This window comes from Ciona robusta, chromosome 13 (genome assembly GCF_009617815.1).
Source record: "Ciona robusta chromosome 13, ASM961781v2".
Taxonomy (NCBI): Eukaryota; Metazoa; Chordata; class Ascidiacea; order Phlebobranchia; family Cionidae; genus Ciona; species Ciona robusta.
The window spans coordinates 1,106,894-1,228,789 of NC_143247.1; the positions used below are offsets into that span (position 1 = coordinate 1,106,894).

Sequence of the window (121,896 nt, forward strand, 5' to 3'; positions counted from 1 at the left end):
ATGAACTTAAAATATTTTTAAAAAAAATTTTCCAAAAAAAAAAAAATTGTTGTAAAAACTAATGTTAAAATTTTTTTTTTAATAAAATTTAATTTTTTTATTGTTTAAAACAAGTAACTGTACAGTTTTAATTAAAAGATTTTTTGAATTTCTTTGGAAAATAAGAAAAAATTGATTTTTTTTTGTTTTTTTGCATAAAAATTGTAGTTGTACCGTTATGAACTTAAAATATTTTTAAAAAAATTTTGCAAAAAAAAAAAAAATTGTTGTAAAAACTAATGTTAAAATTTTTTTTTTAATAAAATTTAATTTTTTTATTGTTTAAAACATGTAACTGTACAGTTTTAATTAAAACATTTTTTTGAATTCCTTTGGGAAACATGAAAAAATTGATTTTTTTTTTGTTTTTTGCATAAAAATTATAGTTGTACCCTTATGAACTTAAAATTTTTTTAAAAAAATTTGCAAAAAAAAAAAAAATTGTTGTAAAAACTAATGTTAAAATTTTTTTTTAATAAAATTTAATTTTTTATTGTTTAAAACAAGTAACTGTACAGTTTTAATTAAAACATTTTTTGAATTCCTTTGGGAAACATGGAAAAATTGATTTTTTTTTATTTTTTTGCATAAAAATTGTAGTTGTACCGTTATGAACTTAAAATATTTTTAAAAAAATTTTGCAAAAAAAAAAAAAATTGTTGTAAAAACTAATGTTAAAATTTTTTTTTAATAAAATTTAATTTTTTTATTGTTTAAAACAAGTAACTGTACAGTTTTAATTAAAAGATTTTTTTGAATTTCTTTGGAAAACATGAAAAAATTGATTTTTTTTTGTTTTTTTGCATAAAAATTGTAGTTGTACCGTTATGAACTTAAAATATTTTTAAAAAAATTTTGCAAAAAAAAAAAAATGTTGTAAAAACTAATGTTAAAATTTTTTTTTAATAAAATTTAATTTTTTTATTGTTTAAAACATGTAACTGTACAGTTTTAATTAAAACATTTTTTCGAATTCCTTTGGGAAACATGAAAAAATTGATTTTTTTTTGTTTTTTTGCATAAAAATTATAGTTGTACCCTAATGAACTTAAAATTTTTTTAAAAAAATTTTGCAAAAAAAAAAAAAATTGTTGTAAAAACTAATGTTAAAATTTTTTTTTTAATAAAATTTAATTTTTTTATTGTTTAAAACAAGTAACTGTACAGTTTTAATTAAAACATTTTTTTGAATTCCTTTGGGAAACATGAAAAAATTGATTTTTTTTTGTTTTTTTGCATAAAAATTATAGTTGTACCATTATAAAGTTAAAATTTTTTTAAAAAAATTTTGCAAAAAAAAAAAAAAATTGTTGTAAAAACTAATGTTAAAATTTTTTTTTTAATAAAATTTAATTTTTTTATTGTTTAAAACAAGTAACTGTACAGTTTTAAATAAAACATTTTTTTGAATTCCTTTGGGAAACATGGAAAAATTGATTTTTTTTTATTTTTTTGCATAAAAATTGTAGTTGTACCGTTATGAACTTAAAATATTTTTAAAAAAATTTTGCAAAAAAAAAAAAAATTGTTGTAAAAACTAATGTTAAATTTTTTTTTTTAATAAAATTTAATTTTTTTATTGTTTAAAACAAGTAACTGTACAGTTTTAATTAAAACATTTTTTTGAATTCCTTTAGGAAACATGAAAAAATTGATTTTTTTTTTTTTTTTTTGCATAAAAATTATAGTTGTACCATTATAAAGTTAAAATTTTTTTAAAAAAATTTTGCAAAAAAAAAAAAAATTGTTGTAAAAACTAATGTTAAAATTTTTTTTTAATAAAATTTAATTTTTTTATTGTTTAAAACAAGTAACTGTACAGTTTTAATTAAAACATTTTTTTGAATTCCTTTGGGAAACATGAAAAAATTGATTTTTTTTTGTTTTTTTGCATAAAAATTATAGTTGTACCCTTATAAACTTAAAATTTTTTTAAAAAAATTTTGCAAAAAAAAAAAAAATTGTTGTAAAAACTAATGTTAAAATTTTTTTTAATAAAATTTAATTTTTTTATTGTTTAAAACAAGTAACTGTACAGTTTTAATTAAAAGATTTTTTTGAATTTCTTTGGAAAACATGAAAAAATTGATTTTTTTTTGTTTTTTTGCATAAAAATTGTAGTTGTACCGTTATGAACTTAAAATATTTTTAAAAAAATTTTGCAAAAAAAAAAAAAAATTGTTGTAAAAACTAATGTTAAAATTTTTTTTTAATAAAATTTAATTTTTTTATTGTTTAAAACATGTAACTGTACAGTTTTAATTAAAACATTTTTTTGAATTCCTTTGGGAAACATGAAAAAATTGATTTTTTTTGTTTTTTTGCATAAAAATTATAGTTGTACCCTTATAAACTTAAAATTTTTTTAAAAAAATTTTGCAAAAAAAAAAAAAAATTGTTGTAAAAACTAATGTTAAAATTTTTTTTTTAATAAAATTTAATTTTTTTATTGTTTAAAACAAGTAACTGTACAGTTTTAAATAAAACATTTTTTTGAATTCCTTTGGGAAACATGGAAAAATTGATTTTTTTTTATTTTTTTGCATAAAAATTGTAGTTGTACCGTTATGAACTTAAAATATTTTTAAAAAAAATTTGCAAAAAAAAAAAAATTGTTGTAAAAACTAATGTTAAAATTTTTTTTTAATAAAATTTAATTTTTTTATTGTTTAAAACAAGTAACTGTACAGTTTTAATTAAAACATTTTTTTGAATTCCTTTGGGAAACATGAAAAAATTGATTTTTTTTTGTTTTTTTGCATAAAAATTATAGTTGTACCATTATAAAGTTAAAATTTTTTTAAAAAAATTTTGCAAAAAAAAAAAAAATTGTTGTAAAAACTAATGTTAAAATTTTTTTTTTAATAAAATTTAATTTTTTCATTGTTTAAAACAAGTAACTGAACAGTTTTAATTAAAACATTTTTTTGAATTCCTTTGGGAAACATGAAAAAATTGATTTTTTTTTGTTTTTTTGCATAAAAATTATAGTTGTACCCTTATAAACTTAAAATTTTTTAAAAAAAATTTTGCAAAAAAAAAAAAAATTGTTGTAAAAACTAATGTTAAAATTTTTTTTTAATAAAATTTAATTTTTTTATTGTTTAAAACAAGTAACTGTACAGTTTTAATTAAAACATTTTTTTGAATTCCTTTGGGAAGCATGGAAAAATTGATTTTTTTTTATTTTTTTGCATAAAAATTGTAGTTGTACCGTTATGAACTTAAAATATTTTAAAAAAAAATTTTCCAAAAAAAAAAAAAAATTGTTGTAAAAACTAATGTTAAAATTTTTTTTTTAATAAAATTTAATTTTTTTATTGTTTAAAACAAGTAACTGTACAGTTTTAATTAAAAGATTTTTTTGAATTTCTTTGGAAAACATGAAAAAATTGATTTTTTTTTGTTTTTTTGCATAAAAATTGTAGTTGTACCGTTATGAACTTAAAATATTTTTAAAAAAATTTTGCAAAAAAAAAAAAAAATTGTTGTAAAAACTAATGTTAAAATTTTTTTTTTAATAAAATTTAATTTTTTTATTGTTTAAAACATGTAACTGTACAGTTTTAATTAAAACATTTTTTGAATTCCTTTGGGAAACATGAAAAAATTGATTTTTTTTTGTTTTTTTGCATAAAAATTATAGTTGTACCCTTATGAACTTAAAATTTTTTTAAAAAAATTTTGCAAAAAAAAAAAAATTGTTGTAAAAACTAATGTTAAAATTTTTTTTTTAATAAAATTTATTTTTTTTATTGTTTAAAACAAGTATCTGTACAGTTTTAATTAAAACATTTTTTTGAATTCCTTTGGAAACATGAAAAAATTGATTTTTTTTGTTTTTTTGCATAAAAATTATAGTTGTACCATTATAAAGTTAAAATTTTTTTAAAAAAATTTTGCAAAAAAAAAAAAAAATTGTTGTAAAAACTAATGTTAAAATTTTTTTTTTAATAAAATTTAATTTTTTTATTGTTTAAAACAAGTAACTGTACAGTTTTAATTAAAACATTTTTTTGAATTCCTTTGGGAAACATGAAAAAATTGTTTTTTTTTTTTGTTTTTTTGCATAAAAATTATAGTTGTACCCTTATGAACTTAAAATTTTTTAAAAAAAATTTTGCAAAAAAAAAAAAAATTGTTGTAAAAACTAATGTTAAAATTTTTTTTTTAATAAAATTTAATTTTTTTATTGTTTAAAACAAGTAACTGTACAGTTTTAATTAAAACATTTTTTTGAATTCCTTTGGGAAACATGGAAAAATTGATTTTTTTTTATTTTTTTGCATAAAAATTGTAGTTGTACCGTTATGAACTTAAAATATTTTTAAAAAAATTTTGCAAAAAAAAAAAATTGTTGTAAAAACTAATGTTAAAATTTTTTTTTAATAAAATTTAATTTTTTTATTGTTTAAAACAAGTAACTGTACAGTTTTAACAATTCCTTTGGGAAACATGAAAAAATTGATTTTTTTTTCGTTTTTTTGCATAAAAATTATAGTTGTACCCTTATAAACTTAAAATTTTTTAAAAAAAATTTTGCAAAAAAAAAAAAAAATTGTTGTAAAAACTAATGTTAAAATTTTTTTTTTAATAAAATTTAATTTTTTTATTGTTTAAAACAAGTAACTGTACAGTTTTAAATAAAACATTTTTTTGAATTCCTTTGGGAAACATGGAAAAATTGATTTTTTTTTATTTTTTTGCATAAAAATTGTAGTTGTACCGTTATGAACTTAAAATATTTTAAAAAAAAATTTGCAAAAAAAAAAAAAATTGTAAAAACTAATGTTAAAATTTTTTTTTTAATAAATTTTAATTTTTTTATTGTTTAAAACAAGTCACTGTACAGTTTTAATTAAAACATTTTTTTGAATTCCTTTGGGAAACATGAAAAAATTGATTTTTTTTTGTTTTTTTGCATAAAAATTATAGTTGTACCATTATAAAGTTAAAATTTTTTTAAAAAATTTTGCAAAAAAAAAAATTGTTGTAAAAATCAATGTTAAAATTTTTTTTTTAATAAAATTTAATTTTTTTATTGTTTAAAACAAGTAACTGTACAGTTTTAATTAAAACATTTTTTTGAATTCCTTTGGGAAACATGAAAAAATTGATTTTTTTTTGTTTTTTTGCATAAAAATTATAGTTGTACCCTTATGAACTTAAAATTTTTTAAAAAAAATTTTGCAAAAAAAAAAAAATTGTTGTAAAAACTAATGTTAAAAATTTTTTTTTAATAAAATTTAATTTTTTATTGTTTAAAACAAGTAACTGTACAGTTTTAATTAAAACATTTTTTTGAATTCCTTTGGGAAGCATGGAAAAATTGATTTTTTTTTATTTTTTTGCATAAAAATTGTAGTTGCACCGTTATGAACTTAAAATATTTTTAAAAAAATTTTTCCAAAAAAAAAAAAAATTGTTGTAAAAACTAATGTTAAAATTTTTTTTTTAATAAAATTTAATTTTTTTATTGTTTAAAACAAGTAACTGTACAGTTTTAATTAAAAGATTTTTTTGAATTTCTTTGGAAAACATGAAAAAATTGATTTTTTTGTTTTTTTGCATAAAAATTATAGTTGTACCATTATAAAGTTTTTAAAAAAATTTTGCAAAAAAAAAAAAAAATTGTTGTAAAAACTAATGTTAAAATTTTTTTTTAATAAAATTTAATTTTTTTATTGTTTAAAACAAGTAACTGTACAGTTTTAATTAAAACATTTTTTTGAATTCCTTTGGAAAACATGAAAAAATTGATTTTTTTTTGTTTTTTTGCATAAAAATTATAGTTGTACCGTTATGAACTTAAAATTTTTTTAAAAAAATTTTGCAAAAAAAAAAAAAATTGTTGTAAAAACTAATGTTAAAATTTTTTTTTTAATAAAATTTAATTTTTTTATTGTTTAAAACAAGTAACTGTACAGTTTTATTTAAAACATTTTTTTGAATTCCTTTGGGAAGCATGGAAAAATTGATTTTTTTTTATTTTTTTGCATAAAAATTGTAGTTGCACCGTTATGAACTTAAAATATTTTTAAAAAAATTTTTCCAAAAAAAAAAAAATTGTTGTAAAAACTAATGTTAAAATTTTTTTTTTAATAAAATTTAATTTTTTTATTGTTTAAAACAAGTAACTGTACAGTTTTAATTAAAAGATTTTTTTGAATTTCTTTGGAAAACATGAAAAAATTGATTTTTTTTGTTTTTTTGCATAAAAATTATAGTTGTACCATTATAAAGTTTTTAAAAAAATTTTGCAAAAAAAAAAAAAAATTGTTGTAAAAACTAATGTTAAAATTTTTTTTTTAATAAAATTTAATTTTTTTATTGTTTAAAACAAGTAACTGTACAGTTTTAATTAAAACATTTTTTTGAATTCCTTTGGAAAACATGAAAAAATTGATTTTTTTTTGTTTTTTTGCATAAAAATTATAGTTGTACCGTTATGAACTTAAAATTTTTTTAAAAAAATTTTGCAAAAAAAAAAAAAATTGTTGTAAAAACTAATGTTAAAATTTTTTTTTAATAAAATTTAATTTTTTTATTGTTTAAAACAAGTAACTGTACAGTTTTAATTAAAAGATTTTTTTGAATTTCTTTGGAAAACATGAAAAAATTGATTTTTTTTGTTTTTTTGCATAAAAATTGTAGTTGTACCGTTATGAACTTAAAATATTTTTAAAAAAATTTTGCAAAAAAAAAAAAAATTGTTGTAAAAACTAATGTTAAAGTTTTTTTTTATTAAAATTTAATTTTTTTATTGTTTAAAACATGTAACTGTACAGTTTTAATTAAAACATTTTTTCGAATTCCTTTGGGAAACATGAAAAAATTGATTTTTTTTTGTTTTTTTGCATAAAAATTATAGTTGTACCCTTATAAACTTAAAATTTTTTTAAAAAAATTTTGCAAAAAAAAAAAAAATTGTTGTAAAAACTAATGTTAAAATTTTTTTTTTAATAAAATTTAATTTTTTTATTGTTTAAAACAAGTAACTGTACAGTTTTAAATAAAACATTTTTTTGAATTCCTTTGGGAAACATGGAAAAATTGATTTTTTTTTATTTTTTTGCATAAAAATTGTAGTTGTACCGTTATGAACTTAAAATATTTTTAAAAAAATTTTGCAAAAAAAAAAAAAATTGTTGTAAAAACTAATGTTAAAATTTTTTTTTTAATAAAATTTAATTTTTTTATTGTTTAAAACAAGTAACTGTACAGTTTTAATTAAAACATTTTTTTGAATTCCTTTGGGAAACATGAAAAAATTGATTTTTTTTTGTTTTTTTGCATAAAAATTATAGTTGTACCATTATAAAGTTAAAATTTTTTAAAAAAATTTTGCAAAAAAAAAAAAAAATTGTTGTAAAAACTAATGTTAAAATTTTTTTTTAATAAAATTTAATTTTTTCATTGTTTAAAACAAGTAACTGAACAGTTTTAATTAAAACATTTTTTTGAATTCCTTTGGGAAACATGAAAAAATTGATTTTTTTTTGTTTTTTTGCATAAAAATTATAGTTGTACCCTTATAAACTTAAAATTTTTTAAAAAAAATTTTGCAAAAAAAAAAAAAATTGTTGTAAAAACTAATGTTAAAATTTTTTTTTTAATAAAATTTAATTTTTTTATTGTTTAAAACAAGTAACTGTACAGTTTTAATTAAAACATTTTTTTGAATTCCTTTGGGAAGCATGGAAAAATTGATTTTTTTTTATTTTTTTGCATAAAAATTGTAGTTGTACCGTTATGAACTTAAAATATTTTAAAAAAAATTTTTCCAAAAAAAAAAAAAATTGTTGTAAAAACTAATGTTAAAATTTTTTTTTTAATAAAATTTAATTTTTTTATTGTTTAAAACAAGTAACTGTACAGTTTTAATTAAAAGATTTTTTTGAATTTCTTTGGAAAACATGAAAAAATTGATTTTTTTTTGTTTTTTTGCATAAAAATTGTAGTTGTACCGTTATGAACTTAAAATATTTTTAAAAAAATTTTGCAAAAAAAAAAAAAATTGTTGTAAAAACTAATGTTAAAATTTTTTTTTTAATAAAATTTAATTTTTTTATTGTTTAAAACATGTAACTGTACAGTTTTAATTAAAACATTTTTTTGAATTCCTTTGGGAAACATGAAAAAATTGATTTTTTTTTGTTTTTTTGCATAAAAATTATAGTTGTACCCTTATGAACTTAAAATTTTTTTAAAAAAATTTTGCAAAAAAAAAAAAAATTGTTGTAAAAACTAATGTTAAAATTTTTTTTTAATAAAATTTATTTTTTTTATTGTTTAAAACAAGTATCTGTACAGTTTTAATTAAAACATTTTTTTGAATTCCTTTGGGAAACATGAAAAAATTGATTTTTTTTGTTTTTTTGCATAAAAATTATAGTTGTACCATTATAAAGTTAAAATTTTTGTTAAAAAAATTTTGCAAAAAAAAAAAAATTGTTGTAAAAACTAATGTTAAAATTTTTTTTTTAATAAAATTTAATTTTTTTATTGTTTAAAACAAGTAACTGTACAGTTTTAATTAAAACATTTTTTTGAATTCCTTTGGGAAACATGAAAAAATTGTTTTTTTTTTGTTTTTTTGCATAAAAATTATAGTTGTACCCTTATGAACTTAAAATTTTTTAAAAAAAATTTTGCAAAAAAAAAAAAATTGTTGTAAAAACTAATGTTAAAATTTTTTTTTTAATAAAATTTAATTTTTTTATTGTTTAAAACAAGTAACTGTACAGTTTTAATTAAAACATTTTTTTGAATTCCTTTGGGAAACATGGAAAAATTGATTTTTTTTTATTTTTTTGCATAAAAATTGTAGTTGTTCCGTTATGAACTTAAAATATTTTTAAAAAAATTTTGCAAAAAAAAAAAATTGTTGTAAAAACTAATGTTAAAATTTTTTTTTTAATAAAATTTAATTTTTTTATTGTTTAAAACAAGTAACTGTACAGTTTTAACAATTCCTTTGGGAAACATGAAAAAATTGATTTTTTTTTCGTTTTTTTGCATAAAAATTATAGTTGTACCCTTATAAACTTAAAATTTTTTAAAAAAAATTTTGCAAAAAAAAAAAAATTGTTGTAAAAACTAATGTTAAAATTTTTTTTTTAATAAAATTTAATTTTTTTATTGTTTAAAACAAGTAACTGTACAGTTTTAAATAAAACATTTTTTTGAATTCCTTTGGGAAACATGGAAAAATTGATTTTTTTTTATTTTTTTGCATAAAAATTGTAGTTGTACCGTTATGAACTTAAAATATTTTAAAAAAAAATTTGCAAAAAAAAAAAAATTGTAAAAACTAATGTTAAAATTTTTTTTTTAATAAATTTTAATTTTTTTATTGTTTAAAACAAGTCACTGTACAGTTTTAATTAAAACATTTTTTTGAATTCCTTTGGGAAACATGAAAAAATTGATTTTTTTTTGTTTTTTTGCATAAAAATTATAGTTGTACCATTATAAAGTTAAAATTTTTTTTAAAAAATTTTGCAAAAAAAAAAATTGTTGTAAAAATCAATGTTAAAATTTTTTTTTAATAAAATTTAATTTTTTTATTGTTTAAAACAAGTAACTGTACAGTTTTAATTAAAACATTTTTTGAATTCCTTTGGGAAACATGAAAAAATTGATTTTTTTTTGTTTTTTTGCATAAAAATTATAGTTGTACCCTTATGAACTTAAAATTTTTTAAAAAAAATTTTGCAAAAAAAAAAAAAATTGTTGTAAAAACTAATGTTAAAAATTTTTTTTTAATAAAATTTAATTTTTTTATTGTTTAAAACAAGTAACTGTACAGTTTTAATTAAAACATTTTTTTGAATTCCTTTGGGAAGCATGGAAAAATTGATTTTTTTTATTTTTTTGCATAAAAATTGTAGTTGTACCGTTATGAACTTAAAATATTTTTAAAAAAATTTTTCCAAAAAAAAAAAAATTGTTGTAAAAACTAATGTTAAAATTTTTTTTTAATAAAATTTAATTTTTTTATTGTTTAAAACAAGTAACTGTACAGTTTTAATTAAAAGATTTTTTTGAATTTCTTTGGAAAACATGAAAAAATTGATTTTTTTTGTTTTTTTGCATAAAAATTATAGTTGTACCATTATAAAGTTTTTAAAAAAATTTTGCAAAAAAAAAAAAAAATTGTTGTAAAAACTAATGTTAAAATTTTTTTTTTAATAAAATTTAATTTTTTTATTGTTTAAAACAAGTAACTGTACAGTTTTAATTAAAACATTTTTTTGAATTCCTTTGGAAAACATGAAAAAATTGATTTTTTTTGTTTTTTTGCATAAAAATTATAGTTGTACCGTTATGAACTTAAAATTTTTTTAAAAAAATTTTGCAAAAAAAAAAAAAATTGTTGTAAAAACTAATGTTAAAATTTTTTTTTTAATAAAATTTAATTTTTTTATTGTTTAAAACAAGTAACTGTACAGTTTTAATTAAAACATTTTTTTGAATTCCTTTGGGAAGCATGGAAAAATTGATTTTTTTTATTTTTTTGCATAAAAATTGTAGTTGTACCGTTATGAACTTAAAATATTTTTAAAAAAATTTTTCCAAAAAAAAAAAAATTGTTGTAAAAACTAATGTTAAAATTTTTTTTTTAATAAAATTTAATTTTTTTATTGTTTAAAACAAGTAACTGTACAGTTTTAATTAAAAGATTTTTTTGAATTTCTTTGGAAAACATGAAAAAATTGATTTTTTTTGTTTTTTTGCATAAAAATTATAGTTGTACCATTATAAAGTTTTTAAAAAAATTTTGCAAAAAAAAAAAAAAATTGTTGTAAAAACTAATGTTAAAATTTTTTTTTTAATAAAATTTAATTTTTTTATTGTTTAAAACAAGTAACTGTACAGTTTTAATTAAAACATTTTTTTGAATTCCTTTGGAAAACATGAAAAAATTGATTTTTTTTTGTTTTTTTGCATAAAAATTATAGTTGTACCGTTATGAACTTAAAATTTTTTTAAAAAAATTTTGCAAAAAAAAAAAAATTGTTGTAAAAACTAATGTTAAAATTTTTTTTTAATAAAATTTAATTTTTTTATTGTTTAAAACAAGTAACTGTACAATTTTAATTAAAACATTTTTTTGAATTCCTTTGGGAAACATGGAAAAATTGTTTTTTTTTTATTTTTTTGCATAAAAATTGTAGTTGTACCGTTATGAACTTAAAATATTTTTAAAAAAATTTTGCAAAAAAAAAAAAAATTGCTGTAAAAACTAATGTTAAATTTTTTTTTTTAATAAAATTTATTTTTTTATTGTTTAAAACAAGTAACTGTACAGTTTTAATTAAAAGATTTTTTTGAATTCCTTTGGAAAACATGAAAAAAATGATTTTTTTTGTTTTTTTGCATAAAAATTGTAGTTGTACCGTTATAAACTTGAAATTTTTTTAAAAAAATTTTGCAAAAAAAAAAAAATTGTTGTAAAAACTAATGTTAAAATTTTTTTTTTGATAAAATTTAATTTTTTTATTGTTTAAAACATGTAACTGTACAGTTTTAATTAAAACTTTTTTTTGAATTCTTTTAAGAAACATGAAAAAATTGATTTTTTTTTGTTTTTTGCATAAAAATTGTAGTTGTACCGTTATGAACTTAAAATTTTTTTAAAAAAATTTTGCAAAAAAAAAAAAATTGTTGTAAAAACTAATGTTAAATTTTTTTTTTAATAAAATTTAATTTTTTATTGTTTAAAACAAGTAACTGTACAGTTTTAATTAAAAGATTTTTTGAATTCCTTTGGGAAACATGAAAAAATTGATTTTTTTTTGTTTTTTTGCATTAAAATTGTAGTTGTACCGTTATGAACTTAAAATATTTTTTAAAAAATTTTGCAAAAAAAAAAAAAAATTGTTGTAAAAACTAATGTTAAAATTTTTTTTTTAATAAAATTTAATTTTTTTATTGTTTAAAACAAGTAACTGTACAGTTTTAATTAAAACATTTTTTTGAATTCCTTTGGAAAACATGAAAAAATTGATTTTTTTTTGTTTTTTTGCATAAAAATTATAGTTGTACCCTTATAAACTTAAAATTTTTTAAAAAAAAATTTGCAAAAAAAAAAAAAATTGTTGTAAAAACTAATGTTAAAATTTTTTTTTTGATAAAATTTAATTTTTTTATTGTTTAAAACATGTAACTGTACAGTTTTAATTAAAACATTTTTTTGAATTCTTTTAAGAAACATGAAAAAATTGATTTTTTTTTGTTTTTTTTGCATAAAAATTGTAGTTGTACCGTTATGAACTTAAAATTTTTTTAAAAAAATTTTGCAAAAAAAAAAAAAATTGTTGTAAAAACTAATGTTAAATTTTTTTTTTAATAAAATTTAATTTTTTATTGTTTAAAACAAGTAACTGTACAGTTTTAATTAAAAGATTTTTTGAATTCCTTTGGGAAACATGAAAAAATTGATTTTTTTTTGTTTTTTTGCATAAAAATTGTAGTTGTACCGTTATGAACTTAAAATATTTTTTAAAAAATTTTGCAAAAAAAAAAAAATTGTTGTAAAAACTAATGTTAAAATTTTTTTTTTAATAAAATTTAATTTTTTTATTGTTTAAAACAAGTAACTGTACAGTTTTAATTAAAACATTTTTTTGAATTCCTTTGGAAAACATGAAAAAATTGATTTTTTTTTTGTTTTTTTGCATAAAAATTATAGTTGTACCCTTATAAACTTAAAATTTGTTAAAAAAAAATTTGCAAAAAAAAAAAAAATTGTTGTAAAAACTAATGTTAAAATTTTTTTTTTAATAAAATTTAATTTTTTTATTGTTTATAACAAGTAACTGTACAGTTTTAATTAAAACATTTTTTTGAATTCCTTTGGGAAACATAAAAAAAATGATTTTTTTTTGTTTTTTTTTGCATAAAAATTGTAGTTGTACTGATATAAACCTAAATTTTTTGTCAAAAAAATTTTGCAAAAAAAAAAAAAATATTGTAAAAGCTAATGTTAAAAATTTTTTTTTAATAAAATTTTAGCTTTTTATTGTTTAAAACAAGTAACTGTACAGTTTTAATTAAAATATTTTTTTGAATTTTATTTGGAAAACATGAAAAAATTGATTTTTTTTTTGTTTTTTTGCATAAAAATTGTGGTTTTACTGATATAAACTTAAATTTTTTTCAAAAAAAATTTGCAAAAAAATAAAAAATTGTTGTAAAAACTAATGTTAAAAATTTTTTTTAATAAAATTTTAATTTTTTATTGTTTAAAACAAGTAACTGTAAAGTTTTAATTAAAAAAATTTTTTTAATTTCTTAGGGAAACATGAATAAATTGTTTGTTTTTTTTTGTTTTATTGCATAAAAATTGTGGTTGTACTGATATAAACTTAAAATTTTTTTAAAAAAATTTGCAAAAAAAAAAAAATTGTAAATACTAATGTTAAAAATTTTTTTTTAATAAAATTTTAATTTTTTAGAGTTTAAAACAAGTAACTGTACAGTTTTAATTAAATTTGGAAAACATGAAAAAAATGTTTTTTTTTTTGTTTTTTTTTGCATAAAAATTGTAGTTGTACCGTTATAAACTTAAAATTTTTTCAAAAAAATTTTGCAAAAAAAAAAAAATTGTTGTAAAAACTAATGATAAAAATTTTCTTTTAATAAAATTTTAATTTTTTATTTTTTAAAACAAGTAACTGTACAGTTTTAATTAAAACATTTTTTTGAATTCCTTTGGGAAACATGAAAAAATTGATTTTTTTCTGTTTTTTTTGCATAAAAATTGTAGTTGTACTAATAAAAACTTAAAATTTTTTCAAAAAAATTTTGTAAAAAACAAATTGCTGTAAAAACTAATGTTAAAAATTTATTTTTAATAAAATTTTATTTTTTTATTTTCTAAAACAAGTAACTGTACAGTTTAATTAAAAAAAATTTTTGAATTCCTTAGGGAAACATGAAAAAATTGATTTTTTTTGTTTTTTTTGCATAAAAATTGTAGTTGTACTGATATGAACTTAAAATTTTTTCAAAAAATTTTGCAAACAAAAAAAATTGTAAATACTAATGTTAAAAATTTTTTTTTAATAAAATTTTAATTTTTTATTGTTTAAAACAAGTAACTGTACAGTTTTAATTAATTTTTTTTTTGAATTCCTTAAGAAAACATTTAAAAATTGTTTTTTTTTTTTTGTTTTTTTGCATAAAAATTGTAGTTGTACTAATAGAAACCTAAAATTTTTTCAAAAAAATTTTGTAAAAAAAAAATTGCTGTAAAAACTAATGTTAAAAATTTTTTTTTAATAAAATTTTAATTTTTTATTGTTTAAAACAAGTAACTCTACAGTTTTATTTAAAACAATTTATTGAATTATTTTGGAAAACATGAAAAAAATGATTTTTTTTTTGTTTTTTTGCATAAAAATTGTAGTTGTACTGATATGAACTTAAAATTTTTTCAAAAAACTTTGCAAAAAAAAAATATTGTTGTAAAAACTAATGTTAAAAATTTATTTTTATTAAAATTTTAATTTTTTATTGTTTAAAACAAGTAATTGTACAGTTTTAATAAAAAATTTTTTTGAATTCCTTAGAAAAATATGAAAAAAATTGATTTTATTGTGTTTTTGCATAAAAATTGTAATTGTACCGATATAAACTTAAAATTTTTTCAAAAAAAATTTGTAAAAAAAAAAATTTTGTAAAAACTAATGTTAAAATTTTTTTTTATTAAAATTTTAATTTTTTATTGTTTAAAACAAGTAACCGTACAGTTTAATTTAAAACATTTTATTAAATTATTTTGGGAAACATGAAAAAATAGATTTTGTTTTGTTTTTATGCATAAAACTGTAGTTGTACTGATATGAACTTAAAATGTTTTCAAAAAAATATTGCAGAAAAATAAAAATATTGTTGTAAAAACTAATGTTAAAAATTTTTTTGTATTAAAATTTTATTTTTTCATTGTTTAAAACAAGTAACTGTACAGTTTTAATTAAAAGATTTTTTTGAATTCCTTTGGGAAACATAAAAAAAATATTTTTTTTGTTTTTTTGCATAAAAATTGTAGTTGTACTGATATAAACTTAAAATTTTTTCAAAAAAACTTGGCAAAAAAAAAAATTGTTGAAAAAACTAATGTTAAAAATTTTTTTTATTAAAATTTTAATTGTTTATTGTTTAAAACAAGTAACTGTACAGTTTTAATTAAAACATTTTTTGAATTCCTTTGGAAAACATAAAAAAAATGTTTTTTTTTTGTTTTTTTTTTGCATAAAAATTGTAGTTGTAATGATATAAACTTGAATTTTTTCAAAAAAATTTTGCAAAAAAAAAAATGTTGTAAAAACTAATGAAAAAAATTTTCTTTTAATAAAATTTTAATTTTTTATTTTTTAAAACAAGTAACTGTACAGTTGTAATTAAAATTTTTTTTTTAATTCCATAGGGAAACATTAAAGAAATTGATTTTTTTCAGTTTTTTTGTATAAAAATTGTAGTTGTTCTAATAGAAACTTTAAATTTTTTCAAAACAATTTTGAAAAAAAAAAATTGTTGTTAAAACTAATGTTAAAAATTTATTTTTAATAAAACTATAATTTTTTAATAAAATTTAATTTTTTTATTGTTTAAAACAAGTAACTCTACAGTTTTATTTAAAACATATGATTGAATTATTTTGGAAAACATGAAAAAATTGACTTTTTTTGTTTTTTTGCATAAAAATTGTAGTTGTACCTTTATAAACTTAAAATTTTTTCAAAAAAATTTTGCAAAAAAAAAATATTATTGTAAAAACTAATGTTAAAAATTTTTTTTTAATAAAATTTTATTTTGTTATTGTTTTTAACAAGTAACTGTACAGTTTTATTTAAAACATTTTTTTGAATTCCTTTGGGAAACATGAAAAAATTGTTTGTTTTTTTTTTTTGCTTAAAAATTGTAGTTATACTGATATGTACTTAAAAATTTTTTAAAAAAATTTTGCAAAAAAAAAATATTGTTGTAAAAACTAATGTTAAAAATTTTTTTTTAATAAAATTTTAATTTTTTATTTTTTAAAACAAGTAACTGTACAGTTTTAATTATTTTTTTTGAATTCCTTGGAAAAACATGAAATAAATTGATTTTTTTTTGTTTTTTTGCATAAAAATTGTGGTTGTACTGATAGAAACTTAAAATTTTTTCAAAAAAAAAAAATTTGTAAAAACTAATGTTATAAATTTTTTTTAATAAAATTTTAATTTTTTATTGTTTAAAACAAGTAACTGTACAGTTTTAATTAAAACATTTTTTTTGAATTCCTTTTGAAAACATGAAAAAATTGTTTTTTTTGTTTTTTTTTGCATTAAATTCGTAGTTGTACTGTTATAAACTTAAAATTTTTTCAAAAAATTTTGCAACAAAAAAAAAATTGTAAATACTAATGTAAAAAATTTTTTTTTAATAAAATTTTAATTTTTTAGTGTTTAAAACAAGTAACTGTACAATTTTAATTAAAACATTTTTTGAATTCCTTTGGAAAACATGAAAAAATTGTTTGTTTTTTTTGTTTTTTTTTCATAAAAATTGTAGTTGTACTGATATAAACTTAAAAATTTTTCAAAAAAATTTTGCAAAAAAAAAATTGTTGTAAAAACTAATGTTAAACAATTTTTTTAATAAAATTTTAATTTTTTTTTGTTTTAAACAAGTAACTGTACTGTTTTAATTAATTTTTTTTTGAATTCCTTAGAACAACATGAAAAAATGGATTTTTTTTTGTTTTTTTTTTTGCATAAAAATTGTAGTTGTACTGATATGAACTTAAAATTTTTTCAAAAAACTTTGCAAAAAAAAAATATTGTTGTAAAAACTAATGTTAAAAATTTATTTTTATTAAAATTTTAATTTTTTATTGTTTAAAACAAGTAATTGTACAGTTTTAATAAAAAATTTTTTTGAATTCCTTAGAAAAATATGAAAAAAATTGATTTTATTGTGTTTTTGCATAAAAATTGTAATTGTACCGATATAAACTTAAAATTTTTTCAAAAAAAATTTGTAAAAAAAAAAATTTTGTAAAAACTAATGTTAAAAATTTTTTTTATTAAAATTTTAATTTTTTATTGTTTAAAACAAGTAACCGTACAGTTTAATTTAAAACATTTTATTAAATTATTTTGGGAAACATGAAAAAATAGATTTTGTTTTGTTTTTATGCATAAAACTGTAGTTGTACTGATATGAACTTAAAATGTTTTCAAAAAAATATTGCAGAAAAATAAAAATATTGTTGTAAAAACTAATGTTAAAAATTTTTTTGTATTAAAATTTTATTTTTTCATTGTTTAAAACAAGTAACTGTACAGTTTTAATTAAAAGATTTTTTTGAATTCCTTTGGGAAACATAAAAAAAATATTTTTTTTGTTTTTTTGCATAAAAATTGTAGTTGTACTGATATAAACTTAAAATTTTTTCAAAAAAACTTGGCAAAAAAAAAATTGTTGAAAAAACTAATGTTAAAAATTTTTTTTATTAAAATTTTAATTGTTTATTGTTTAAAACAAGTAACTGTACAGTTTTAATTAAAACATTTTTTGAATTCCTTTGGAAAACATAAAAAAAATGTTTTTTTTTTGTTTTTTTTTTGCATAAAAATTGTAGTTGTAATGATATAAACTTGAATTTTTTCAAAAAAATTTTGCAAAAAAAAAAAAATGTTGTAAAAACTAATGAAAAAAATTTTCTTTTAATAAAATTTTAATTTTTTATTTTTTAAAACAAGTAACTGTACAGTTGTAATTAAAAATTTTTTTTTAATTCCATAGGGAAACATTAAAGAAATTGATTTTTTTCAGTTTTTTTGTATAAAAATTGTAGTTGTTCTAATAGAAACTTTAAATTTTTTCAAAACAATTTTGAAAAAAAAAAATTGTTGTTAAAACTAATGTTAAAAATTTATTTTTAATAAAACTATAATTTTTTAATAAAATTTAATTTTTTTATTGTTTAAAACAAGTAACTCTACAGTTTTATTTAAAACATATTATTGAATTATTTTGGAAAACATGAAAAAATTGACTTTTTTTGTTTTTTTGCATAAAAATTGTAGTTGTACCTTTATAAACTTAAAATTTTTTCAAAAAAATTTTGCAAAAAAAAAATATTATTGTAAAAACTAATGTTAAAAATTTTTTTTTAATAAAATTTTATTTTGTTATTGTTTTTAACAAGTAACTGTACAGTTTTATTTAAAACATTTTTTTGAATTCCTTTGGGAAACATGAAAAAATTGTTTGTTTTTTTTTTTTGCTTAAAAATTGTAGTTATACTGATATGTACTTAAAATTTTTTTAAAAAAATTTTGCAAAAAAAAAATATTGTTGTAAAAACTAATGTTAAAAATTTTTTTTTAATAAAATTTTAATTTTTTATTTTTTAAAACAAGTAACTGTACAGTTTTAATTATTTTTTTTGAATTCCTTGGAAAAACATGAAATAAATTGATTTTTTTTTGTTTTTTTGCATAAAAATTGTGGTTGTACTGATAGAAACTTAAAATTTTTTCAAAAAAAAAAAATTTGTAAAAACTAATGTTATAAATTTTTTTTTAATAAAATTTTAATTTTTTATTGTTTAAAACAAGTAACTGTACAGTTTTAATTAAAACATTTTTTTGAATTCCTTTTGAAAACATGAAAAAATTGTTTTTTTTTTGTTTTTTTTTGCATTAAATTCGTAGTTGTACTGTTATAAACTTAAAATTTTTTCAAAAAATTTTGCAACAAAAAAAAAATTGTAAATACTAATGTAAAAAATTTTTTTTTAATAAAATTTTAATTTTTTAGTGTTTAAAACAAGTAACTGTACAATTTTAATTAAAACATTTTTTGAATTCCTTTGGAAAACATGAAAAAATTGTTTGTTTTTTTTGTTTTTTTTTCATAAAAATTGTAGTTGTACTGATATAAACTTAAAAATTTTTCAAAAAAATTTTGCAAAAAAAAAATTGTTGTAAAAACTAATGTTAAACAATTTTTTTAATAAAATTTTAATTTTTTATTGTTTTAAACAAGTAACTGTACTGTTTTAATTAATTTTTTTTTGAATTCCTTAGAACAACATGAAAAAATGGATTTTTTTTTGTTTTTTTTTTTGCATAAAAATTGTAGTTGTACTGATATAAACTTAAAATTTTTTCAAAAAAATTTTGCAAAAAAAAAAAAATTGTTGTTAAAACTAATGTTAAAAATTTTTTTTTAATAAAATTTTATTTTTTTATCGTTTAAAACAAGTAACTGTACAGTTTTAATTAATACATTTTTTTTTAATTCTTTTGGGAAACATGGAAAAATTGATTTTTTTTTGTTTTTTTGCATAAAAATTGTAGTTGTACTGATATGAACTTAAAATTTTGCAAAAAAAAAAATTGTTGTAAAAACTAATGTTAAAAATTTTTTTTTAATAAAATTTTAATTTTTTATCGTTCAAAACAAGTAACTGTACAGTTTTAATTAAAACATTTTTTTGAATTCCTTTAGAAACATGAAAAAATTGATTTTTTTTGCATAAAAAATGTAGTTGTACTAATATAAACTTAAAATTTTTTAAAAAAATTTTTGCAAAAAAAAAAATTGTTGTAAAAACTAATGTTAAAATTTTTTTTTAATAAAATTTTAATTTTTTATTGTTTAAAACAAGTAACTGTACAGTTTTAATTAAAACATGTTTTTGGATTCCTTTGGGAAACATGAAAAAATGACAATTTTTTTGCAATATATTCGTCTGGTGCCGATGCTGATGCATGCATTTCACGCCTCATGTGGGATACAAGATGGCGTATATTGACCATTGTTTTCAAACAATAGCTGTCCTTACTAGTTGTATATCAATTTACTTTGCCAAAAAAGTACAAAACAAAGCGGCTTGATAAATCACTTTGCACCGAAAAAGATTTTTTCGTTGGTAAATTTAAGTGAAACAACAATAGTAGACGAATTCTCATACAACGAACCTACCGACAGCGAGTTAGTATATTCGACAATTGATCATTTGTATCCTTGGCTCACCAACTGCTTAGAAGCTAAACCTGACGAACGCTGGAGCAAAACATAGTGTTGGATTGTTTAGAAGAAAGAATGTGGTTGACATAAGTAACCCTAGAGTTTACCATCCAGTGTTTCATCAATGATGAAACGGCCCCAAAATTTATTTTTTTTGATGCTTTTTATTTGGATTGCGTAGAAAGAAATATGCACGATACAATTGCGACAGTTGCCTGTGAGAAAGAGGCAATAAATTCAGATTATTTCTGTTATGTTTGCAATCCAGGGGTACATTGTTTTTTTATAGCAGCAAGTCTAAAGAAAAAAACTAGTGTTTGTTTTGATAGCTGCGAAGCATTAATTTCGTCAAAACTCGTTTATCGTTTATGACGAGCTGCTTCAAAATATTACTGCTTGTTACGCTGTACCGACATGGCGTTTCTTTTGAAAAGTGGAAGTTTACGGAATGAAGATGCCCACAACAGCCGAACTCATATGACTTTTTCGCACGAACCAGCTTTAAGTATGTTATAGCGCTACGTAATAGCTACAAAATGAAACAGTTCTTTTTTTCAAAAAAAAGGGGGCTTGGGTGTAAAATATTAAAAAGTATGATCATAACTTGAATCATATAAATATTACATTTTCATTTTTTTGCGAAAATATAACTTACGCATACATCTATGTAGGTCACTAACATATTATTTCCATTAAAAAAAATAATTAATTTTAATTTTTTTTTATTATGAATATTAATATTCGTCATAAAAAACATATTTATAGAATTTTCGCACGAACCAGCTTCGAATATGTTATAGCGCTACGTAATACCTAAAAATATAACCTTAAATTCTACAAAAAATGCGGGCTTGGGTTCAGAATACAGACAAGTATGGGTCAAATATTTTAAATCATATGAATATTAAATTTTCTAAAAATGTTTGCAAAAATATAGCCTACGCATACATCTATGTAGGTCACTAACATATTATTTCCAATAAAAAAAAAATAATTTTATTTTTTTATTTATGAATATTAATATTCGTCATAAAAATATATTTATAGAATTATCGCACGAACCAGCTTTGAATATGTTATAGCGCTACGTAAAATCTAAAAAATGAAATATTAATTTCTTCAAAAAAATGGGGGCTTGGGTTCAGAATACAAACAAATATGGTCATAACTCAAATCATATAAATATTAAATTTTTTATTTTTGTTGCGAAAATATAACTTACGCATACATCTATGTAGGTCACTAAGATGTCATTTTTGTCAAAAAATAAATAGTTTTAAATTTTTTTTAAAATTATGAACATTAATATTCGTCGTAAAAACATATTTACAGAATTTTCGCACGAACCAGCTTCGAATATGTTATAGCGCTACGTAATATCTAAAAATGAAATATTAATTTCTTCAAAAAAAATGCGGGCTTGGGTTCAGAATACAAAAAAGTATGGTATAATATCTTTAATCCCTTGTTCATATATTTTATTTGCACGATAGCAAAAATTATACACATTATCAAAAATAATACAATGAACAGTAAATACGTCCATTCAAATGTGATGTTTTGAATTTTAATAGAGTCTTCGACTGCCGCACCATTTACTTTATCCTATCCGTACGTAAGTATATCTGAGAAACATCGAGAATTTAATTTAATTGTTTTAATTAATACGAAAGGTTTTTTGTTCGTGAAGCCTCTAAGATCTGTATTCTAGAATCACCTTGGTGAAGTTTTATATTTGTTAACAAAGAAGATACACTCATTGTAACAAAACTAGAACAATGTAATTTAGTACTTTACGAATGGCTGATTTTTGATTGACACTTTTCTTTTGAAAAATCTCATGTAATGTCACACGACTGATTTTTATACTCCAGCGGCTAGATTTAAGATTTTAACACATATTTTTTAGGGGCACACATTTTTAAGACTATTTTCTCAGAAGATTTGTTTTTTCGACTTTTGTAACTTTGCCAAAAAAGTTTGTCAGTACATTTAAAACTGTTTATATCACATTTGAGCATTTCTATCTGATAGGCCTACATACAAAAAATTAATTTTTTGTTTGTATACGGTAAATACCCTTTTAGTAATAAAAATTACATGCACACCATAAATTACAACACAATTAAAAATAGGCTGCATAATTTGAATGCATAGTTAAAATAAGCAATTGAAAAGAGTTATAAGCCCAGCTCTTTTGAATGTTCTTCTCTCATTTTAAATTTCTGTACCTAAAACAGGGATATTGTGTTAATAACAAATATCAAAATTGTTATAGAACTGTAAAATTTATAGTTCATTATAAAAGAATGTAAATTATGTATTTTCAACCATATGATGTAACAACGGAAGTCGTTATATTTGTTCGGTGCCGTGGCGAAGTGGTTAGCCTGCATGCCTCTAACCTTTAGGTAATGGGTTTAAGGTTCGTCGCTGCTACCATTGTGGATGTATCCTTGGGCAAGACACTTAACAGCAACTGAAAACCTAATGGTCACTAATGGCTTGTCAAAATTGTCAGCCATACACAAAATAAAAAAAATTAAAATTTCCAAAATATAATCACCCACAAAGTAACATACATGGTAACTAGTAAGCGGACACGAGGTGTATGAAACAGAACACCCTTGTTTAACTACTGACCTGTTCCGGCCACGCGAAGGAAAAAGCTAGCTATTTTTATTCATAAGTAATATGTGCGTTTTGTTTTTTTCCCTTTTGTGCCTGCTAATGAGGTACTTAATATGTTACTGTCACAATAATTTAAGCTTCAAGAATCCAGTAATCAAGAAAATATAGAAAACAGTTACCTAAACACCATAATTAAGAAATAATTTATGTGTCAATAACTAATATATTGCATCCAAGATTCAATTTTTTAGCAGTTAAAACACAGGTGTTCTAATATATACTACTTGTGTGAACTTATGGTTTACCATTAAGTGAGACTGTGTAAATTTGTAGATATAATATAGTAGGAAGGGGAAAGTTGGGACTCATTTTAATTCTATTTCCTCGTCCCAAGTGGTAGTAAATAAAGAACATTCAAAGAATTATAAAACTATATGCTCACGGCTCCCATAGGCCGTTGTTAATTGTTTAAAACACGATCAGGATATTCGGATATTATGCGCCAAAGGTGTCCCATCTTCCCCCATCTTTCTATATTATTTTATGTTTAAATACTTAAGTGAGTCACAACATGGGTGTCATTAACAGCCAGATCCTCATGTTATTTTTTATTTTTACTTTGTGGTTGAGGTCAAGGACCTGGGATTTAGGTCAGATTTGGTCATTTACCCCAACACACAAAAAGCCAATTCAAGTCTTTCATGCGACCGTTTCCGCGCATTCGTATCGAAATCAAACTATATTTTTTCGCATAAGTTTTTCATTGCTTTGATATGGCTTAAAATTTGGACAAACCATTAGTGACCGCTGGGTTGGAGCAATATCCGTTAAGTGTCCTTCCCAAGGACACATACGCCGATCATTATAAGTATTGCCGCAAAAGGTAGCAGAACAGAATGAATGTAACTTAACTTACTCGCATAGCCAGAAGACGACAGTCAATATCACGGGGATTTAACACCTTGTGCCAGCTTACAAGTTACCATGTATGTTATTTTGTGGCATTGTGGGTGATTAATTTTTCAGATTTTTTTCAATATTTTTTTAGGTGTGGCTGATAATTTGGACAACCCATTAGTGACCACTGGGTTGGAGCAATTGCCGTTCAGTGTCTTGGACACAAGGACACATACGCCCACTCAAGCTTTGAACCCATTACCTCTGAGTTACAGGCAAGCACGCTAATAACTATGCCTTGGCTCCGGGAACAGGAGACACTTTGGTTACAATGCTGATGCCTAAATCACTCAGCCATAGGTCAGGACACTTATGTTATTTAGTTCATCCTGTATTACAAATAATATCATGTTCTCACCTTTCGCGTTACAGTAATAGGAAAATCAGTGACAAACTTTATGTATTTCGGTATTTTGAAATGGGAGATCTGTAAAAAGAAAACAGTTTAAGCATGAAATTTTCCTATATAGCATTAAATATTAAACATACAAAAAATGGGCATGGATTATAGGACTTACTCGTATGTTAATGAACGTCAGACTTAAAATTCTGGCGCAGTAGTTTAAATACCAGTTGTGTATACCAGAACAGTAAATATAAACGAAACTTATTATTATTTAATCGTATACTTTAAAATCAGGCAAGTGTAAAACAATCACAGTAACAGAAACTTTATTTGTTTCTTCGGTTACGGTAGCGAAGATTTAGAAATATCACAAAAGCAACAGCAGTTAAAACAAATTTACAGTTAAAAACATATTTACATTTACCTGGAAGAAAATAAGCGTGGTCGCTACACCTAGCGGACAAACGAGCTATTTATGTTTAATTATTATCAAGTTAAACTTCTAATAGAAAAAAAAGTGGGGCGTAAAACATTACAGAACGAAACCATCCAGAGTAGTTAACCTTAGGTCAAGCCTGTTATACTGTGGGAACCACAGTTGAAATCTATAAGACACAAACTTGAAGTTCGACGTTGCCACAATTGTGAGCGTTTGTGTTTTTCCAACCCAGTAGTGTTTTATAAGCTGTCTAAATTATCGTTTTTTATCAGCAAGCGTGTTTCAACAACTGTGTTTTTACTGTTACTGTCCGTCTTTTCGCTTTTGTCAACTCTCTTGTTCTTTGTGAGCAAAGAGAAGAAATAAATTTTATTTATTTATTTATTAAATTAGCCTTGGAAAAAAATCTCAAAAAGTTAACGAAAAATAATGTCCCATACAGTTGCATATAGACTTATAAAGGGAACGAGGTGGATGAAATAAAACACCCGTGTTTAAAAGACCGTGTGGGCGACTACGCAAGGAAATTCATTTAAACTTACCTTTCCTTTACAGTATTCCTTAATTTCTTTCTCAGTTAGTTTTTCCCCTTCTTTTACTCTTATCCATGCAGCTACTTCTTCCCCAAGTCGTTTATCAGGCAATCCTATCACCTGTAAAAGAAATGTGTTTTTTAACATTTATAATAATACAATTATAGCTTTATTTGTCTCTTTTTTACAGTAGCGAAAATTTAGAAATATTTTAAACGAAAAGACAAGATATAGTGACAAAACAACAGTTGTTAAAACACACTTATAGTTAAAAACATATTTGCATTTAATTGGAAGAAAAAAAGGGTGGTTGCTACACCTAGATTTATTTATGCATCTAATGTTGTTTTGGGCGTGTAAGATATTGCCAAAAATATTTTGATCTAATCCAGTGGTCAATTAATGATTATAGAGTGTCCAAATTTACAGCCATACAAAAAAAACATGTATTGTAGGACGGGAAAGATGGGGCACTTTTTCATTTTCTCGGCCCATTTGGTAGTAAACAAAGAATATAATAATTATTAAACCGTATCCTTAAGATTTCCATAGACCCTTGGTGATTGTTTAAAACACGACCAGGTTATTTGAAAATATTATATGGTCTAAAGGTGTCCCGTCTTTCCCCTTTTACTATATTATGAATGAATGAATGAATGAATCTTACTTTATCCTCGCGTGGCCGGAAAACGACAGTCGTTATAACACGGGTTAACACCTCGTGCCAGCTTACGAGTTACCATGTATGTTACTTTGTGGGTAATTATTTTTTTGGGGGGATTTTTTTTTTTTTTCATTTTTATGTATGGCTGATAATTTGGACAACCCATTAGTGACCACTGGGTTGAAGCAATTGCCGTTAAGTGTCTTGCTCAAGGACACAAACGCCCACAATGGTAGCAGCGACGAGCCTTGAACTCATTACCTGTGGGTTAGAGGCAGGCGCGCTAACCACTACGCCACTGCGCCGGTAATAATTATAAATTGACTGTGGTTACTTCCACCCACAGGGATAAATAATTCAAACAGTTTAATTCATTCCTATATCTCAAAGAACTTTAAAAATTATCATAACTTTTAACAACTGTTGTTTTGTCGCTATATCCTGTCTTTTCGTTTAAAATATTTCTAAATCTTCGCTACCGTAATCGAAGAGACAAATAAAAGTTATTATTATTATATTATATTACACACAGTGGCGCAGCCAGGGGTGTGAGTGTATCGCGAGCCCCTCCTTTTAAACCAAAAAAAATTAATTTAAAAAAATTTTAAAAATTATTAAAAAAAAAATAAAAAAAAAAATGTTTTTTCATTAAAACCCCCCCTTATTTTTTTCTGGCTGCATCACTGATTACACTTCTAATTACTAACCTGAACATCATCTATTTTCGGATGAGTGTGTAGAAAGTCTTCAACTTCAGTTGGGTAAACATTTTCTCCTCCACGTATAATCATATCTTTTATTCGTCCGATCACTCTGACATATCCTTCTTCGTCCATTTCACCGATATCACTGTAAAATTTGACACAAATATTAAAAACGTATTATCCTTTAAATTGAATTAATTAAGCTGTTTTTGTTCAATTTAAATTTTATGCAATTTGGGTTTGTATTTGATTCTTGTTTGAATTGTAAAAAATGTTTTTTATTACAGGCGTATTAGTGTGGCCTTTCATTATAAATGTAAATTACTTTATCTTCGTGTAGCCAGAAAACGATAGTTGATATAACACGGTTGTTCTACTTCATACACCTTCCAACGTACGAGTTACCAAGGAAATTAATTTGTAGGTGATTAGTTTTGTGGGATTTTCTTTGTATGACGGATAATTTGGACAACCATTTAGTGACCACTAGGTTTGGAGCAATTGCTGTTTAGTGTCTTGCCCAAAGACACATACGCCCACAATTGTAGCAGCGATCCTTGAACCAATCACCTCTGGGTTACAGGCAAATGCAGTAACCACTTTGCCAAAGCGCTGGTCAATTTATTCTGTTGTGTATATGGCCCAGTAACGCCCTTTGATTGTGTTGTAAATCAAGACAGTGACTTTTAACTATGTGACTGTTGGTTTGGATGTATTCCTGTGGTCGAATTACAGGAGTTATCTAAACTGTGACACTGGCTTTGTTTTGTCTGAGTTTCAAGTAAATCTATACTATTTCCTAAACCAGTCACACATAGTGCATTAAGGTATTCAAAATCTTACCCAGTGTGATACCACCCCTGATCATCAATTGCTTCTGCAGTTTTTTCTTTATCATTCCAATATCCAACCATAACACAATAACCACGAGACTGGACCTCACCAGCAGTGTTGACTGGAACAATTTTGCCGGCTACGTCCACAATTCTATTCTAAAATATTTAAATATGGCTTAAAATGTTTGTCAGGTTAAAAGTGGTATTTTATTTTACATAATCCATTATAGTTTACATCCTATGGCCATATCAGAGGAGGTTTTGTTGAATTTCTTGCCAATAGCATATGCTCACAATGGTAGCAGCATATTGCTTTAAACTTAGTGGTCATAGATTTCAAATAAACACCCAAACTAATAACAATTTCGAGTATGCAAGTTTAAGACCTTAATTGTACAATAATAACAATTTAAAACCGTTTATTTGCCGTTTTCGTTGCCAAGATTTAAAAAATATTTTAAATGAAATGAAAGGATATAGCAACAAAACAACAGTTTTTAAAACACGTTTTCAGTAAGTACTTGCATATTGTGTTATACTTGAAATATGGCGGAAGGACAGTTTCACTTTTAACAAAGTAATCTTTTTCGGGTATTATTTTTAAAAGGTGTTGGTGCATAATATATTAGAAATTATATTATGAACAAAGGGTCTACAATATTGCGCTAAAATAACTAACTCAATGTTAATTCGCGCATAAACCGATGACTATGCAAAATAACACTGTTAGCGATTTACCAAATAATGATTTTATGCAAATCCCTTTTAACATGGACAACTTTCCATGCAAAATGTAAAAGGTTTATAGGTTATAATGCTACATTTAAATTTAATTTGTTTGGTAATTGGTCCAAGTCTTTTAATATATGCTGTAAAGAGATAACAGACACGGTATTATCTTACAAGTAGTTTTTTTTCAAAGAAGGTTTTTTTAACAAACGTTGTTTATTTACAACTTTTGTCTACTGTGTTGTTTTAATTAATTTGTTCTTCAATATTGTATTTAAAAAGATAATAAAAGAAATGTTACTTTATTTTAGCAGTAGTAGTAAATTATAAAAAATGTTCTTACTTCTGTGTTTGCAAGTGCTTTTCCAACAGTGGTAGTTCGTTTTTCATCTGGGTCATTTCGAAACATGAAGCATGTAACGGGACTGGTCTCTGTGCTTCCATAAGCCACCTGTCACAATATTTGTCATTTAAAAAATGTTTTACTTTTACACTCGGAGTTAGAAAAAAAATACTATTAATATAAAAATAATAAAAAAATATTTTTGTCTTATGTTACCGTAGCGAAGATTGGGAAATGTTTTAAACGAAAATAAATACGCTTACAGTTAAACACGCTTACAGTTATAAACATATTTGCATTTAATTGGAAGAAAATAAGCATGGTGGTTACACCTAGCAGACAAACGAGCCATTTATGTTTAATTATTATCAAGTTAAACTTCCAATAGAAACAAAAGATTAATTTTACACAACAATAGATCGAGATGCAAGTTCCTTCTTAAATATATTTGCAACCGGCACGTTAAAGTTAATGATATCTAATGTCCATTTTTTAAACAGTAAAAGTTGAATGTAACTTGTTTTAACCCCGCATGGCCGAAAAACGACAGTCTTTATAACTTGAATGTTCATAAACTTGAAACACCTCTACCAGCTTACGAGTTACCAAGTATGTTACTTTGTTGGTGATTATTTTTTGGGTATTTGTGTTTTTTTATGTGTGGCTGATAATTTGGACAACCCATTAGTGACCACTGGGTTGGAGCAATTGCCCTTAATTGTCTTGCCCAAGGACACATACGCCCACAATGGTAGCAGCGACCAGCCTTCAACCCATTATCTAATACCCAAGTATACTAAGAAGTACTCATTTTTTAAAGCATAAAATGTGTATGTATTTGGCAACCAAATTTACATATTTTTAAAGATAAAATTGGGCGGGCAAAGAAACATTTTTCCACTTATAAAAACTATTTCTTCCTAGAAAAACATAACACATTGAATATTTTACATAATGTGGCAAAGAATGTACATATTTCACAGTAAATAACTAGAAAAAAAATAACTGAAAACTCCCATTTGTCGGTTTAGAATAATATAACACTGTTTTATTTTGTAATACGAAAGTTAAAATTACCAATATCTTTAAAAAAATGTACATTGTTTCACAGTTTGCCTATTTAACATAGAATATACACCATAAAGTACAGCATATTGCAACCTGATTCAAAAAATAAAAACAAAAGACTTAAACAGCACTAAAGTATTGTTTAATTACAGCCAACATATTTTTCTACATTATGTTAGAACCTTTTTTTATCAGCAGCTTTTTGACAATTTGCAGCAAAATATTTAGCAGTTTGTGTTTAAAGGGCATATTCTCGTACAATAGATTGATTTTTTTATATGGTTAAATTGACTAATAAAACATAATAATACATAACATGACAACGGCATTCATTTTTAACCAATACTTAAACTTCCTAAACCAAGTTTTTTTTAATGTTGGCGTTTTCTATGTCTTCTGCTTTTTGTGTTATTATGGTTTTTGTTTTGTCGGGTAATAGAAGTTTTTTTGTTACGGTTTCTGTTCATCTTTTCTGGTCGAATTTCTGTAAAAGACACTGAATAAATAAATTGGGCCCTTACAAGGGTCATTTGACAGTCAGCATGAGGTGTATGAATAGTGAATACACCATGCGTGTCTGGTGTATAAAAAGACACCCATGTTATAACTCAGCAGTAAGCATGAGGTGTATGAATACACCGTGTGTGTCTCGTTTATAAGAAACACCCATGTTATAAGTCAACAGTTAGCATAAGGTGTATGAATACACCATGTGTGTCTGGTGTATAAGAAGACACCCATGTTATAACTCAACAGTGAGCATAAGGTGTATGAATACACCATGTGTGTCTGGTGTATAAGAAAACACCCATGTTATATCTCAACAGTGAGCATGAGGTGTATGAATACACCATGTGTGTCTGGTGTATAAGAAGACACCCATGTTATAACTCAACGGTTAGCATGAGGTGTAGAAATACACTCGCTATGTATGAAGAAACTAAACATAAATTGACAGTTAGCATGTAGTAAATTTCAAAAGTTCTTACCAGTAGACTGACTCAGTCTTCTTTTACAGCCAAGGTCAGAAATTGGAATATCAGCCAAGTCAGTGCCTTTTAAGGTTGCAGGTGCTTCACAAATAACTCCACTAACTGTTAACTGCCTTGCACGGCACCATTTATGTAATTGAACAATATCACACGTACATTGCCAAGGGTTGTTTGAAAAAAGAGCCTGGAATAAACATATACAAGTCTGTGGTTTTAAGTGAAATAATGTAAATTGTAAATGAACTTAAATAGTTATAACCATAATTACCATATCTGACAGTGTATGTTTGTGTGCTAACAATTGTAGAGGTGTTGTCTCTACGAACACTTTTGTTTCTATGCGAAGTTTAACTTGATAATAATTAAACATAAATGGCTTGTTTGTCTGCTAGGTATAGCGACCACGCTTATTTTCTTCCAGTTAAATGTAAATATATTTTTAACTGTAAGCTTGTTTTAACAAATGTTGTTTAATTTTTTATTAATTTTAAATATTAATACTCACATTATTTATAGTCGTAGGCAAACCAACCAAAGTTGTTAATTCATTTTTGCTTAAATCCAGAACCCTTAGGCGTTCTAAATTTTCAAGCGCGCCTTGCCCAATTGTGTGTATTTGGTTGTCAGTCATGTTGAGTGTCTCTAATAGCATTGTGCCACTGAATATACCATCTGGCACAACTTCTATGTAGTTTTTACTAATGTCAAAATGGTTTAGAATTCGTTGACCTGCAAAGTAATTTTTTTATTAGAAAAAAAGTTAGAAAACAATTTTTTAAATCAAAAAAATAGTTTGAAAAGAAAATTGGATTTTTTTTTAATCACTTCTAAAGTTACACACAAACTAACTTGTAAGTGCACACGACGTGTAAAAAAGAAACACCCATGTTTCAATACCTGTCATGTGACCACCGTAAAATAAATACGGTAAATATATTAATTGAAATTATCAAAGTGAATCCTAATTTAGTGAAAATGCTCCTAAAAAAAGTGTGTTAAGATCCAGTAAATTATTGTGAATAAGACATTTTAAAGAAGTAGTAAAATAGTATGTTTGCATTGCTAAGCTTTACAACTGCATCTATTTGCCTTAAAGTAATTAAATGATCTAACTATTGTATCATGGCACTGAATTTTATATAGTACTGTGGGGTAAGATGGGACACCTTTAGCACATAATATCTAAATATCCTGATCGTGTTTTAAACAATTAACAACGGACTATAGGAGTCGTGACGATACGGTTTTATAATTCTTTGAATGTTCTTTGTTTACTACCAAATTGGACGCGAAAATAGAATGAAAATATGTCCCATTTTCCCTCACCCTCCTTTATATGTTTATATTATACATAATACCAAAAGTAAAATATAAAATAAAGCTTACCATGTAGCAAGCCTTGTGGTAATGATGTCAATTGGTTGCCATTTAAGACGAGCTTTTGCAAACCTTTGCATTCAGCAAATGTGTTATTCGCAACCCTAATTATTCTGTATAAATTAAAGCATAATATTAATTTTTATCTGTTAAATTTGAGGTATTAGTACTACGTAATGTGTACATTTGAACTTCAAGGTTATTCGTTACATGGCCAATTCTGATTTATACCACGGGTGTCCTATTGTCTACCATTTCTGCGGACTTCATCCAGTTTACAAATGTTAATAAGATTTTAACTGTTAGCATGTTTTAACAACTATTGTTTTGTCGCTGTGAGAGGGTAATACTAATTTAAGGGAATACGGAAAATACGAGAAAATCTGCAAACTAATTTAGGGGGTAAAATACCTGTTTTGTGAGAAATATAGCCATCTCACTCTTTGTAGACCTTGCATGGTGTTACCATTCAATTCATTCAACATGTTATGTCGTATGTATACAGAATATATTGAAACTAATGGTCGGAATATACCACTTGGCAGAAACCCAATTCTGTTGTGGTCCAGAAACAAATATGAGAGATTTTCCAAATCTAGAAGAAAATTATGTGTTTTTTATTAGCAGCCTGTAATAATAATAACTTTATTTGTCTTTTCGATTACGGTAACAAAGATTTCAAATATTAAAAAAAAGACAGGGTATAGCAACAAAACAACAGTTGGTCAACCACGCTTACAGTTAAAAAAAAATTTAGATTTAATTGGAAGAAACTAAGCGTGGTCGCTACACCTGGCACTAATTTGCATTGAATCGATTAGTTTGCTGTCTAATAATTTTTGTCATTGGGTAAACAAGTCCGGTATTTCATTTAATATCTAAATAAATCAGTTATTTCATTTAATATCTAAACAAGTCAGTTATTTCGTGTAATGTCTAAAGAAGTCAGGTATTTTACATAATGTCTAAACAAGTCAGTTATTTCATGTAATGCATAAACAAGTCAGTTATTTCATGTAATGTCTAAATAAGTCAGTTATTTCATGTAATGCATAAACAAGTCAGTTATTTCATGTGATCTCTAAACAAGTTAGTTATTTAATGTAATGCATAAACAAGTCAGTTATTTAATGTAATCTCTAAACAAGTCAGTTATTTCATGTAATGCCTAAACAAGTCAGTTATTTCACATAATGTCTAAATAAGTCAGTTATTTCATGTAATGCATAAACAAGTTAGTTATTTCATGTAATGTCTAAATAAGTCAGTTATTTCACATAATGTCTAAATAAGTCAGTTATTTCATGTAATGCATAAACAAGTCAGTTATTTCATGTAATGTCTAAATAAGTCAGTTATTTCATGTAATGCATAAACAAGTCAGTTATTTCATGTAATCTCTAAACAAGTCAGTTATTTCGTGTAATGTTTAAACAAGTCAGTTATTTAATGTAATGTCTAAACAAGTAAGTTATTTCATGTAATGCATAAACAAGTCAGTTATTTCATGTAATGTCTAAACAAGTCAGTTATTTCATGTAATGTCTAAACAAGTCAGTTATTTCATGTAATGTCTAAACAAGTCAGTTATTTCATGTAATGTCTAAACAAGTCAGTTATTTCATGTAATGTCGAAACAAGTCAGTTATTTCATGTTATGCCTCAGTGCATTTAAGTTGCTTTAATTCCAAAACAAGCTAGCTTTTATGTAATATTTGTTTATGACAGCAATAATAAAAATCCTATATTATATAGATAAATATTTAAAAATGTATATTTTACTTTTTTTAATCAATTAAAAAAATATAGAATTCAAACTAACTACCTGAAAATGAGTCTTTGTCTATGTCGTCTATTCTATTATTGCTAAGGTACAAATATATGAGGCTTCGTAAGCCAGCAAAGGCACTAGCGTCTATTCTTGTCATGCCATTGTATTGCAAGTGAAGAGATATAAGATTTGGGGTCAGTATGAAGGAATGTGTTTCTAGAAATTGAATCCTGCAAAAGTTGTGTTGCAGTTTAGTGGTGAGAATATAAGAATGTAACTTACTTTATCCTTGTGGTCGGAAATCGACTGTTGTTAAACACGGGTGTTCGGTTTCATACATCTCGTGCCAGCTTACGGGTTACCAAGTATGTTACATTGTGGTTTATTTTTTGGAGGATTAAACCCAGAAGTAAAAGGTTCAACATGCTTCGCTGCTACCATTGTGGGCGTATGTGTTCTTTGGCAAGATACTTAACGGCAATTGCTTTAACCCAGTGGTCACTAATGGGTTGTCCAAATTATCAGCCATAAAAAATATAAATAAAAAATAAATAAATAATCACCCACAAAGTAACATACATGGTAACTCGTAAGCTGGCACGAGGTGTTTGAAACAAAACAACCATGTTATAACAACAGTCGTTTTCCAGCCACGCGAAGATAAAACAAAATATATCCATTTATTCCAACATATATAAAAAACAAAATTTTTTGTCATACAATACCTATTCCTCCTCAAATCCAGCAATGATGTAGTAGCAGGTAATCTATGTGGGACAGATCTGAGTTGCTGTCCATTGCAATTTATATGTAAAAGGCTTTCTGAACAAACACAATCATCTGGACAGAAAAAAGGACTTTGAATAGTGGAATTTGAGATTACTGCTACTATTGGTGCCGTAGTAGGGCAGACTAGATCTTCTATTTCTAAAGATTTTAAAGATGTTCCGTTTTGGGGAGGAGGCGTGGAGCATATTATATCATTATCTGTTTCTTCTATCCATCTGCGAAAATCCTGTCGAAAAAGATTATAAATGAATGAATGTAACTTGTTTAATACCTGCTTTATACATAAATAAATGTAAATATCCTCAGGGGCCGGAAAACCACAGTCGTTATAACAAGGGTCTTCTGTTTCATACACCTTGTGCCAGCTTATAAGTTACCATGTATGTTACTGTTTGGGTAATTATTTTTTCTTTTTTTATGTATGGTTGATAATTTGGACAACCCATCAGTGACCACTGGGTTTGAGCAATTGTCGTTAACTGTCTTGCCCATGGACACAAATGCCCAGAATAGGAGCAGCAATCAGTCTTGAACCTAATACCTCTGGGTTAGAGGCAGGCGCACCAACAACTTTGCCATATTGCACCGGACACAGATTTTATATCCTACAACATAAATAACTTATACCTTACCTGCAAATTGCAGTCACAGTTCCAAAAATTGTTGGTCAACACTGATTCTTTCAACCCAGTTAATTTAGACATGTCTGGCAGTGTTTCCAGCTTATTGTTTGATAAATTCAGTGTTTCCAGTCTTGGCAGATTTGAAAATGAAGCCACATTTGAGATACGATTGTTGGATAAATCAAGGTCTGTCAACCTGGTATAACCTAAACAAAGAATAGTTTAACATTTGGCAGCGAGCATGTCGTTATAACACGGGTGATCTGTTTCATACAACTCGTGCCAGCTTACTAGTTACCATGTATTTTACTTTGTTGGTGATTATTTTTGGGGAATTTTTTTATGTATGGCTGATTATTTGGACATCACATTAGGACCACTGGGTTGGATCAACTGTCGTTAAATATCTTGCCCAAGGACACATACGCGATATGCCCATAATAATAGCAGTGACACGCCTTGAACCCATTACCTCTGGGTTGGAGGCAGTTGTGCTAACCACTTTGCTACGGTCCCAGATAAATATAAAAAAACAAATTTTTGACAATAAGCGAATGTATGTATACATTATTTGTGCCTCGTGCATCAAAATACAGTTAAAACTCGGCAGTGTACATAAAGGCTTATGAAACCACAAAACATATAAGCGGTAAAAACTCCCATACCTTGAAATGCATCTTCTGGAAGCCTTGTGATAAAGTTGCCGGACAGGTTCACAAGAAAAAGCAACGAAAAGTTCGCAACAAATGGGAAATCCGACAACTCATTATTTTCCACTTGTAATTTTCTCAGGTTTTTTAACGGTGCAAGCGCCACTGAGGGTATGGCCTTTAAATAACATGCAAGTTATTTTATATATTGTAAGAGAATGAGTATCATAGTGTGGGGTAAGACAGTGTAAATTTTCTAAAGTTTGGCAAAAAAACTACAAAGTGGGGTAAGTGGGGTAAGATGGGACAACAAATTGTTATTAATATTGTAACTTGTGGTCTGTGCTATTTTTATACCATGTAAGCTTTAAATATGTAATTTTAAACTATTTTTGCGGTGATTCAAGATATAATGGCCTCTGTCTATTTTTCTAATGTTTATATAGTAGGATGGGGGAAGTTGGGACACATTTTACCTCTATTTTCTCGTACCATGTGGTAGTAAACGAGGAACATTCAAAGAATTGTAAAACTATATGCTCAAGACTCTCATAGACCGTTAATTGTTTAAAACAATTGTTTAAAACACGATCAGGATATTCGGATATTATGCACAAAAAGTGTCCCATCTCCCCCACCCTACTATATCTCAGTTTTTTTTTAGACGAAACCAAATGGGTATCTGTAAAGAAAAATTTTTTAAAGTCTCGTCTTACCCCGATTCCCGTATTGCCCCACCCTACTATACTACACTCGCAATGGTTAATAATTTGAACATTTTTTTCAGTTTTTGACGATCGACGTCATACATGCGTAACACTAAAACCACCTTTGATATTCTGCTCTTTGTTTGAATGTAATGTATAGTACGTAATGTAACGTACTTTATCCTCGCGTGGCAGGACAACGATAGTCGTTAAACACGGGTGTTCTATTTCAGTGCTCTTCAACCAGTGTGCACGGTGCACCCTAGGGTGCACCAGTACAAAAGGGTATATAAAGGTGCATCACAAACTTCAACAATTTTCAGCAATAATACTCAGTTTTGAACATTTTTAACAAATTTAGCCATTTTTCTACAGTTTTTTTTTATATGAATTCTATATCTTGCATCACAGGGAATTGCGAAACGTCATTAGTTATACGTTGAATGAATGTAACTTACTTTATCCTCGCGTGGCCGAAAAACGACAGTCGTTATCACACGGGTTTAACACCTCGTGCCAGCTTACGAGTTGCCATTTATGTTACTTTGTGGGTGATTATTTTTTTTGTATTTTTTAATTTTTTTATGTATGGCTGATAATTTCGACAACCCATTAGTGACCACTGGGTTGAAGCAATTGTCGTTAAGTGTCTTGCCGAAGGGCACATACGCCCACAATGGTAGCAGCGACGAGCCTTGAACCGATTACCTAATGGTTACAGGCAGGCGCGCTAACCACTACGCCACTGCGCTGGACGAGGTTACCAGTGAAGTATATGTTACTTTGTAGGTAATTATCTTTGAAGAATTTTTTTATGTGAAAATTTGATCAACCTATTTGTGACTACTGGATTTTGGAGCAATTGCCGATAAGTGTCTTGCTCGAGGACACATACGCCCACAATGGTAGCAGCGACGAGCCTTGAACCCATTACCTCTTCAGTCAGAGGCATGCGCGCTAACCAACTGTGCTACAGCTTCGAACACATTTGTTAAGAGTTACACAAAAATATTTAATATATGGGTGTTACTTACATTGATTTGGTTGTCGCTTAAAACTAACGTCTTCAGTTTGGCGAGACCTTTAAACGCCCCCGGTGTTATGGCCGTCAAACTGTTCTTTGCGAGAGAAAGCAGATTCAAATTCGCTTTTTTTAAGTCGGAAAATGCACCGTCGGCTATTTCGGAAATATTGTTCTAAAAAAATAGAAAATATGAATAAATGAATGAATAAATGTAACACAAGCGACACTACAAGCGTGTTTTTACAACTGTTGTTTTGTCGCTATATCCTATCTTTACGTTTAAAATATTTCTAAATTTTCGCAAGAGTAATCGAAGTGACAAATAAAGTTATTATTATTATTAAAACTCACCCTTTCAAGGTTAATTGTCTTGATAACCCTTGCAAGTCCATGAAAAGTTCCAGGCGTCAACGCAGTCAAAGAATTTCCTTTCAAATTAAGTTGACGTAGCTTAACAAGCCCACGAAACGCCCCTCTTTCGATTTCGGTAATTTTGTTATTACTAAGCACAAGCGTTGCAAGAGTTGGAAGGTTTTCAAAAGTGCTAGATACCAGTGTTCCCAGTCGGCTTCCTTTGAATATAAGCTCTTGTGTGTTCGCAGGTATTTCATCTGAAACACTGGCAACACCGGAGCACAGAACTCTTCGTCTGTTTTTTGTGCAAACGCAAGAATCGGGACAAGCTATGGTTCTGATTGCCGCATAGTATAACACTAAACTTAAAAGCAACAACGATTTCATTTTTGCCCAACCTACCGCTTGAAAGAGGTTTTCATACGATTTATAATTGATAAAACTGTGTCGTTTTCTTCGTTACTACAGTAGGGTAGGGGAAGATGGGACACCTTTACCTCTATTTTCTCGCCCCGTTTAGTAGTAAACAAAGAACATTCAAGAAATTATAAAACTATATACCTATGACTCCCATTGACCGTTAGTAATTGTTTAAAACACGATCAGGATATTTAGATATTATGTGCTAAAGGTGTCCCATCTTTCCCCGCCCTACTATATATATATAGTAAAGTGGGGTAGGATGGGATACACTATCATTCTATTTTCTCATTCCATTTGGTAGTAAACAAAAAAAAACATTTAATGAATTCTAAAATTGTATTCTCACGACTCCCACAGACCGTTGTTAATTGATTAAAAAAATCAGGTTATTTTAATACTATGTACTAAAGGTGTCCCATCTTTTCCCATCCTACTATATACTACTGCTTAATTCTCCAATCTACTACACGTTCTGTACTAACTACATATGAACTTTAAATAGCTATAATAAATTTCTAAGCTTATATATAAGTACGAATTCACTCGTGTTCTGAACTGAAGCTTATATAATTGCTTACCTAGTATGCTCCTGCAAAATAATCCCTTGCCGTCTGAAACACTTATAAATGACGTCACGCTGCGATGACGTCACAAAATAAATAACAAGTAACCCAAATTCGAAGCGAGAAATTTCGCGCGTCGTTTTAGAGGAAGTTGCGTCATAGTAATTGCTTCATGCTGACGAAACAAAAGACTTAGTGACGTCATAATTAGGGGAGACTTTTCTCACGTCAAGTGACAAAAAGACGCCACAGTTTGTTCAAATAAGGGTTGGGAAATCCTGGAAGTTATTCCAGTGAGTGGGGTGTAGCCATGTGTCAAAAATTTCTATTTTACTATCCTTGTTATTGGCTGTAAGCCCTGACGTCACAACTGGTATGATGTAACATCATCTATTGTATCGTGTTTGTTTGTGCCGCAATAACAAACAACTTGGTAGTTGTGTTTTAGGTGTCGTGATGTGACTTTTTAGGTAAACTTGTATAGTAGGGTGGGGAAGATGGGACAGCTTTTCATTCTATTTTTCTCGCCACATTTGGTAGTAAACAAAAATCATTCAAAGAATTGTAAAAACCGTATCCTCACGACTCCCACAGACCGTTGTTAATTATTTAAAACACGATCAGGCCATTTGGTTATTCTGTGCTACAAGTTTCCCATCTTCCCCTATCCTACTATGTATATAATAACAGCTTGTTAAGGCACATTATGACAATCTGTATTATAGGTGGCACAATTTGAGAGACATGTAAATCTAGTACACGATAACACATTTTAAAATAACTTTAAAACGAGCCAAACTTTAAACATCATTACTGATACAGTGTAGCAAACTACGTTAAAAGCAACGGACGAGTTAAAATAATTTTCTAACCTGTACTTTAGTTCCAAGTACTTTATCAACGCGGTGTATAACTTCAATTGGGCATGGAGAACCCGCCATTATACCTAAAACAAATTATCAAATGTGAAACGACTCCTGAATAAGTTTGATAAATGAATGAATGAATGAATGAATGAATGAATGAATAAAATTTACTTCGTCTTTTCGGTCACGATAACGAAAAACGGGAGAGTTTACAAAAGCGAAAAGACGGGTAGTAACAATAAAACAACAGTTGTTAAAACACGCTTATTGATAAAAAGGAATATCGTTTTGAATAAAATGTAACTTACTTTATCCTCACGTGACCGGAAAACTACAGTCGTTTATTAAACCTCTTACCTCAGGGTAAAGGTGGCTGTACACAGTATCCGCAAACCCATTACCGAGTTCCGCATGCGGCAGGGAAATTCGGACAAAACAAAAAAAAACGGACGAATTCCGGATACTGTGGACAGCCACTTTAAGAGGCAGGCCCGCGGGGCCGGACTGTTTTGGTGATAATAATAACTTTATTGGTATTTTCAAAATATATTTGTTCTTTGTGAACATATATAGTAGGTTCGGGGAAGATGGGACATCTTTTCGTTCTATTTTTTCCGTCCCATTCCTCACGACTTCCAAAATACCGTTGTTAATTGTTTAAAACACGATCAGGATATACTTTATGTTAGAACTATACAACATTGACTTTGTTATATTTGAACATAGCTGCGCAAAACAAGTTGGAATACACTTGTAAGAGACGGGAATTAAAAAGCAAAGCGATAATTGTTAGATATGGTCCCTTAAAACATTATAATGTCAAAAAAACACCCCATGTATAACACTGTTGGGAAGATAGGACACCAGCACAAAATATTATGATATCCTGATCGTATTTTAAACAATTAACAACGGTCTATAACAGTCGTGGAAATATGATTTTATTATTTTTTCGATGTTCTTTGTTTACTACCAAATAGGGCGAGAAAATAGAATAAAACGGTGTCCCATCTTCCCCACCCAACTATATAGTATTGTGGGCCAATATCGACAATTACCTTTAGTAAGTCCAGTAAATTTGGCGTTGATACTTTCGGCATGTGAACACACGTCAATGTACATGGTAGGTGTTCCAAATATTGTTGTGCAACTGTCAAGCAAAAAATATGAGTTTAATAAAAAATGAATGAAACTTGTTTATACTCGCGTCGGGAGGCAACAGCAGTCTTTTTAACACTGATTTGTGCCGTTTATAAGCCGTGGCAAAAGGGGTTAGCGCTCTTACATCTAACCCAGAGGTAATGGATTCAAGGCTCGCTGCTTTTGTTGTGGGCGTATATGTGTCCTTGGGCAAGACACTTAACGACAATTGCTCCAAACCAGTGGTCACTGTTGGGTTGTCCAACTTATTAGTCATGCACAAAAAAAGACACTAAGCCAACACTAGTGGTAGTGATAATCCTCGAACCGGCACCTTTTTTTGTGTAGGAATTTGCACTTTAACCGCAGTGTCACGGTGCTGGTAGTAATATAATATATAGCAGGGTGGGGGAGACGGGACAACTTTAGCACATAATATCCAAATATCCTGATCGTGATTTAAACAATTAAAAATGGTCAATGAAAGTCGTGAGCATTCTTTTTTTCTGTAAATGTCTATCAAAATGGGACGAGAAATAGAATGAAAATGTGTCCCATCTTTCCCCACCCTACTATATTTATTTAAATATAAAAGCTAAACTTACTTTTCTGCTATGAGTGTTCTTACACTAGCAGCAGGGTCGTAACCAGCAACAGCAAATACCATCGTTTGCCCGTACACTGCCATACACAAAGTACCTGCCACCATTCCAAAACAGTGGTATAATGGCACCTGGCATAGGACTCTGTCGTGCTGTAAAACAACGCTAGTTATATGTACGATGGCGAGCATAGGGCGCATTTATGTATCATGTGCTTATACTATGTTTTTCAGTAACAGATGTTTTATCTTGAAATAGGACATGAGGTGTGTGAATACAGTGGCGTATCTTAGACCCCGCGAAACCCTCAGCCGCGGATGGGTCCAGACGAATTAGGGGGCCACCATTATACCCGATAGAAAACAGGCGTTTGCATTTGTATGCACAACAATGTTAAAATAATAAATTGTTCTCGAGTATACATGATGTAATCTTTAAATGGTGACGTCAGAATATCAATGATGTAATAAGATCTATATTATTACAAGTCAACTGCTCGATTATTACGTCATAAGCTTCTATATCTTAAAACGCCCCTGCATGAATACACAACCTATATTGCGTGTGTCTGGTGTATAAGAAGACACACATGTTATAACTCAACAGTGAACATGAGATGTATAAATACACCAGCATGTGTGTCTGGTGTATACCAAGACACCAATGTTATAACTGGACAGTAAGCGTGAGGTGTATAAAACACCACAAATGTCATAAATTTATATTGTACCGTAACCCGTTGAAAATATCACAACTCAATTATTGCATCATACATTTAATTATGACGTATTTATACGTCACCACTTACGTCATCGTCAAAACCGATTCGGTTTCCAATAAGAAGAGCGTTGTTGATAATATTATGATGGGTTAAAGTTGCACCTTTTGGGTGGCCTGTTGTGCCCTGAAAACAAAAAAAAAACAGTGAATACAAACTACATACTCGTCCGGCGCTATAGTTAGCGCGTTGGCTTATAATCCAGAGGTTATGGGTACAAGGCTAGTCGCTGCTACCGTTGTGGGTGTATGTGTTATAAAGAAAGACACTGAACGGTCATTACTCCAACCCATTGGTTAGTAATTGATTGTCCAAATTATCAGCCATACATAAAAACTAAAAGAAACCCTAAAAAATAATCACCCACAAAGTAACATACATAGTAACTCAAAGCTGGTACGAGGTGTATAAAACAGAACACCCGCGTTATAATGACTGTCGTTTTCCGGCCACGCAAGGGTCAAACAAGTTAAACTTATTTCTTTATTTAAACACTTATTAATCAATGTGAGGAATTGTATATAACCGACGTTTCGCCTGCGAAATATATTTTGCTTTTTAGTTTAAGCGAAATATATTTCTTGTATAACAATTGCGTTGAACTTGATTTTTGCTTGTAGCACTTAATTCTAAAAACTTTTCTGACAAATTTAAATAGGCAACTATATTATATTACTTTTGTTACCAGGCATAGTGTAAACATTTTGATCCTGACTGTTTCATTACGAGAATCTTCACCCGCAAAGTAACATACTTGGTAACTCTCAAGCTGACACAAGGTGTGTAAAGCAGAACACCCGTGTTTAAAGTTAAGTAACCAAAACTCACAGAAGTAAATTGAATATTAATAGGGTCGTCCATCTGTAACGACGACTGACAGTTGTGAACTTGGGCGATTTCTTTCGGCCCTCCTGCATTCATAACGTCAGAAAACCGATAAGTTCCCGGAAAGTGTTTTTCCCCCATCATTATAACTGTGGTCAAATCGGGAAGCCTAAAAACGGATTTAAATAGTTTAAACCAGAATTTCAATATTTTAAATACCTGCCTCTGGGCTTTAGGATACGGATTTACTTGTCCCATATATAGTATTATGGGGTAGGATGGGACACATTTAGCACATAATATCTAAATGTCCTGATCGTGTTTTAAACAATTAACAACGGCCTATGGGAGTCGTGAGATACGATTTTATAATTGTATGAATGTTTTTTGTTTACTAATAAACGGGACAAGAAAATAGAATGAAAAGGTATCCCATCTTACCCCACCCTATTATATATTGTACTGCGGGGAAAGGTGGGTCACATTTAGCACATAATATTCAAATATTTGGAACGTGATTTAAACAAATAACAACGGTTCAAGGGAGTCGAGAGGATACGGTTTTATAATATTTTGAAAGTTTTTTGTTTACTACCAAATGGGACGAGAAAATAGAATGAAAGGTGTCCTATCTCCCCCCACCCTACTATATCTTAAAATTTTCTAGACAGCTTGACTAAATGATTTATAAACTCAGCGATCACTAATGAGTTATCCAAACTGTCAGATATACAAATAGGAGCAGTTACCGGTGACTTTTAAGCTGGCCTTCTTGGCAAAAATCAATCTCCGGGGAGGTCTCTCGTATCATATCATAATAATTTTGCGTCTTATAAGTCACGTCAGATATAATAGCTTTACAACCAACTTTACGTAATGCATATTCCATTTCAGAAGTCTGATACGCTGGGTTTACGTTAACCTAAAAGTAAAATATGAATGCAATGATGATACATATATTATCTTCCGTTTCGGTACAACAACTGTCGTATCACTAAGGTGTTCTATTTCATACACCTCGCGCCCGCTTTTAAGTCATTATGTGTGTAGTTTTGTGAGTATCTGTTTATTCTATCTTTTTATTTATACAGAACTATAGGGAAAGATGGAACACCTTAGCCACATATTATCTAAATCTGATCGTGTTTAAAACAATTTACAACGGTTCATGGAAGTCGTGAAGATACGGGTTTATAATTCTTTAAATGTTCAATGTTTACTACCAAATGCCACAAAAAATTAAAAGGTGTCGCATGTTCCCCACCCTACTATACAAATATCCTAATCCTGTTTTAAACAATTAACAATGGTTGATAGAAGTTGTGAGGACACGGGTTAAAAATTGTCCTTCGAAAAAATGTCCCATCTTTCCCTACCCTACTATATGGTTAAACCGCACAATCTGCTCCTGACACACATCAAACCAGTTTAAAAAAACGTTTTTGTTAACATCCTATCGGTACAGATTAGAAACGAAAAAAAACATACCAAAATTAGTCCAATGCGCCCGGTCGCAAACTGGGTGACAACCCAGTCTCTTGTACTTGGTCCCCAAATCCCAATTCTGTCCCCTTGTTTTAGACCAAGCTTGAGCAAACCAGCAGCTAACTTGTCAACCTTTAATGTAAGTCAATTAAAATAAACGTTTAAATTTAAGACAAGGGAGTTGTATAGTAGGGTGGGGGAAGATAGGAAATATCAAGCACATAATATCCAAATATCCTAATCGTGTTTTAAACAATTAACAACGGTATATGGGAGTCATGAGGATACGGTTTTATAATTGTTTGAACGTTCTTTGTTTACGATCAAATGGGATGAGAAAATAAAAAAAAGGTGTCCCATCTCTCCCCACTATACTATATTAGTGCCAGTGCGTTAGAATAATTAAAATATGACTCTATGACCAAGGACAAACCCGCCCAATATTGTAATGGCAACAAACCTCTTTCCTTTATTAGGTTAGGAGTATAGCCGAAACGATACAACGATGCGTTTTTAAATGAAACATATATAGTGGGGTGGGGGGAGATAGGACATACTTTATAATTTTCTCGTCCCATTTAGTGGAAGCAAAGAACATTATAAGAATTATGAAACTATCCTCACGACCCCATAGACCGTTAAATGTTAATTGTTTAATAAACCACGATCAGAATATTAGGATACTATGTGCAAAATGTGTCCGCTGGCACATAATATTCAAGTATCCTGATTGTGTTTTAAACAATTAATAAAGGTCTACGGCAGTCGTTAAGATGCGGTGTTATAACTCTTTGGATGTTTTTTGTTTACAAATTGAACAATTCAAGAGAATAAAAAGTTGTCTTATATTTTTTCCCCACCCTACTATAATTCATTATAACAATAACAGTTGCGTTTATATAAAGTACCATGTAACTATAAAACACTTATACCTCTATCATGAATTCGGAGAAAGTCAAACGCTGATCATTCTCACAGAAAACCAGGCATTCCCTATCTGGGTATTTTTCAACAGTTTGCTGCAGTGCTTTGCCAAGAGTCAGGTCCGACAACGGAAATGGAGAAGTACCATGGTAGTAGCTATTTACAAGTTTGGCTCTTTGGGTAGGAAGTTCTATGTTGTTTGACCTTAAAAACGAATAGGAAATATTAAATTTTTAAACCGATAAAAATCTGAAATTTAGCGGTTAGGTCGAAGACATTTTCTCCACGAAGACAGTTTGTCGCATATGTGCGTTTAAACCGCTTTGTCAGGTGACTTGCACATTGTAACAAATAAATACAGAACAACTCAAGAGCGACACCCAGTGAGGTCAACTTACGCTCGAGCTAGCCCCACCAATCCAACTGCTTCAAGGCGTTTCTGGTATGGGTTAGTGGGTAGTGGTAAAGGGTTGGGGGCTATTTATGTCTATGTATTATTGGGTATACGAATTAAGTAACTATCGGTTAGTGGCTTGGATCTTTAGTTTTTTACGGCGGGACATATATATAGTAGGCCGGGGAAAGATGAGACACGCTTTATAATTTTCTCGTCCTATTTGGTAAAAAAATGAACGTTCTAAGAATTATGAAACTGTTTTACAACGACCCCCATGTACCGTTGTTAATTGTTTAATAAACCACGATCAGAATATTTAGATATTATGTGCTAAATGTGTCCCCTCTACCCCTACCCTACTTATATACATGCATGCAAAAACGCGACACATAATATGACAAGCGGTACAGACTATACACGCGTAAAGCATAACATATATACTAGTATGATTATTATTATTACATTTTGGTGCATTTAACCTTTCGTTTTTTTACACCGAATACATGACAGTAAATAGTACGCTTGACGATAACGGAAAAAGGGAATTTAGTCTACTTTTTGGTGATAGGTTTTGGCGAAAGCAATATACCGGTAAAATGAAAGAATTTCATTACTTTTAACATATATACACCGCATATTAATTATTGTCATTTTTCGCTATGCCTGGGACAGTCGCTATAACATCCGACGCCGTGACCAATCCGGCGCCGTGGCAAAGTGGTTAGCGCGCCTGCCTCTAATCCAGAGGTAATGGGTTCAAGGCTCGTCGGTGCTACCGTTGTTGGCGTATGTGTCCTTGGGCAAGACACGTAACGGCAATTGCTCCAACCCAGTGGTCACTATAATGGGTTGCCCAAATTATCAGCCATACACAAAAAATGAAAAAATCCCCCCAAAAATATTCACTCACAAAGTAACGTACATGATAACTCGTAAGCTGGCACGTGCTGTTAAACCCGTGTGATAACGAATGTCGTTTTCTGGCCACGCGAGGATAAAGTAAGTTTTGTTCATTCATAACATGGATGTAATAAACCCTTGTGTCCGCATATTTGTCCTGCATAAAGACCTATACAGCACGCCCAAAGCGCTAGTAGTATCGAAACCGACTTTGGTTACGATACGAGCGTATATAGAATTAAAACTCAAAAGCTCACAATTAAAAATGTATTTCTAAAGAAAGTTAATAATGTCTTACCTTGTCAAAGAAAACTGGCGGGCATTGGTAAAACAAAACTCTCGACCAAGTACTTTTTGCCTGGACGCTGTGGTTGTTTTTATTACATTTACAAGTTTTGCACTTAAAACAACGTTTTTCGCTGCCATTATAAAACACCACCTAAAATTGACATAAACCTGGGTAAGTTTAAACATTATTATTTGTATACGGAACTTCTCATATTTACAAGAGCTGACCTATTACCACAGAACTTGTCCGGCGCCGTGGCGTAGTGGTTAGCGCGCCTACCTGTAACCATTAGGTAATGGGTTCAAGGCTCGTCGCTGCTACCATTGTGGGCGTATGTGTCCTTGGGCAAGACACTTAACGGCAATTGCTCCAACCCAGTGGTCACTAATGGGTTGTCCAAATTAACAGCAATATGTAAAAAAAAAAATCCCAAAAAAATAATTACCCACAAAGTAACATACATGGTAACTCGTAAGCTGGCACGAGGTGTTAAACCCGTGTTATAACGACTGTTGTTTTCCGGCCACGCAAGGATAAAGTAAGTTACATTCATTCACACATTACATTCAAAACGTCTGAATATGTTATGTTGCAGACATTATCAGCAGTTTGGTCAAGCATTAGTTATTAAACTGTCCCATCTGTTTATATACAAACAGCGTTATGTTGCTTTTACTTATGTTACAATGCACATAAACACCACCGAAAGTATTTGCGGTAACATATTCTACAGGCTTACATAAATGGTATATCATAATATAACTGGCACTTACAGAGACAGTAATACTTTTGCTTACAGTAATCGTATGGTACAGCAGTAAACACAATAGGTATTATCTAAGTTTTAAGAGACCCTTTAAGCAAACAAAAGCGAAGCTGCTTCGCTTTGCATTAGGCGTTTACAGTCTAATTGCATAAGTAAATGGCCAGAGTGTTAATTTACATGTCAGGTTACCAGCTTTGCCAAACTTCCTGCTCATATTAGCTGCTATGCAGACTTTAATATAACTCAGTATGAAACCATATGCCTTTTACATAGCTACGATTGTTTACTGCACGGTAGATTGTATACGTCTACTGTTACTACTGTATGGCATATATACATAATAATACATTCGCATAAAAAGCCGCTATAGAGTGTCATACAGTAAACTTAAATTTGACTGCATTAGACATGAGACAGTAAGAAATAGGGCTGCTATTATGGACTTACCTTTCGCAAACCTGTGCTAATATTTACTTAAAAGAAGAACGGTGGTACAAAGCATGCTTGTAACTAAATACTAATTAACTAAATACGCCGATGCTAATTCTTGTTAATGCAATAAATATTCATGCAACAGAACGGCAAGTCACGATTTGATATAGCTTACTCTATGCGGGCATGACGTTTGTTGTTTATAACAGCAGCATCACCAGAGTTAAATAGTTCACGCTCTAGTGATTTTGAATTGCTGAAGGATTGTGAATGCCTTCAGGAATCGAAGCGTGCAAAAGTCTTGCCGGTATTGTGTAAAAATTCGTCCTTGGGCATTTCACCATAACGATCAGAATATTAAGTTCGCAGGCATAAAATTTGGCTAACCGATTGTTTCTATTAGAAGTTTAACTTAATTAAAATAAATGAATTTTTTGTCCGCTAGGTGTAGCGACGAAGCGACCACCCTTATTTTCTCCCAATAAATTGTAAATATGTTTTAAAGTGTAAGCGTGGTTTAACAACTGTTGTTTTGTCGCTATATCCTGTCTTTTCGTTCAAAATATTTCTAAATCTTCGCTACCGTAATCGAAGAGACAAATGAAACGTTTTAATATTAGATAAAACAATAATATCGGAACCAAGGGGAAATGCAAGTGATTAAGGTGTTTATAGTCATTACTGCATGATATATCCCGTTGAAACGACACCAGCAATGTAGATGGTAAAAGTGTTCTTAGGGACTCTATAAAAGTATAGTGAACAATATTTTGAGCCGCACTTGCACATGCCATGATTGTTAAATCTAATTCTTTCGCTATCAATTACACTGGGGTAGGGGAAAATGAAACATTTTATTATTATATTTTATCGTCCCATTTGGTAGTAAAAAAAGAACAGTCAAAGAATTAAACAAAACGTATCCTCACGACCCCCATTGGCCGTTGTTAATTGTTTAAAACACGATCAGGATTTTTAGATAAAATGTGCTTAAGGTGTCCCATCTTTCCCCAGTCTACTAACTTTACAACTGAGCAGAATCCCACTGTATAAAGTTGAAAAGAGTGGCTCAGTAGTTATAGCGCGCCTGTCTCAATCCAGAGGTTTAAAGCCTCGTCTCTTCCACCACCGTATGTGTGTCTTCGAATCTAAACATTTAACGTCAGTTGCTCCAACCAAGTGGTCGCTAACGGATTTTTTAAACCTGTTAGCAATACATTACAAAACAATGTCAGCCAATAAAAAAAATTCCCCTTACAAAGCTACATATTGTACATGCGTAGTTGCGTTGCGGCGCATGCGCAAAGACGCCCGGTCAAAATTGAACGGTTAGAACAAACATATTACGGCGCGGAAGCAGGTCGCTATAGATATAATATGCATTCATGCTTACATATACTTAATGAGCTATATAGTTTGTTTATTTGACTCTTATTGATTGCGAATATATCATATGTAGGAACTAAAGAAAACAATTTACAATTAATTTAACTTTTGTTTGAATTGTATATCTACGATATTTGGGTTAAATTGGTTTTCGCTAAATTTTCCCCCAATTAAGTCGTTACAATTTAATTATTGCAAAAATAAAGGCAATGTTGAAATCTATGAATAAATGCCAGAGAAGTGGGAAAAATTGGTTTCAAGGAAATGGGTTCAAGGCTCGTCGCTGGTACTTTTTTTTAGTAAAACTTCCATTTACAGTTATTTTATTGTAACGATATATATATGGTTGCTGTAGCAACAGTATCACCACACGAATTACCATCCAGTGGGGTATCTGATTTGCTCCGGTTCTAACGCTGTAGAAATAATACATATATATAAAAAAATATTTTATATAACTAACTGTACAAATATAGTAGGGTTGGAAGCACATAATATCAAAATATCCTGATCATGTTTTAAAAAACTAACAATGGTTAATGGGAGTCGTGAGAATACAGTTTTATAAATCTTTGAATGTTTTATTTTGTCTCCAAATAAGACAAGAAAATAGATTAAAAATGTGTTCCATTTGTTAACAGGATATTTCGATATTTAAAAAAGATGTCCCGTTGTGCCCCGCACTCACTATATCACATGCGTTTATACGATTTGGAATTAAACTAATTATGCAAATTTACCAAAATATGATGCGTTGTATCCAGAACTAGTTATAGACCAATCTGAACGAAAGGTTAAAGTCATAGTGTTTCCAGGAGATATAAATACTTTCTCGTAATCCCTTATTATTGAACCGCTGTACCATCGCATTCTTGGATATGCAGAAAGCTGAAAACAAAAATTAATTCATTAGGATTTAAATATTTTTTAACGTTTTTAATTGTATGAAATTTCGACAGTATACGTAAAATTTTTGTAGGGCAATTTAAACAGTTCCTAATCCTATCTTAATGCCGCTAGTTTGTGACATTAGTGGTTTTGATTGCATGATATTAAATCCCACCGCTGCTGTTAACTCCAACAATTACTATTTTACTGGCTGTCTAGCGCCACCGTCTGACTGGCTTATTTATTGCCTTTCTCCTGTCTTCGCTATGCGAACGCCGTCTCTCTAGTCTGCGTTTCAGTATAGGTTCTTGCATGGTTCTGTTAGCATCGCAATTTAGCGTAACTGTTTAAGATTTAGTTATTATGTGTTCAGCTATTAACAATGTTCTATTTGTTAGCGACTGAACATAACTGTTTTTTAATCTCTCTCTCTGGCTCTCTGGCGCCCTCTGGTTGCTGTGGCTGTTATTATCTGGTTGCTGTGGCTGTTATTTTTGGTTACAGCTGCCAAGAATCGGAATATAAAAAAAAACGAAGCCTTACTTGTTAATATTTTTTACAATCTTTTTGGACAGCCACTGTCACGTTTTTTATTATGTTTGAAAAAATAAAACGTGATGTTCCAATCAAATTTTTACACGCTACATTATCGTGTGGGTGGCATTTTCGATCTATAATCAAAAACGTAACCGGATCAATACTAATTATAATTTTACTTCTCTATATAGTTTTTGACTAAAGTCACAAGGTAATTAAAAGTTAAAGCTGACCAGAGTTTGATTTGAACTGCACCAAAGCACTTACAGATATATGGTCACAACATTCCTCTGTTGATAGGTTGTGCATAGTAAAATAAATTTTCAATCCTTTAGAGGCGGTTATCGTCCAATTGCAATGCACGTTGTTTGGGTAATTGTTGGGATAACCGGGTGATGTAAGAAATTGAACGTCAGTCGTCGCATTTAGAGTAACTTCACATGGAGTTGGGGGCATTCTATGTCCTGTAAGTTATTTATAACTTATATATGGAAAAATGGTTTACATTTTAAAAATCAAAAACATGATAGCAAAGCTATAAAAAATAGGCACGTTTTATTTGTGAAGCTTGGAAAACATCACAAACAGCGAGAACGGCAAATTTAAAACAATAAAAGAATTTAATGTAATTTAACTTGCTTTATCCACGAGTGATCAAAAAAACGACAGTCATTGTAACACGGGTGTTCTGTTTCAAGTCCCAGCTTATGAGTTACCATGTATGTTACTTTGTAGGTTATTGTTTTTGTTTTTTTTTCTTTTATCTACAGCTGATAGTTTCGTCAACCCTTCAGTGACCACTTAGTCGAAACAATTGCCGTTAAGTGTCTTTCCCAAGGACACATACGCCCCAAAATGGTAGCAGCGAGGAGTCGTGAACCCATTATATCTAGGTTAGAGCCAGGCGCTAAACACCTATGCCACGACGAAACATAAAAACTCATGTAAACTCACCAATAAAAGTGATATTAAATCCAGATGTAGTCACTGAACTATCTGATTCAAAATGAAATGTTCCGTTAAAACCGCTCCAGCTCCTTATATCCTTTTGGTAATAACCGCTGATGAGTGCAGTAGGTGTGCTAGAATAGCTTGGCCAGATCTAAAAAGGCAGTTACACCAGTTTAACAGAACACCCATATTGTTCAGTTCAAAACAAAAATCCAGGACCTATTATATTCACCTTCTAAAATAAAGGAATAAATGTAACTCGAGTCAAGAATCGGGACAGAAGCGCGATCTAGTTGGAAAGTTTCAGTTGGAATATAAATAATGGACTTTCGCAAGCACGTTGCTTTCGGACGTACATGGGTGTTTGAGTAATGGGTAAAATCTGGCCTAAATTCCAGGTTCTCAAAGACCTCACCCATGCAGAATAGAAAAGAACTCGTTTATCGTCAAGTACATGTTTATATGAACAACCGACAAAATACTGACTTTTAAATAATCATGCACTTTCTCTGTGTTAAAGTTTTCAAATTTAAAATGAGTATTCATCCCACGAGGAGTTATTATCGTCCAAGTACAATTTGCATTATTTGGGTAGTTTTGTGGATACCCTGGTGATGTGATTGATTGCATGGTTGATTTTGCAATTAGAACAAATTCGCATTCGACAGTTGTTTCGTTAGGATAAGCAACTGGAAACAAAAAAAGATAATTATAAAGGTTTGTGTAATTGCTTAAATACAATTTAGAGAGTTAAACAAACAAAACAATTTTTGTGTCCTGTGTGTACAAAACAATTTTTGTGTCCGCTAATGAGTTATCCAGATTGACTTATTGGCGATTTTATACTGAATGGCAGATTTCTTTGTTTACCCATTACTGTAAACTGTGTTTTTAGCATGTGATAATTATTTAAAATTACTTTTTTTAAGTAAGGTATTCGTCCAGTTACTCACACGTGAACTTTTTTTTAAATATTGATTCGTTTGTATAAGACAAGGGTATAGCAGGGTGCGGGAAGATACGACATGTTTAGCACATAATATTTAAATATCCTGATCGCGTTTTAAACAATTAAGAACGGTCTGTGGTAGTCGTGACCATACCGTTTAATAATTTTTTTAATGGTTTTTATTTACTACCAAATGGGACGAGATATTAGAATGAAAATGCGTCCCATCTTCCCCCACCCTACTATATAGCATTTAAGCGCAGTGAAGCAATAAAAAGAATAAGTATTAAGGCTATATACAGTATGTTTTGTGCACTTTATGTAGAAATAATAGCAATATACATAAAGAGTAGGGTGGGGGAAGACGAGACACCTTTAATAAAAATATCCAAATAGCCTGAACGTATTTTAACAATTAATAACGGTCTGCGAAAGGCGTGAAGATTCGGTTTTACAATTATTTGAATGTTTTTTGTTTATTTTTATACAAGATGATAAAATGGAGTAAAAATGTATCCCATGTTTCCCACCCCACTATACTAACTTGAATAATGTATCTTGAACCTCCCCGGAGTGAAAGGTTGCAAATGGGCAGAAAAGAAATTATAAACAAATCCAATATAAACGAGGTTATTCGGTGAAACAATCTCCTGGCCGACCGAGTTTCCAAAGTATTTTGTTAAGTCTTTTCCACCACTTCGTATCTAAACAAACATGAATAAACAAGAGATCACTGATCTAATGAGTGAGCACGTTGAAAACTAATTAGCATAGTATTGGTTAATCCTTTTACTACAAAATTTAATCCCCACTTTAATGGTAATAGCCGGTTCAGTCGTGAATGGTTGTGTGGATTTCTTATCTCATCAACACGTGCCCTCCCAAATTTTCAGACAGTGTTTCCGCTATGTTAAAGTACTTGGGAAAGGTAATCGTTAATTAATGGCTAATCATGGGGTTTTAAATCTGAAATTTAGTCTAAAAGTCATAAATATATATTATGATTTGATTTCAAACAAGAGAATAAAGAAAAACGCTAGATTTAGGAATTGAGATAAGTGCGGAAAAAAGTCGCGAAAAAAACAACGATGTATATGACCACTATCGTGTTTAATAAATGCATGTAATGTAACAGCCCGTCACATATGTGTGCTTGCTGTTCGATTACCTAATTGTTCAGCACATGCCCAAAGGTATTCGTCCCATGCTCGCTGGTGAAGTAATTAATTACCCTGAGGAAAATGGCAAAGAAAGCAGATCCACTATGGCAGAAGACAGAAGCAAAACAGAAAAAAAACAAGGTTTAGCGCATTATAGGGGAATGGACATTTAGAGACACGTGTACTTTTTCACGGCCAATAAAAGCTACACTACTGCCAGCATTCCAGGCTTGGTTTTCGAGAAGATATTTTTCCCACTACTCCGTTTGCGCTTGTCTGCTAGGTGTAACGTAATTAATTGTAAAAATAATTTTAACTGAGAGTTTGAACAACTGTTGTTTTGTTGCTATATCCTGTCTTTTCGATTAAAATATTTCTAAACTTTCTCTACCGTAATAAAAAAAGACAAATAAAATATTCTTAATATTCTCACAGTGGCGGAGAAACGAATGTCATTTTAACGCTGTTGTTACGTTTTATACGTTTGGTATACAGCATAACGTTTGAAAATGTCATCATACCTTTTAAAAGATTTAGTAAACTTGATTCGAAAACCGTGAAGTAATTTTTAAGGATACGGTTGGTGCGTCAAAAGGTTTTAACCCCATTTTGTCAAACAAAAGCGATTTTATTTGATCTCTATGTTGCTTTTATATAAGGAATTACAAATAAATACAAGGTTTCTGATAATGCTACTCAAACTATGCTGACGTCATCAAACAGTCTTGTAGCATTTTTTTTCCAAAAAAAACGAATTTCTAATTGATTGTTTTTCGCTATAGCACAAACACCTGTGTCGCTAGAGAGCAATATGTGACACAGTCCGTGAAAAGTGGAAAATGTCTAAAATAAATATATCTCCTCCCCAAAGGGCTATACATAGCATGAACAAGCTACATTCACCATTTTAGGTTGTCTGTGCAAAAGAAATATGTGTCGTAGAATATACTTATACATTGATTCGGCTTTTTGGCAAAACGTGATCATTTCTCAATAAAATTTGTGTTCCCGTAGGTCCGAATATACGCCAGAAACAATATGAAGTTCGATTGTAGTTAGATGGCCATCCAGGAGAAGTTAAAAATTTCGTTTCATTCGTTGCAGTAAGTCGATGGTCACACATTCCTGAATGAAACAAATTAATTTACAATATGATAATTTCTCGTGTCCGGCGCTGTGGCATAGTGGTTAGCGCGCCTGCCTGTAATCCAGAGGTTGTCGGTTTAGGGCTTGACGCTGCTACCACTGTGGGTGTATGTGTCATTGAGCAAGACATTTAACGACAATTGCTCCAGCCCAGTGGTCACTAATGAGTTGTCCAAATCATCAGCCATCAATAAAAATATTCCAAAAAAATAATCACCTAAACAGTAGCATACATGGTAACTCGTAAGCTGGCTTGAGGTTTTAAACCCGTGTTATAACGATTGTCGTTTACCGGCCACGCGAGGATAAAGTAAGTTACATTCTCCATAAAACACAACATAAATAAACATTTTGGAGCGACCCATAACCCAAAAAAGCAAGTGCATTTTTACCAATAGTTTAGGAGCCTTGGTTTTTCATTATTAATTTTCTAAATTTAAAACCTTTATTTTAGTTTCGAATATAATTGCTATATATGTATTAGGATTTGATGGAACGTTGCTGGAAGCCAAAGTCATGATGTCGTGTAGCACGTTTGTTTTCAAAATTGGCATAATTTCAAACGGAAATGCCTCCAGACCGTTTAATCTTGCACGAAAGTAACATTAATTAAGCCAGCGGTGCTACATCGGAAATATCTACTGAAGAATATAAACCTACCGTGTATCTTAATAAATAAATGATTTTTTTTGAATGAATGAAATTTATTTCGTCTCTTCGGTCACGATAGTAAAAACAAGAGAGTTGACAAAAACGAAAAGACGGGTAGTAACGGTAAAACCGTAGTTGTTAAAACACGCTTATTGATAAAAAGGGAAGAAATATTGATTTGGATAAAAGGCGTGACCGTTTCACCCTACAAACAATAATTAATCGCGAAAATTAGGCTAAAAAGGCCCTTTTGGGTTTTCATTTAATTTTCAAAGTCAAAATAGGTTATATACTACTGTGGGGTAAGACGGTACACCTTTAGCACACAATATCCTAATATCTTGATCGTATTTTCACGGCAATAAACAAGGTCTAGGTCTATGTTTTACAACTCTTTAAATGTTGTTTGTTTACTATAGACGAGAAAATAGAAAAAAAATGTGTCCCATCTTCTCAAACCCATTTACACATTGCGAAATTTATTTTAAATTCGAATTTCCGAGATGACATAACATAATACCGCATCGGGAACCTCGGATTTTTGCAACAGTTGGCAAATTCAAGCTTAAGTTTTCCCCCATGAATGTAGGTTATTTCTTCTTCGATATAGCAGGGTGGGGAAAGATGGGACACCTTTTAATTTTATTTTTTCGTCCCATTTGGACGAAAGAAGAGAATTTTAAAATCGCATCCTCATGACTCCTATAGACCCTTGTTAATTGTTTAAAACACGATTAAAGTACTATATATATATATATAGTAGGGTGGGGGAAGATGGGATACGTTTAGCACATAATATCTAAATATCCTGGTCACGCTTTAAACAATTACCAACGGTCTATGGGAGTCGTGAGAATATGGTTTTATAATTCTTCAAATGTTCTTTGTTTACCACTAAATGAGACGAGAAAATAGAGGTAGAAGGTGTCCCATCTTCCCCCACCTCACTGTACACAATATTTTCATTAAGCTTATTGTTTGCGTTATCTGACATTGCAGCAATTTAAACGCGTTTGCAAGTGAAGAAAACAGGAAGTGGCGTCATTTAAATGTCAATTATCGGGTGATCATCGTATGGTAAAGATTTCAAATTTAACCATGCACACGTTTTTCCGAAATTAAGTTTCTTTTGACTTTTAACACGTACTTTTAGTCAAAAATAATCACAGTTGCCCCACGTGAGTTTTATAAATTAAGTGGGTTTATTGTCTCTTATACGCTCAATTTTGTTTATATTAAAAGTTTAACCAAAAATTTATTAAACACAAATAGCTCGTACTGTCTGCTAGGTGTAGCGATCACGTTTTTTTATACAATTAAATGTAAATAAGTTTTTAAGTGTAAGCGTATTTTAACAACTGTTTTTGTTTGTCCCTCATATCTTTTCGATTAAATATTTCTAAATATTTGCTGCTGTAATCGAAGAGACAAATAAAGTTATTATTACACGAGGTGTATAACACAAATCCCGTGTTATGAAAAATTAAATATAACTTGCTTTATCTTCGGATGACCGAAAAACGGCAGTCGTTATAACACGGGTGTTCTGATTCTTATACACCTCGTGCCTGGTTGGTTGTTCTGTATGACTGACAATTCAGACACCCCATTAGTACCAGAGTTGTAGCAATTGCCGTTAAATGTCTTGCCTTATGACATACACAACTGTAGCAGTGGCGAGCCTTGAACCAGTCACCTTTGGATCATTTGCACACGCGCTAACCCCTTTATCGTTGTTAAAACTACCGTTGTATCCGATATTCAAAGATAAATTAGTTACAGTGGTTCATTTATTGCCATTTAAATCACGACATTGTGTATTTTGTCAGTTGAACTCTGAAACAAATGTTATATTTATCACTTTATAAGTTAGTTCACACTATAAGTAAGTTACAAGGCATGCCAGCAAGGTTAAAGCCAAAATTGTTATATATCTTAACACTAAACATAAAATGTTTAAAAAACACTTTTAAAGCCCACCCCTCCCCCTATTGTATGGGCCTATTGTATGGGCATATCCATATAAGACTGCATATGTGGTATTTCATACCTAGCCGGTGATTTGTAAAACAAGACACCCGTGTTATAACAACTAAAATTGCCCCGTACTGCAAGAATATATATAGTAGGGTGAGGAAAGTCAGGATATCTTTAGCACATAATATCTAAATATCCTGATCGTGTTTTAAACAATTAACAACGGTCTATGGGAGTCGTGAGGATACGGTTTTATAATTCTTTTAATGTTCTTTGTTTACTACCAAATGGCATGAGAAAATAGAATAAAAAGGTGTCCCATCTTCCCCTACTATAGGAAAAGGTGTCCTATCTTTCCCACCCTACTATAAGCAGTTTCATTGATCTAAAACTCTAAAACAACCAATCTAACTTTTCTGTAGCAATTTCATATTTCTTTAACTTCTATTTAAAGTGCTTTTTTTCTCGCCTTGCTTTCGTTTGCTTACAACATAAGCGACCTAAATGGAACGTGTGAAAAAACAAAAATTGACTATCAGTTTTAGAATTACATTATGACGCAAAGCAATTTACGTTTTTTTCTTGTAGTTGTTTAATTTTATATCTTAACAAGGTATTTATATTTTGTTAGTATTTGTGAATGAATTACGTTTATAATCTGTAATGAAATACACGTTTAATGTACGTTCTCGAATATTAATTGTTTTATAAAGAAGAATGTAACTTACTTTATCCTCGCGTGGCCGGAAAATGACAGTCGTTATCACACGGGTTTATCACCTCGTGCCAGCTTACGAGTTACCATGTATGTTACTTTGTGGGTATTTTTGGGGATTTTTTCATTTTTTATGTATGGCCGATAATTTTGACAACCCATTAGTGACCACTTGGTTGGAGCAATTGTCGTTAAGTGTCTTGCCCAAGGCTCACAATGGTAGCAGCGTCGAGCCTTGAACCCATTATCTATTGGTTACAGGCAGGCGCGCTAACCACTATGCCACGGCGCCGGAAAGTAAAGCCAACGGGCGCTATTACATATTAAGATTAATAATGTAACGTCTCTATAGAAGCTTGGTGCGGATATCAAAAACTATTAATCCATTTTGCCGTATTGTTAATATAGGCGCCGGCGGAAGCAAAGTTCCCATACAATGTCAAATTGAAAAATATAACGAAAACGAACACAATGACACGCGGTTATGCTATAACGAAAGACAAACGCCCATAATACTATATGAATGCAGTTTCCGAAAATCTGGCTATTTCCTTGCGGAAATTAATTCCAAACGAGACCTATTTATCACTTTTCGGAAGACGCCCATTTCCTCCTAAAACAGCATAAAAGGCAAATGTTGATGCAAAAATTTACTAGTTTCGTGTCTTACTTTTTAAGTCATGTCTTTAAAATTGAGTTTTACTCTGTTTTGTCTAATATTTTATCAAGCGGCGGTGCTGAATGCTTTGTAAGTAATAGACTGCTATATTTAAGTGTCGTTACGCATATACTTGTTTCTATTATATACTTTTAACTTGATAATAATTAAACATAAATGGCTCGTTTGTCTGCTAAGTGTAGCGACCACGCTTATTTTCTTCCAATTAAATGTAAATATGCTTTTAACTATATGCGTGTTTTAACAACTGTTGTTTTGTCGCTATATCCTCTCTTTTCGTTTAAAATATTTCTAAATTTTCGATAATCAAATAAACAAAAAATAAATTGTTAACCAAAATAGTTATTGTTATTATTAAAAATTGGTTTGAAATTTTTTTGTAAAGTTACAAATATACCTGAAGAGAATTAACGAAAAAATTTTTTTACAAAATTTACATCAAATTTTATATGCCAGAATAAAATACTTAAAATACTATTGTAGTAGGGTTGAGAAAGATATGACATCTTTAACACATATAAAATATCCAAACATTCTAATTACGCCTTAAACTATGTGAGACATTATGATAAAGTTTTATAATTTTTTAAATGTTATTTGTTTACTACCAAATGTGACGAGAAAATAGAATGAAAGGTGTCCCAGCTTCCCCAACCCTGCTATTTACACCTAGTGAAAATAACTCCGACGTTTTAGCTACAGCTTAGAGGTGGATTTGGGACAGATTCAAACTATAATTTTAAAAACACTTTTTAAGTTAGTAATTTAATAAAACACAAGTAATAGTTTGAATGTAACTTACTTTATCCTCACGTGGCCGGTAAACGACAGTCGTTATAACACGGGTTTAACACCTCGTTCCAGCTTTACAGTTTACAAAGTTATTTGGGTAAAAAAATATCTGCTTACCTAAGCCATTGCCTTGGGCTTTAGATTCAACGCTGAACAGCATCACAAGTAATACAAAAGCAAAAGGGTCCATTTCAGTACAGCGCGTTTGACACTACTGTAGATAATGACTTGAATACGTGCAGACTTTGTTTATATTCATTCCTCTGATTGAATGGGGAATTGATATACTACTTCTTGTGTGTTTGCTGTTACCACTAATTATAGGTTACGATATAGTAGTCTGGGAAAAGATGGGATAGTTTTATTATATTTTCTCATCCCATTTGGTAGTAAACAAAGAACATTCAAAGAATTATAAAACCGTATCCTTACGGCCCTCAAAGACCGTTGTTATTTTTTGTTTAAAAAAAGATCAGGATATTTTAGTAGGTTTGGGAAAGATGGGGCACCTTTTCACTTTGTTCTCTCTTTCCGTTTGGTAGTAAACAAAGAACATTCAAAGAATTATGAAACCGTATCCTTACGACTTCCACAGACCGTTGTATATTCTTTAAAACACGATCAGGCTATTTAAAAAATTATGTTAAAAGCGTCCCATCTTCCCCCACCCTACTACATTATGTGCTAAATGCGTACCGTCTTCCTCTACCCTACTATATGTAATATTGAAGTTTGTATTTTTTTTAAGTTTAAAGTTTTATAACAACTGTTGTTTTACCGTTATTTTCCGGATTTTGGTATTGTGTGCCGCTCTGACTTTCGTTGGTGAAACCAACATGTAAACGTTATTGTTTGAACTTTTGCTTAAGGAAACAAATATTTTCCAAAAAAAACTCCAAAACATGATTGAATCTCAAAATGTACAATCCGGCAGGAGCGTTTTAACCAAATGATGAAATGTGATACAGTTACATTCGTCCATTGAACTCTGATCAGTGGTTGTTGGTATGATTTAGACCAAATCCAACCGGTTTTGCGATGTGACTCGCATTTGGTGTCAACGGAAATTTATGACTAACCTCGAACTTGCGAACTGATATACAACATTTGTCAATGGCAGTTGTACGGTAGTTAGACGAAAAATAACATATTAACTTTGTTTGTTCTCTCGATTACGGTAGCGAAGATTTAGAAATATTTTAAACGAAAAGAAAGAATATAGCGACAAAACAACAGTTGTTAAAACACGCTTACAGTTAAAAACATATATATAGTTACATTTAGTTGGAAGAAAATAAGTGCGGTCGCTATAGCAGACAAACGGGCCAATTATGTTTAATTATTATCGATTATCTAGCAAAAAAATTGTAATACAAAAAAATTATTTATAAAAAAAAATAATAGAAATAGAAAAAAAGGTTTAGGATGTTTTGCCTTAGTTTTTTTTTAATATTTCTTCTGTCTGTGGAAAAATGTTCTTTACAACGAGTGCCTGCTACTCCTACGAGTTTTGACACACATGGCAAACTCTCAGTGATATCCCATGCAAATAGAATTAGACTAACACTAGGCGCCAGAGACATGCAAATACTATATTGGAATGATACCCTAGCAAACCTCGCAAAGCCACTGGTCATGTATTGTCCTATAAACTCAAGTGCGGAAAAATTCGGCGTAGGCATTGTATCCGTTGTACTCGGGAATTCTGTCAGTGCAAATGCTATCAACTTCGGTTTCAGAATGCTCGAAAAATTTAACGGATACAACTACGCCGATAATACGTGTAACAATGTGACCTGCGACTATTACAAACAGCTTGTAAAAGCAGAATCTACCCAAATGGGCTGCGCTGTGGCGTATTGTAAACCAGCAAATAGGACCCCGCAAACTGCATGCCTGCTCTCACCGAACCGAAATAAAGCTGTTCGACCATATTCAATTCGAGTTCCAACACCGCGTACAACAATCTCAACTATCCAAAACATGACGACCCCAAATGGTCTCAGAAACTTAACTACTCCAAACCTGATGACCTGGCCAAGTAATTCTTCGATGCCCTACACCAAAACAACTGCACAGACTTCTACCACTTGTTCAGCAGCATTACCGTCGCTGTATTTAACCATAGCTGTGACGCCACTTATTCTTTTACACCTAATATAGAACTCCAGAGTAAGACGGGTCACCTTTAGGACATAATGTCCAAATATTTTAATCGTGTTTAAAACAATTAACAACGGTCTATGGGAGTCGTGAGAATGCGGTTTTATAATTCTTCAAACGATCTTTGTTTACGACGAAAAAAGAATGAAAAAATAAACGTGTCCCATCTTCCCACACCCTACTATACCTATATTTTAAAACGATATTGATATGTTCTATATGATGCACTACTGTATGGTAAATAGCATAGATTTTTCAACCTACTTAACTGGTAATAAAACATATATGCTCTATTAAACAAAATCCTATTGTGTTTTTTAAATCAAAAAGGATTAAACAGGTAAACGCTGTCAACAACACATGATGCCGGGTTAATTTTCTATGCAATTTCAATTGCTTGTAGCGTATCCTTTAAAAATAAAAAGCATAGTTTTTTGTCTCTTTAAATACGGTAGCGAAGATTTAGAAATATTTTAAACGAAAAGACAGGATATAGCGACAAAACAACGGTTTGTAAAACACACTAACAGTTAAAAACATATATTTGCATTTAATTGGAAGGAAATAAGCGTGGTCGCTACACCTAGCAGACAAACGAGCCAAAGCAAGTCCCGTAAATTAAGTAGTTAAGGTCATAAATGCGGAATCTAGTAATAGGCACTAGGTGTTCGAAATAAACAAACGTATAATATAGTAAGGTGGGGTAATATGGGACACATTTTGCACATAATTTCCTCGTGTTTAAAATAATTAACAACGGTCTTATAGAAAGTCGTGAGGTAACAGTTTTATAGATCTATAAATGTTCTTGATTTAACACCAAATTGGACGAGAAAATAAGTGTAATGGATCTAACTTCTACTGTACAGTCGTGTGAAAAGAAGTCCCATATTACCCCACCCTACTGTAATAATGTTGCCCTGGCGCGCCCGGTCGATAATACCGATGTATCTTTGCACATTTATATTGACCGTTTCATAGTTAACTAAATAGTTTGATTACTAATATTATCACTGAATTTGAGAAATGTCTTTATAATGCAGTGGTTCCCAAACTGTGATACTTTTGTTTCGTCGCTATATCCTGTGTTTTCGTTAAAAATATTTCTAAATCTTCGCTACCGTAATCGAAGAGAGAAATAACGTTATTATTACATCTCCGTTTCATATATATATACAACCAACACACAAGTCAAGAAGTGATATGTTTTTGCTTTATTGCAATTTTGAGACTGCATTTCTACAATGTTGTGTTTAATTAACGAACCATCATGCATTGAAGTTGCTGCTTTCGAAAGCTGTGTCCATGTCTTGAACTAAAACTGAAGATATATATATATATATATATAAATACAGCGGCGCAGCCAGAAAAAAATAGGGGGGGGGGTTAATAAAAAAAAACATTTTGTGGGGTTTAAAAGGGGGGGGGAGTCACGACCCTCAAACCCCCCTGGCTGCGCCACTATAGTATGATGGGGAAGACGGGACACTTTTAGCACATATTACCCAAATAACCTGACCGTGTTTTTAACAATCAACAACGATCTATATCGGAGTCATAGGGATGCGGTTTTACAATTCTTTAAATGTTTGTATTTACTACCAAATGGGACAAAAAATAGAATGAAAAGGTGTCCCATCTTTCCCCACCCTACCATATTTTTATTGGATGTACATGAAACACATTTAACATAAATATAGTAATAGTTATTCTCTATTAGTGTGTTTACTTGGGTAAGACAAATAGTAGATCATATTTTTTTTCGCTGTCCATTTAATAGAAGTAAATCTACTTACTTTTGTCCATGACCCGTTGGCTATAGGGTTTAAAACCCCTGCGACGGCGGCGACGAGTCCACAACCAGTCCGCATTAGTCGTCTCAGTTACGACAAGGAGTCCAATGAGAAGCAGGATAAGTAGAGCTGACTTGTTCATCTGCAGAAACAAATTTTAAACCCAGTAGTACAAAGTTACAACAGAGTAACTTACTCTGTTTTCTATAAGAAGTTATTGTTTAGCAGCCAAACTCAACGCCTTTTATTCCTTCAAGCGTTTAATTGCTTCCTAAATGTCTTAGTATCAAAAAACAATTTTCGCCGAACTGTTATATGTTCTGGCAACTTTAATTAAACATAAATGGCTCGTTTGTCTGCTAGGTTTAGCGAACACGCTTTTTTTCTTCCAATTAAATATAAAAATGTTTTTAACTGTTGTTAGTGTTGAGTTCAGTAATTGTATTCTGACTGTGCATATTCGTGCATATTTTCCAGCTGTTTGTAACTACTCCCTAACTATTAAGGGTCGTGTCTTTACGCACACTTTCGTTTCTTTTGGAAGTTTACCGTAAAACAAAAACGGCTCGTTATTTGTCTGCTAGGTGTAGCGACCACGCGTAGTTTCTTCCAATTAAATGTAAATATGTTTTTAACTGTAAGCGTGTTTTAGCAACTGTTGTTTTGCCGCTATATCCTGTCTTTTTGTTTAAAATGTTTCTAATTAAATCCTCGCCACCGTAATCGTAGAGACAATTAAATTTATTACAGTAGGGTGGGGGAAGACGGAACATCTTTTACCTCTATTTTCTCGCCCCGTTTAGTAGTAAACAAAGAACATTCAAGAAAATATAAAACTATATGCCCACGACTCCCATTGACTGTTAATTGTTTAAAACACGATCAAGATATTTAGATATTATGTGCTAAAGGTGTCCCATCTCCCCCCCTGTTATAATAATATATTATTAATAATAAAGTTAAATCCAACAAACTAACAAGCAGCATTCGTATAAAGATTTGCAGTAGAGCAGAAAAGCTTTACTTCGTCGTGCACACATGTCTAATCAGGAAATTATAAGCAGTTTTATTTTTCAACGAAAATGTCCTTGCTTCATATGAAATCGGCTGATTATCTAAATATGTAAATTAATCTATGTGTTTTCGACGTTTCGGCATTGCATTTGTGTTTCTGTATAAACGTGTAGGAAAAAAAACGATGGTTACGTATTAAAGGGTGCGTATATTTTATTATATCAGCTATATTAGGGTGGGGGAAGTTGGGACACCCTTTCAATTTATTTTCATCGTCTCATTTGGTAGTAAACAAAGAACATTTTAAAGATATAAAACCATATCCTTACGACAACTATAGACCAACTTTGTTAATTGTTTAAAACACACTACGAATTTTTGATATTATATGCTTTAGGTGTCCCATCTTACCTCCAAGTATTATACTGGTTAGTATACCACAGTTGTGTTTTGAACAATTAACAACGGTTTATAGAATCATAAGAACGCGGATATTTATTTATATAAATATTCTTTGTTTACTACCCAACGGGACAAACGAAAAAATAAATAAATCTTACCCACCAATTAAATGTATCGCTTAGTTGTTATAATGTAAAGTGAATTACAGTGGTTTTCTCTATACTGCATTGGTGTGTGACCACGTATCAAAGAGACAGCATACGATTTCATTCATTTCACAAGAAATCGTGTATTCTGAAATCTGAGATGACTGAAAGCGTTTTAATAACTTCCCATCGGAGTTCCAGCTAATTCTTTCTATTTTGCTTCTAGTTTCAGATACCGAGCGTTTCAATAACTGCCAGTATTTTGCGCAACATTCTATTGAATGCTTTGTTTGGTCTTTAGTGCTATACAACGCGTGCGAAAAAACGTAAGAAAGAAATAACTATAGTAGGGAGGGGGAAGATGGGACACCTTTAGTACGTAATATCCAAGTATTCTGATCGTGTTTTAAACAATTAACAACGGCCTAAATGAGCCGAGAGCATACAGTTTAATAATTCTTAAAAATAAATTTGTTTACAACCAAATTTGACGAGAATGGGTTTCCCATCTTCCCCCACACTACTATATATGACGACCGTCGTTAATAAATTTAATTATTGCATTCTGCAACATTGTTCAATTATAATTGATAGCATCTTAGCAAACGTTTCATGGTCTATATACCGCTGCCATTGAGTACGTATGTGTCCCTGGGCAAGAGCCTACACCACACTAGAGAGAGATACCAATAAAACAAAAGCAACTTCCTGCTGAAGCTTATAAGCAATACATTGTTTATAACGGGCACGGGTCTAGACTACCCTGCCCCCCACTTTAACGGCCTTCGCTTTGCCGAGTTGGGACTTGCCACTGGAACATCGAATCCAATCCTACATACCGAACTGCATTTTAATGACGCGATCCGCCGTGTGTAAGGGAATTAACGAAACAGTGCGCGGCCGGTCAACATGAGACCGTATGTTGCCGACTTTTGGCCTACAGCTTTACAAGCCGTAATTCCCATTTGCTGCCTATATTTTTTTACAGTGTTATTGTATGCTATTATTACGTATGACCGTATGTGACTTAACAATAATATTAACAACTTCATTTGTCTCTTCGATTACGGTAGCGAAGATGATTTAGAAATATTTTACACGGAAAGACAGGATATATAGCGACAAAACAACACTTGTTAAAACACGCTTACAGTTAAAAAGGTATTTACATTTAATTGGAAGAAAATAACCATGGTCGCTACATAGCTGACAAAAAGCCATTTATGCTTATAAGTTAAACGTCTTATAGAAACAAAAGTTTGCTTAAAATAAATGACAACAATGTTAATAGTAACAAACATAGATCATGTAGGTGTTTTTTGAATAATTTATTAAGCTGCCTATGATGTAGCGTGTGGGAAAAATGGAACACCTTAAGCAGATAATATCCAAATATCCCAATCGTGTATATGAAAGTCGTGAGGATACAGTTTTATAATTCTTTGACTGTTATTTGTTAACTACCAAACCGGACGAGAAAATATAATAAAAAAGTATCCCATCTTCCCCTACCCTACTATATGTTGGTTCATGAAACGTTGTTTTTGAATTGACCCAAAAACGAGTTGTGAAATGGTCAAGCAAAGTCAATAATCTTATGCTGTTTTACTAAGTTCTAGTTGTAAATTTATTTGTATACTAAGCTTTTATGTATTTTATTCATTAGTCGTTTCTACCTGCACGCTTACCTAAATTGAGGAAACTGTTCTCTAGAGTGTGATCTTGCGTGATTAAATATTGGTAACACTTTAAGCGCATGCTTGAATTTTTTTTAGGTGGTTTTAAAGCAGTTAGATTGATAGGATTAGCTTCAGCGGTTGTTTCCCCCTACTAGGTGTCGATCGGGAGTTGTTCTGTTTCGATTAGTTACGCCGTTCGAGTCTCGTGACGTAGTAAGTGTAACGGTATACCCTCACAGAAATAAAAAAGAGTAGAACGCGCAACTGCCCAAAACCGTGATATATTCTTTTTTCTATTCACGTGACCGCCAACTCCGTCCCCATTTCGCTTGGTCTCCATTGTAAAATATAGGCGCACAGTGATTTTAGGAGGTTTTAGCCGTTTATTTTAAAAACTACACTAACTATTCCAGTTTATTAGGCCAGTTTAGTTTTTGGTAGGTTAACGCTTACCCTTTAGCGCTTGTTTAGGAAAATTAATTATTTTATAAATTTAATTAATAACGTTCAAACAAACGGTTTGTTATAATATATATATATGTTTGGAAATAGTTAATTGTCCTTATAAACTTAAATTAAGTCAAAAAAACGAAGAAAAACTACATTAAACACCCTGGCTTCCATTGACTGCAATAGTAAACGGGAACGACCCGCGAAAAAGAGAGAGTGTATCATGCTCTCTCCTTTACCGACATTAGAGATGCGCGTTCTATTCTTTTTTATTTTTTTTATTTCTGTGTATACCCTAAGTCTCTTAGGTTCTAATTCCAATTGTCCCTTTGGTCCCCAGTTTCATAAACTAACGTTTACATTTGTATTTTTAGTGGAAAACATGAAAAATAAAATTACATGTTGTCTCTTAACTGCATGTTTAAACAAATTCAGTATAGCCGAAGCAACAAGACGCTTAAATTATAACATTTAGGCGATACTTTATTCATTTAAATCGTGTATCAAGGTTTTCAACTTGGTCGATATAGCATGGTGGAAAACATGAGTCGAGCAAAGGCGGGATATTTTATAAATCACATTGGTTCTATATGGTTGCACATGATGTCCAAATTAAGAACATATTTGTAGGAGCTAGGGTTTAACTCGAACGCGGCTGCAGTTTTAGCCGTATAAGGAATAAGCGACTGTTGTTTATAGCTTAATTAATGCTCTTCTCTTGATGAATATATACAGTTGTATTGACGATAACGCAAATCATACACGATAGCCAGCAGATTCCAACAATAGTCAAAGTAGAGCCAAAAGTCCGGCGCCTTGGTATAGTGGTTAGCGCGCCTGCCTGTAACCCAGAGGTAATGGGTTCAAGGCTCGCCGCTGCTACCATTGTGAGCGTATGTGTCTTTGGGCAAGACACTTAACGGCAATTGCTCCAATCTAGTGGTCACTAATGGGTTGTCTAAATAATCGGCCATATATGAAAAATAAATAAAAAAATCCTCCCCAAAAATAATCACCCACAAAGTAACATACGTGGTAACTCGTACGCCGACACGAGGTGTTAAACCCGTGTGATAACGACTGTCGTTTTCCGGCCACACGAGGATGAAGTTACATTCATTTATTTAAATCAGCTAGATTGCCAAAAAGCCAGATAGAGACGGAGAGAGACCAACAGAGAGATTAAAAAACAACATAAACACATAATGGAGTTATAGCTGAACACATACTAACTAAATCTTACAATAGGTACACTAAAATTGCGGTGCTAACACAACTACGTCAGGCGCCGTGGCATAGTGGTTAGCGCGCTTGCCTGTAACCAATAGGTATTGGGTTCAAGGCTCGACGCTGCTATCATTGTGGGTGTATGTGTCCTTGGGCAAGACACTTAACGACAATTGCTCCAACCCAGTTTTCACTAATGGGTTGTCCAAATTATCAGCCATACATAAAAAAATGAAAAAACAGAAAAAATAATCACCCACAAAGTAGCCTAACATACATGGTAACTCGTAAGTTGGCACGAGGTGTTAAACCCGTGTTATAACGACTTTCGTTTTCGGCCACGCGAGGATAAAGTAAGTTACATTCATTCATTCATTCATGCAAGAATCTGTACTGAAACGCAGACCAGAGAGACAGCGTTCGCATAGCAAAGACAGGAGAAAGGCAATATATAAGCCGGTCAGACGATGGCGCTAGATAGCCAATAAAATGGTAATTGTTGGAGTTAACAATATTTTTTAAGTTTCCATACGTGCTGTAACTGGTATTAACCGGCTACACAGTGTCTAATAAAGAACACCTATGTTATAACGACTTCCGTGGCCCGACAGAGGTGTATTAGTCGTATTTTTATTTAGTTTTAACTATAAAAGTAGCAAGCGTACACAGCATATGCTATGGAAAATATCATAAACGGTAGAGCTATCAGCCAACACAGATAAAATGAATAATTGTAAGACGTTGTTCCCAAGAACCGGATATTGCTAACGGCGAAGAACAACGCATGACTGTTCCAGTAGTTCGTGTAAACAGACAGGCCAATGATTAGAAAGATTGCTGTAGAATTAAAACATGAGTTAAAAAAGAAAAAAATTAACCTTTTTTAAAGCGAAAATGTTTTGTTTAAATAGGAAAATTTTGGTTAAATTAAATTTGGTTTAATACTCTCATTGTAATATATAGCAGGGTGGGGGAAGACGGGACACCATTAGAACATCTTATCCCAATAACTGATTGTAATTTAAACAATAAACAACGCTATATGGGAGTCGCGAGGATACGGTTTTACAATTCTTCGAATATTCTTTATTTACTACCAAATGTGTCGAGAAAATAGAATGAAAAGGTGTCCTATATTCACCCACCCTACTGTTTTGTATGTTTAATAAAACTGCCATTCATTTTACTTTATATAGGTTCTGCAATTTTGTTATTATTGTTTGTGTATTGTAGCACCTTGTTGCTTGTTTATTAAAATATTTTTTTCTATACCGGGATGCGTCACTATAACACAACATATAAAAGTCATATTATGTTTAAACATTTTTTAAATTAATAAACCAGCTAGAATATAGTGGGGTGAAGGAAGACGGGACACCTTTAGAATATAATATACAAATATCCTGATCTTGCTTTAAGTAATTAACAATAGTCTATGGTAGTCGTGAGAATACGGTTTTGTAATTATTTGAATGTTCTTTGTCCACTACCAAATGGGACGATAAAATAGAACGAAAAGCTGACCAATCTTTTCCCAGCCAATATAAAGTAGGATGGGGGAAGTTGGGACATCTTTTAACTCTATTTTCTCGTCCCATGTGGTAGTAAACAAGGAACTTTCAAAGAATTGTAAAACTATATGCTCAAGAATCTCATAGACCGTTGTTATAATTGTTCAAAACACGATCAGGAAAAGGTGTCCCATCACCCCCTATCCTACTATATGAAAAATCGGACCTAGTAATAAACAATAGGTATTGGCATCAAAATGGGTTTTAAAAACGTAACAAAACTTGTGTGTTTTTTAACAATGAGGCAGCTTACCTGATAGCATGTACATTACATGTACTAATATAAGAAACCCTTTTGTTTCTAGCCGGCCGAGTTTTAGCTTTGTTAAAGCTAATATTTGGCAAACAATTCCAACAATAAGACTGATGATGCTTAGAATCAACATAGCTTGCAGAGTCGTGATCGCACTGTTTTTGTTAACTGAAAAGTTTTACACGTACACTTAGGTTTTGCGCTATGATTATAAAACATGCCTAATTTACAGCAACGGGTGTGTGTCATTGCAAATGACATTTAATGGAAATTGGTATGTGTCATTGCAAATGACATTTAATTCAACCTAGTGGCCCGTATGGTTTCTCTATTTTTTTAACGAAATAAAAAACGCTATTCAAAAATATTTATCGGGAACGGCAAGGCACGAGATGTATAGAGGGGTGAGGGAAGACGGGAGATCGTTAGCACATAATATCCAAATATCCTGACCGTATTAACAAATATCTGAAAATTAACAACGGTCTATGGCTCTATGACAATGGAAATCAAGAGAATACGGTTTATAATTTTTTAAATGTTCTTTGGCAAACTGTCCCATCTTCCCACACCCTACTACATAACGACTGTCTTGCCCAAAAACATAAACTACATTTTCATTCATTAAACAAGTATATATTAAAACATAATCCATACTGTTCCAGCTCCGGGAAGTTTTCTGGTCTATCCCCGTTAGATCGAACGCTCCGATAGTAAATTCGTCCGTTTGGCTGCCGTATTTAATCGATACATTCAGCCAACCATTAGTAGCTGTCACCAGTATCTCAAAAACCAAAACAGTTAGGCCTATTACGCAAGATATAATGCACATATGCTTAAACTCCATGTTGACACGATGTATTCTGTAATATGCAACAACAAAGAGATTTTTAATGGTTGTTATACACCAGCATAATACAGGTTGTGCTATATAATACCTATATGAATACCCGAATTTCATATAAACATAACATATATACAGTAGGATGGGGGAAGACGAGACACCTTTAGCACATAACATTAAAGTATCCTGACCGTGTTTTAAACAATTAACAACAGTCCATGGAGGTCGTGAGGATACGGTTTTGTGTTTCTTTGAACGTTCTTTGTTTACTACCAAATGAGAAAATAGAATGAAATCTGAAAAGTTGTGCCGTCTTCCCCCACTCTACTATATATGTGTATATAACTCTATTATATATGTGTATGCAAAATATTGCTAACACTGTAACTGCAATACTATATAAGCTCCTCTGAATAAGTAATTCTGATAATGGCATTCTTATAACTTATATTAAAGCATGTATTTTTTACTGAAATTCACAATTGGCACAGAACTATTTAAAATTGTTTCAAAACTGTTTTAAACTATTCCTAATATCATTTTTATATCAATTCTAAATGCCACAGGCGGCAGTTAGGATACAATACACATGCGTAACAATTGGTACTGTTACGTCATACGAGAATGCAGTCACAGCTTGTAGACAAAACACTACATAATAATTAATCACAGCTACAAACGACTGTGTGTCCTGCATGTATCTGATATATATTACACAGTACAAACTACCATTCTAGCATAACTATACCTAATAACTAAGTTTTGTGTACAGAAATAGTATTGAGCAAATTTCCTTTTCCCTAAATAGCTTCCGGCAAAATTATTTTACGAAATAGCACTCACTCAGCAGAATTCCGAAATATATAATATGACTGAATTTGTATAATAGCCAATACTACGTTGCAAATTACAAATTAGTATACAGCATTCCAAGCAAACAGTCGATACAGCTGTAGCCTATACCTACTGTGTTTACTGCACGGTCAAAGCTGCTGTACACTACCACAGTATTATCAGTATACAAATTGGAAGTACAAAGCCTTCTTACGTAATACTGACGCTAATTTCCTACATGCAATGAATGTTTATAAATCGTGACTGCAGCATAGGCCGTAGGATTTGTATAGCAGCAAGCTATTTTGAACAGCATTGATATGGTTTCGTAATTTACTAGTTTTAATTACTGAAACTGACTTACGTTTATTTGTTTTATTATTTTTATTTCAATACTGTAATCAAAGAGACAAATAAAGGTGTTAGACACATAGTCCCTGTTGCACAGATATAACACATAGGCTACAAATAATGTATTTGACATAAAACGAATTTGTATCATTCTATTTACAGTTGAAGAAAACGATGAATTCGTAAAAGAAGTGCAAAATGAAGTTATGCAAAATATCATTTAATTAGTTAATTAAGTGCCTGTTAAACCAGTGCATCAATTACAATAACCAAATAAACTAAATGACGATATTATCTTGCTTGTTTGTGTACTTTCAATGCAGCAACCAAACACTTATCTAAACAAGAGATCACATATCTAATGAATGAGCACGTTTTAAACTAATTAGCATAATATAGTAGAGTCGGGGAAGATGGGACATTTTAACACATAATATCCAAATAGCCTGATCGTGTTTTAAACAATTAACAACGGTCTGTGGAAGTCGTGAAGATACGGTTTTATAATTCATTAAATGTTCTTTGTTTACTACTAAATGAAAAGAGAAAACAAAATGAAAAGGTGTCCCATCTACCCCACCCTGCTATTAATTAATCCTTTTACTAAAACGGTCGACTGGGCTCGATCAAAAACAAATCTGAAGTAACCAACAAAACGGGTTCTAGTCGTCATTGGTGACTGTGGAGCAGTAGGCAGAATTTATTTATGCATGTATTATAACTAATGAAACTTATGACGTATGAGGTTGGTAAAGAATATGTGTAAATACGCTTTGTACAACTCCTGTACCTTTACTGTAAACTTAAATTAATTAACGTTGTGGTCCCTAAAAAACGTTTGTTTTCATGAATTTTGACAAACCGTAATCACGAAGTAATTAGGTAATTTTAAAAGTTAATATTAATCATATGATGTTGAATTAAAAATAATGTTTCAATTACGATTAATGATAATACGGTATAAGAGTAGTGCATTTAGTGCGTCCCCACTTAAATGCTAATAGTTTGATTCAGTTGTGAATCGTTGTGTGGATTTCGTATCTTATATAACACACAGAAATAAAAAAAGCATAGAACGCGCATCTCCAACGTCGGCAAAGGAGAGAGCACGATACACTTTTTCTCTTTTGCGGGTCGTTCCCGTTTACTATTGTAGTCGATGGATTCGAGGGAGTTTTATGTAGTTTTTCTTCATTTTTTGACTTAATTTAAAGTTATAAGGTAAAACAACTATTTTCTACTATATACAAATATTTCTAAACAACTATATACAAATATTTCCAACAAACTGTTTGCTTAAAGGTTTTTGATTAAAATTATTAAATAATTAAATTTCCTAAAAAGTGGTAAACTGTAAGCGTTAACCTACCAAATAACTAAACTGGCCTAATAAACTTGAATAGTTGGTGTAGTTTTTAAAATAAACAGCTAAAACCTCCTAAAACTACCATGCGCCTATCTTTTACAATGGAGACGAAGGGAAATGGGGACGGAGTTGGTGGTCACGTGAATAGAGAAAAGAATATATCAAGGTTTTGGGCAGTTGCGCGTTCTACTCTTTTTTATTTCTGTGATATAACATCGTTCCCCGCCAAACTGCCGGACAGTGTTTCCGCTATGTAAAGTGCATGAGGAAAGTAATCGTTAATTAATCGCTTGTCGTGCGGTTATAATCTGAAAATTCAGTCTAAAAATTATAAATATATATTATGATTTGATTTAAATCAAGAGATTAAAGGAAAATGCTAGAATTAAGATTTGAGATAAGTGCGGAAAATAGTCTTGCAAAAAAACAACAACAAGAACAACTGTTCGACGAAAAAGGATCTATATGACCACTAGCGTGCTCAATAAATGAATGTAACATACCACATCCTCGCTTAGCCGGAAAACCACAGTCGTTATAAAACGGGTGTTCTGTTTCATACACCTCGTGCCAGCTTACGAGTTTCCAAGTATGTTACTTTGTGGATAATTGTGTTTTATTTGTGGATTATTTTAATGTTTTGATGCGTGGCTGATAATTTGGACAACCCATTAGTGACCACTGGGTTGGAGCAATTTCCGTTAAGAATCTTGCCCAAGGACACATACACCCATAATGGTAGCAACGACGACCTGAAAACCATTACCTATATGGCCATGCGTTAGAGGCAGGAAAATCATAAAAAATAACCTTTTAGCTATAAATGAAGATTACATGCATGCTTATAAACGCCTGTAAGTACAGTGGTATTGCTGAAAAATTAACTGAATTTCACAACTTTACAAGTGTTTTCAACGCATATTCTACGTCATAAAATAAAATTTAACATAGCCCATATGAAGGTGTGCGTAGTTTAAATCTGAAACTATAAACCGATATCCCATCGCTACGACAGTGTTTATATCCGGTGTTAGAAATGGTTCTAAGGTTATAACATTTTCATAATTTTAATGATATTCACGAATTCGGTAGCAAAATTAAACAAACAAAAACGAAAAGAGAATAAGCAACAAATCGTCAATCGTCATTGCACGCAATAGGCGTACAAAACTTGACGAAAAGTTTCAATTATTATGAGTGGCTGCTTAAGACTATAATTAATGACTTTTACATGCTTTTAAAAAAGAGTCGATTCTACATTCAGGACGTTTTCGTGTTATTTTCCGTTTGAAATTGCCTGCGGCTATTTAAGTTTTTGCAGACACGATTGCTGTACATTATTAACAAATTGCTGAGCGTCAGAATTTTGCAGTTAATGCATATATTGTTCTGTTTTTCAAATTAAAAACAGATCAGACAAAAACTGCGTATGAAATGACATGTTTTAAGTATATTTGACAAAAACAGCTTCTGAAAACATGAAAAAAACGCTACAGTAAAAAAAATGTGGCTGTTTCGACAATGCAAGGGATCCGTTAGAAAAAAAGACACTGAACTTTGACCGTTTCTAAACTACTAAAAACAATCCCTTTTCTTTTTTATTTGGTATAATGAATCCTTCTCCTTTGATAATATATAAAAAAATATAAAAATTTAAACTTTATTATGTATTAATTTTTCGATTGAAACTATATCTACATACCAGATTATGCTGACTCGGCAATTTTTCAAACCTAATGTTAAACACGAACAACTGACTTTATTATAAAGAAAGTGGTACAGTAGGTACCAGTGAGACATATTGAACATTTTAATATAAAAAATGATAAATATTAACTAATAGGAAAAAAGTGCTGAATTAGCATATAAAATAGCTATGTTCAATCAAAAATTAAAACATAATAAAGTCCATATATTCCTAACGAAGAAACAATTATTATGCCAAATCTGAAATAAAGTTTGAATTTTCTCAAGTCTTACAAAAACTAGAAACGATCAAATTTGAGTGAACTTTTTATCATGGGAATTCCCATGCATTGCGCCACGGCCAATATTTTTTTACTCCAGCGGTTGAATTGGCGTTTTGAAAGTCATCTTTTTCAAAAGCTGGTTCGTATTTATAAACTTTGATGGTACCTTTAGATCAGTTTCAGCATTTCTATTAATACAGAATTTTTGTTGATATGCCCCAAACCTCTTTTAGCAATTGTTGGTTTGTCGCTATATCCTGTCTTTTCGTTTAAAATATTTCTAAATCTTCGCTACCGTAATCGAAGAGACAAATAAAGGTATTATTATATTATTATTTGATTTGTTCTGAAATACAAGTTGTTATTTTGTCGGTGTATGAAAATACGAGCTGCATACATAGGAAATGCTTCGTTTTTGACTCGGTGGTCAAAATTGTAAGGTTTAGATATTTAGTAGGATGGGGTAAGATGGGACACTTTGTCAAACGTGAATTTTTTAAATTTCAATTTAAGGACTCCCATTTAATGATAATCAAAAAACAATGTTACAGGATTATTTGACAGTATTACCACGACTTTATAAAGTGCTCGTCAAAGCCGATTACTGTTGTTAAATATTAATACAATTTGTTAAATAGAAACAATTTTTTTGAGCAGGTTAACTACTTTCATAGATTCATGAAAAAACTTGGATATTTCGTACAGTTTGATTTTGTCTCATAAAACTAGTTTTAATTTTGTGAAAAAAATGAGATATAAACATGAGGAAAATAGGCGGGGGTCAACATGACTTTTATTTGGGATAAAAACAACAACAAAATATCGTTTTAAAGTTCTATATACATACAGTTTACATGCCAAAGAAACTAGCATAGCCGGTTAATTTCGGTAGGTTAAGTACAATTTGCAGAATACTGTTAGTATAAATATATTTAAATTTGGTGTCCCATCTTACACCACGTGTCCGGCACCATAGCACAGTTGGTTAGTGCGCCTGCCTCCAACCCGGAGGTAATGGGTTCAAGGCTCGTCGCTGCTACCATTGTGGGCGTATGTGTCCTTCAGCAAGACACTTAACGGCAATTGCTCCAACCCAGTGGTCACTAATGGGTTGTCCAAATTATCAGCCACACATAAAAAAAATGAAAAAATCCAAGAAAAAATAATAATCACCCACAAAGTAACATTCATGGCAACTCGTAAGCTGGCACGAGGTGATAAACCTGTGTGATAACGACTGTCGTTTTCCGGCCACGCGAGGAAAATGTAAGTTACATTCATTCATTCATTCAAGTGACAGCGGCCAGGTTTGTAAAGTTTCGAACAAATTCTGAACGTTCAATTGTTTGTTTCGGAATATAATGAGTTTTAATAAGTTTCTATGAAAATATACGAAAGGCACTTATTTATCTTTGCATTACGTAGTTTAAAGTAATAACACTATAAGTGCCAAACCTATATATTTTACCATGGCTAGCAGGGGACGCAATATTAGTTAACGCCAGTACGATGCCTGCTGGCTAGTTATGTAATCCTCGATTGTTAACTGAATACCAATTAAAGGCAAGATAAACACAGGAACAGTTTATTATAAAGCAAGACAACGGTAGTACGTTAATTAAACGGAAAAGAATAAAAACGTGGCTAACGAAACGGTAATCGCTATAACGAAATAGGGCACGTCGACTGCGATTACAATACAGTATAACTACTAATATAGTAACTATACTATAATGACGTAGACACATAATTCTATGAAACAAATTCAATTTATTGGATGTAATGTTTACTGATTAAAAATGGAGAGGAAAATTGGGGGTAGATCTGCCTATAGCCTGCCACCCAAGGTTCGTTACCTATGAAATACGGATAATTTATGGTTTCATATGCAGTGAATTTGCACACCTTATGCCCACTGTCAATTTACCAAGCACGAACCCATCAATTGTGTTTATGTGGCTTGTTTAACAGGAATTATCCAAATGGTCCACTAAAAGTGCTTCATGGCTTAACAAATCAAACTAGTGTTTAGCCTCGTGCATAATAAATGTGGAACAGATATTATATTTTAAATTGAAATCATAACTTGGTTTATTTGTAAGTTTTAAATATATTTTCCAACCGAGACTGGATAACATAGTATGTCGCGCAGACATTAATAGAGATACAATTACATTGTGACGTGTAAATGTACATTATGTTGTAACAATGTAGTCACGTGAGTTCCATTATTTAACAAACAATCACTATTATGATATGAACCGATGTAACAATGGGAGACCGTCACGATGGTGTGTTAGAAAGTTTTAAACATTTGATCACTTTATAATGACGTAACAAAAGGAATTGTTCCAGAGGTGTTTCTCATGAAATACAATATGTTTGTCTAGAGACTCTAGACTCTAGAATGAAAGGAATCAACTCAGTATAAAGCAGAAACTACAGTAGTGTTGTGGCATTATAAACTTTGTTAGCTACCACTTGCGTTGTGTTTTCTAAGCTAGACTATTTATTTTAACAAAGAATTTAAGCTTAACGTTGTTGTTACAGTTGAGTTAAGGCATATCGAATTCTTTAAGTTTGTTAGCTACAACTGTATTGCTACAGCTACAGTTTGTTAGACAGAATATTGATGCATAAAAGTTGCCTTTCAGTACAAAAGTTTTAAAATGGAATCGTCTGAACATGATTTTATACAAGATGAGGTTGGTGAGGAGGAAAAGAATCTTGCTCAACAGTTGAAGGATTTGTGTGATTCTGATGGGAAAGAAATGAAAGGAACTAAACTTGAAGCAGCTGTGGTATTCTATGAATTTGGCAAAATTTATGAAAATAAACCTAACCATAAAAAGTTGAACCTGACTCGTAGTGCAGCTCTGTATAATGCTGCTATTGTAAGGGATCCAGAGAATCAAAGATTTAAAGATGAACTTAAAGATTTGTGCTCAGTAGTTCTGGTGAAAGCAAATGCTGCAAACTTTGAAACGGATTTGATCTCTTTGACAGCTCAGTTGAAAAAAAGGTTGAAAAAATGCCGTACATATTTTGGCATAAGGTTTGATCAGCTTAAAATAATCCCAGATGGTTTGGAAGGTGAAAACCTAATTGAAGCACAAAGCAAGAAAGTGTTAGACGTTATAAAGCTTCAACAAGAAGTTACGAGTAGATACACTAAGTTAATGAAGTTTATTTCTGATGAATGCATCAAGATTATGGGAGCTCCACCATGCAAATATGCTGTAGTTGGATTGGGTTCTTTGGCACGATCGGAAATCACTCTGTATTCAGATTTCGAACATATCATTGTCCTTGATAATGATGTTGCTAAGGTGGAAGATCGGAAGATAATCATGAAATACTTCAGATGGTTCACCACAATCTTCAACATCATCTTAATCAACCTCGGAGAAACCATGATCAACTGTGCTGCAATTCCTAGTATAAATCCCAGGTATAGAGACTGGTTTACAGACATTGTCACACCAAATGGGGTTACATTTGATGGATTAGTAGCCCACGCTTGCATACGCCCACTTGGACGACCAGCAACTGAAAACAAACCTTGGGACACTGAATTTATTAAACCAGTTGATGAAATGATTCAATACTTGGACCGGGTTCAACAAGTAGAATTTGTAATACTACCTACTGATATAGTTTTGAGAGTGGGTAGTGAGGAACAAATACACCTGGATTACAAGATACACATTACAGAAACGACTCAATATTTGGATAGTGATGAATCCGAAGACCAGGGATACCATGTGGCTGATGTTTTAACCAAGGCTTGCTTTGTAGCTGGTGATGAAGCAATTTGTGCCGAATATCAAGAAAAGGCTCATCGACGGATTAAAGAAAATGACAAAAAAAATGAGTTTTTCACAGTTTCCAAACAAATGGAAGAAAATTTACAAAACTTCAACACCGGAATTCAACATGTACGTGCTGCACTGGGTTTGCAGAACTACAACATTAAGAAAGCAATCTACAGAGGTGCAACACTGTTTATATCAGCCATTGGTCGATTACATTCACTACAAGCATCATCTTGCTTTGATATCATTAATGCATTAAAAGATATTGGAAAACTTTGTGATAGGGATGCGCACCAACTACGGTTTATGGTGGCAGTGGCTTGTGAGGTTCGCGCCAAAGTTTATCATACAAAGAAACAACAAGATGATGCTTTTATGGGGTATTCTCAAACTAAAGATGTTATATCTGGTTTGATTAAAATTGTTGGAAAACAAAGCCTGGTTTGTTTTATGGAAACAATGATTGTTCTACAAAACATGCTGAAAACGATTATAGCGGATGACAGATGGGAATTTAAATGGCACGTTGATCCTGTTAGAGTTAGAGTTCAAATTTTTAATTTTCTACATTTAAGTGAAGATTTGATAGATTTTATTAAACAAACGATTTCCTCATCGAAAACTGACAAAATTCCCTTTTCTATTTTTGAAGCTGTATTTCAACAGAAGGAATATGATCTGGTTATCGATATTTGTTCAAATATTAATTATTCTAAACTAACAATTAATCAGATGTTTCAATATAAAGTTTATGAGTTGGCAAGCATTGTAAATCAATCATACAACCAGGAGACACAATCTTTTAAAGGTTCAAGACCAGAAGTTGAAACCAAGATTCAGGAATTGGAACAAATGGTAGAAACAGTTAAACCAAGCATTGATATGTACTTGAGTTTTAGAAGATACTCCAGTACCTTGATATTGCTTAACGATGGTGAGGTTCTAAGGACTTCCAATATTCATACAGCTTGGAAAAATGTATTAAATTTCAAGTGCTTTACTACGAATAATACTAAAGATAATGTAATTAAATCCGCACTGATGTGTGATTATGCAGAAGTTTTGCAAAACAATGAAAAACCAAGAGAAGCATTGAAACTATTGGATGAAGCCAAACAAATGATACAATTGTACAAGAATACAACAACAGTGGTACACATGCTAGTATACAATATACTCGCAGCTTGCTACTTTAAAATCGGCAGATATTACGAGGCATTGATATGTTCGTTGGAATATGTCAGAATCTGTAAGAAACGTAACCAACCAATACATGATTACATTAAACAAAGGATGAAAATCAATTTTCACCTATTCATAATTCTTCAACTCAGTAAGTTGTATAAATTTTCAGCACTGATAGACAATGGGAAACTCACAGAAGCATTGAAACTACAGGATGCAGTTAAACAAATGATGCAGATGTACAAAAATACAACAACAGTGATGGAATTAGCTTTATATAGTTTATATTCATCTTGCTACTGTAATACCAACAGATATTACGAGGCATTGATATATTGGTTGGAATATGTAAGACTGTGTAAGAAACTTAAGCAACCAATACCTGATTATAATAAACAAGAGATTAAAAAAACTGTTCAACAATTCATATTTCGCCATCCCAATAAGGTGTTTGACTCTGCTGTAACACTGATAAGCAATGGAAAACTCACAGAAGCATTAAAAAAACTAGATAAAGCCAAACAATTGATGCAACCGTACAAGAATACAACAACACACATACTGCTATACTATTCATATCAAGTTTGCTACCATAATACCGGCAGATATTACGAGGCATTGATATGTAGGTTGGAATATGTCAGAATCTGTAAGAAACTTGAGCGACCAATACCTGATGATAATAAACCAGTGATAAAAAATACTTTACAACAATTAATATTATGGTATCCCATGGAGTTGTGTAAATCTGCTGAAACACTGACGAACAATGGTCAATACACAAAAGCATTAAAACTACTGAATGAAGCCAAACAAATGATGCAACCGTACCAGAATTCAGCAACAGTGGTGCATAGGGTATTATATAAAATACACGCAGTTTGCTACTATAATACCGGCAGATATTACGAGGCAATAACATGTTGGTTGGAATATGTAAGAATCTGTAAGAAACGTAACGAACCAATATCTGATTTCATTAAACAAAAAATTAAAAAAGAACTTCAACAATTAATATTTCGGTATCCCATGAAGTTGTGTGAATCTGCTAGAAAATTGATGAACAATGGTCAATACACAGACGCATTGAAACTACTGGATGAAGCCAAACAATTGATGCAACCATACAAGAATACAGCAACATTAGTGCACAAGCTACTATCTTATGTGCGTACAGTTTACTACAATAAAACCGACAGATATTACGAGGCATTGATATGTTTGTTGGAACATGCGAGAATCTTTAAGAAACTTAAGCAACCAATACATGATTTCATTAAACAAAGAATAAAAAATAAACTTCACCAATTTATATTACGTCATCCCATGAAGTTGTGTGAATCTGCTAAAACATTGATCACAGATGGAAAACCAAAAGAAGCACTAAAACTATTGGATGAAGCCAAACAATTGATGCAACCATATAAAATCAAAACAACAGTGGTGCACAGGCGACTATATTATGCATATGCAGATAGGTATACGAAAACTGCCAGATGTTCTGAGGCAATGATATGTTGGTTGGAATATGTAAGAATCTGTAACAAACTTAAGCAACCAATACGTGATGCTGTTAAACAACGGATCAAAATTGTTTTTTACCAACTAATATTACGTCATCCTATGAGGTTGTGTGAATCTGCTGAAACACAGATAAAGAAGGGAAAACTCACAGAAGCATTGAAACTATTGGATGAAGCCAAACAATTGATGCAACCGTACAAGAATACAACAACAGTGGTGCACATGGTACTATATCATAAATATGCAGCCTGCTACCATGGTACCGGCAGATATTATGAAGCATTGATATGTTGGTTGGAACTTACGAGAATCTGTAAGAAACTTAAGCGACCAATACCTGATGGCACTAAACGGGACACACCACGAACATTTGAACGTTTCATATTCTATCATTCCGTAAAGTTGTATGAATCTGCTAAAACACTGGTAAATAAGGCAAAACTTAAAGAAGCATTGAAACTACTGGATGAAGTCAAACAATTGATGCAATCGTACAGGAAAACAGTTGTGCAACTGCATGTATTTCTTGCATACGCAGCTTCGTATCATAATACTGGCAAATATTACGAGGCATTGATATGTTTGTTGGAATATGCGAAAATCTGTAAGAAACGCAAGCAATCAGCAATTTCTGATAACGTTAAACGGAGAATAAAAGATGCATGTCAGCAATTAATATTCCATCGTCCCATGAAGTTGTCTGAATCAGCTGAAACATTGTTAATCAATGGAAAACCCACAGAAGCACTGAAACTACTGGATGAAGCCAAACAACTGATGCAACCTTACAAGAATACAACACATACGCACATGAATCTATATAATTCATTTGCAGGTTACTACCTATACACTGGCAGATATTACGAGGCATTGATATGTTTGTTGGAACATGCGAGAATCTGTAAGAAGCTTAAGCAACCAATTCCTAATAACATTAATCGAGGCATGATGGATATTATTGGACTTATCCGAATTAGACAAAAGTTTTTTCAAAAATATCACCAAAAAAGGGTAATTTTTAAATAATAATAATTCACCTTGTGCTATTGAGTTTATAATAATAATAACTTTATTTGTCTCTTCGATTACGGTAGCAAAGATTTAAAAATATTTTACGAAAATACAGGATTAGCGACAGCAGTTTTGATGAAAGATGCTTTTTACAGTTAAAAATGGCTTTACATTTAATAGGAGAAAATAAGCGTGGTCGCTACACCTAGATAAACTGCATCACTAAACTTGGTACTTTCTTGTAATTTTTTTACTTTTTAAACGCTACATGTTTCATGGTATAAGTTTCAAATTATCATGCTGAATTGAAATGGTGTTTATTCTTACATTAATAAACCTATTGTGACATGCTATTAAACATGTTATATTTAATAATTGTGTATTAAACGTGTTATATTTAATAATTGTGTATTAAACTTGCTATATTTAATAATTGTGTATTAAACGTGTTATATTTAATAATTGTGTATTAAACGTGTTATATTTAATAATTGTGTATTAAACTTGCTATATTTAATAATTGTGTATTAAACGTGTTATATTTAATAATTGTGTATTAAACTTGCTATATTTAATAATTGTGTATTAAACATGTTATATTTATTAATTGTGAATTAAACGTCTTATATTTAATAATTGTGTATTAAACGTCTTATATTTAATAATTGTGTATTAAACGTCTTATATTTAATAATTGTGTATTAAACATGTTGTATTTATTAATTGTGAATTAAACATGTTATTTTTAATAATTCTGTGTTAAACTTGTTATTTTTAATGATTGTGTAATAAACGTGTTATATTTATTAATTGTGCATTAAACATGTTATTTTTAATGATTGTGTAATAAACATGTTACTTATTAAATATTAATTGTGGACTAAACATGTTATATATAATAGTTGTCTATTAAACATGTTATATGAAATTATAACTGTGGGGCAGAAAACCCATTAAAAAAAAGATGCCTTTGATAGATCCACCGATTTTTTGCGGAGTGCAAAAAATGAAACTGCTAGAGGCGTCCCGTCTTCCCCCACCCTACCATACAATATTGAAATTGTACATTCAGCTTAGTGAGCACTATCTGTACACCAATAATGATGAATGACTTCAGTTTCCCTTTAACGTCTTAGCAATCACGCACAAAACTCAAGGCATATAACATCCGCTTAAAGCAGTTAGTTTCATGTCTGTTTCAATAAAGTTACACGCACTGCAAGAATTGTGTATTTTAACAATGCGTTTAAAGAATTAGGCATTGAGACTGTCTAGAATTAGTTATGTATATTATTATAGTATGCTGGTATAAGATAGGACATGTTTTCATTCCCTTTGTGGTCCCATTTGGTTGTAAACAAAGCAAATTTGCTGAAATATATAACCCCGACCCTAAAAGAACGTAAATGTTTAAAACACAATCAGGAATTATAGGTTTTTGGTACTTATGGTATCCCATCTTACCCCACCAAACTATATTCCATGTTTTAATAGAGTGGGGTAGGACGGGACACCTTTTATTCTACTTTCTCGTTCCATAGACCTGTTATTGTTCAGGGTATTTGGATATTATGTGCCAAAGGTGTCCCATCTTCCCCCAGACTATTATATATTTATATTTTTATTGTTACATGTAGTTTGCTGAATGAATAGAAGTAGAAAGTTTTATGTGTTTAAAAACCGCAAACCAGAAAATGGACGAAGAGAATGAACTGAACTATAGATTGGAGTCATTACGCAACCCTCCGTCTTATACCACGATTATGGTATGTTGTTTTTGGGATATATGAACTTTATTTGGCAAGGAGCAATTCAACACGCTTTTCTCAACAATGGCCATGAGCAGCAAGCAAAAAGTGTTGGTTTATACTTCGAAAATATTAATATATTAACGCTTATTATCAACCTGTACGATAAAATTGCTTCGAAATCATGTTTCTCGTTCAGATTGTGGGAAGGTATTTTACATAATCTGACGTTTTGTGGTGGTGCTTCTGCCACTGCTTTATCAATGATAATTTTCTGCCAAAAAACGTCCAACCAAACATACCTAAATGTGTTTAAAACTGCAGCATGTAGTTCACTCATTATACTAAGAGTTATAATTGGTTTTATTACTAATAAATAAATTTTACTCGTATGTGTGCTGTTGGTAGAAGTATGTAGTAGTCAGGCATGTGTACAGTATTAATATAGTAGAGTGGGGAAGATGGGACACCTTTTTCTTCTATTTTATCGTCCCATTTGTAAGTAAACAAAGTACATTTAAAGAATTATAAAACCATATCCTCACGACTCTAATAGACCGTTGTTAATTGTTTAAAATAGGGTAAGAATATTTGGATATTATGTGCTAAAGTGTCCCGTATTCCCCCACTTTACTATACAAATAATAATAACGTTATAATATGACATTAACTGAAGCGTGAAGAAAATATATAAGACCGAATACAGAAGATGAAAGTTACTCTTAATGAGCTATTGACATGCCAATAGAACATAAAATTGTCACATTGTATTTCCTTGCATTGATGTATATTATTATTGAGCACGTTAGTGGTCATATAGAGCCCAGTGGACCATTGTAGTAAAAGGTTTAATTAATATAGCAGGGTGGAGGTAGTTGAGACACTTTTTTATTTAGTGGTAAACAAAGAACATTTAATGTATTATAAAAACGTATCTTCACGACTTCCACAGGCCGTTGTTAATTTTTTAAAACACGATCAGGCTATTTGGATATTATGTTTTAAAGGTGTCCTATCTTCCCTCTACTATATTATGCTAATAAGTTTAAAACGTGCTCGTTCATTAGTTCCGTGATCTCTTGTTTGCGTCGAAATTTCGAACAATACCAGCGACTTTTGCGTAAAAATGCATATATTTCTTAGGTGTTAAATGTTTGTTTTGCATTATGTATTTAATTAAAGTTTTGCATTATGTACACGGCCTAAACGCTGCAGATGAAATATGACATGAAAATTATACGCAATGAAAGACAAACAGTTCTAAACAATCAGTTTAACATTCAAAATAGGACAATCCAGAATTTGTGCTCAGTTCATTGTGTGCGCAATTTCATTCTTGCGCAATCCAATTGGTGCGCAACCACATTTCTTAACATGACTGTACCTTGCTTTATCCTCACGTGGCCGGAAAACGACAGTCGTTAAGCACAGGTGTCCTGTTTCATACACCTCGTGCTGCCAGCTTACGAGTTACCCAATATGTTACTTTGTGAGTGATTATTTTTATTGTATTTTTACTTATTCGGCTTTCGTCATTATAAAAAAGACATGTAAGCCGGCAACCTAATTCCGGTCTAGAAATGTCATTATTTGTGCATTGCAATATAATAACGAAATGAAAGGATTGTTTCGTGTTTATAGTTAATATATAGTAGGGTGGGGAAAGACGGGACACCTTTAGTACACAATATTGAAGTACCCAGATCATGTTTTAAACAATTAACATTGGTGTATGCGAGTCGTGTGAATACGGTTTTATAATTCTTTAAATGTCTTCGTTTACTACCAAATGCGACGATCAAATAGAATGAAAGGTGTCCTATCTATCCCCACAACGTTATATAACAAAAACGCTTGTTAGGAATAAATTTTATGGACAATCTAGGTATTTGAAATTGTTAATTATTCAGCTTCGTGTGGCTGCAGCTTCAGCAGCTATTACACAGACGTTCAATTCTATTGTGTACATTTAGTATTGGGTTACTTGTCACCGCATTTATCTGAAAACAATAAAGGCCTCTAAAATGTATTATTGTGTGGTTCATACAGACGTAATGCCGACTGCAGTGTGGCAACATACGGCAGGCAGTATAGAGGCTTATTGTACAGTGTGTAGCAGTACGTCTGTTTAACAGGAGACGCATTAGTGGAGCTTATTATATAGTGGGGTGGGGGAAGACGAGACACCTTCAGAACATAATATCTAAGTAACCTGATTTTTAAAACAACCATTAACGGTCTATGGTAGCCGTATGAAAACGCTTTTATAATTCTTTGAAGGTTCTTTATTTACTACCAAATGGGACAAGAAAATATTGTAAAAGGTGTCCCATCTTCTCCCACCCTAATATAAAATAATTAAATGGTGTTTTATAGCAAAACTGCTGTCGTAAAAAAAAACATGAATGGGGTGTTAGGTGGAAACGTACGTAAAGAAATCTTAATCGTTTCTCTTGCGTTGGTTTTTACAACTTTTATGGTTACTACACTATTCCTTGGAGAGCGTTCGAAACTATCAGAACGGAAATTCCCATGGAGATTACAAGAACAATTAATAAACTCACCTGGAGCTTATAATAAACACACAATTCATGCCATTACCTCGACGTATGCAAGACTAACCCAGAAGGCGGATTTAACAAGGTTGATGCAAACTTTAATGCATCTACGTAACTTCCATTGGATTGTAGTCGAAGATTCGGAAGAAAAAACTGCGCTGGTGTCGAAGCTTTTGAAGAAATCGGGTTTGCATTACACTCATCTTAATATAAAGAACACTGAACAGCATCTTTTTGTGAAACACTTGCAAACGACCAACGCAGCTTTGGCTTGGGTTAGAAAACACATTGAACCCGATGAAGGAGTGGTTTATTTTATGGACGACGATAATACTTATGCTTTAAAAGTGTTTGAGGATATGAGAACAACTAAATTAGCTTCTGTGTGGCCGGTTGGACTCTCTGCTGATTTAATTGTTGAAGGCCCAGTTCTTTGTAAAGATAACAGAGTTGTAACATGGAGAGCACTTTGGGAACCTGATCGTAAAGTACCGATTGATATGGCCGGCTTTGCCATTAGCACTGCTCTTTTGCGCCAGCACCCGGACGTGTATTTTATTGATATAGAACCACTGGAGTCGCAGTTTCTGGCCGATCTTGGTTTGACGAAAGATAAAATGGAACCAAAAGCAAACAACTGTACTGAAATAAATGTTTGGCACACACGAACTACAAAGTATATTCCGCGTTTGGAGGACGAGGCTTTGAAACTCGGACCTGAGTTTAACCCGAACGTGGAAGTATAAACGTCGTCGCATTATACGAACAATTTATGTATCTTTAAGCTGAATAAATACTTGCTTTATCCGGAAAACGACAATCGTTATAACACGAATGCTCCGTTTCATACATCTCGTGCCAGCGTACGAGTTACCATGTATGTTACTTTGTGGGTGATTATTTGTTCTGTATTTTTTTTTTCTCTAAAGCTGATAATTTGGACAACCCATTATTGACCACTGGGTACGAGCAATTGATTTGTCTTGCCCAAGACACTTACGCCCACAGCAATGGTAATAGTGAATTATAATTTAGACCATGACAAGCGTGATAACGAATAACGCAACAAATGAATGAAAGAAACTTGCTTTAGTCTCGCGTGGCCTGAAAGCGACAGTCATTATAAGATGTTTGTTCTATTTTATATACGTCGTACCAGCTAACGAGCTAAATATTGCCATGCCTAAGAACACATACGCCCACAGTGGTAGAAACGATAGGCCTTAAATCTATTACCCCTGGGTTAGAGACAGGTGCCGTAAGCAATTTGCCGGTACGGTCCGTGGAATTATGACACCATTTTACCAAAGCCTGTAACTTTAGACGGGTGCAGCCTATACAGCATGTGATTGCGCCTTAGATTAAATAATGGGCACCTGACAACAGTCCTGTTTTTGTGCTTAACTTCTTGCTAGGGATGTCTTATCTTATTGTAGTTAGCAATAAATATTTGCAACTACAAAGTGGGGCAAAGTGGGACTATATAAACATAAAAGAACAAGGTGTCCCATCTTCCCCACCCTAAGAAACGGAAAAATAAGGTTTAAAAAAACCTGCAGCGCCGAAGTGTTTCCACTGGTATTGCGTCAGGGGCGACCCAGGTTTACGAAATCTAATTAATTCGATCGTTTGAATAAATTTCATCATTAAAACCAAAAAAAGGTGATTTCATATTTTAAAATAATAGATTATAATCTGATTGTTAAACAACTTTATACATTTAGATTTTAAATATCCCTTCAAATTACAAAATTTATAAAAAATAAAAGTAAGCGCAATAATTTTTATACTAAACTAAAACTCACATAAAAAGTCGTCCGGCGCCGTGGCCTGCCTGTAACCATTAGGTAATGAGTTCAAGGCTCGTCGCTCTTACCATTGTGAGCGTATGTGTCCTTGAGAAAGACACTTAACGACAATTGCCCAACCCAGTGGTCACTAATGGGTTTTCCAAATTATTAGCCATACATAATAAAAGAACCCCCCCACAAAAAAAATAACCCACAAAGTAACATACTTGGTAACTCGTAAGCTGGCACGAGGTGTTAAACCCGTGTTATAACGACTGTCGTTTTCCGGCCACGCGAGGATAAAGCAAGATGAATACATGTTCGTGGATACTAAAACAACAACTAGTAAGTTACATTCATTCAGTTTGTTACATTCATTCATATTCAAGTTAACATGTTATACAGACAGTAAGCATCAATACCCACTATGCCACACTTACATATAAGTTCCCATAGATATTCCCTGCTTTTCTGCGTGGGTGGGACATATTTACGCCATACATACAACATGTTAATATTAAGCTTACAATTCATAAGCTATGCTAGTTTCTTTGTGTTGTATGCCTGATGTAAGCGGGTGGGGTAAGACGGGACGGTTGTTGGGTTATGTCATCAATTTGTACTATTATACATTTATTAACTGACAATATAACAAAATATAGTGGGGCGGGGGAAGACGAGACACCTTTAGCACATAATATCCTAATACACTGATCGTGTTTTAAACAATTACCAATAGTCTATGGGAGTCGTGAAAATACGACTTTCTAAATATTGGTAACACCTAGTAGGGTGGGGCAAGATGGGACACTTTCAGCACATAATATCCACATATCCTGATCGTGTTTTAAACAATTAACAACGGTCTATAGGAGTAGTGAAGCTACTATGTCGCTACTACGTATTTATTCAACTTTGCTTTATTTTTTTTGTGAACTTTAAACTTTAAGTACTGCTGTAAGAATATTATTGTAGTTAAGATCGTTTATATTTGCTAATGGATCATGTTATTGTAATGTTAGAAGCCAAATCTTATCTAAACCGACAGAAACTGGTTTAATTGACGTTTTTTGTTGCACTCTTGAAATATGGTTATATATATTTTTTATGCCCGCTAGGCGGCACCTCAGAGTTAGACAATATTTGTTTTGTGAAATGCATGCAAAAAATTGGATAGATAATATGTACTGACATATAACAAAAATGCATTATAAATTGAACTGTATAACCCTCATAACGCGATAAACGCTGTTAGTTGCTAATATTACAATCGGAAAATTTTTGATTTAGGAGCTTGATGTATTCCATCAAAGGTGGCTGTACACAGTATCCGGAATTCGTCTGTTTCGTCCGGATTTCCCTGCCGCATGCGGAACTCGGTAATGGGCTTGCATACGACTTCGCAAGCGAATTCGCACGCCGGATACTGTGTACAACTACCTTTACCCCACAATACTATATCTCAGTTTATACTTTAATAGCCAACGTAAAAAGTAACGATGGCACAACTATTTATAGTAGGATGGGGGAAGATGGGACACCTTTTTATTCTATTTTCTCGTACGTTTTGGTAGTAAACAAAGAACATTCAAAGAATTATAAAACCTTGTCCTCGCGACTTTCATAGACCGTTGTTAATTGTTTAAAACACGATCAGGATATTTATATATTTTGTGCCAAAAGTGTCCCATCTTCCACCACAGTACTATAATAGTTTTATGTAATATTTAGAACTGTCCATTAGCAATTTTCCTTTTCGCGTTGACCTATTAAAAGGCGATCATTATTTGTTTCACGTGTGGGTGTAAATTGCACAAAGAGACAAATGGAGTCATGACCTATTTTCATTCTAATTCATTCCCGCTAGTTTACAGCTACTCGTTACAGAAACATCAAACGTAAATGTGAACCAACTCTTTCGGCGCAAACGTTGCAATTAACGGCTACAAAGGTGCTATTTAACAGCAAAGAGCTCATAGGCATTTTGCATGGGCCGTATTTGGCCCCATGTGATTATGTAGTTAACTTTACAATTATTACAAAAGCAGACGAACCAATATTGTTGCACTGGTATTGTCGTAACATGAAGTATTGTGGGGTAAGATGGAACACTTTTTGTGCATAATACCAAATACTTTAATGGTGTTTTAATAATTTAACAACGGACAATGGGAGTCGTGAGGATACGGTTTTAAAATTCTTTGAATGTTCTTTATTTACTACCAAATGAAACGAATAAATAGAATGGTGTCTCATCTCCCCCCATCCTACTATACAGCAAAAAATATTAATATATAGCATAGTGGGGAAAGATGAGACACCTTCAGGACATAAAATCCAAACATCCTGATCGTGTTTTAAACAATTAACAAAGGTCTATGGAAGTCGTGAGTATAGCCTACAGCTTTATAATTCTTTGAATGTTTTTTTTTTGTATATTCCCAAATGGAATGAGACAATATAACGAAAAAGTGTCCCATCTCCCCTCCACCCTACCATAATACTAAGTTAGGTGCTGATTATTACGACATTAGCCTATTTACATACAATATCTTGTCTTTTAGTTTGAAATATTTATAAATCTTGGCTACCATAATCGAAGAGAAAAATAAGGTTTTATTTTCGTATAAAATAAACCAACATTTTGTATAACCAAGCCACCGTAGTGAAATAGCTACAAAGCTTGTAGCCCAGTCAAGCCGTTTCCTATGAATTTGTATTACCGCGTTCGGTAACGTCTGAAACGATTCAGCTGTTCGCAGGAAATCACAATTGGTCAGGCGACCAAAACATTAAAGAGAAAGACTGTCGGCTGTTTCTATTTCTCTTTAATGTACCGTTAGCGGCTTGCTATTCGACGTAGATGTAACTTATACCGTAATAATTTGTATAGGGCTTTTGGTGGCGAATGAAATTCACATTCAATGTTGGAGGAAGGTTGGGTACCTTTTTATATTCTATTTTTCGTCCCAATTGGTAGTAAACAAAGAACATTTAAAGAATTATAAAACCATATTCTTAAGACTCCCATAGACTGTTGTTATTAAATGTTATACCCACGATCAGGATATTTGGATATTATGTGCTTAAAGTGTCTTCTCCCGGCCTACTATATCTCAATGGATAACTGAATTAGCTTAAAAAACGAGATAATGAACTATATACCACTATTTATCATTAGTCCTATCTTAAAATCATTATTTAAAGGTTTCCCAATCTAGTAATTACGCTCTGCTGGTTTGTTACGGCTGTGTTTGCCGTTCAGAGCCGTACATAAAAGCTTTTGACCCAAATCCTGAAGGATGGCGACCAGACAGCGGAAATAAAAGCAGCGTTTAAACCTCAGACGAAAAAGGAACCCAGTTCCAGACGAGTAGAAAAAGGGCTTGAGGGCGTTGCAAAAATGTTATGAGCCAGGACATTCGGCACAAGGGAATACTTTCGAAAGTGTTCTAGTATAGATAATGTTGTATTTAAATTACGTTGAACTTCAGTTTTCGGTGAAAGTTTTAGACACATGTAAGGTAACTTAAAGCAGTAATTGTAATTAAATGTCTTTTTGTATGACTTTTCGATTACGGTAGCGAAGATTTAGAAATATTTCAAACCAAAAGACAGGATATAGCGACGAAACAACAGTTGTTAAAACACGCTTACAATTAAAAACGTATTTACATTTAATTGGAAGAAAATAAGCGTGTATATGTTGTTGCATTTTGTTTACTTTCCCGCAACTACAATTTTTACTAAATCTGTTTGTTTTAGCTACAGGACTGGTCGATTATTGAAATAGTAGCTTGTACGTTATAAGAGGTCAAAATGAGGCTTCTGCTATGTGTAGCAGTGATTGCTATAGGTATGTAAATTTGTATATTTTGTACACTAACTACCCAGCATAATGTAACTACTTATATACTACTTATATAAAATCCTTAATTTCATTATATATACCAACGTTTTTCTTGGCCTGTTTGGCAGACAAAACGTATATATATATATACATTTTTTAAACATGGTGGAATTTACAGCCAATATTTTGAATTTAAAGCTATCACTGGCCTAGTTCAAGCTGTAATCACATGTCTCCTGTACTGAAATAAAACAAGGAACATAATAACCCAATAGCCTACTCTTATTAATATCTCCCATTTAAATGTACTTTTATGTTTTATAAAATACTGGGCCAAAAGTGGCCTGCCTGTATCTAACCCAGAGGTGGTGGATTCAAGACTTATTGCTGCTACCATTGTTGGCATTATGTATCCTCGCGCATGCCGCTAAATTGCAATTGCTTTAACCCAGTGGTTCCTATTAGGGTGTCGAATTCTCAAAAAACAAACAAAAAAATTTAAAAATCCAAAAACTATTCACCCACAAATTAACATATATGGTAACTTGTAGGCAGACATAGGGTGTATGAAACAGAACACCCGTGTTTTATTAGTGTCAATACCCCACTACACAAGGATAAGTAATTATTGGCTATATGAATGTGTTGAATGTAACTTACTTCATCTTCGCATGGCCGAAAAACCACCATGTATGTTACTTTGTATAAGATTTTTTGGTAGGATTTTATTCATTTCTTTATGTTTGGCTGAGAGGTATGTTTTTTTGTGAGTAATTCTTCTTTTGGAGATATTTTTTCAAGTGTGGCAGATAACTTGGACAACCCATTAGTGACCACTGGGTTTGAGCAATTGCCCTTAAGTGTCTTGCTCATAAACACAAAAATTCATTCATTATTTTTTACAGGTATTGAAACAGCATTTGCGCAAGGGGGATGTGCCGGTAGCAGTTGTTTCCCCAGCACAGGTGATTTATTAGTTGGTCGTGGAGATATGTTGTCATCTACATCTACATGCGGACAGGAAGGAAGAGAGCGATACTGTATTGTCAGGTAAAAAAAAGAAAAAAAATCTCAAAAAATAATCACCCAAAAAGTAACATACTTGGTCAAAAATTGATATGAAATAAAAAAAAATCCCCCAAAAAATAATCATTCACTAAGTAACATACATGGTAACTCGTAAGCTGGCACGACGTGTATGAACACCCGTGTTATAACGACTGTCGTTTTTGACCATGAGAAGATAAAGCAAGTTAGATTCTTTCATTCATATTAGTTTTTATTTTAACAGCCATTTAAAGGACGTCCGAAAATGTTTTACGTGCGATGCTTCGGTGCCCGCTCAAGCGCATGAGGTCTCAAATGTTATCACCACCCAACTGGATGATCGCTTACTAACCTGGTGGCAGTCAGAAAGTGGTCAACAAAGAGTAAGATGAAATGTTTAGGAATCATAAAAAAATATTTTTGCCTCTTTTTTGCTATGATTGTTTTAAATTTTTAGATAACATTTTTTTGGCATTTTTAGTTTATGTTTTAGCTTTAAAAAAACGTTTTAGTATTTTAAATTTTTTTACATTTTCCTTTGTAATTCTGAAAATGTATTTTCTTTGTTTTTTTTAGTAAACAACTTTTGAAAATTTTCTCTAATAAATTCCCCTAATTATTTTAAATTTAAATTTTTCGTTTTTTTCCAGGTTTCAATTCAGCTTGATTTAGAAGCTGAGTTCCAATTCACACACATGATAATGACATTCAAAACTTTCCGACCTGCTGCCATGTTTATTGAACGTTCAATGGACTTTGGAAAAACATGGGCTGTGTACAGATATTTCGCTTACGATTGTGACAAATCATTTCCGGGAATTCCAGAGGTAAATATATAATACAACAATACAGTAGGGTGGGGGAAGATGGGACTCCTTTTGACTTCATTTTCTAGTCCCATTTGGTAAAAAAACAAAAAAACATTCAAAGAAAACATGTACACCCATGTTATAACTCAGCAGTGAGCATGAGGTGTATGAATACACCATGTGTGTCTGGTGTGTAAGAAGACACCCATGTTATAACCTAACGGTGAGCATGAGGTGTATAAATACACCAAGTGTGTCTGGTGTATAAGAAGACACCCATGTTATAACCTAACAGTGAGCATGAGGTGTATGAATACACCATGTGTGTCTGGTGTATAAGAAGACACCCATGTTATAACTTAACAGTGAGCATGAGGTGTATGAATACACCATGTGTGTTTGGTGTATAACTTTAAAGCAGTCACCAAAATCACTGCGAAAACAAGCATAAGGTTTATCAAGACATAATAATACATCATATTTTAACCCAGCCATGCGAGGATAAATAAATAAATTACCATCATTTAAAAACCTTTTTAATTAACCAGTGGCCACCCCGTGAGATCGACGACGTTATATGCGACAGTAGATATTCTCTAATCGAGCCCTCAAATGGCGGTGAAGTTATTTACAGAGTTCTTGAGCCTTTTATCACAATTGACGACCCCTATGTACCCAGGATTCAAAATCTGCTCAAAATCACAAACTTACGGTAACCAGTTAATATGGGATTTTGCTGCTCAAAAATCATATATATATAATATATATATACATATATATTAATATACATTATATACACATATATTATGGGATTTTACTGCTAAAAATACATGGTTTAACTGCTTTAAAAAAAATCTTAAAATCACAAATCTGTAGTAACTAGTTAATACTGGATTTTACTGCTAAAAATTTTGGTATTTTAGTGCTCAAAATTTAATCTGCTTAAATTCAGAAAATTACCGTAACTAGTTCATATGGAATTTTACTTAAATATTTTTGGCTGTGTTTTAGCTGGTCTGTTATGTTTTAAAACTGACTGAGAATACTTTATTTTGCCCCATAATTGCTGGCTAAAATGGTGCAGACTTTTTCTGTGGCAAATTTGTTATAAATTAACAGTATGCATGAGTGTACAAGTACATTATATATCTTTGGTTTAAATAGTAGGGTGGGGGAAGATGGGACACCTTTTCATCCTATTTTTCCATCAAAATTGGTGGTAAACAAAGAATATTCAAAGAATTATAAAACCATATCCTCACAACTACCATAGACCAGTGTTAATTAATTGTTTAAAACACAATCAGGATGTTTGGATATTATGTTACAAAGGTGTCCACCCTACTATATATATAAATAAAGGGTCCTGGCATGGAACATTAAACAATTTTTTTTTCAGTTTTAATTTCACCGAGCTGCATACACTTGGCGACGATTTGTTGGATTCTCGAAACGACATAAAAAACAAATACTACTACGCTCTCTATGAACTCATTGTACGCGGTAACTGCTTCTGTTACGGCCATGCTGATGAATGCACGCCAATCAATGGAGCTCACAGAGACGCACACACTAATAGTGTTATGGTAAGTCTATACATATATACATATATATATATAATATTTTTATTTTGACCTCCAAAAAAAGTTCCAGCGATTTTTAGTTAGTAATTTTCTTGTTTTTTGCTCATTGGCCAAAGTTAAGTTATTAAAAAAAATTAAGTGAAATTTGAGTTTCACTTTATATATAGTTTTATATTTTGACACTATTCTCATATTTGCAGAAAGTATTATGTAGATAAATACTATAATGTAGAGTTTCATTTTTTAACTTTTTTTTGTGTGTTCTGGTGTACTGGAATTTCCCTTTCATTTGCATATTCTGTTTTCACCAATGCAGGACAATGCGGCCGCTACAGAGGTAAAATGTAGCTTTTGGAAAAAATCGCAAAAATAACGAAGTTTCTGCCTTTCCTTAATTTTAACCAAGTGTGGTGGTAATACAGTGTAATGGTCTATTTTTTTATTTTTTACTAAAAATGTTATCAATTTTGATTAAAGACGTTAAAAATGTACAAAAATTCAAAATTGTGCAGAATATAAATTTGTGTAAAAAAATATATATATATACAATATATAATTTTAAATATAAAAAAATAATATAAAAAAATTGAAAAATTGGCCAAACCCTGTATTTTAAACCTCACACTTTTTCTTAGTGCTTACAAATAACCTCTTTACCTTTTCTTGCTTATTTGCTTTTTACTTTAACCGAAATTGCGATTTAAACTTGTCGTTTTATAACCAGAAGCCACAATTTTGAAGCCACAAATTTTAACATTCGATTTTAAAACCACCTTTTAAAGCCACAATTTTAAAGGCAGCTTTTTGAAGCCAATATTTTTTTAAGTAAGTTCAGAAATTTTGGGGTTTTTGTTTTTATGGCTTTAAATTTGTGGCTTTATTTTTGTGGCCTTTATATTATACAATTCTTTAACTACTATTTCCTTCCTACAGTCTGTAGTGGCTCAAAACCAACGAAGAGTAAGTAAAATGGCCTCACAGTTTTGCTACCCCAAATTTGACTGTAAATATTCAAACGCATTCACCCAATTTAGCATGCGTGTCACTGAATCAAAATATTTTAAACAAAATTGTAATTTTAAGATTGTACCGTCAAGTGAAAAATAATTCTAATCGAATGTGAAATCATAAGAATTCAAAAATCTAACTAAACCTAAAAAAAAAATATGAATAAATTTTAGATGAGGCTGTATAGTTCAGAAAAGTTTTAAGGTAAAGCTCAAGTAAAATACTGCAGTCTCTTTGTGTTGTTTTACAAATTTTCCGGAAAATATTTTTATTTGGTCAGAATGAGTGACAAATTGAAGAATCATAGCTTTTACAATTTTAAAAATTATAAAGTATTGTATTTTTTGCACTACATAGAATACATATATACCGCTTAACCTATTTATTACAGTAAAACTACAAAATTAGTGCTCTTTACATAGCAAAACTACTAAAAAAATATCAAGAAAAAATTAAAAAATAAAAATATCTCTTTAATTTTAATTATAAACAAATTTCCTCAAAATTCTTAAAATAAAAAAATTGTTAAATTTAGTTATATATAAATGTAAACAGAGCATTAGTTTTACGTTGTGTGAAATTTTTTGATTTTTGCCGTAATTTGCCGGCTGCCTAACAACTGTGGTGATTTCTGATTGCTTTTAAATGTACACTATGTCCGTATGTGCATGCTAACACAAAGTTAGCCCTAACCCCCAAAATTTTGACATGTAATTCCGTTTTTACACATTTTCTTACTTTTTCCACTGAAAATAAGTATAAAAAAAATGTAAAAAATTGTTTTTAAAAAATTGTTGTTTTTTTAAACTTCTGTTTTCAGTGTAAAAAGATTTTTTCGTAGTTTTTAATCAAAGTACGAATCATGCATGACGGTATAATGAAATTGAAATTTTAAATTTTATTTTTAGCATATTTTACAAGTTTGTTAAATTTTAATTGATTTTACAGTTTTTTTGGAATTTACATATTTTCTGTTTTCTACTTTTTAATGTTTTTTTTAAACTATTTATGGTAAAGCTGTGAATACTTTGTAAACATATCTAAAATTTTTATTTTATTTTTATAAAAGTATCAAATTTTCCATTTTAAAGACTTTTTCAATACTCATTTCATAATTGTTTTATCCTAAACCCAAAAGTAAATTCCTCCAAAAATTTTTATTTTTACATTTTTTTTCAATTTTTTTTTTTTTAATTGACGTTTTTTTTAAAAATGATTTTCTAACAGGTGCATGGTCGTTGCCGATGTCAACATAATACAGTCGGATTAAACTGTGAACAGTGTCTGCCATTTTATCAAGACCAACCATGGCGGCCCGCAGAGGCTGGCATGCCACATGAATGCAAAGGTAATCCCTATTATCTAGCAATGTAGCAAAGTGATTAGTAGCCTGTCCCTAACCCAGAGGTAATGGGTTCAAGCAGTGGTGCAGCTAGAAAAAAATAAGGAGGGGGTTTCAATCAAAAAATTTTCAAAAAAGTTTATTTTAAATTTTTTTTTTGGTTTAAAAGGGGGGGGGGGTCACGATCCCCTAAACAGCCACCTGGCTGCGCCACTGTGTTCAAGGCTTGTCACTGCTACAATTGTAGGCTTATGTGTCATTGAGCAAGACTAAATTGTCAACCATACAGATAAAAACAATTTTCTATATTGCTACCATTGTAGGGGTATGTGTCCTTGGGCAAGGCACTTACCGGCAATTGCTCCAACCCAGTGGTCACTAATTGGTTGTCCAAATTATATAAGTTGTCAACCATACAGAAAAAGAAAGTGCTCAAAAAGTAACATACTTGGTAACTTCAGCACGAGGTGTATGAAACAGAAAAAACGTTTTCCAGCCACACATAGTTAAAGCAAGTTACATTCAATTCATTTATCATGACGTTTAATTACTTCCCAACCGGAATAAGGCTTTAACTTTAGTTCAATTGACCAAATAAAGGATATCCTGTTTGCCCAGTGTTGCGCTGTTTTTTACCAAATCAGTGTTTACCAATTTTTTTCTCATGGAAATCTTTAAGATTGATTTTTATAAAGCAAATTTAAAAAAAATGTTTATTTTCTAGACCGCAACTGTTATTTATTATGTATATAGTAGGGTGGGGGAAGATGGGACACCTTTTCAATCTATTTTCACCTCCACTTTGGTAGTAAACAAACATTCAACGATTTTTTATAAAACTTTATCCTCACGGCTCCCATAGATCGTTGTTAATTGTTTAAAACACGATCAGGATATTTGGTTATTATGTGTGAAAGGTGTCCCATCTTCCCCCATCCTGCTATGTATTTATTTCATTATAATAAAATAAAACATTCTAAAACGTTAAAACGTCTAAAAACGGTGTTTCACTTTTTTTGTATTTTTTCAACTTTGGGATTTTTTTTCTGTTTTCTAGGCTTTTGTAAGCAAATTACAAAAGAGTTCATAAGCAAAATTACCAAAAAATAACCAAAAAGTGACCAAAATTTTTATAAGCAAAATTATAAAAAAAATTACCAAAAAATTACTAAAATGTTTATAGCCCAAATACCCCAAAAACATTACTTAAAAATAACCAAAATGTATATGTGTAAAATTACCCAAAAAACATCTTAAAAACTGTGTATTTATGTTCTCACAGCTTGCAACTGCAACAACCACGCTACTGAATGTCATTTTGACCCTGCTGTATATGCTGCTACGGGCCAAGTTTCTGGGGGGGTGTGTGAAAACTGCCAACATAACACCGTAGGCAGAAACTGCGAGCAGTGCGCATCGTATTATTACCAAGATGCAAGCAAAGACATTCGAGACCCAACTGTTTGCGTTGGTAAGTCTAATATATATTTTTAAGCAACAAAAAGGTGTTTTTTTGGAGAAAAACTTTTGATATATTTTGATGCAGGTGGAATAAATTATATATATATATAAAATAATTTTTCATAAAAAAAACAAGTAAAAAAAAGTTAAAAAATTACTAGAAATCGTTAGTTTTTTTCTAAAAGGGCAAAATATTGTAATTAAAAAAAAAACTTTTATTTTCATTTAAAAAAAACAATTTAAAAAAAAAAAATTTTAATAAAACTTACTGCATGCTCTTTGGTGACCTCTGGTGTTTGTATAGCTTGCGACTGCGACGTTGCTGGCTCGCTTGACGATGGAATTTGCGACGGTCTCACGGACCCAGATTTAGGCATGATAGCTGGCCAGTGTCGGTGTAAACAGTACGTACAAGGACAAAGATGCGACCAGTGCAGAGATGGCTATTTTGGACTCGATGCCAATAACCCCAATGGATGTACAGGTACAGTGGTGAATTTTGGGTGTGATTGCGAGTGTGTGTGTTAATGTTATAATTTGATAATAACTTTACTTGTTTCTAAGATTGCGGTAGCGAAGATTTAGAAATATTTTAAACGAAAAGACAGGATATAGCGACAAAACAACAGTTGTTAAAACGCGCTTACAGTTAAAACATATTTACATTTAATTGGAAGAAAATAAGCGGAGTTGAACTGTGAAATAGATTTGTGAAATTTAGCGCCATGAAAATTGAATAAAAGTTGTTTTTTTTACCAGCGGGTGCGGGGTTAAAGGCTTAATACTGCTACTATTGTGGGTGTATTACTTTGTGTGTTCTTGCGCAAGACACTTAATGGCGAAATGAATTGCCGCAAAGTTACATACATGGCAATTTTAAAGCAAGCACATTGCTTTTGAAATAGAAATCTTGTGTTATAGCAATTGTTGTTTCATTTTGGTCGAGAAAAAGTGCAAAAAATATATATTTTTACTCGAGAAATATTAACTTTAAATCATTGTAAAAATCATATATATATATAAAAAAAAATGCAAAACATATATATACATATATATATATATATATAAGGAATACTGTTAAGAAGAATTCTTTAACGAAAAATAAATCAAAGTTTAAATAGAAGAATAAAACTGTAACACATTTCATCATTTAGTTAAAATGCTTCGGACTATACATTTTAAAATCAATTATGTTTTGCATTTTTTTTGTAAAAATTTATTTAGTTTTTTATATATATATATATATGATTTTTTTGTGGTAATTGTTTTATTTTTTTGTTACAGCTTGCGATTGCGATTCTTTGGGCACTTTGTCGGGTGCTAACACATGTGACAGCGAGACCGGTCAATGTATTTGCAAACGGTTTACAACTGGCAGGAGATGTGATATGTGTGTCGTAAGTATTACATAATTTTAACAATATTTTGATACTATTATAGTATTTAATACTAAAATAGCCATTTTTCTATTCCGTAAAATATCATTCTAATTTGATTGTGTTTATTTGTTTAGTTTACCGTTTTTCTAGTGTTAGATTTTTGATGCCGAAATATATTTTTAGATACTTTTTTAGTTTAATAGCTATTTTCAATTCTGTAAAATATCATTCTAATTTGATTACGTTTATTTTTTAAATTTAGTATTTTTTCTAGTGTTAGATTTTATTGCGTCTACTTTTTTAGTTTTTTTTTATAGAATATTTAAGTTTAAATAAAAAAATTGTACAAAAAATATATTTATTGTTTTTATAAATCAATTAGATCTAATATTTGAAAATTTAAGTTAAAAAAGAATAGAAAAAATAGTTTAAAATATAATAATAATAACTTTATTCGTATCTTCGATTACGGTAGCGAAGATTTAGAAATATTTTAAACGAAAAGACAGGATATAGCGACAAAACAACAGTTGTTAAAACGCGCTTACAGTTAAAACATATTTACATTTAATTGGAAGAAAATAAGCGTGGTCACTACACCTAGCAGACAAACGAACCATTTATGTTTAATTATTATCAAGTTAAACTTCTAATAGAAACAAAAAATAACTTAATTTAGAAATATTTTAAACGAAAAAACAGGATATAGCGACAAAACAACAGTTGTTAAAACACATTTACAGTTAAAAAAAAATATTTTTATAAAAAAAAATTAACCAATTTTTTTTTAGCCACAAACCTGGGGAATGAGTGCGATACCACATGGGTGTAACGAGTGTGATTGTGATATTGGTGGCGCATATGATAACGATTGTAATCAAGCGTCTGGACAATGCAATTGTCGTCCTAACATTAACCACAGAAGATGCGATTCGGTGATTTCCGGAAATTTTCTGCCAGGGCTGGATTATTATTTGTACGAAGCTGAAGATGCAGAAATTCAAAAAGTAAAAATATTTTTTTTTAAATTTGTTTGATTTTGATTTTTTTTTTTTTTCTTTGTTTGGGATTTTTTTCATATTTTGTGTTGGTTAGTTTATTTTTTTCTAGCTTTTTTTGCCATTTATTGTTAGAAATACCTATTACCCAAAAATGCCTCATTTTTTAATTTTCAAATAAGTAATTTTTCATGTTTCTATTTTGTCGTTACTTTTTGCGATTTTATTTTTATATTCTTCAATTTTTAAACAACAAGATATAAAAATATATATTTTTCAAAAAATTAAAAAAAATTAAAAATATTTTTTTTATTAAAAAATTAAAAATTTAATTATCTGTTTTTTCTCAGGGTGCATTTGCAGACAAGCGAAAGCACGTTCCACCGCTCACATGGACAGGTGACGGGTTCATGCTCGTACAAGAAGAAGGCGTTATTATATTCACCGTCAATAACTTGCCGAAATCAATGGATTACAATCTAGTGCTTAGATACCAGTCTACAGTAAGTTTTATTAATATATATATATATACAGTGGCGCACCCAGGGGGGGGGTTTAGGGTGTCGCGACCCCCCCTTATAAACCCCCCAAAAAAATTGATTAAAAAAAAAAAAAAAAAAAAAAAAAAATGAAATTTTTTTGAAAAAAACCGCCCTTATTTTTTTCTGGCTTTACCTGGGTTTAGAGTGTCGCCCCTATTTTTTTCTGGCTTTTTTCTGGGTTTGAAGTGTCGCGACCCCCCCTTATAAACCCCCCCCAAAAAATTACTTAAAAAAAAAATTGAATTTTTTTTTATTAAACCCCCCCCCTTATTTTTTTCTGGCTTCACCACTACATATATATATTATATCTATATAGGTGTGTGTGTATGGGTATTTATTTTTTATAATGGACAGAAAATAGGAAAAAATGAATGTAATATATATAATACATATATATGTATGTGTGTGTGTGTATACAAAAATTGATAAAATACCAAAAAGTAACATTATTGTAAAAATAAAACAGTTATAAGTACATCTACTTTTCCTAATGAAGAAATAAAAAACATAAAAAACAAAAGTGTGGATGTAATAAATATATTTATTGTAAATTTTAAACATAATTATAAAAGCAAATGGGCAAAAATATGCCAGTAAAATTCTGTATTATATATATAAATGTATTGTATATATAAATGTATTATATCTATAATGTGTTTCAGTAGATTGACATTACATTATCACCCACAATAAAAAAATAAATATTTTTTTTTCAAATTTAACAAAAATTATCAAAAAAATTGGAAAACAAATTAAAAAAAAATGTTTTGTTTTTTAAATTTAACAAAAAATTAATACAAAGTTTAGTAAAAAAAAAATTAAAAAAGGTTTAAACACCTGTTTTTTTAGATGCCAAATATGTGGCAGTACGTAGACGTGACGATAGACCGACCCAACAGAGGGAATATTCCAACTTCAAGTCCCTGTGGTAACACAAGACCTGAGGATGATGAATGGATGACGTCACTACCTGGACCACCAACCACACATAGTAGTTTGGGTGAGATTTTCAACATATTTCAATTATACCTACAATTAGTAGGGTGGGGTAAAATGGGACACTTTTTTATTTCATTTTCTTGTCCCATTTTGTAGATCTTCATTCAATTTTTACCTATATATATAATTATATATAGTAGGGTGGGGAAAGACGAGACACCTTTTTATTTCATTTTCTCGTCGCATTTTGTAGTTCTTATTTCAATTTTTACCTATATTTGTATGTATAGTAGGGTTGGGAAATGATGGGACAGATTTTTATTTCATTTTCTTGTCCCATTTTGAAGATCCTATTTCAGTTTTTACCTATATATATAATTATATGTAGATTTCAATTTTTACCTATATTTGTATGTATAGTAGGATGGGGTAGGATGAGACAGAATTTTATTCTATTTTCTTGTCCCATTTTGTAGTTCTCATTTGAATTTTGACCTATATATGTATAGTAGGGTTGGGGAAAGATAAGACAACATATTTCAATTTTACCTACAATTAGTAGGGTGGGGGAAAATGGGACACTTTTTTTATTTCATTTTTTCGTCGCATTTTGTAGATCTTCATTCAATTTTTACCTATATATATAATTATATATAGTAGGGTGGGGAAAGACGAGACACTTTTTTATTCCATTTTCTCATCACGTTTTGTAGATCTTCATTCAATTTTTACCTATATATATAATTATATATAGTAGGGTGGGGAAAGACGAGACACTTTTTTATTCCATTTTCTCGTCCCATTTAGTAAGTCTATTTTCGATTTTGACCTATGTATAATAGTAAGGTGGGGGAACATGAGAAAAGTTTTCATTTTATTTTCTTCTCTCATTTGGTAGTAAAAAAACTACTATATATATATATATATATTCATCGTTTTGAATTCTACAGTTTTAAATGTTTCCTTTTGTTGAACATTTTACTAACTTTTTTTCTTCAAACTGTTTATTTTTGTATGTTTAATATTTTATGTTTTTTCAAAGGTATTATATGTTTGGAAAGTGAATACACTTATCGTATTATACTGGATATGAGAAGATATCAACGTGAACACGATCCTAACGGTCTTACACCGGATATTCTGATTGACTCAGTAAGTAAAACTGACAGCGAGCATGAGGTGTATAAAACCTGAATAAAGGAGTGAATGTAACTTACTTTATCCTCGCGTGACTGGAAAACGACAGTAGTTATAACACGGGTGTTCTGTTTCATACACCTCGTGCCTGCTTACGAGTTAGTGGAGTTACCATTTATTTTACTTTGTGGGCGATTTTTTTTCTTTATTACCTAAACAAGTATGCACTCGACGGTGAGCATAAGGTATTCCTCCAATCTTTTTAGCAGCGTTTCTTAAACTTCCTTGTATAAGAGGGTAAATGAGCTGCCAATCAAAATCCACATATTTTAATGCGACAGAAAAATTGTGCCAATTGCAGTACTTTACCAGACATTAAACTCGTTGCCAAAAAGAAAGCGCATTCGTCGCATTAAATATAATTGCTGTAATTAGCTGCTTTCGCTTTTAATAACTGAGCGTCATATTACATATTAGGGGTAAATCGGATAAGCCTCCTTTTTTAAATGCTAAAACACACAAAAAGTTTAAGAACCATTGCATTACAGCTTCTTGTGGTTCCGGTCCATAGCGGTTTAGACATGTTCCAAGGTACCATCGAAGGCCGACAGCGCACGCGACAGTTTACGGAGCTTGAATGCGAAGAAAGCGAAATGTACGTTCCTGACAGAACCCCCCATGAAGAATGTGCGGGCCTTCTTTTCTCAATGTCTGCTATTATACATGACGGCGCTAAACGTAAGTTTTTTTGTTACTTTTTCAGTTTTTTTTTTTTTTGGTTACTTTTTAGGTGTTTTTGTTTTTTTGTTACTTTTTAGGTGTTTTTTTTTTTGTTACTTCTTAGGTGTTTTTGTAACTTTTTGTTTGTTTGTTTTTTTACTTTTTAAGTGTTTTTGTTTTTTTTGTTACTTTTTGGGTGTTTTTGTATTTTTATTGTTAATTTTTAGGTGTTTTAGTTTTTTAACTTTTTTGTTGTATAGTAAGTTTTTTCTTGTAGAAATGCCTGAATAAATTATTTTGTTTAGTTTTTTTAGTTAAGTTGCTTTAACTTATTTTTTAAACAAGTTCTTTATTTTATGAAATGCCAAAAAATCAGTCATTTAACATCTACAATTAAAAACACCAAAAATTTTTTGTTAATATTTTTTGACATTTAACATCTAAAAAAATTTTTTTTTTTATATATATATAATACATTTTATATATATATAAATCATTCAATAATGCCTGTTATGTATTTCAGCGTGTGACTGCAACCCCCAAGGCAGTACAAGTTCCATTTGTGAAACATGGGCAGGCCAGTGCCAATGTAAACCAAATGTAATAGGACGCAAATGTGACCGATGCGCTCCCGGAACTTATGGATTTGGACCAACTGGGTGTAGAGGTAAGTTTTGGTAGGGTACAAGGTTCAAGGCGCGATGCTGCTATTTATTCGGCGTATGTGTATAGGCAAAATGTTTATCAGTAATTGCTTCAACCCAGTGGCCACTAATGGGTTGTCTAAATTATCAGGCAAACAGAAAATAATCACCCACAAAGTAACATACATGGTAACTTCTAAGAGAGCATTACGGTGTATGAAACACACTCGTGTTAAAACGACTGTCGTTTTCCGGCCACAAGAGGATAATAAGTTAAAAATATTCATTCCTTCTTTTACCGTACAAATACTTGGTAAAATTACTACAATTTATTTTTTTTACAATTTTTTTTCACTTTACAATTTCTAATTTTTTTCGATATTGTTTTTAATTTTTTTTCTATTTTAGAATGCGATTGCGACGCGCTTGGATCTAGAAATGAGTTTTGCGACATCGCGCGCGGTCAATGCGAGTGCCTTCCGGGCGTCTCGGGCCGCAGGTGCAACCAGTGCATGCCTGGACACTACGACTACCCTAACTGCTACAGATGTAACTGCAACGGACATACGGACTCCTGTGACCAGGAAACTGGGGAGTGTTTAGGATGCAGAGATAACACTATGGGCGCACATTGTGACTCGTAAGTTTTTTTGTTTGGTATTACCTAAAATAGCTGACTTGTTTGGAAATTTCATTACATGAAAATTACATGAAATAACTGACTTGTTCAGGCATTTAGACATTACAAGAAAAAACTGACTTGTTCAAAATGACATAATATAACTGACTTGTTTAAACATTACATGAAATAACTGACTTATTTAAACATTACATGAAATAACTGACTTATTTAGACATTACATGAAATAACTGACTTGTTTAGACATTACATGAAATAACTGACTTATTTAGACATTACATGAAATAACTGACTTGTTTAGACATTACATGAAATAACTGACTTGTTTAGGCATTACATGAAATAACTGACTTGTTTAGACATTACATGAAATAACTGACTTGTTTAGGCATTACATGAAATAACTGACTTGTTTAGACATTACATTTATCTAGTGTGGCGGGGCAACGACAGTCATTATAACACTAGTGTTCTGTTTCATACGCCTCGTGCCAGCTTACCAGTTATCATGTATGTTACTTTGTTTTTATGTTTTGTTTCATTATGTGTGGCTGACAATTTGGACAACCCATTAATTACCGTTAAGTGTCTTGCCCAAGGACACATACTCCCACAATGGTAGCAATGACAAGCCTTGGACCCATTACCTCTGAACTATTTGCCCCACAACGCCAAATAACTTAAATAATTTTCATTGTCTCCACAGCTGCATAGATGGTTACTACGGCAATCCGTTATTGGGAAGTTTAGACCAATGTAAAGCGTGCATGTGTCCCGATGGCCCTGGAAGTGGTAGGCAGTATTCTACAGGTTGTAGACAAGACCAAGTGTCTGGCCAAGTCGTTTGTTACTGTATGCCTGGCTATGCAGGTAAATTACTGTTTTAATTGTTTCTTTTTGTTTTTTTTAGCCTATTAGAAAATAGTACTGTTTTTTGTTTTATTTTGTTATTTTTTATTTTGAGCCCATTAGAAAATAGTACTGTTTTTTGTTTTATTTTTTTATTTTTTATTTTTAGCCCATTAGAAAATAGTACTGTTTTTTGTTTTATTTTTTTATACTACCGTTTTAATTTTTTTTCGTTTTGTTTGAAAATTGGTTACTCAACTGAATTATCATTCTTTTAATTAATTTTTTTTTCACTTTCAGCCTATAAGAAAATATTACTGTTTTTTTTTAATTTTTTATATACTTCCATTTCAAATGCAGTTTTTTTTTATCGAGAAAATTGTGTTAGAATCTTAGCACATTAAAATACTACTGTTTTAAATGGCAATTTTTTTTAAAGTAAATATTATTATTATTTTAGTGTTATTTTTTTACAAACCCTTTTAGAGTGCATATTTTTTTCTAATACACTTTTTGCAGTGAATACTTTTTTTAGTTTAACTATAATTATTATATTGTAAATAACTGTATTGTTTTCACCAAGAAATATAGAAAAAAAAATTATAATTTTTACCAAAATGCCTAATAATTAATTTTTACTTTTTATCATTTTTTTTATAAAAATATTTATTACAGTGAAATTTTTTTTCAATCAAAACATATTTTTCAAAAGGTGCACGATGCGACCAATGTGCCCCTGCCTACTGGGGCAACCCCCAAGCTGTGAACGGGCTGTGCCGAAAGTGCGAATGTAACAATAATATTGACCCGTTTGACCCAACAGCATGTGATAGTGCCACAGGTGTCTGTACAAATTGTTTGCATAATACAGCTGGTCCACATTGTGAGCAGTGCAGGGATTACTATTACGGAAATCCACTTGATCAAAACTGCATGGGTAAGTAATGTGAATGTAACTAAAGAAAGAGAGTGTATCACTTCTCCTTTGCCGACATTGGAGATGCGCGTTCTATCTTTTTTATTTCCGTGTTTTTTTTGTGAGTAAAATTTTGTACCAAATGTAATACATGAATGAATGTACCTTGCTTTATCCTCGCGTGGCCGGAAAACGACAGTTGTAATAACACGGGTGTTCTGTTTTATACACCTCGTGCCAGCTTACGAGTTACCATGTATGTTACTTTGTGGGTAATTATTTTTTTGGATTTTTTTTATATTTTATGTATGGCTGATAGTTTGAACAACCCATTAGTGGCCACTGGGTTCAAAAATGATTATTATTGTTTTTTTGTGTTTGCGTACTTGGGCAAAACACTTTACAGTAATTGCTCCAACCCAGTGGTCACTAATGGGTTGTCCAGATTGTTAACTATAAGAAACACATTAAAAATAAAATGCTAAACATAAAATAAATGAAAAAGTATTTGTTTAATAAGTCACCGTTTTTATGCCAAAAAAGATAATATAAATTACTTTTTTTTTAATTAAAATATTTTTTTTTTACTAAAATGCGCTGTCTAATAAAATTTATACTTAACTTCATTTTTTTTATGGAAATATTTTTTACAATAAATTCTTTTTCTGACCAAAACATTTTTTCTGACCCAAACACACTTTTTTTTAATTAATTAAAAAAAAAAATTAAAACAAAAATATTTTTAAAAAATATTGATTTTAGCTTGCCAGTGTAATTTGTTGGGAACCGACAGTTCTGTGTGCGTGAATGGACAATGTCAGTGTGATGCAACAACAGGGCAATGCCCATGCTATCCTAATGTGTCTGGACAAAACTGCGACCAATGTCTTCCTAACCATTGGAAGTTGGCCAGTGGTACGGGCTGTGAATCGTGCGGATGTAGTCCGGAACATTCTTTGGGAACAACTTGCGATGAGGTAATTTTTTATTACTGTTTTTTTTTATCAAAGAAACATATTGTAGTGTGGGAAAAAACGGGACACTTTTTTATTCTTTTTCTCGTCCCATTTGGTAGTAAACAAAGAATATTTAACGAATTTAAAACCGTATCCTCACGACTTCCATAGATCGTTTTTAACTGTTTAAAACACGATCAGGATATTTGGATAATATGTGCCTAAAGTGTCCCATCTTTCCCCACAGTACTATATGTATTATTTTAGTATTGACGTCACACTTTTTCACAATTTTTATCATGATTGTCAAACTATGTCTTCTGAATATGTACATTGAAACATAAGGGTACCGGGTTCAAAACTCGATGATGCTACAATTATGTGCCTTTATAGTGTGTGCCTCCTTAAGCAAGACAATTAACAGTAATATATTGGTCACTAATGAGTTGTTAAAATTTCCAGACATTCAGTTTTGCTTGTATTTTGTAAAAAAGTTCTTAAACCTTAACCTTTTTATTGTAAAAAAAACGTAAAATTTTTTGACATTTAAAGAAAAAAAAATTGTTTTAAAAGATTTTTTTTGTTTTGTAACAAAAATGTAAAATTTTTTGACATTTTAAGGAAAAAAAAAATTGTTTTAAAAGATTTTTTTTGTTTTGTAAAAAAAAATCTAAAATTTTTGCCATTTAAAAAAAAATGATTTTTAAAAAATTTTTTTTTTTTAAATTTAAAAAAAAATTTTTTTTTTTTGTAAAAAAGTTTAAAATCCTCATTTTTTGAAACCAATTTTTTAAAATCTTAACCGGATATTTTTGATTAGATAACTGGACAGTGTCTTTGCGTGGATGGATTTGGTGGTCGTACCTGTCACAACTGTGCAGATGGTTATTTTGGTAACCCAGACATTGAATGTTACGGTAAGATTGTAATAATATTAAATGTATTTGTCTCTTCGATTACGGTAGCGAAGATTTAGAAATATTTTAAACAAAAGACAGGATATAGCAACAAAACAACAGTTGTTAAAACACGCTTACAGTTAAAAACATATTTACATTTAATTGGAAGAAAATAAGCGTGGTCGCTACACCAATCAGACAAACAAGCCATTTATGTTTAATTATTATCAAGTTAAAGTTAAAACATATTTACATTTACGAAGACATATAAAATTTAGTTATTTATAATCATGTTTAGTTAAAATTAGAATTTTTTCTATACTTAAACATGCATATATGAAATAAGTTTTAAGTTGTATTTAGTCTACATTACAGCGATATTACTACCAAATTAAGTTTTCACATAAAACGTGTTTTTAGTATTTCAAAAGCATTTAATATAGCTTCTAAACAAAAGTACTGTAATTCACATCAAAACTTTTTTTTTTTAAATTTTGTGCAAATTTTTGCATAGAACTGGTTTGTTTTAGCTTCATATGCTACAAGTCCAAAAAAAATTAGTTTTTTTAGGGGGGGGGGGCAATTTAAGTTAAATTTTTATAAATGTTTTGTATTAAATTTATATTATTTTTTTTTAATATTCAGTAGACAGTTTATTTATTATGATATAATTTTCTATTACTTTTTTAAAACATAAAAATTGATATTCATTATTACTTAATGCACAGTATATATTAAAGTTATTAACTTTATACTTTCAGAATATTTTAATTTTGCTTTTCTTGCATCAAATTTTTAACTAATTTTGCTTTTGCTGCTTAAGCTGATTGCCCTTATAGCTTTCTTATATAAAATATGTTTTTAATTTACAAATTCTATTGTTCTTTAATTAAAAATATATTTTTTATAAAAAAAACAACCTAATACTGTATGTATATACTTTTTTTGCTTTTTTTATGAAATTTTTTATACTTTTTTGTTTTTGTTATAATTTTTTTTTTAATTTTTATATTTTTGAAAAAAAACTTTTTACAAAATCTGAAAGTCCCAAAAAAACCTATTATTTTTTCAATTTTCTTTTTAAGTTATTGCTATCCAGGAAAATATAAATCTAAAACAGCTTAATTTTACCCTGTACTAATTACGGAGTCAAAAAGTGTTAAAAAATTGCGGAAAAGAGCTTTTTTTTAGATTTATGTTTTTTGAATGTTTGATTATGTAAGTAGCTACTCCTTTTCCACTCTTCACTACTGTTGGTCCAACAACAACAACAACAACTGAGCCCAAGTTGTCAGAAACAACAACAACAAAATATCCCAGTATTTCAACAACAACAACAACTGAAAACTCCAACACTTTTACAACAACAACAAGTACTCAAAAACCCGGCATTTCAACAACAACAACAATATCAACAACAAAAAGCACGCAAAGTCCCAGTATTTCAACAACAACAACAAAATCAACAACAACCTCCCAAACGCCTGGCATTTCAACATCAACAAAAACAACAACAGCAAAAACTGGCACCAAATTTCAAGAAACAACAACATTTTCCTTTGACACAACAACAACAAAAACAACAACACAAAATGTTTCAACAGCTAGTGTAACTTTGGGTAAACCTCACGCATGCGTGTGTTGGGAAACGGTAGAAACAGAATGCAAAATCAACTGTAATTCAACATAATTGGTGAATTTGTTCGTTGTAGGCCTCACACTGGTGTTCTAGACCGATATTTTTACCTATTTTTTTTGCAATTTTTTAAACTGTTAATTTGGAAATCTTAATTTAGTTTAAAATTGTTCTAAAATCCAGCAGTTTTTCTATAATTACACCTTAGTAATTTTTGCATGAGCACATTTTCCTGCTATTTCTTAACACTATTTTAGTTTTTAACTAAAACTAGAAATTTTATATAAAAACATCTATATTTTACCATTTATATAACTGTTTTTAGTTTATATTGCATAAAAGTAAATATTCCAATTGCTTTAAACTAAAAGGGTAAATTTTAGTGAATTTTTGTAACTGTACCAGCATTTAAAAGTATTTTTATTATTATAAGAAGTATTTTTAATTTAAATTATATAAACGGCTAAAAAAGACAGAATACAACTCAAAGTAGGGTGAGGGAAGATGGGACACCCTTTCATTCTATTTACCTGTCCCATTTGGTAGTAAACAAAGAAAATTCAAAGAATTATAAAACTGTATCCTAACAACTCCCATAGACCGTTGATAATTGTTTAAAACGCGATCAGAATATTTGGATATTATGTGCTAAAGGTGTCCCATCTTACCCCAATCTACTATATGTTACAAACATAATACTAATTTACAAAAAATATTATTTTTTTGTATTAATATTTTAGTGGGGTGCTAACATTAGATATTCGTGTTACTAATATAATAATATTTTTAGTAATATTGTTACAAAAATAGGCAATTTTATTTTAAATAGGCTATTGAATACAAAATACAATTTTTTTTCCCATATTATATTTATTTAGGAAAATATATACATTCATACATTCTATAAAACTCATTAATGCATATTATTGTAAAATTTGGTACAAAAATCCAGGTATTTTTTTAAATTCTATAAAATTCTGAAGGCAAATTTTTTGTAAAGTGGAAAAATATGCAACTTTTTAAAATGACAATTTTGCTAACAAAATTTTTAACAACTTGTAGAGTACACAAGATTTTGTTTTTATTTATTCATTTTAAAATTTGTGTTTCAGTTTAAAAAATGTAATTTTTGAACAAAACTAACAAATAACAATTTAAAAAAAAATAAAAATAATTTTTTTTAACAGAACTAACATATTCAACTATAAAAAAAATCACCGAATTTTTTTATTATTTTTTTTTTATTTTTATAAAAAAAATTTTGTTACAGCTTGTGAGTGCAACATATATGGGTCTGTATCCACGCAATGCAACACCAACACTGGACAATGTGAGTGCAGAGACGGGGTCGGGGGTCGTAGGTGTGACCGGTGTTTAAGAGGATTTACTGGGGAGGTCCCGAACTGTGAACCTTGCGGAGAATGCTTTGATAATTGGGATGTAATAATTTCTCAACTAAAAGGTAAAAAAAATTTTTGAAGGTAATTTTTTTCAAGAAAAAGTTGTTTTTTTCAAGAAATTTTTTTTTTATTTTTATTTTTTGTTTAAAAAGTTTTTGTTATTTCTGAACTAAAAGGTGAAACTTTTTTTTAAGTTAAGGTTTATTTTTAAAAGTCATTGTTCAAGTATAACTGAATTTTAAGTTTAGGCTTTTTATTCATGTTAATTTTAAAACTGAATTTATTTTTTTAATTTTTTTTATTTTAAATTATTTTGAAATGGAAATTAAGCTTTATTTTTAAACTGCATTTTAAATTTGGGTATGTTTTCTTTTAACTTGCTTTTATTGCTTTTAATAATTTATTAATTTTGTTTCTTTATATTTTTTTTATATATGTATATATATGCTTTTTTTTTAGTTTTTAATTTTTTTATTTTTTGTCAAAACTTTAAAAAAAAATTTTACTTTATCTTATGATTATTTTTTTTCCACAGATCGAACGGACCGTGCTATTTCACGTGCACGTGAGATTGGTGAGACAGGTATCACGGGAGCTTATAATGAAGAATTTGAACTTATCACAGAATTATTGAAAAATATTTCCGCAAATGCACTCGAAATGCCCAAACCTGATTTCATGGCAATGGTTGAAACGATACAGTGAGTATTTGTTTAGTTGTTACTTCAAATTTATGATTTTTTGTAAAACAAAATCTTATGCAAAAAAAAAATATTAGGAATTTTAATATTAGGAATTTTTTTTTTTTTAATAAAACTCCAAACCAGTTTTTTGTATTAAAAAGATTTTTTTTTGCATTAAAACACCAAAACATCTTCTTATATTTTCAAGACATTTCCTTAATTGCATTATTTAAAAGACAAAACATTTTTTTGCATTTTTGTTACTTCTTAATTTTTTATTTGTCTTCATAAAATTTAGAGTTAACGTTTTCAAGACAAAAATTGTGTATTTTTGTTACTTTCTGTTTTTTTATGTTTTCCTAAAATTGAGACATTACCTTAAATTTTCAAGACATTACCTGAAAAATTTGTGTATTTTTTACTTTCCGTTTTTTTATGTTTTCCCAAAATATAAACATCACCTTAAATTTTTATGACATTACTTTGCTTTTAAACTTCCAGAAACCGCCTAAAACTCCAAGAAGACAAACTGGTTGCATTAGAACACGATATGACACGTATTCGAAACGACGACACAAAAGTTAACGAAGACATGATTAGTTTAGACCAACAAGCAGCCGCTGTCAATGCTAAACTTGATAATTTACGAGATCAAAAGCAAAGTATTAGTAAAGTTTCCCCAGTTGGTAAGTTTTACTTAAAAAAAAAAAATTTTTTTATATACTATTTTATATAGTAGGTGGGGGAAGATGGGACACCTTTTACCTTAATTTTCTTGTCCCATTTGGTAGTAAACAAAAAACATTCAAAGAATTATAAAACTGTATCCTTAGGACTACTATAGACCGTTGTTATTTGTTTAAAACACGATCAGGATATTTGGATATTATGTGCCAAAGGTGTCCCGTCTTACCCCACCCTACTATATTATTATTTTTGTAGTTTTAACTTTTATTATACTTTTTTATTTACAATTAGCATTTAGCATAATCATTTTTTTATAGTTTTAAAGAATTTTTTTTTATAAATTAAAAATTTGGAATATTTAGTGTATTTATCATTTATATAAAAAAGTTATAAATATAGTTTTAAAATATCAAAAATAGCTAAAAAATTTAAAAAAAGCAATATTTTATTTCAGCCGCTTTCAAACAAGTTGAAGATGCAGCCGCGGCATCTGAAGCCGCAGAACGCGCGGCACAAGCCGCGACCACGGAGCCAGGGAATTTGCTTGAACAATCCCAACAAATTCGAGACGCGGTTGAAGCCGATCTCGACGACAAACAATCGGAATTTGATTTCAAACTTAGTCAGGTGAACGATGACATCACAGCCAGACAATCGGACGTCAATGATCTTACACTTTCGGAGCTTAATAAAGACGTAAGGAATTTGGAAGTTTTTTAATTATTTTGTCCATTTATTTATCAAGTTAACAATATTAATTTTTTGATTAAAAAAACTTTCATTTTTGCTCAAATCAAATGGTTTTCTGCTCATTTTTTGAATTTCTGTTTAACTTTTAAAATTAAAATTTTTACTTTTACAAAATATCTTTTCAATATTTTTTTTGTTTCGTTTTTTCCTAAAAAGCAATTTATTTTTTAAAAGTAAAATTTTTTTTTTGCTTGCTAAAGGTGTTTCATCTTCCCCCACCCTACTATATTATTATTTTTGTAGTTTTAATTTTTATTCTAAACTCATTTTTATTAACAATTATCATAACCATTTTTTCAATTTTTTCTAATGCAATTTCACTTTTTTTATGTTAATTGCGAATTTGCAATGCTTATTGCTGTACCATTTATATAATAAGTTATAATTTTAAAATATCAAAAATATCTAGGAAATTCTTGCTAAAAAAATTTTTTTTTTAGATTTGCGGAGCTGCAACTGAAGGCTGTGATGAATCTTGCGGGGGCGCGGGGTGCGACACTTGTGGTGGTATTGGGTGCACGGGTGCCGTGCAATTCGCCAGCGACGCCAAAAACCGGGCTCAAAAAACTCAGGAAACTTTAACAAGGGTTGCCGATGAAACTGGGGACCTTAGAAACAGAGTTCAGGTAAAAAACAATTAAGAAACTAAAATTAAACATTAAAAGCATATATATATATATTATGTTACTTCTGCAACCAGGCATTTTTTTTTTTAATATTAAGTCTTTGGAAAAATCATGCAAACATATATATATATAAACGATATATCAGTGGCTTATCTGGTATAAAAACGTAGTTTTTCCAACGTTTCCTCTGCCATACGGCAAAACTTCATCAGGGAAATTATGAAGTCTTGCTGTATGGCAGACGAAACGTTGGAAATACACTACGTTTTCATACCAGATAAGCCACTGATATATTGTATATATATATATATATATATGTTTGCATGATTTTTCCAAAGACTTAATATTAAAAAAATAAATAAAAAATTAAAATTTTTAAATAAAATAAATATGTATATTTTTTCCAAAGACATATTGTTAAAAAATAATTTAGATTGTATTTTTCCAGATTTATATGATATATTAAGCGAAGACAAAGTTTTAATTTTGTTGTCTAGTTGTTAATTTCATATGTTTTTGTAGAATTAGTTTTTTATTAAAAAAATGTTTAAATATAATTTAAAAAAGAAATATTTAAATTTGTTTATGAGATTAAGTATAAAAAAAAAATATTTTTATGAGTAACTATAAAACAGTTATTTTTTTATAAAATTAAATATAAAAAACTAACATTTTTTTATAGTTATAAAAAAATATTTTTTGTGCAGCTTGCAAAAACAAGCGCCCAGGAAGCAAAAAATCAAGCCCAAGAAGCCCACACGATGGCGCAAGAGGTGGAGAGCGTTATTCGACAACAAAATTCTGAAGTTCGAAAACTAATTCAAGATATTCGGGAATTTTTAGAAGGTTTGTTTGTTTTTTTGAAAATATTTTATTTTTTTACCTATTAAAAAATTATTTTTTTTATTTAAAATATATATATTTGAAGATATCTGAATTAAAACTTGTTTAAAAATCTAAAATAAAATGGAAAAAAATAAAATTATCAAAACAAATATTTTTAAAATTAACCTTAAAAACGTTTAAAATATTTTAGAATTTATTTTTTATAAAATTAAAATTTTTAAGGTTTAAATTTAACCATGTTTTGCAGTTTCTCTACATTTTGGATTCAATTGTATTTTAGAGTTTTTTTTAAATAAATATATTAAATAAAAAATTTTCATTTTAAAAATGTTAAATAAATGTATTCAGTAATTATTTTACAAAATAACTGCAATGATTGTTGAAATTATAACTTATAAATTTTTTATTTTTTTAAATTTTTATTTTTTGAACAGAAGAAAAAGTCAACTCGAATGTCATTTTGTACTTTTGTTTTAATAAATAAATAAATATCTTAAAAAAATATTAAATAAATTGTTTACAAAAAAAATGCAAATAAAAAAAACTGCAATTTGTGTTAAAGTAATAAAAAATATTTTTTTAATTTTATATATTTGTTTTTTTAACAGAAGAAAAAGCCGATCCAAATGACATCAAAGACCTCGCGAATCAAGTCCTCGCTCTGTCTCTTCCTGTTTCAAGATCCGAGATCGATGCTCTTGCAGAGGAAATCCGAGATCTGGTTGATCGACTTCCAAATGTTGATGAAATTTTGGCCGAAACGGACGGAGATCTCGAAAGAGCGAATCAACTTCTTGCAGATGCTAATCAAGCAAAGTAAAATTTTTGACATTTTTGTAATTTTTTTAGTTTTTTTTAAATTTTTCTTTTTATTTTTTGATAATTTTTTCATTTTATTTTTTGATAATTTTTTCATTTTTTAAATATTTTTTATTTTTTCAAATTTTCAAGTTGTTTTATAATTTTTTCCCTGACCATTTAAACAGTTATTATATTTTGTTGTTTTAATTCTTAATCCCTTTTGTTTGTTTTTATTTTATTTAATTTTGTTTTATTTTTTATTAAATACACAAAAAGTATTATTTTTTATCTTTTTTATTTTAATTTTTGATTAACATTAAAATTTTTTAATTTTAACCATATATTTACCACAGACAAGCAGCCACAGCAGTAGCAAGCGATGCTAAAGCTGTCGTCACCGCTTTATCGCAAGCAGATAACGCTTCGAGAGCAGCAGAAGCCGCGAAAACACAAGCAGCCAATGATATTCAACTTGCAGAAGATAAAATTAATGAGGTGTGTGGTATAACTCGACAGTGAGCATGAGGTGTATAAATACACCATGTGTGTCTGGTGTATAAGAAGACACCCATGTTATAACTCGACAGTGAGCATGAGGTGTATGAATACACCGTGTGTATCTGGTGTATAAGAAGACACCCATGTTATAACTCGACAGTGAGCATGAGGTGTATGAATACACCGTGTGTATCTGGTGTATAAGAAGACACCCATGTTATAACTCAACAGTGAGCATGAGGTGTATGAATACACCATATGTGTCTGGTGTATAAGAAGACACACATGTTATAACTCGACAGCGAGCATGAGGTATACAACTAAACAACAATTTTTTTTCAGATAAAATCCGCAATAACAGATTTGGAAGGTCAAATGACTGGAATTTCGAATCGCATCGGTGAATTCACTGAACGACTGAATGCAGTGGAACATCAGCTTACTGAAAACAAACTAAGCCTCGGCAGTGCTTTAGACGAAGCAACTGCTGCAAATGCAACTGCTAATATGGCCCTGCAGGTATTACACTGGTTGTATTAGTTTTTTTATGTTTTATGTAAACAATATAGGGTTAGGATATATATTTTTGGGCAGAGTTTTTTTAACTGTTTTACAAAAAAAAGAGATTTTTTTTATAATAATTATAACAACCTAATTTAGAATATTTTTTTGGTAATTATTTTTTGATAGTTAGTTTAGTTTTTTTTACTTTTGTATTTTGTTGCTTTTTGCAAAACGGTTTTGCGTCGCAAACAAAGAATTTTGTGAATATACAATATTTGATAGCTTTTCTGTACTCTAAACTTTTCTATTCTATATGGGTAAGGTCCTACGGCATGGCAACTCAGGGTACTTTGAGTTTAGGGCCAGATTAGACAAAAAATCACTAAATTTGATTAACATATTTTTAAACTTTTCTGAATTTTTTGTCATTTTTTAAAGTTTTTTCAAATTTTTTTTAATAACTTTTTTGTCATTTTTTAAATTTTTTTTAAATTTTTTTAATAACTTTTAATTTTTTTAAAAATTAATTAAATTTATTTTTTCACAGAATTTACAAGGTCAGTCCGCTTTAATTAACGAAGCAACATCTGCAATAAATGAAAAGAAAGATAAGACGGACAGGCTTGCTGCTTTAAGGAGAAAAGCACAAGAACTCACGGATACTGTGGCTCAAAACCAGCAGCAATTTGAAAGTAAGTTTATTATTGTAACCTAACTCAAAATATAGTGGGTGGGGGAAGATGGGACATCTTTTTATTCTATTTTCTCGTCCCATTTGGTAGTAAACAAAGAACATTCAAAGAATTATAAAACCGTATCCTCACGACTTCCATAGACTGTTGTTAATTGTTTAAAACACGGTCAGGATATTTTGATATTATGTGCTAAAAGTGTCCCATTTTCCCCCACCCTACTATAACATTATATATTTAAAAAAAATGTTTAAGCGAATTTAAAGCAATTGTGTATATGCAGTAGCAGAAAACAGCTAAGTTATTTCTCTCAAATAGATTTCTAAGCTTTAAAAAAACATACAAAAAAGATAAAACCAATCACCCACAAAGTTACATACATTGTAACTCGTTAGCTGGCACGAGGTGTATAAAACAAAACACCCATGTTATAACGACTGTCGTTTCCTTCCACGCAAGGATAAATATTATATTATTTTTTTTCAGATCATTCTTACCAAATTTTAAATTTTTATTCTGTTTTTTTTTAGGCTTAAGTGACCAGTTGGACAGTTATGACCGTCAGTTAAATATGAAAAACGACCGCTTGGATGCATTATTGGCAGAAGTGGAGCGTCTATACTCTTCCATTCAACTACAAGAGAAATATCTTCGCAACTGTTAATAAGAAAACCAAATCTGCCATCTCAGTATTAAATATTAAATCACTTTTTTTCAATTTTTACCCACACGTAAAACACAGTTTTTTTAACTAATTTTTTTTATGAATTACTAAAAATGTAACATTAATTAACGTTTTTAAATGAAATATAAATGTATTTTAATAAATTCTAATAAAAAATATAATTTTAATTACATTTTTTTAAGATGTGTTTTTAAACTTTTAAAAAAAATTTTCTGTAATTTTTGAAAAAAAAATGCGTTTTTTAAACTGCATTTATTTTTTTAAATTTTAATGCATTTATAAAAGCTAGATTAATATTACAGCATGAATTCAAGTCAGCATAACTTTATATGTGTTTGTATATAGAAGCAACTGCCGCCTGCAGTCGATTTTAAAGTCGAACTGCAAGGTTGAACAAAATTAAACGAACTGAAAAAACGCAAAAAAATGTCCAACCTTAGCGTGCGTTTTTTTCAGTTCGTTTCGTTCGCCTTTGTCCTGTTTTAAGGCGTTTTAAAAAGTAACTGTTACCATTTAACGCCATGTATGCCTGTTTTGTGTGACTTTAAAAACGATCTGGTCCTATTTCAAGTGAAAGTCTCGTAATAAATGTAAAAGGCGAACGAAAATTGTGTCCAGTTTTGTGTTACTGGTAAATAATATAATAGGGTGGGGAAAATGGGACACCTTTAACACATAATATCAAAATATCCTGATCGTATTTTAAACAATTAACAACGGTCTATGGGAGTCGTGAGGATACAGTTTACAATTATTCGATTGCTCTTTGTTTACTACTACCAAATGGAATGAGAAAATAGAATATAAAGGTGTCCTATCTCCCCAACCCCACTATATGTTAAAG

The 121,896-nt window shown here is 30.2% G+C and overlaps 7 protein-coding genes and 2 long non-coding RNA genes across 13 annotated transcripts; 4 read left to right on the top strand and 5 right to left on the bottom strand.

Annotated features, from left to right (window-relative positions):
* Positions 1–21,720: 21,720 nt before the first annotated feature.
* LOC149725639 (medium-chain acyl-CoA ligase ACSF2, mitochondrial-like) lies at positions 21,721–46,989 on the bottom strand. Its single transcript, XM_089891619.1, has 15 exons — positions 46,812–46,989; positions 45,225–45,420; positions 44,296–44,424; positions 43,557–43,729; positions 42,811–42,976; positions 42,013–42,108; positions 41,208–41,356; positions 40,521–40,612; positions 39,469–39,542; positions 28,256–28,363; positions 27,191–27,339; positions 26,351–26,492; positions 24,989–25,099; positions 24,020–24,088; positions 21,721–22,304 (listed from the first exon to the last, which is right to left on the bottom strand). Exons 1-15 carry the CDS (start codon positions 46,985–46,987, stop codon positions 22,254–22,256), a joined length of 1,881 nt encoding a protein of 626 aa, XP_089747745.1. The 5' UTR covers positions 46,988–46,989; the 3' UTR covers positions 21,721–22,253.
* On the top strand, positions 22,304–29,371 carry LOC149725640 (uncharacterized). The gene is made up of 2 exons (XR_016386432.1): positions 22,304–23,690; positions 23,753–29,371. It is a non-coding gene; the product is annotated as an uncharacterized LOC149725640 (long non-coding RNA).
* On the bottom strand, positions 29,282–38,597 carry LOC149725641 (uncharacterized). The gene is made up of 11 exons (XM_089891618.1): positions 37,608–38,597; positions 37,267–37,428; positions 35,541–35,703; positions 34,885–35,081; positions 34,189–34,478; positions 33,518–33,693; positions 32,104–32,287; positions 31,702–31,805; positions 30,821–31,044; positions 30,313–30,499; positions 29,282–29,807 (listed from the first exon to the last, which is right to left on the bottom strand). The coding sequence occupies exons 1-11, from the start codon at positions 37,995–37,997 to the stop codon at positions 29,695–29,697; spliced, it is 2,190 nt and encodes a 729-aa protein (XP_089747744.1). The 5' UTR covers positions 37,998–38,597; the 3' UTR covers positions 29,282–29,694.
* Positions 46,990–49,405: 2,416 nt separating the features above from the next.
* LOC149725642 (tolloid-like protein 2) lies at positions 49,406–60,021 on the bottom strand. Its single transcript, XM_089891555.1, has 8 exons — positions 59,949–60,021; positions 54,827–54,996; positions 53,256–53,415; positions 52,249–52,451; positions 51,766–51,913; positions 51,079–51,275; positions 50,127–50,274; positions 49,406–49,802 (listed from the first exon to the last, which is right to left on the bottom strand). The coding sequence occupies exons 1-8, from the start codon at positions 60,019–60,021 to the stop codon at positions 49,762–49,764; spliced, it is 1,140 nt and encodes a 379-aa protein (XP_089747681.1). The 3' UTR covers positions 49,406–49,761.
* Positions 60,022–63,193: 3,172 nt separating this feature from the next.
* On the bottom strand, positions 63,194–64,130 carry LOC149725643 (uncharacterized). Its single transcript, XR_016386353.1, has 3 exons — positions 63,984–64,130; positions 63,791–63,929; positions 63,194–63,315 (listed from the first exon to the last, which is right to left on the bottom strand). It is a non-coding gene; the product is annotated as an uncharacterized LOC149725643 (long non-coding RNA).
* A 4,455-nt stretch (positions 64,131–68,585) lies between these two features.
* LOC149725644 (uncharacterized) lies at positions 68,586–71,413 on the bottom strand. Its single transcript, XM_089891137.1, has 3 exons — positions 71,187–71,413; positions 70,530–70,697; positions 68,586–69,542 (listed from the first exon to the last, which is right to left on the bottom strand). The coding sequence occupies exons 1-3, from the start codon at positions 71,374–71,376 to the stop codon at positions 69,346–69,348; spliced, it is 555 nt and encodes a 184-aa protein (XP_089747263.1). The 5' UTR covers positions 71,377–71,413; the 3' UTR covers positions 68,586–69,345.
* Positions 71,414–78,059: 6,646 nt separating this feature from the next.
* On the top strand, positions 78,060–86,252 carry LOC149725645 (uncharacterized). Its single transcript, XM_089891610.1, has one exon. The coding sequence runs from the start codon at positions 78,564–78,566 to the stop codon at positions 83,442–83,444; it is 4,881 nt and encodes a 1,626-aa protein (XP_089747736.1). The 5' UTR covers positions 78,060–78,563; the 3' UTR covers positions 83,445–86,252.
* Positions 86,253–87,270: 1,018 nt separating this feature from the next.
* Positions 87,271–89,810, top strand: LOC149725646 (galactosylgalactosylxylosylprotein 3-beta-glucuronosyltransferase 3-like). Its single transcript, XM_089891611.1, has one exon. The coding sequence runs from the start codon at positions 87,540–87,542 to the stop codon at positions 88,479–88,481; it is 942 nt and encodes a 313-aa protein (XP_089747737.1). The 5' UTR covers positions 87,271–87,539; the 3' UTR covers positions 88,482–89,810.
* A 3,196-nt stretch (positions 89,811–93,006) lies between these two features.
* LOC149725647 (laminin subunit beta-1-like) lies at positions 93,007–121,660 on the top strand. Of its 5 annotated transcripts, XM_089891605.1 has the most exons (35): positions 93,007–93,049; positions 93,291–93,381; positions 94,281–94,425; positions 94,667–94,805; positions 95,073–95,249; positions 95,780–95,943; positions 96,631–96,817; positions 97,131–97,151; positions 97,748–97,774; positions 99,050–99,170; positions 100,447–100,635; positions 100,930–101,109; positions 101,910–102,022; positions 102,796–103,011; positions 103,353–103,505; positions 104,394–104,544; positions 105,526–105,635; positions 106,169–106,358; positions 106,864–107,007; positions 107,393–107,624; positions 108,331–108,494; positions 109,186–109,410; positions 110,152–110,366; positions 111,166–111,262; positions 114,151–114,342; positions 114,816–114,981; positions 115,465–115,649; positions 116,105–116,346; positions 116,841–117,026; positions 117,734–117,872; positions 118,481–118,688; positions 119,027–119,168; positions 119,514–119,690; positions 120,223–120,367; positions 120,898–121,660. In XM_089891605.1, the coding sequence occupies exons 2-35, from the start codon at positions 93,345–93,347 to the stop codon at positions 121,029–121,031; spliced, it is 5,313 nt and encodes a 1,770-aa protein (XP_089747731.1). In that variant the 5' UTR covers positions 93,007–93,049; positions 93,291–93,344; the 3' UTR covers positions 121,032–121,660. The 5 variants fall into 5 exon arrangements, with proteins under 5 accessions (XP_089747731.1, XP_089747735.1, XP_089747733.1 ...); XM_089891609.1 differs by lacking the exon at positions 100,930–101,109; XM_089891607.1 differs by lacking the exon at positions 97,748–97,774.
* Positions 121,661–121,896: the final 236 nt, after the last annotated feature.

Bases quoted from the DNA above. Each gene is read 5' to 3' on its own strand.
- LOC149725641 (XM_089891618.1), bottom strand. From the start codon at position 37,997: ATGAAATCGTTGTTGCTTTTAAGTTTAGTGTTATACTATGCGGCAATC. The intron at 37,429-37,607 runs GTGAGTTTTAAT...CTATTTTTTTAG, and splicing joins AGACAATTAACCTTGAAAGG to AACAATATTTCCGAAATAGC. The intron at 29,808-30,312 runs GTAAGAACTTTT...TGTCTTTTACAG, and splicing joins AAGACTGAGTCAGTCTACTG to AAATTCGACCAGAAAAGATG.
- LOC149725639 (XM_089891619.1), bottom strand. From the start codon at position 46,987: ATGTTTAAACTTACCCAGGTTTATGTCAATTTTAGGTGGTGTTTTATA. The intron at 44,425-45,224 runs GTATAAGTGTTT...CTTACATTAAAG, and splicing joins TCTCCGAATTCATGATAGAG to GTTGACAAGTTAGCTGCTGG. The intron at 27,340-28,255 runs GTAAGAACATTT...TAAATATTTTAG, and splicing joins AAGCACTTGCAAACACAGAA to AATAGAATTGTGGACGTAGC.
- LOC149725642 (XM_089891555.1), bottom strand. From the start codon at position 60,021: ATGGACCCTTTTGCTTTTGTATTACTTGTGATGCTGTTCAGCGTTGAA. The intron at 52,452-53,255 runs GTTAGTATAGTG...TTTTGTTTCCAG, and splicing joins GTTCAAGATACATTATTCAA to TTGCTTATCCTAACGAAACA. The intron at 49,803-50,126 runs GTAAATTTGCAT...TTATTTCTACAG, and splicing joins ATACAACGCATCATATTTTG to CGTTAGAACCGGAGCAAATC.
- LOC149725644 (XM_089891137.1), bottom strand. From the start codon at position 71,376: ATGGAGTTTAAGCATATGTGCATTATATCTTGCGTAATAGGCCTAACT. The intron at 70,698-71,186 runs GTATGGATTATG...AAAACTTTTCAG, and splicing joins AACTTCCCGGAGCTGGAACA to TTAACAAAAACAGTGCGATC. The intron at 69,543-70,529 runs GTAAGCTGCCTC...TTAATTCTACAG, and splicing joins TGTAATGTACATGCTATCAG to CAATCTTTCTAATCATTGGC.
- LOC149725645 (XM_089891610.1), top strand. From the start codon at position 78,564: ATGGAATCGTCTGAACATGATTTTATACAAGATGAGGTTGGTGAGGAG.
- LOC149725646 (XM_089891611.1), top strand. From the start codon at position 87,540: ATGGTGTTTTATAGCAAAACTGCTGTCGTAAAAAAAAACATGAATGGG.
- LOC149725647 (XM_089891605.1), top strand. From the start codon at position 93,345: ATGAGGCTTCTGCTATGTGTAGCAGTGATTGCTATAG. The intron at 97,152-97,747 runs GTAAAATGTAGC...TCCTTCCTACAG, and splicing joins ACAATGCGGCCGCTACAGAG to TCTGTAGTGGCTCAAAACCA. The intron at 101,110-101,909 runs GTACAGTGGTGA...TTTTTGTTACAG, and splicing joins TAACCCCAATGGATGTACAG to CTTGCGATTGCGATTCTTTG.